General features: G+C 44.5%; 4 protein-coding genes, 1 long non-coding RNA gene and 1 pseudogene across 15 annotated transcripts; 4 read left to right on the top strand and 2 right to left on the bottom strand.

Moving 5' to 3' along the window:
* Positions 1-21,257: 21,257 nt before the first annotated feature.
* Positions 21,258-82,144, bottom strand: LOC124096810 (uncharacterized). The gene is made up of 3 exons (XR_006853022.2): positions 81,936-82,144; positions 76,161-76,275; positions 21,258-26,050 (listed from the first exon to the last, which is right to left on the bottom strand). It is a non-coding gene; the product is annotated as an uncharacterized LOC124096810 (long non-coding RNA).
* Ddr1 (discoidin domain receptor tyrosine kinase 1) lies at positions 57,489-74,455 on the top strand. 5 transcript variants are annotated; one of them, XM_046450810.2, is made up of 19 exons: positions 59,022-59,288; positions 59,533-59,712; positions 63,685-63,817; positions 63,914-64,016; positions 64,207-64,435; positions 65,858-66,005; positions 66,265-66,364; positions 66,836-67,022; positions 67,131-67,377; positions 67,917-68,012; positions 68,116-68,267; positions 69,005-69,170; positions 69,775-69,885; positions 70,974-71,218; positions 71,351-71,478; positions 71,695-71,913; positions 72,392-72,626; positions 73,204-73,353; positions 73,479-74,455. In XM_046450810.2, the coding sequence occupies exons 3-19, from the start codon at positions 63,727-63,729 to the stop codon at positions 73,617-73,619; spliced, it is 2,748 nt and encodes a 915-aa protein (XP_046306766.1). In that variant the 5' UTR covers positions 59,022-59,288; positions 59,533-59,712; positions 63,685-63,726; the 3' UTR covers positions 73,620-74,455. The 5 variants fall into 5 exon arrangements, with proteins under 5 accessions (XP_046306767.1, XP_046306766.1, XP_058437421.1 ...); XM_058581438.1 differs by having other exon boundaries at positions 59,419-59,712; XM_046450811.2 differs by lacking the exons at positions 59,022-59,288; positions 59,533-59,712 and adding an exon at positions 57,489-57,508.
* Positions 82,145-82,343: 199 nt separating the features above from the next.
* Positions 82,344-88,481, top strand: Gtf2h4 (general transcription factor IIH subunit 4). 4 transcript variants are annotated; one of them, XM_046450818.2, is made up of 14 exons: positions 82,344-82,537; positions 83,136-83,278; positions 83,558-83,662; positions 84,371-84,502; positions 84,749-84,845; positions 84,939-85,027; positions 85,373-85,484; positions 85,641-85,709; positions 85,885-85,968; positions 86,171-86,303; positions 86,501-86,631; positions 87,270-87,317; positions 87,466-87,544; positions 88,162-88,481. In XM_046450818.2, the coding sequence occupies exons 2-14, from the start codon at positions 83,139-83,141 to the stop codon at positions 88,332-88,334; spliced, it is 1,392 nt and encodes a 463-aa protein (XP_046306774.1). In that variant the 5' UTR covers positions 82,344-82,537; positions 83,136-83,138; the 3' UTR covers positions 88,335-88,481. The 4 variants fall into 4 exon arrangements, with proteins under 4 accessions (XP_046306774.1, XP_046306773.1, XP_046306775.1 ...); XM_046450817.2 differs by having other exon boundaries at positions 82,344-82,598; XM_046450819.2 differs by lacking the exon at positions 82,344-82,537 and adding an exon at positions 82,542-82,653.
* Positions 88,482-88,617: 136 nt separating this feature from the next.
* Vars2 (valyl-tRNA synthetase 2, mitochondrial) lies at positions 88,618-101,385 on the top strand. 4 transcript variants are annotated; one of them, XM_046450815.2, is made up of 30 exons: positions 88,618-88,710; positions 89,196-89,423; positions 89,544-89,625; positions 89,746-89,846; positions 90,065-90,186; positions 90,295-90,361; positions 90,458-90,555; positions 91,450-91,531; positions 91,704-91,823; positions 92,225-92,336; positions 93,264-93,352; positions 94,152-94,242; positions 94,461-94,588; positions 94,706-94,809; positions 95,234-95,315; positions 95,633-95,709; positions 95,795-95,870; positions 96,139-96,244; positions 96,443-96,513; positions 96,617-96,742; positions 96,926-97,030; positions 97,179-97,247; positions 97,350-97,428; positions 97,551-97,678; positions 97,809-97,961; positions 98,925-99,131; positions 100,017-100,128; positions 100,286-100,461; positions 100,591-100,719; positions 100,812-101,385. In XM_046450815.2, exons 2-30 carry the CDS (start codon positions 89,223-89,225, stop codon positions 100,911-100,913), a joined length of 3,195 nt encoding a protein of 1,064 aa, XP_046306771.1. In that variant the 5' UTR covers positions 88,618-88,710; positions 89,196-89,222; the 3' UTR covers positions 100,914-101,385. The 4 variants fall into 4 exon arrangements, with proteins under 4 accessions (XP_046306771.1, XP_058437420.1, XP_046306770.1 ...); XM_046450814.2 differs by lacking the exon at positions 88,618-88,710 and having other exon boundaries at positions 88,777-89,423; XM_046450816.2 differs by lacking the exons at positions 88,618-88,710; positions 90,065-90,186 and adding an exon at positions 89,985-90,029 and having other exon boundaries at positions 89,191-89,423.
* A 3,580-nt stretch (positions 101,386-104,965) lies between these two features.
* Positions 104,966-105,792, bottom strand: Sfta2 (surfactant associated 2). Its single transcript, XM_046450808.2, has 3 exons — positions 105,625-105,792; positions 105,312-105,400; positions 104,966-105,171 (listed from the first exon to the last, which is right to left on the bottom strand). The coding sequence occupies exons 1-3, from the start codon at positions 105,683-105,685 to the stop codon at positions 105,079-105,081; spliced, it is 243 nt and encodes an 80-aa protein (XP_046306764.1). The 5' UTR covers positions 105,686-105,792; the 3' UTR covers positions 104,966-105,078.
* A 14,451-nt stretch (positions 105,793-120,243) lies between these two features.
* Positions 120,244-121,028, top strand: LOC124096806 (enolase-phosphatase E1-like; annotated as a pseudogene).
* The last annotated feature ends 21,129 nt before the right edge of the window (positions 121,029-142,157 follow it).

The following is a 142,157-nucleotide window of genomic DNA, read 5'->3' as shown; positions in this document are numbered from 1 at the left end:
AGACATTTCAAAAATACCTCTCAGCTTTTCCCTTGGCACCTTGCTGCAGTTATATTTCCTTAATTTCTTGCCAAACTGTAACCACTCCATCCTCCAGCCAGCTGATCATTACGAGCATTTACTCTATTTCTAAGGAAATGTTTACAAAAGAAATTAAATAATTCTCTGCAAATATCTGCCATAACTTGGGATTCTTTCTTACTAAGTCTTTGATTAACTGGCACAACTATGAGTTAATAATCTGTGTAATATACGGAGATGAGCTTTGGAGCATAACTTCATTATTTCATAATAAATTAAGATGATTAATAATACTTAAACTAAGATCAATTATAATATTTTAAGTACATAATCAATTAAATACTTTTAATACATAAGTTAAGATGATTTCTAATACTTTTTTAACTTTATTTAATTGTTGTGTCACATTGGGAAAATTGTTAAAATTCTCTGTATTTCATATCATTTATTTTCTTTTCTTCAAACCTATAAACTTTAACCTATGTTAGGACTGAACTCCAATCTGACTTTTTTAAGGGCATGCAATTTAGAAGGAGATGCACAGACAGAAAATTGTCAGTCAATTTTCCAGTTTATAGTATGGTTACATTAATTTACTTTCTGCCATACTTACCACTAATAAATCTTGGAGGCCATAAGCAGCTCAGTGAGATCCTGTCTTCAATAAAATATAAAAAAAGGCCTGGAGACATGACTCAGTGTTTAAGTGCCCCTAGGTTCAATCTGGGTATGAATAAAAACCTTAGTTTCTTTTTTTGTGTGTGTGCTATTTTATTATTTTCTATTTCTTTTTTCTTTTTAAATTTCTTACATACATGACAATAGTGGAATTCATTACAATAATAAATATCTATTCACAGCACAATTTTTCGTAACTCTGTATATAAAGTATGTTCATGCCAAATTAAGCCATTATACATGAGCTCTCTTATTATTATTATTTTTTGCATTACAATTTTAATACACTTTTATATCACAATTTATCATATCTCTGTTTGTATATAAGGTATGTTGACACCAAATTCACATCGTCATCATTATACAAAATACATTAATTCCTTTTTAAAACTGAAGATACACCTCCAAAATTTGAGAAATTTATGCAAAATTTTGTAGTCAGTAAAATTAGAACTAATTATACCCTGGCTTCTTTTCCAATTTCAAAAACATTACTTTTATATGACTTATAATTTTTTATTCCTTCATTGGAAAGTATATTTTAAGCATATGAAGCATGTAACATGTATTAATTCAATAACCATATATTAAATACTTATCATGAAAGTTTAACATTGTTGAAATACAATGAAGTCAAAATTCATTGTATAACTTACTGTATATTCTAGTAGGGAAATAAGGGCTATGAATAATGTAAGTCAGAGTAAGTACCTATGTACTTATGCAGCACTTTATAGAGCTATTTATACAAGGAATTTGGAGACTCCTTCTTGAAAAAATTGATATTTGAGGCAAGATGTAATATAAATTAGAAACTGAGTCATACTAAAAATTGAGGGACAAATTTTTAAATATTAACCAATGCAAAAGCACAGATGAAGGAGTATGCATTAATTGTTCAAAGCTCACTAGTCACATGTAAAGAAAGGGAGAAGAATCCAAATTAGCTGAGTACTTTGGTTTATGTGTGGTCTGGTGGATGTGTTCACCAAGGGTCTATTGTGATTAAATTTTTGGCACCAGGTTGGCACTGTTGGGATTTGATGCTACCTTTGGGAGGAAGGACCCCGTTACAGGTACTATTGTGGCTATGTTATTGAAAGGGATTATAGGTTCCCAGTGCATAGCACATGAGTGTGCCATTCTCTTTCTCTCTCTCTCTCTCTCTCTCTCTCTCTCTCTCTCTCTCTCTCTGTTCCTGTATAGCAAGGGAAATGTACAATTTTCCCCACATATGAAGTCCTGTCAAAATATGCCTGGCAAAATGCGCCACTATCCACCATCCTCACCAAGTGCAAATCAATAAGACTTCCTGATCTTGGACTTTAATCCTCCAAAACTGTGAGTTAAATAAATTTCCTCTCCTTTTTTTCTACCTCAGATATTTTATTGTAGTAACAAATGCTGACTGACATGTTTAGGATAGAGGAGAATGTCAAGAATAGATAGGGTAAAACTTCAACTGTCATAGTAAGAAGTTTTTATTCCACAGATCTTTATAAACTGGAAAAGTATTTGAGAACATTGTACAAGGGATTAATATTACATGACTTGCATTTTAAATGAATTGGTCTGGTTGCCAAATGAAGTATACATGTTATGAAGACAAAAGAGGAAACAGGATTTGTTGGTAACTAATGTAATAATCCATGAAGAGTTAAAGGTAATATGAACTTAGATCAAACCACAGGGTTTTATAAAACTTTGTGTCAATTTTCGAGAGAAGGTTACATGGGCTTGATGTAATACCAGGGGGATAACATAAAGATCACCCTGGAATGTAATGTGTGTGTGTGTTTTTTTTTTTTTTTTTTTTTTTTAGATTACAACACTAAAGGCAGAGGCAACAATCAGAGGTAAGATTTTAGGATTTCTGACAAATTATTATAAGTAATTTGAATATATGTGCCCTGCAACTAGTTGTATATCCACATCTGAATTTTGGAAAACATTTAGGATAGAAATTTTAAAATGGAATTAGAAGACTATACAGGGTGTTGACAGCCATCCTATTAGATTAGATCACCTAGGGAGTTAACTATAGACAGAAGAGGAAGATCCCAAAGATTAAATTCTGGAGAATTCCAAAATTCAGAGTTTGATAAAAGTATGGGATATCTGATGAAGACTCTTACCTTGATCCAACATTATTCAGGCTCCTTGGGGCTTTCTTTTTGAATTTGCCTTGACCTTGCTCTCCATGTCCAATGTTTGGCCTCTCGTGGTCAGTTTTCACAAAAATCATCCCAAGCCATTTCAACAAGTATCCCCCCACCCTTGACATCTGAATTCCTTTTATATCTGAACAAGTTACTAAATCTCCTTGTATATTATATTTGATTGTAAGCCTTTGATCTGTTTTCCCAAAGAACTTTGTTGAGTTAATGTAGCAAGAATATTCCAACTCTTGATCTTTCCTCTTAGGGATTTTCCATCAAGTGACACCCCCAGTCTGCTCCTTAATTAATGATTCCCAGATATGTTTGCTGAATTAGGGATTTGGCATGATCTACTCTTATTGTCTTGAACAAATCTTAATCCTTTTCAAAAGTTCCACATTATTTTTATCTTTAATGATTCTGCAACTCAATATGAAGCAATCCATAAAGTTGAAAAAAATATAGAAAGTAAGTTTTGGGAGAATTAAATCTCGTAATCTAAACAAAGTAAACATTGCAGAAAATAAGGAGTGATTGATTTGTGTCATTATGCTACTGTTGGGGCAAGATCATCATTAAGGACTAGTGACCATCTAAAGTCATTTGTAACTTTGAACAGACCCTGAACTTATTGGGTATAAAATATTGTTTTGAATTTGATTCAGAGAAAATTATCCAGATGAATTGGAGACTGAAGAAAGAGAATTTCTTCACTAACGGAGATTTATCTAAAGTTGGAGCAGATACCCTTGTATGTGGAGAAGCACATGAAATTAAAGGAATATTTTGTTTGATTTATGACAAAATAAAGTACTGAAGAAAATTTTTATACTTGTGATTCAGTAGCATAAGTGAAATAATGGTAAGGCATGTGCAACACTATTGTAAGAGAGCTTAAGAAGGGAAGAGACTATAGGATCCCACGCACAGGGGCAGAGACATATTGAAATTACAAAAGAGCAGGAAAAATTCTTGGGTTTTAATTGTAAATTTGTCAGGCAAATTTATACGTGTATACCAGAGAGGAGCTTGGGAATTTTTTGTTGGGAGAATGTGTATATTGTTGAATAAAGTAAAGGCTAGGGGGAAAAAGAAGCAGGGAGCTGAAGACTGAAAAAACACTATGCCTATCAGTTTCAATATGGAAATACTATGGCTTCATATCTATCAAATGATATGATCATTACCTATCTTAAAATGAAAGGCTTTTAAACTATCACTTATAAAATTGAAAAAGTTAAAGAAGATAAAATGAAAAAAATGTAAAATCCTATAGTAGGAGCACAAACAAATTAAAAAGACGATAGCTTCCCATAATCTGCCTTCATAATTCACTTCAGTTCCATGTGATAAAAACTTCAGAATCAAATACTCCGATCTTCAAGGTGTTTGCTTAAAAAATAAGAATCCTATTGCAACTTGAGATTCATTATGCCACATTTTATCCAGTCAGAATTCTTAGAAACAGATTGTTTCTCCATTGTTCATCCATTATTCACCAGGAGAAGAGATTCCAATACTGGTAGATGCTAGCTCTCTTTGATCTTTCCACCTGTGGCTGGCTTAACCCAGCAGTTTTCATTCTCCTGTCTTAAGGGTTCCTGCTTTTTCCCCAAAAGGAAAAAAAATAAAGATACACAGAATCACTAATTGATATCAAATGGGAAAAAGACAAAGATGGAATCACTTTGTAGAATTATCCGGATTCTGAATTTCTGGCAGAAATAAATGAGAAATTTCTCTGTGAGATTGCATAGGGAGGATTTCTTTGCCTCCAGTGCATGAAAGTATGTGGTCCTTGATTCCAAATTCAGCTTTGAAACATGATTCTTTTATGAGAATAGAAGGAATAAACTTTAGGGAAAAAAACTGTGAATATTTACCTAATAAAAATTAATGAAATTAAATATAGATAGTACTGGAAAAATATTTCTTCTTGACCCTTTATAGGTTAAAGTATACTCTACCACCCAAACTCCTATACTGAGGTCTTTCATTGCTAGTACTTTAGAATGTGACCTTACTGGGAGTAGAATCTTCATCTACTGAAATAATCAAGTTCAGTGAGTTCTTTGGGGTAGGTACAAATGCATTGTGTACTTATATGTACTTATAAAAAGAGGCAATTTATATGCATTAATGAATACAGAGAAGATGATTGAAAGCAGAGAAAAGACTGCCCTCTGTGAGTCAAGGAGACTAGAGTACATTTCTCCACAGCACTCAGTACCTTTATTTTAGACTTTTAGCATCCTGAATTGTTAGACAATACATTTCTGTTGCTTAAGATGACTGTGGTAATTTGTCATATTAGCCTTAGCAAACTGGCAAAGGAAATATTTAGTTTTTAGTTGACAAACATTTGTTTGCTTTTCACTTCATACAAAGTATAATCTGATGCAGTAGAGATAATAGTTTTCTAGCATATATGAATAATATATGAAGTTCCACCAGTTATTTAGAAAATATATATAATAGGTAATCTGAATATAAATCAGTACTGAATTTAGAAATCCAAAAGATTTCAGAGTCTTAGAGCTAGAGAGACATTTTTTAAATTAAGTTTTTTAATTTCAAATTTTTGGAAGGAAATGGTTTCTGTTGTCATCTGTATGAAAGTACTGTAAGAATGCAATAGAATGAATTCTAAATAGTTTTTTAAATTCCCTTTATTATAAAATATTACCTACTTTTTAAACCTACAGTGAAAGCAATACATAACACCTTATACATTCAATAAATTAATGTATTAACTTAACAGTAAATAGTTCAATTTAATGGTTTATAATCTGAACACTTTGCTTTGGAACAATTTTATCCAAATATTCTGAATATTTTATTTATACCTTCCTACATTCCCAACTACTTTTGTATCTTTATTCTTTTAATTGATTTAGTAACTCCTTCATTTGTTTATGTATTCAACAAATGAACAACTGCTCACTAGAATTTGGCTATTATGGTATTTTATATTTTCCTCATATACTTTTTAAAAATCTAGACAATAATATGTGCATGCAGGTTGTTTATATACCTTAGCTCTGTATTATATGATGTGTATGCACAGTGAAGTGTTTGAATTTACCATACATTTTACATTTTGCCTTTCAATATTTAGGCTTAAAAAAAAGTTAAGTTGATTACAGACTCTTTAGTGTTCTGTATGAACATTATCAGAATATTATTCAGATTCATTGTATAATTTTACATACACACAATTAGAAAAATATTCAGTTAACATTCATAGTTGCCAGCATCAGTTAACATATTTTAATTAGATTTGTGTGAAAAGTATTAGTCATTATTTTAGCTCATGTTTATTTTATTACTTTTAGTTTGAATATTTTTTGATAACTAATTCATAATTATACATTATCTTTTTGTTAATTATACATTTATGAACCTTACCTGTCCATTTAATGGAATCACAGTTGTTTTCTTCTTTATATTGTTTCTTTATTTGATGATATGTTGTTCTCTTGACATTTTTCATGACAAAAATTTTTAATCATGGATTTTACCAATGATTTTTAAAACTCTACCTTAACTTTCCAGTTAACTAAATTAATTCTATTTACATAGAATGAGTTGTTTTTTCCACTTTGGTGGATATCCTATCAGTAGGTCTTTTCATGTTCTTTTTTGTATTTTGAGTGTTTATGTTTAGTGTATGTTGTCTTCTTATTTACTGCTCCCATTACACTGGCTTATTGTAGTTGTATCTAATGGTGGGATTTGTTGTTACAAATTTTTGTCATCTTTAAGAGATTTGTACATGTGAATTTAGAAACATTCCTATGTTTGGATTTTGTTTTTCAGTTTGTCAAGGGGATGGTGCATTATATTTGCTCTGGTTCAATTTTCACAGAGCTGTTTCCTGAAATTCAGATTTTTGCAGTAGTAAGTAGTCTGGTATTTCTTCAGTTACTGTTTTCTCTACTCACAGCCCAAGTAGGGGTCCTGTGTCCATGACACATTCCTAGGACAAAGGGTATCTCTACTTCTGAATTAAGAGATGGAAATTCTCTTCTTCCCTCAGGCTTTGTGCAGAAAGCCCACTTCCATTGAATATAGATAGATAGATAGATAGATAGATAGATAGATAGATAGATAGAGTGTGTGTGTGTGTGTGATCACACACACACATACACATATATATTCATTTTTATGTGGTGCTGAGGATCCAACCCAGTGCCTCATGTGTGCTAGGCAAGTGCTCTACCACTGAGCCACAATCCCAGACCTCACAGACCACTTCTGTGGCTTTCACTGTGTGTGTCAATTCCTGGATTTAACTGTTCTACCCTCTGTATTGCTATTTTACAGCAAAGTAATTTACTATTTCTATAAGTATTTACAGTTGTATGAGTCTCAAAAAGTATGAACCAACTGCATTAAAGGCTCCTTAGTATTTATACTTATTTTATTCTATTTTGTTTCACAATAATTGAGTAGGTTGGCTGATGTAATATTGAGCTCTTTATTTGCTATTTGAGTAAAGAAAGACAACTTTTTAATGTTGAAATATAATAATTTCAAGTGATTGTATAAAATTTCTGATACATTGTTGAAATCATATTTTGTTCATGTAAATGAGAATAAATTGACTGAAAATAGTGATTTAAATATATATGTAAATTTTATTATATAAATATAAGAAAGCAAGCAAATGAATATTTGGTAAATCAGAAAATATCTTGTATGACCTAATATGGTATGCTATCATTTTACTAGATTAAAGTAAATATGAATTGTATATAATAAATTTTTCACTTACAAGGGTGTACGTTACACTCAGAAAATTCTTAGAGACCACCTGTACCAACTGGACACTAATTGTGTTGCTGAGAGAATAGTTTAACCGTGTATAATGATTATAGCAATAAGTTAATGATCTAATTATAACCACACCAATAATTTTATAGTGCCATTAAGTGAATATACTTATTCAAGGTTCATGAAAGACAGCAAGTTTTAATAAGTAAGAAAAAAAGAAATTTTTTTTCTTATAGGGTTTTTATATTAAATTGAAATGAACAGGAAGCATTATTAATTAAAATGGAAATAAAAAGAGCTAAAATAGAAACAATTTTGTGCCTCACATTTAATATATATTAATTTTGAGTATATAGTGTGTTATTGAAATATGACTGTAAACTAATAAAAAAATATGAAAATATTTAGAAGACCACCTTGTATATTAATATGAAAGCATAACATCAATTTCCAATACCTGGAGAAAAAATTATTTTTTGTCTTTTCCAAAATCTATTTTACTTGCAATAGATGCATAATAATTTCACATAATTATGGTTTATAGGGTGATGTTTCCTTATATGTGTACAATGTGTAATGATGTCCTCTGGTTTCTTGGCCTTTCTATTATTTCATACATTTATCATTTGTTTGTGTTGGGAACATTCCAAATACATCTACTAGCTGTCTTAAAATAATCAGTTAGTTGTTGTTGGCATAATTACCCTACTGTACATCAGACATTATCCATTCTATTCAATTGTACTCCTTGTACTTAGTAACCAAGCATTCTCCTTCCTCTCTCCTCCCACCCCTGCCCAGGATCTGGTAACTCTGTTTCTATTCTCTACTTCTTTAAAGTCTAACTTTTAGCCTCTGAATGTGAGAGTAGTATTTGGTCTTTTGTGCCCCAATTATTTTACTTCCAATAATGTTGTTTAGTTCCATCCATGTTGCTGAAAAATTCAGAATTTCAGTCCTTTTATGAATGAATCATATTTCATTGTATTTTTATCTTACAGTTTCTTTATCCATTCATTCATTCATTGATGGTAACCTGGACTAATTCTCTATCTTGGCAATATGAAAAGCCCTGCAGTAAATTCTAAGTGCAGATCTCTCTTCAAAATACTGATTTTAGTTCCTTTGGTAATATACCTAGTAGTGCATATGCTGGACCCTATGGCTGTTCCATTTCTAGACTTTGGAGAAAAGAAATTCTGTTTCCAAAATTGAAAGCATTCCCACCAGGAGTATGTGATAGTTACCTTTCTTTGCATCCTCATTGTAACTTTCTGTTGTTTTTTTTTTTTCTTTCTTTTTGATAATCACTATTCTAAAGAGAGTGAGATTATTGTGGCCTTTATTTGCTTTTCCTGGTGCTTGTGATATAGAGTAGTTTTTATATACTCTTTGGCCATTTGCATGAATGTCTTAAAAATGTCAGTTCAGGTCATTTTCAATCAGATAGTTTATATATTTTTGTTTTCTCGAGCTATTTGTGCTCTTTAAGTATTTGGAAATTAATCCATTTTAAAATACATATTTGGAGAATATTTTCTTCTTTTCTCTGTGCCATCTGTTCGCTCTGCTGATCCTTTTATTTTGATATACTGAAGCTTTTGGTTTGATGTAATTCCATTTAAGTCTGTGACTCATTTTTTTAGTTGATTTTTATATATGACCAAAGATAGAGTCTAGTTTGTTTCTGATACATGTAGATGTCCAGTTTTCCCAGCATCATTTATTGAAGAAACTTTCCTTTCTCTAATGTATATTCTTGATGCATTTGTTAAAATAAGTGGACTGATTAAGAACATGGATTTATTTTTTGGTTTTCTAATATGTCATATAGGTCTGTGTTTATTTTATGCTAATTCCATGCTCTTTGATTACTATAGCTTTGTAGTATATTTTGAAGTCAGGTGTCATAAATACCTCCAGTTTTGTATGTTTTGCTCAAGATTGGTTTGACATTTCAGGGTATTATTTTTTGATCCTCTAAATATTTTTTTTTATTTTTTGTAGTTGTAGTTTCATACAATACCTTTACTTTATTTATTTGTTTGTTTGTTTTGTTTGTTTGTTTTCATGTGGTGCTGAGGATCGAACCCAGGACCTTGCACTTTCGAGGTCAGCACTCTACTGCTGAGCCAAAACCCAAGCCCCTGACTCTGTAAATATTTAAGGATTGTCTTTTTCCCCTAGTTATGTGAAGAAGGTCATTGGTATTTTGATAAAAATGCATTAAATCTATAGACACATTGGGTGGTATGCATTTTAACAAACATGAATTCTTCTTATCCATAAACTGGCATATATTTACTTTTTTTAAAGATTTTTATTGTATTTTTTTTATTTTTTTATTGGTTGTTCAAAACATTACAAAGCTCTTGACATATTATATTTAATAACCCACTTGAATCTAATGTATGAAATATTTACTTTCATCCTATTTTTGACCTCTTGTTTCTTTCCTCAGTGTTTTGTAGTTTCCTGTGTAGATATTATTCTCTCCCTTGATTAAAGTTATTCCTTCATATTTTGTTTTGATTTAATATCCATTACACCTGATATAAGTATTGGTACATCTATATACTTTCGGTTTCTGTTTGTCTTGTAACTTTTTATATCTTCACTTTCAGTGTGTATTTATATTTTCTAATGAAGTAACTTTCTTGAAACCTGAATATCATTGGATATTGTTTTTTATCCATTCAGCAAGTTTTTGACTTAAATTGGGAACTTAATATTTTTCAGTTCAAGATTACTACCAATACCTACAGACATAGTCCTGTCCTTTGGAGGGATTATTTTCTTATTGTTCAATGTTTCCTTTTCCCCTGTCTTCCTGTCGTCTTGTTCATGTTTGTGGTTGGATGGTTTTCAACATTGATGATTGATTCTCTTCTCTTTTTCTTTTGTGTTTCTGCTCTAGCAGTGAGGTTGGTATTTTTATGCATATCCTTAACTGCAGTTATCATCTTTCCCTTGTAATGTAGTACTCCCTTGAGCTTTTATGGTAAGGAATTCCCTTTGTTTTTGCTTGTCTTGAAAACCCATTATATCTTTTTCATTTCTGGAGGAAAGCTTTGCTAGAAATGGTAATCTTGGGTATCTGTTTTTTGTTTTTGATTTTGTGCTTCATTTAGGACTTTGAATGCATCACCCCATTGTCTTCTGGCCTATAAAAATTTCTGCTAAAATGTGAGCTACTAGTCTCATGAAGATTTCCTAGGTGTTGCTTGATGTTTTTAAATAATTCTTTTCATCTTGTACTTTTGACAGTTTGACAATATTATGCCTCTGAGAGGATTTTTTTGGGGGGTGAATCTACTATAGGTTCTCTGAACTTTCTAGACCTATGAGTCATCTTCTTTCCATAATTTGCATTTTTTTGTACATAGTTTCATTTTGAATGATTTTTTTTCCTTCTCTTCTTCTTCTGGAACATATGTAATGCAAATATTTGCTCACTTATTGATGGCCCATAGTTCTTGAAGGCTTTCTTTATTCTTTTGTTATTATTATTATTATTTTTCTGACAAGATTATTTCAGAAGAGTGTCTTTCAGCTTACAAATGCCTTATAACTATTCTGTGGTAGAAGCTCTCAATTTTGTCTATTATTTTATTTATTGAGTTTCCTTTTTAGTTCCAATATTTGGTTCTTTTTTATGATTTCAATCCCTTTCCTGGATTTCTTATTCACATCAGGAATTACATTGAATTGTCTGTCTATATTATCTTACATCTGACTGTTTTCTTAAAATCCTCCTAAATCATATTTCCATGAGTTTATCATTTTTCCTTTCTTTGTGATCTGTTGCTATGCTCCTTTTAAGGTATAATGTTACCTTGTTTTCTCATGCTTCCTATGTCCCTATGTTGGTATTTGTGCATCTGATATCTCAGTTGTCTCTGCTACTTATGTAGGGTAGCTTTTAAAATAAGACCTTGTTCCTGGCAATGTGCCCCAGGCTGTCACTTGAATGTGATACATTGGTTAGGGTTCCAGGTGGGTAATTTAGTGTAGTATCTGTGTAGTTTATTCAGTTGTAATCAATGTCATCAATAATTGTGGATATCCAAGTGTCCTAGGTTGCAGGAATTATGAAATTGCACCTCCAGTTTGGATGTTACTCTTGATTGACATGACACATTACCTGGCAGCTGTGGGCATAGTGCACTCAGCTCTGGGTGTGGAGTACATGTCAGTTATTATGAGTTGCTTGATGGTGACATTTTCTTGTTAGGCCAGGGTAGGGACAGTTCAGAGTTCCCAACAGAATAATATAGTGTCTATTCATGTCTGAGAGCTACACAGTAGGCTTTACTACTGTACCCAGACAGGGCACAGGAGTACACAGATGACTTCATGGGACCTCCAGAGACTGATCACAGTAACTGCCTGTCCCCTTCATGATCTGGTGTTAAGTGGTGAGGGATTCCCATCTTTTTCTTAGGATCTCACCATTTAAAACTTCTGAGAATGGGGTTGAAAATGGTCATGGGGCTACAGGAAGATAGATATGGCTGTATGGTTAATTTCCAGGGACATGAGCAGAACAGGTCACTCAGGTAGGCTGCTCAGACACTTCCTGTGGTTGTGGGTTCTTGGATAAATCCATCTGTTTTGTAAGAGCTTTGGAAGGCTCAGCCACTCAGACCTGACTGCCTGGCTATTTCCCTGAGCTGAGGGTGGAGAGGCAGATCCTCCCAGCTTTTAGCAGTGAGAGGTTGGCTGAGACCACTGTCCTCTTCCAGGTTATCAAGAGGATGGCATCTATTTGTTTTCTGGGGATGTGTGCAGGCTAAGCTACTTAGGAGGGCTTCCTTGTTATATCTTGAGGGCATGGGAGGTTGGGCAGGGCTCCCTGGCTAGTTCATAAGTCTAGGTTGACTGAGCTGTTAGAGGCACCTGCCTGGCGACCTCTAAGACCTAGGATGGATAGTGTCAAGATGGCACTTTTAAGCAGGAGGCTGAGTGGAGAAGGATACAGTATTGGCTAGGATTTTTCTCTGGGGCAATGCAACCATGTGTTAACCTTGCAACTCCTCAAAGTGGGCTCAGACTCCATATCTTTACACTTGCTAACTTCTTAAACTCTATTTTCTTCTACACCCTCATTCTTCTTGAGTGAAGAATATTTACCCTCTTTGATGGTCTAAATGTGAATGTTCCCCACCAATTGATAATTTGAAGTCCTGTCTCTCAGTATGGTGGTATTTGCAGGGGGTCCTCAGGAAGTTTAGATTAAATCATGAGGATGTGTCCCTCTTGATGAAATAAGTGTCTTCATAAGAAAAGGAAGAGTCATTGATGGAGGAAGGGAGGGAGGGAGAGAGAAAGAATGAAAGGGAGAGAGGGATTTTGCAGCAACCTAGGAATGACCACACAGTGAAAAGGCAATTGTATGCAAGCCAAGTGGAGAGCCCTCAACAGACTGAATCTGGTGGCAACCTGATCTTGTGCATCCCTTCCTTCAGAAATCTGAGAAACTCTGCTACGTAAGCCACCCACACAATAGTGTTTTATAGCAGCCCCAGATGTGCTTCACAAAGGATATTTCTTTCATAGATAGCTACTCAGTCATATTGATTGACATTAAAGGACTGAATTAAAAGAAACACATTTTATGTTAATGGAATTTAAGTCATATTTTACTTTGATATATGAAATAACATTTTTATGGAAACCATGTTTCTTTTAAATAGCACATTGAGCTGGAAAGTTAAAGAAACTTCTGAATCCTAGTGGTTAAAATTAAAAAAGAAATTTATTTTCCTAAGAAATCAAAAGAATTGTGAGTAGGAGAATTTAGGATGTTTAGATGTTTCATAGGAATTTAGGATGTTTAGATGTTTCATACTGAGCAATTCTTTTAGCTTTCAGATTATGGTTTTCCAAATCTGTTTTTCCTGCTATGTTTTATACCCTTCATAATTTTGTATAGAAATTATTTCTGGGTAATGTTGCATTTTAATTTCTATAATTTATACAAATTTGTTATTCAAGTTTTAATTAATCCACAAATATTTTATATTTAATTTGTTGTTAAACAAAACATGAAAGACATTTATTATTTTGAATGAGATATAATTATATAAGCAAAATATTAACCAAAAGTTAAAAATAGAGTAGTTTCACATTTTAGAAAACTTAATTGCATTATAAATATATATATATAAATGCATATATATATATATTAAATGCTTTATAAATAAATATATATATATATTTATAATGCATTTAATATATATAAATGCATATATATATTAAATGCATTATAAATATATATATATAAAATGCATTATAAATATATATATATTTATAATGCATTTAAGTTTTCTAAAATATATATATATTATAAAAAGTATATATATATGAATGCATATATATATATATTTTAAATGCTTTTTTTTTCTCTCTATTGTCTTATTTCTCCCTGTCTACTAACTATGCAATTGTCTTATCCAGGGGTAGGTGTCCAGTGTGAGATCTTAGGTGGCAGCCAGGGCTTTTGCCCTGGGATTATTGTGGGGATGACTCAGTTACAGCCCCAGGCCCTGAGAGGCTGAGTGAAATCCAGGTGTAGGCCCTTTGGGTATGTGCAGGCCTCTCTAGACCACCTTCCCAGGCAAAGTTAGTAATCACTTATTTTATTCAGCCATCTCCCTTGAAGAGGTAGAGGGGTAAGGAAAAGGTGATTCCTAGCCCCTGATTTTTGAGTAGTGAACATGATGCTGGTCCTGGATCTCATTGGGCAATATATTTCTTTCTTATTGTCAGGACTTGAACTCCCAGTTGCCCTTGGCTGGATCCAAAGTCCAGATACAGCTTTAACCCTGATCATGTTCTCCATTCATATTCCATTCCTGTGAATATTTTTTAGGGATATTTCTTCTTTGTTAAGTGTGGCTTTTTCGTTTTTTTCTAATATTGTGTCTATCATTGCTCTATATTGGAAGCTCCTAGACTATCAATGCTGTTTCACTTGTGTATCTATTTTGCTATAACCATTAATTATTGTAGCTTACATTGTGTATTCTGGGACTGCTCTAATGATTTTCTCTAATCACTTTCTCAAAGCTGGATCAGGCAGGAGAAAGCTCTATAGAAGTTACTGAAGTTGAGAACTGAAGAAGTGGTATAATGCTCCCTTCCACCGCCCACCACAGGTCATGTGAGAGGAGCCCTGGGGTGGCAGCACTAGGAGGGGATTCTGCTTCGAAGCTTCATGCCAATCTATCATCATGAACTCTCAAGCCAAGGTAGATCCAGCACCTGGAAGTGACCTGGTTTTTGGACGAATGTCTAGAAGTTATATGTGTGATAGACTCCTCTCCCTCAGAAAACAATGGTGCACTGGAAAACCAGCATGCATCCAAGGCAATGTGTAGTTATGTTTCTAGAGTAAACTGTCCAATGTCCACTTTGATCCTGTCAACAGTTGCTTCTAGATGAAGGCGGGGCACATGCATGGTCCCAGCTGACTCCCTTCTGCTGAACTAGGCTATTTCCCAGTGGCACAGGCAAGGTACTATAGACAGGAACTGCATATGAAGCAGGATCTCCTTTAAAATACACAGTAGTCATCTTTTATCCATTGGGGAAGACATTCCAGGATCCAGTGGACCTCTGAAGGGTAACAAATGCTCTATATATTTGTGTTTTGTATACTGTACATATATACCTGTTATGAAATTTATTAGTTAAGCACAATAAAAAATAATAAAACAATTTTAACAACATACTGTAATAAAAGATACTTAAAACTTACAGATTTTTTTATTTCTGGGATTTTCTACTTAGTATTTTTGGGCTGTGGTTGACCATGGGTAACTGAAAATGTGAAATCAAAACTGGAGAAATGGGGCACCTACTGTAAACAGAGCAAAGCCCTGTCCTGGGAGGCCTCCTTCTTCCTGGCTGTGAATTCAGGAGCATGAACAACAGCGTCCACCCTCACCCTGTGGCCCTGGCTCCCCTTTGCCAGGGGTGGGGCCTGTGGTCAACCCAGTGGGGTTGAGAAGCAGTGTTCTCTACCACCAGACATACTGGGCAACCCGCTCAGCCAGACTGTCTCCTGGGTGTCTGTGAAAGTTTGTCCCAGAAACCAGTTCTTCCTGGAACTGGGTGTCATTTCAGGACAGAGAATGCCAGGAGTGTAACTTGGCCCTGAAGTAAAGGAGAGCCTTCCAATCTTGCATGAGATAGCAGATTGCTTGGGTTTTGGCTTGAGCTGGGGCTGGTAGTTCCTGGGGAAATTCAGGCAGCTCCACCAGGGGGAGCCTTTTCCATATCTTGGATTTATGGGGCTCCACTCAGCTTCTGAGTATGAGTGTGTGTGGTGTGCACATCTCAGTTTTTCTGTGATTACAGTACAGAAGCATGACTCAACTTTCCTAATTGATATATTCAACTTAATTTGCTGCCATGGCTTGGGTTCTATCATGCTTCAGATTTACTTGTGACTGTGGTTATATGTAACATTGCAGCCACCCACAACAATGTGGGGTGGGGAGAAATGAGAGTGATAAACTTTCACTCCCCAAATGTCACTCAGTCGGTTTCATCTCATAACCAGGCCATGAGCTCATCCTGAAGTTGAGAGACCCATACAGTGGAGGAGGGGGGCATGGGAGGTGGATTGTGAGTGCTTGATGTCCGGATTAACTCCATTGCCCTCCAGTAGGATGGGAGAACTCAGACCAGCCATTAATTCCACATCCTGCTCTTGCCAGGTGCCCTAGAAATGTAGGTAACTCTGCCTGTGATGTATGGTTCTGGGCCTGCTCTGGGAAGATATGGTCTGGCTGAGCAGAGGGTGGCCACATATGAGGATGGAAGGAGCTGATCCAGGTATAGAAGGGCAGGGGAGGAAGTTCAGGGGAAGAGGGCACCATGAGGACTGCAGAGAGGCTGAGCAGGGTGAGCCAGGGTGCAGCGCCATGACAGTCTCATGCATCACCTTTTTCACTGGTTCCCTTAAAATGTGCCCCTCGAACAGCCTCTGCCACCCCTACCTGGGTCTCAGTGCTGGGGGTGATGGTGTTAGAAGAAATCAAGACTGAGGAAATTTCAGGATGGTGGGGCTGAGAATTCCCTGGTGCAGGTTGAGAAAATGCTAAGCTTTTCTAGAAAAAGTACAGTGTTCAACATAGTGCTGCTCACGTTGAGATGATACAAGAGATGGGATCTTCTGTGGCACTTGTAGAGAGCAGAAGAGATAACAAGTTCTCTGGGCATTCTTTCTTTTTTTTTTTTTGGTACTGGGGATTGAACCCAGGGGTTCTTAGCCTCTGAGCAACATTCCCAGCCCTTTTTATTTTTTATTTTAGGATAAGGTCTTGTTAAGTTGCTTAGGGCCTTGATAAGTTTCTAAGGCTGGCCTTGAACTTGCAATCCTACCTCATCCTCCTTAGTTGCTGGGATAATTGGTAATGTGTCACTGTGCCCAGCCTAGCTCTCAATCTTATGGGTTTAACAGCAATACCAGAAAATTAGGAGTTAAAAAGTGAGCCAGTCTTCAAGGCTGTAAACTAAGATAACATGCCAAGAGGTGGGAGGCTGAGAAATCAGCTCAGCCTTTTGAGACTATGTGGTCAGCAGAAATGCCAAGAAGTAGTGGCAGACAGGACAAGGTCACTAAAATCAGACCCACTGAGACAGGACAATAGTCTGCTCTGTTCTGAAAATAGCATTAGAGACTTTCCTAGATTATAAGGGGCAGGTTCCTGGTGGAGAGGGGCAAACACAGGTGTAGAACACACCATGTTATCGTTTGGCCATGAAGTGTCCCCCAAAGACTTGATTCCTAAGGCAGCCATGTTCAGAAATGGGGGCTTTTAGGAGATGATTGAATTGTGAGAGCTGTAACCTCATCAGTGGATTAATCCATTTGATGGATTAAAATTTAAAAGGCTTATTGAGTCATAATGGAAACTGGAAGAGGTGTGGCCTAGTTGAAGAACATAGGTCACTGGGGTCAAGCTCTGAAAGGGTATTTCTTGTCCCCAGCCCAGTCTACTCTCTCTGCTTTCTGACTGCCATGACCTGGGCACCTTTCTGCCACCACACCCTTCTGCCCTGACGTTCTGCCTCATTCAGGCCCAGAACAATGGAGCCAGCTGACCACGAACTGAAACCATGAGCCAAAGTCAATCTTTCCTCCTTTAAATTGTTTATGTCAAATATTTTAGTTACAGTGACGAAAAGCTGAGTAATGCACACCCCAAGGTGGAGACTTGAGATGGGAATGAGATGTGTATTGTGTAAAGAGATGTGACGAAGAAGAGAGCAGTGCAACTAAAATTCCCATCTCCATGTGACCACATCAAGAGATGGAGTCCCTGCTGGTCCTGTAGTTGCTAGAAAAGATGTACACCTTAGCAGGGCATGGTGGCACATGCCTGTAATCCCAGTGACTTGGGAGGTTGAGGCAAGAGGATCACAAGTTCAAAGCTAGCTTCAGTAATTTAGCAAGGCCCTAAGCAACTTAGCAAGACTCTGTCTCAAAATAAAACACAAAAAGGGCCAGGAATGTGGCTTAGTGGTTAAGCCCCGCTGGGTTTAATCCCCAGTATCAAAAAAAAAAAAAAGTATTCCTTCGTCCTTTGAGCCAGCCTGACCCTCTCCATTGGTACTGTGTCTTCCTTCTGGTTCAAGCTAGTCCCCCTACCCACTGCCATGAAGCCTTGACTATGCTTAAATTCTTTCTGGGTTCAGTTTTGTTTCTAATGTCTGGACCCAAGGATCTGAGTCTAGTAACAACAATGCAGAGACCTAAAGACCAAAGGACCCATGGGATCCATGTATAGAGCTGACACCTCCTCCTCTACATCTAGATTCAACTTGGTCAGGAATAAAGGTGACAAGGAGAACCCTCAAACACTGGGCACTTACTAGAGAGACTCTTTTAGATAGAAAAGAATGTTTAAAAGTTATTCAAAAGGCTGTGATTGTAGCTCAGTGGTGAGCGCTTGCTTAGCATGTGTGAAGCACTGGATGTGATCCTCAGCACCACATAAAAATAAATAAATAAAGGGATTGGGTCCATCCAGAACTCTAAAATTTTTTTTAAAACTTCGAGGGCTGGGGATGTAGCTCAGTGGTAGAGTACTTGCCTGCCACTTGCACAGGGGGGTTCAGTCATTCCCCAATACCATTAAAAAAAAGGCTGAAATACCTATAATTAATAGGTATTATTACTATTGCCACCCCAGCAGCAGTAGGGATGAGAAGACTTGAAAACTAAAGATCTCCCTTTTTTATTTCCTCAGAGTCTAGTGTTTTAAGTTTCAACTCTACTATAAAGACCTTTGTGCCGAGGTTGCTGGGATAAAGAATTCTGGAAGATCTCCCCATGCTCATGATTGAATTGAGTTTGACTCCACAGCATGTCACAATTCTTGATTTTTCCAAGTCATCTCTGTTTAGTATCCATCCGCCACATGGGCAGGATATGTAACCGCAGTTTTGTTGGCAGCCTTAGACAGCCTCCAGTCGTCTCAGACATAAAATTGAGAGAAAAGAAGCTAGATGCACAAAAACTCATGTTACATATTTTTCCTTCCTTCCTTCCTTCCTTCCTTCCTTCCTTCCTTCCTTCCTTCCTTCCTTCCTTCCTTCCTTCCTTCTTTCTTTCCCTCCCTCCCTCCCTCTCTCTCTTTCTTTTGTACCAGGGATTGAACCCAGGGGCACTTAACCATTGAGCCACTTCCCCAGGCTTTTTTATTTTTAGATAGGGTCTTGCTAAATGTCCTTAATAATTTTGCTGAGGCTGGCCTCGAACTTGCAATCTTCCTGCCTCGGTCTCCAGAGTTGCTGGGATTACAGATGTGTGCCATTATGATTTGTTTTTATGAAGCTCAAGTTCAGAAAAAAAAAACTGTAGAATTTACATCTTTGAAAAATAAAATACAGAATGGATTGAGGGTGGTGGTAAAGGTCTTATATTATCTCAGCACCCACCATACTCTGTGCCCTCAACAATAGTTCTCTGCTCTTGTCTCTTGGGGGTGATGGTGATGGTGTGGAATTTAAATTATGGATGTTCTGCTCTTTCTGTGACACCTTCCTTGAGTCAAAATTCTTTTCAATCACCATTGTATAGCTTCTTGAATTGTTCTCATGCAGTTTTCAGTTTCTGCAAAAACTGAAATGGAATAGACGATATGATTTTTACAATGTGATAAGATGGTTAACTTTATACATCAACCTGTGTGACAGGTTGCCCAGATTAATGTTAATTCTGGGTATGTCTCTGAGGATGTTTCTAGATGAGATTAGCATTTGAATCTGTATATTTAGTAGACTGCACCCCAATGTTGGTGGTCATTATCTAATCTGTGTGAGGGTCTGAACAGGATAAAATGTCAGAGGAAGAAGAATCCCCTTTTCTTATTGCCTGCTTGGGCTGGAACATCCATCTTCTCCCACCCTTGGACTAAGACTTGCACTGTTAGCTCCCCTGGTTCTTTCTTAGGCCTTTGGATTTAGAAAGTTCAGCCTTCCTGGGTCTCCAGCTTGTAGGTGGAAGATTGTGGGACTTTCCAGCTTCCACGTTTGTATAAGCCTATTCCTTTCCTCATTCTATCCATCCATCCATTCCTATTGGTTCAGTTTCTCTAGAGAATCCTGATTAAAACATGGTACTGGTTTGGATAAGTGTTCCCCAAAAGCCTGTGTGCTAAAGGTTTGGTCTTGAGGGTAGTACTATTGGGAGGTGATGGAAACTTTGAGAGGTGTGGCCTAGTGGGAAGTCCTCAGGTCACAGAGGTGTGCCCTTGAAGGGTACTGTGAGGCTCCAGTCCCATTTCCTTTTTTCTTTGCTTCCTGGCTTGTGATATGAGTTTTCTCTGCCATGTAATTCTGCCATAATGTACTGCTGCTGTGGGCTGCTCACATCAACCCCTATGAGCAGTTTAAGGTTTTCCTTGTATCTTGCCCAGAGTCACCAAGTTTCATAGATGTTATTGTTGAGGTGAGCCTCAATCCACCAATGAATCACCTGCAGGAAGAGAGCTAATTCTATTCATTTTAGGAGATTAAAGATGGCCACAGGTCCTTTGCTACTTCTCCCATTGAGATGAAGGGGGGCCCTTGGATCTGGGGAGCTCTGGCTGGTTGATCAAGAAAAATTGGTGGAAGTGATGCTGTGCCAGTCTTTAGCCCAGCTCCAAAAGCAACTTCCACCTCCTGTCCTTTGGGCCATCCTATGGGAGCCTGAGTTGCCATGTAAGAAGTTTGAATTTCCTGAAATTGCCATGCTGGAGTGGCCACATGCAGCACTCTGGCAAACCACTTAGTAGAGCCTGGTTGTCCTCAAAAAAGTGACAAAAAATGCAAGAGAAACTGTCTTATACTTAGACCAGGCATCTGCCTGCTGATGCCATGGATTGACCCCCACAGATTGTGCCATTTCCACTACAGCCAGCCCTGTGTAAGAAAGTGTGTTTCCCTTCGGCCTCATTCATGCTCTGTGAGTCAAACTTTTGGATTCTTACCAACCAGCAAAAGACTTCAGTGCATTTAGCATAGATGCACTTAGATTAATTCTCCCTCCTGCATTTCTTATAGAATATCCTCAGTCTTTTCTTCTATGTCAGATACTTTAATTAGCTTCTAATCATACAGGGTGCCATTTCTTTTTTTTAAGAGAGAGGGAGAGAACAAGAGAGAGAGAGAGAATTTTTTTAATATTTATTTTTTAGTTATCGGCGGATACAACATCTTTGTTTGTATGTGGTGCTGAGGATGCCAGGCGAGTGTGCTACCACTTGAGCCACATCCCCAGCCCCACAGGGTGCCATTTTGATATTCCCTTTATTGTCATCACAGCATGAAAGGTTTCTGCCAGGGTAGGTAGGTTGAGTGACTGTGGTTCCATATTGGTTATTGTAATAAAATCAACAGATCCTCGTGGCTTGAGTTGTTTTAGATGAGATCAGCTTCGGTTTAAAGGCTCATCTTGTTATTCTTTGTATTATTCTTTGTTTCTGTTATAAAGATTCTTTTACAAATATTCTTTTGTATTTATTTAATGTTTATTAACAAATTATTTTATTTCCAGAAAGCCTGAGCCTTCCTGAACAGAATGGAAATATGAAAAGAAAGAGAAGCTGGGTGTGAGGGCAAATGCCTTGTAGTCCCAATCACTCAGGAGGCAAGTTCAAGGCAACTTAGGGAGACCCTGTCTCTAATAAAATAAACAAACAAACAAACGAATGAATGAATAAAAACGGCTGGGGATGTAGAGAGTACCTCTGAATTTAATCCCTAGTGCTGAAAAAAGAAAAGAAATAAAAAACAGAAGACCTTTATCACAGCCATGTCTTCGCAGTTCCTCTTCAAGTAGGCTGTCTGTTGTGCTATTTAGAATATGCTGTGAGGTCTTCTGCTGCTATATTTGAATACTACAAATTGGGTAATTTATAGGAGGAATTTGTTTTACAGTTCTGGAGGCTGGGGAGTCCAATGTTGAAGGGCACATCTGCTGAGAGACTTCTTGCTGGCAGGGACTCTCATCAGAGTCCTGAGGCAAAGCAGGGCACTTGGTGCTCAGAAGAACAAGGCAACTAGAAAAAGCTCACTTGTATAGAAAAGCTACTCCTGTGATATCCCATTAATCCTTTAACCCAGAGCTGAACCCTTACCATCTAACTACCTCCCAGGCTTCTTGGGCTTCAGGTACCCAGGTGTCTTTTTTGGAACCATCATCCTAGTGTAAGTCCTCCCATCTTCAGAGTGATCACTTGGTCCACTCTCCACTCCAGTCCAATTTGAGTCCATGATATTCTCATTGTTAAGGTCCCGAGGTCTTCTGAAGGCATGGATTTCTCTGCATGCCCACACATTTGAGTGTAGGAATATTTGTGGATTCTGGAATCCATGTGTGGGTGATACAGTTCAGTGGTATTGCACTTGCCTGGAGTCCAGGTATCGGGGTACAGCTTCCTGAGGGGCCCCAGGAACAACTGTTCACCTCTGAGGCCTTACCAGCCCTTGAGTTGCCTCCTGCTGAGGAATGTCTCAGCCCCATGAAGGATCCACCTACCTCACCTGATTTCCAGTCCAGGACACTCTTTCTCCCTATCTGCCTTCAAAGGTCCTGGGCTCCTCGAGACACTCCCCAATACACCTGCAATCCTCTCAAGGAACTCCAGCCTCCAGCAAATAAAAGTCTGAAAAGGAAATTTGTCTGAAAGGAACCTCTGAGCTCAGGGTTCCCTGAACAGAGAGAATCCAAAGTCCTTTGTCTAGGCTTGGAAGTGGAGAGTGGTATGCAAAGACAGAGGAAAGCAGGGTTAGGTGAGGAAAAACCAGGAAAAATAAAACACAAATTAATTTTATAATAAGTGATCCTGTTACAATGGGGGAAATATTTTACTGCTTATTGCTCCACTAAAAACTCTGGAGATGGGCTGCCAAGAAAATAGGTTTATTCAAAAGGCAGCTTTGAGGAAGACAGATGAGAACTTTTTGTTTCAAATCTCCATCTTCAGGGGACTCAGGGGTGTGGAAATCTTTTATAAGAGAGGAGGCAAGGTGGGATGAAATACAGGAAATATACATATAAAGATTTAGTTAGCCCCAGAACATGTACATCTGTGCTTCCTTGGTGTCTGTCCCCGGCATGAGGCTTTTATTCTTAGTGTGAGGAAGCTCAGAAGTTAAAATAATTTGGAACTTTTAATTTCAAAGGAGGTCTGCTTCAAATCCTCCCTATTTAGTTCATTCCTAATCTTAGGGAATTGGGGCTCCATGTCATGTGGATGGTAGTTTATTATTGTTGGATCAGTATATAGATCCCAATGAAGGGACTGGAATATGAGTCAGATATTTATTTCTGAAGGAGGCAAAATCAGAAACACTTGATAGCTCTGCCTAGGGGAGAACTTTAGTGTTAGATTGCGTAAGAACTCACTTTCTAGGACTTCCCACTATTTTTGGTGGAATTTGACAAGGGACTCCACATGATTTTCCCCTGACGCTGAACGATTTCCCATGAAGACATTGCTGATTATTTGCCAAGCACCTTGTTCCCATGAAACTGGAGCCTTGTCCTGATTTTTTTAAATATATATTTTTAGTTGTAGATGGACACAATACTTTTATTTTGTTTATTTTTATTGGTGCTGAGGATCGAACCCAGTGCCTTACACGTGCCAGGTGAGCGCTCTACTGCTAAGTCCCAGCCCCAGCTCCATTGCCTGATTTTTGATATGATTGGTCCCAGGTTTGGAGGGAAAGCGACAGTTTAGGAGTCAGTATCAGAAGACCCCTTTTTAGCCTATTTTAACCAACAGAAGTTTTGGGAAATATTAATTCTTAGGCCAAAAGCAAACAAAAACAAAAAACAAAAAACATCAACAAGAGTAGAACAATCCAGTCTGCATAATAGATTTGCATTGTAGGTACTGGGTATTGCACCTAGAGGTGATTTACAACTGAGCTACATCCACAGCAGAGGATTTTGTTGTGCAGAGGATTGTACCCAGGGTCTCATATATGCTAGGCAAGTGGTCTGCCACTGAGTCACAAAACAGCACCACAACTTTTTTTTTTTTTTCAAAACAGTCCTCTTTTTATTTTTTATTTTGACACAGGACTAAGTTGCCCAGGTTGGCCTCTAACTTGTGATCCTTCTACTTCAGCCTCCCCAGTCTCTGGGATTATAGACGTGTGCCACCACATTTGGCCAGTTGCATAATAGAGTTAAGCTAATAACCATAATCTCTTTAATTCTATCTAATCTATATTTATATAATCAAGAAAATCAACTTGCTGTAAAGGTAGTCCTGTCACATTTCACTAAGAAGAGTACTTGTTAGCATCTGGGTACTCTGGGTAGAAAGTTCAACATATTTTATAATATCTTTACATACATTTTTCAGAACAGTAAAAATTTTGAACACAAGTTATAAGAACATGTATATACACTTAAGTGTATTTTGTAAACTAAGTCACAGTGTAAACAGCACAACTTTAAAACAAAGGTTTTAAAGAAAACCTTTAAAGACCTTATAGCCACTTTTGCCTGTAGGGTGCTGCATACCTGTAATCCCAGAGACTCTGGAAGCTGAGCAGGAGGATTACAAGTATGAGGCCAGCCTCAGAAATTTAGTGAGAGCCTTATCAATTTAATAAGATTATGGTCTTAAAATAAAAAATAAAAAAGGACTGGGGATGTAACTCAGTGGCAGAGTGCTCCTAGGTTCAATCTCAGTACCCCCCTTCCCCAAATAACAAAAACAAACAAAACAAAACAAAACAAAAAAACAGTCTTACACATCTCCTATGCCAAAATCTTAACCTTAAATTTGTCTTAAGATGAAGGGTGACTAAAGAGGGATTGCCCCTTATAACTATAGAGACATGGCTCATGATATCTCATATGACTATAAATAGTATATTCTTTATTTATACTTAGATAACTTAGAAATTTATATTTAGATAGCTTAGAAATTTAGCAAAACGATTTAGTTATCTCTATAATATGTTAACAATCACAATTTACAGCATTAAATCCAGGCTATCAGATTTTTAAAGTGTTAGAATATTTATATTAATAAAATATCATATATTGTAAAAATAGTAGTTTAACCAAAATTATACACCAAAAAGAAGCTTTAGTACAGATAAAGATTTGAATAAACTCTCTTATAGGACTTAATTTTATCTTAAGCAATCAAAAACCTAATAAAATCAGCAGAAAACAAGGGAAATTACCTTCCCCCCCTTTTTTACTTTTCTGCAAATTTCTTCAATGTCTCAATTAATAGAAGAAAAATAGCATCTCAAATCTTCTGCATGTAATTTGTTTCCATATGTTGCTTTGGTTGAGTATATAGACAAAACCTTTGCTCACACAGATGTATAGTTGAAAAGGGGAGGAGTACTTTAGTATCCTTTTCAGCAAATAGTATATATTCTTCTCTGATACCTCCTCAAAATAAGTAGTAGCTTCTTTAGATTAGTTGCAAGGTGGAATCTGAAACCATATTACTGAACTTCTGGTGCTTTTACATTAAAATCCATTTGTCTTTCTTGTACTTTGAATGGTGGTTTCATGCAAGATTCTGTAACATCATGCATCAGTTATTGATTCTGAAGAGACCTCCCAGCAATATAGTCTCTAGAATTGAACAAAACATAGTATCGATCCCAGCTCCATTCCAGAAACACCTCTTCAAACTGGAAGGGGAAAATGGTGGTGAAAACGATGTCCACGAAACAGAATTACAGCTCACACCTGCGGGACAGGCAGGTATAGCTCTGTCTTTGTAAGAGCTTGACAGCATCACCTGGGGCTAGGCTCAGGTCATAGCTTCCTGCTGCCATGCATTTGAGCTCTGGAATCCATTGCCTTTTGGGCTCCATGCCTGAACCACAATTCCTGAAGCTAGGAGGCCACCAACGTAGGAGATTATCTTGATAAAACATAAAATAGAGCAATTATTGTCAAACTGTTGGATCTTAACTATAGAAGCACTTTAAAAGTTACTTTAAATTTTTCTATGATTTAAGCTTTAATAAAAGCATCAAAACGTTATTATTCTATGTCTTCGGTAATTAAAAGTAGAGAAAATAAAAGATTTTAAATAATAGAAAACTGGACATGGTGATTGAGACCTGTAATCCCAGCAACTCAAGAGTCTGAGGCAGGGGGATTCCAAATTCCAGGCCAGCCTTAACAATTTAGCTAGGCCCCAAGAACTCAGAGAAACCCTGTCTCAAAATAAAAAAAAAAGGGGGGGGGGGGGGGGGGGGATGTGGCTCAATGGCTAAGTGCCCTTGGGTTTAATCCCTGGTACCATAAACAAATAAACAAACAAATGAATAAATAAATAAATAAATAGGGCTCAGGATATAGTTCAGTGATAATGAGATAGGGACCTTAATCAAGAGGGTACAAGAAAAATGCTGTCTGGAGTAAAAGCCAAGGAGATGAGTCATATTGTACCTATTTATGATAAATTCCATTACTATAGCAACTCCTGCCACCAGTTCTATATTCTAATTAGGTAAAAATAATCAATGGGGGGGGCTGGGGTTATGGCTCAGCGGTAGTGTGCTTGCCTAGCACATATGAGGCACGGGGTTCAATTCTCAGCACCACATAAAAATATAAAGATATCTGGCCCATCTACAACTAAAAATATTAAAAAAATATATCAATAGGAACAAATAGGGTAAGGTCTTCAATTAGATCTGTGGGGAGGGGAATGAGGCACAGCTTAGCACATAAGACTTGCCCAGGCATTGGGCCTTGAGCTACTCTCTCACTTGGCCCACTCTGCTCTACTTTAGAAGTATACTTTCATTTTCAACAAATCAGTGCTTTGCCTATTCTGCATGTCTTGCTCAATTCTTTGTCTGAAATGCCAAGAACCTGGACCCCAACAGAATCATTTAGGGAGCCAGCTTCAAGGTAAGCACTCCCTCCTTTGGGGTGTTCCCCATTGTATTCACCTAAGCCTACTTCCCTTTTCTATCAGGTTCTCTGACAGTACCACATTCAGACTGAGGAGTAACTGATGCTTCCCAGGGCATCCTCAGGATGAGCACAAGAGCACCTCCATTTGAGTGTTGAGAACTCTGTAGCCCAAATGAGTGGAAACCCTGTAACTTTGCCAGACTTTCTGGCACTTAGTCTCCCTGCCATGTACTTGTGCTGGGTTCCTGGAGATAGCTAGATTTTTCTGTTTTCATTTTAATGCAAACTGCCTTCTTCCTTCTGATCACAATTTCTTTGGCTGTAAACAATGAGACACCTTTGGCCCTTGGCTACACTCTCAGTGGCACAGGTTGGGCAGTTAAATGCTATTAGGGTGCCCCTTGCTTGAAGACTCCCATGACAGGATAATGCCATTGTGAGCCACAGATAAATTTAGTCTGTGCCAGAGTCAAGAGAAAGCTCACCATCACAGGCACACAGTAAAACGATCTACTTACCCCAACTTTGTGGTCACCCAAAGGAAATAGCTCAGCCAAGACTAATCACTTCAAAAATCTTTCTATCTCTATTGTGGGCATTAAACCCAGCCTTATGACTCCTTACTTTTCTTTCTTTCTTTTTTCTTTTTTGGCACAAGGGATTGAACCCAGGGGGCACTTAATCACTGAGCCACATCCCCAGCCCTTTTTATATTTTATTTTGAGACAGGATCTCACTAAGTTTTTAGGGTTTCACTAAATTGCTGAGGCTGGCCTTGAACTTGCATTCCTTCTACTTCAGCCTCCTGAGCTACTGGGAATACAGGCATGCACATCTGCTCCTGGCTACTTTTCTTTATTAGTCTCTTAGAGGCCTTTGTGCCGAGGCTGCCAATTCTTCTTCTCCTGAAGTGTTCTTGGTACCTCCACCTGAAGACAAAATGTCCCTTTTGCACCAATCATTACCCTCAACCCTCATGGGGAAGTTGGGGTCTATTGGTTCTGGTGGTTTTCCCTGCCTTGGGAGCATAAGCCAGACCTGGAGGATGTGTGGAGTTCCTTTTATCATTTAGATATGGGGAGGGAACGGAAATAGATTAGGCCTCTGGAATGAGGTTAATCAGTGCCTGGATGATAATCAGTGCCTGAGTGCTCCTTAGCCTCTTGGGTGGTAGATAGGCCAAATTTCATTGGATTTATGAAAACAGTTAAAGGATGATCAAAGTTGGGTACTACATTTAGGAGTCCCATGAATTATTCTTGGCTACTGCCCTTGGAGAAAGCTCTACCTCATCCCAACATTAAAAAGGTGTCCCCAAAAGCAAACTGGGACTTAATTGTCCTAGGGCCTTTGAGTTGGCTTCTTATCCCTTGCCCCAACCCAAGGCTTCACCTATATTTTGCAATCAATTCTTTGCTGCCAGGCCAGTCCACAAAGGCATTCATCTTCTTGATAAGACTTAGCAGTCGGAAGAGACTTATGGGATTAGAGAAAGAATATGCTCTGGGGAACTAAGTAGAGTGGCACTGGTGCCCACTCTAAGAGCCAGGAATGTCTGGTCACCTAAGCTAAGATCCCTGGCGGATGGCACAGGGATAGTGTAAGTCAGAGATAGCTCATTCCTTGGAAGGATGCGTTGGATGGAATTTGGAATTTAGTCCTAAGATTCTTAAGGTCCTTCTTTTACAGACAACCATGGGAGGAAGAACTACCTCGGTACCCCAGGAGTCCTTGTTGGCTGTATTCTGTGCTACTGGGACTGCTTCAATCTTGAAAACCTGAGAAAGAGCTGCCTCATTTTCTATTGCAATACTGCTTGACCCCATAGCTGCTTAAGGTAGGAGTCTCAGAACAATGGCCTGTTAATGGTAGCCCAAGTTTTAATGCTGTCCTTCAATTGAATCTATTTTGCAAAAGACAAGGCAAATGGATCAGAAATCCCATGCATCCAAGCTTTCATGGTCTTTATACAAAAACCCATTATTATACAAAGACAAAAATCCACCAGTCCCCAGAGAAGCCTCTGTTCCTGCCTCTGATCTCAAACAACCCTCTACTGAGTTGTATCCCTTCTTTTGGGGAACACCAACAATCCCCCCTCATATCACTTACCAGAGGAAATAGATTACCAATCCCCTCCTTGTGCAAACATTCTGAGCCCACAACATACTTGTAGTGGGGCCTGGACCCTCTCTTCTCACCAAAACTATCATAACTCCCAATTACCCTGGCAACAAAATATCAAGACCTTCACAAAGAAAGCTTGCTGAGGGCTATTCAAAGGGTCATAAACTGGCTAAGGGAGCAGAAAATGGAGGCAAAAGTGGGGGGACTCAATTTTCTTAAATATTTAACTCTTGGAGGTGGTCCATGCAGTTCCTACCAGTCAGTCAAAAGCCAAAAGTTGGACCTGAGCGGGACTCTCTGGAACTGCAGGGCAGGAGAGGCACGCCATCCTTCTCTTCTCTGAGAGGACCTGCTCTCTCCCTTGAAGGTGACCCCTTTTTCCTATACCTTCTAATAAACTCATGCCTAATACTCTGAGGGACATGTCTATTGAGGTCTTTCTGACACGATTTCAAGAACTGGGGTTTGTTGGGGGTCTCTATGCTGCTTCAGTTTCACGAAGGCCCATGCCCTGTCACATTTGGTGTTTCTACCCAGTTATACTCAGTTTCCTAACTCTGTTTCTGATTACTTTCTTCATTCAGTCTTTTCTGAACCTCCATTCTTCATCTCAGATTCTTAGTGACTAGAGGAAAAGTCTTGAAATAATTGATGGTTAGATTAGAGCACACTCTAGTAAAAAACGGAATATCTCTTGATTGAAACTCAGATACCACAGCCCTTAGGGATAAGAATTGAGGCTATTGTCCTTGATCTTCTTGGGGGAAAAAATGTTGCCTGATAGCAATTGAAAGATTCTTGGCAAGGGTAACATTCTTGTAGAACCCGAAGGTCAGTGATTATGAGATTTTGAACCCCAATGCCCAGTAGGATAAAGAGTCCTCTTTCTCATCCTCTTCTTCTCTCATCTTTGTCTCTGGACCAATAGAACTTCATGGGACCTGGACCTCATTCAAGGCTCAAATCAGTGGGAACTGTAATTCACACCTAAGGTAAAGAGGTACCCTCCCCATCTCTGGGTCAGGATGCCCTGTTCAATACCCTTTGCCTCCCAGCCTCAAAATGACAGCTTTCCTTACTCCTTAGCTGCCTGATATCTACCCTTCTGAAGCTTGTATCTGCAATGTAAGTTGCATAAGAAATGCCCTAAACAGGTTTGAGACCAGAGGAGAAAGTGTCACTTTTAAATCCAAGCCACTGTGGGACAGAAATGTACTGTTTTACAAGTTTTTCTTGAGAGCCTTTTCCTGAGGTCCAGCCTTTCCCTGAACCCCAAGGGCTCCCACATTCTTTAAGTACCTGGACTAACTCTGATCCAAAGTGCACTCCGGTGTGACATAGATATTACATGTGCTCCTTTACTAGAGCAATCATGGGATGTGTGTCATTTTTTAAAAGCGTCTTTTTTGAGCTCATGGTTTTTCTGATGAATTGATTGACTTTTGGTCCTGCTCACCTGAATTAGTTTGTTTTGTTCTGATTTTTAAAATTTTGTCTTACTGTCATCTCCCCCTCCCCCATTTTCCTTCTGTCTTTATTCAGGGCCCAATTAATCAAGGAGTAACTCTAAAATACACTATAAAAGAAAAGAGATCATCCCTTTCAAAGGGTCCTAAAAAGTAGCATAAATAGTGGTGTTGGTTGACATGGGTCTACCTCATGGATGGACACGTGGCCACCTGAACCATTGGCTCAGTGTGCATACATGGCTGGCAGACCCGGCTCCAACATCCCCAACTGTACAGTCCTCTTCAGGTCTATGTCCTCTATTCTATATTCTATTGTTCACTGTCACACAAAGGACATATGTGACAGGCACTATTTTAATTTCTAAAGGGTTAAATCTGATAGACAAGGTGTAATAAACATGTGTAGTCTTTTATCTCCTATCTGAGAATATCTAATACATTGTAAAAAACTAAAATCTTTACTTCCGGGTGAGGGTTGTGACTCAGTGGTAGAGCTCTTGCTTCATATGCGAGAGGCCTCATAATGTCCATTGCAATAAAGCTTTTTTAATCGGGGAAAAAGATGGCTTGAGACATTAATTAGGCTTGTCTGATATCTTAGTTTTTATTGGAAACCTAAAGTTAACCTAAAGTTAAAAATGGATAAACTAGATTTAACATAAATGGGGTAAACATTTATAAATGTGTCTTTTAGAGGTGACATCTGATTAATTTTCAAAGTTAAATACAAAACATCAACTGCTGAATATAAATTCAAGTAACTGATATTCAGAGATAGACTCAGGAAACTTATTTGTTCAAAGCTATTGTATACAAACTAAGTATGTTCTTGCTATTGTTAATTTCACTCTGTATTTTCCTTGTAAAACTTTATAACTTTTGCCTATTCGTGTTTTGCTGAAATTCTACTTCTTCTTCTTCTTTTTTTTAAAGATTTAAGATTTAGGGCTGGGACTGTAGGTGGGTGGTAGAGCGCCCACCTCACACATGTGAGGCACTGGGTTTGATCCTCAGCACCACATAAAAATAAATAAAGATATTGTGTCCAACTACAACTAAAAAAAATATTTAAAAAAAAGAAAATTTAAGATTTAGTTATCTTTATTGTTTTCTTCAATTCTAACTTTCTTTGTTTTTCAAGTAGTACTTAACTTGTTTCAGACCATGTATAAGCTAAAAATAACACGAACTGTTCCAAGTTTTCTTTTTTTTTTTTTTAGTTTTTTTGCTACTTTAGTATGCTTTATTTAACACTGAAAACATGATATACAAATGATAATTTAATAATATCAGTGTAAAATTTCCTGTTTATTTTTGCTAGTTTTTTTAACGTTTTCTAGACTTTCAGTTAGTTTATATTGTAATAGTTGATTAAGCAGTTTAGAATGAAATGCTACTTCTAACAAAATGACCTGAATTAATTTGAGATAATAAGTCATAATCTATAGGGCAGATAGAATATAATGCTGCTGACTTCCAGTACTAATACTGACACTAGTTACATGAAAGGGGTAACTGTACAATTACAGACACTCAAATTAATGTCTAATGTTAACCCATTACTCCCACTGCAAGACTGGTGAAACTTGCCTGCTGGATGTTTAAAACCAAAAGTTGGAGACTAAATCTAAGGAAATAAAAGGACTAAGGAATAGGCAAGGCAATGTTTTGGTTCTTTTTTTTTTTTTTTAAAGAGAGAGAGAGAGAGAATGAGAATTTCAATATTTATTTTTCAGTTTTTGGCAGACACAACATCTTTGTTTGTATGTGGTGCTGAGGATCGAACCTGGGCAGCACGCATGCCAGGCGGGCACGCTACCACTTGAGCCACATCCCCAGCCCATGTTTTGGTTCTTGTCCTTTAAGGTCAACCAGGACCCAGGGACCTCTCAAAGGACCTCTCAAAGGACCTCTCAAAGGACCCCACAACTCAGGTGAGTCATCTGACCTCCTAATCAGGGGGATTGTGAGGACCCTAGAGATCAGGAAGCCAACCAGTGCACATTCTGCAAAGGAGAGTCATTGGAGAGAGAAATGTCACTGATGCTTCCAAGGGAAGCCATGTGGTCAGCAAGTCCCTAATCCATCATAGTAGATGGCACAACTAGTAGAGAAAAAGCTGAAGGAGCTGAGAGGCTTTTCACAAGTTCCCAAGAGTGTCCCTTGAGGAGTCTCAACTGATCCTAATGTTAGATAAGAACAAGGTCTATTTTATTTTATTTTTTAAAAATTTAGTTGTACATGGACATAAAACCTTTATTTTATTTATTCATTCATTTTTTTAAATTTGGTGCTGAGGATCAAACCCAGTGCCTCATGTGTGCTAAGCAAGAACTCTACACCTGAGCCATAACCCCAGCCCCTTATTTCATTTTTTGGTATCAGGGATTAAACTCAGGGGCACTCAACCACTGAGCCACATCCCCAGCCCTATTTTGTGTTTTATTTACAGACAGGGTCTCACTGAGTTGCTTTATACCTTGCCATTACTGATGTTGGCTTTGAACTCAGGATTCTCCTGTCTCAGCCTCTCAAGCTGCTGGAATTACAGACATGCACCACAGTGCTTGGCAAGAGTAAGGTCTATTTTTGACCAACATGGTCTTAAACACCTGACAGGAAAGTATAACCAAAGCACAGTCATACATGGACATTTGAAAAAAAAAAACAATGTTTCTTTTAATATAACATGAAACATACACTTGTGTCAATTCTCTCAAAAGTAAGTAAAATGGGGAGGTTATAAAGAAAGTGTTCTTGTGTGGGAAAGCCTAATAACTCCCACCAAGGACTCTGATAGTCACAAGTTTGTCCTGCGTCCATTTGAGTCAAATTTCACAAACTGACCAATCTTCCTCATTTCCTACATAGACGGATTTGATCTGTATTTTTTTTTTTTGCTGGAATAATTATCTAGCCCTAAACATAGATATAACCACTAATAATCAACCTCTAACCATTTGTAAGGGCATCCATTAGAGTCACATGTGTTATATAACCAATTCCGCTCTTGGTGGGATTGGTGTGGCCACAGAGTTAGGAGGAATACCCACATCCCTCTCTTATCTTCAGGGTTTGTCTGAAGATCTGTTAGTCTAGAGGAAATATCAAAAGGGATAATTACCTTCCAGAATCAGGTAGACTCATTAGCAGCAGTCACTCCCCAAAATTGGAGAAGATAAGATTAACCACTGAAAAGAGAGGACTATGTCTCTTCCTGGAGGAAAAAAACAGTCTTCACATAAACCAATCTGAGATGGTTAGAGATGCAACAAAGAAATTAGCAGACCATTCTTGAGGATTCAGCAGCAGCAGCTCTCATATGGGATAATGGTCAAAATTTGGAACTGGATGCCTTGGTTACTATGCTTGGTGGGATCCCTTCTGATGCTCCTTCTGTCTTTGTGATTAGGACCCTGCCTAATAAATGTACTAACAAAGTTTATCTCTTCTCATCTAGAGGCCATCAAACTCCAGCTGATCCTATAGCAGGACTTCAAACCCACCTCACCAATGGACCTGAGTGCCTCAAAGTCTTGCCTTGACCAGGTAGTGTGAGAGTTTTGTGACCCCCCGACAGCCCCTGGCCAGCCTGAAGAACATCCAGTGGCAAGGAGAGAGTACAAGAAAAATGCCAGCTGCACTACAAGACAAGGAGATGAGTCATCACGTCCCTGTTTATGATAAGCCCCACTACCATGGCAACGCCCACCATGGAGGGCTTATCACCATAGCAACTCCCAACACGAGTTCTGAATTCTAATTAGGTGAGAATAAAGTAACCAAATGAAAACAAATAGGGCAAGATCTCCCATCAGGTCTGTGAGGAGAACAATGCATTTTTTCACTTTAAATAATTCCAAGCTCTGCCTGTTACTTCTGCATGTCTTGCTCAGTTCTTTGTTGGGGATCCCAATTGGACACCTCATCAGTATCAGTCGAACTCCTCTAGGCTCAATTCCCAGCTCCATGAAACAAAACAAAATGTCCTGAAGAAACCAAGCAGGGTGGCTCAGCCCTGTCATCCCAGTGACTCAGGAAGCTGAGGCAGGTGAATTGCAGGTTTAGGCCATTCTTTGCAACATAGCAAGACCCTCAGCAACTTAGCAAAAATCTTGTCTTAAATAAAAAGTAGAAAGGGCTGGGGATGCAGCCCAGTGGTGAAGTACCCCTGGGTTCAATCCCCAGTTTAAAAACAAAAAAAGACCAATATCTCTAATGAACCTAGATGCAAAAATCCTCAATAAAATTCTGGCGAATCGGATACAAAAACATATCAAAAAAATTGTGCACCATGATCAAGTAGGATTCATCCCTGGGATGCAAGGCTGGTTCAATATACGGAAATCAATAAATGTTATTCACCACATCAATAGACTTAAAAATAAGAACCATATGATCATCTCGATAGATGCGGAAAAAGCATTCGACAAAGTACAGCATCCCTTTATGTTCAAAACTCTAGAAAAACTAGGGATAACAGGAACATACCTCAATATTGTCAAAGCAATCTATGCTAAGCCTCAGGCTAGCATCATTCTGAATGGAGAAAAATTGAAGGCATTCCCTCTAAAATCTGGAACAAGACAGGGATGCCCTCTCTCACCACTTCTGTTCAACATAGTTCTCGAAACACTGGCCAGAGCAATTAGACAGACGAAAGAAATTAAAGGCATCAAAATAGGAAAAGAAGAACTTAAATTATCACTATTTGCTGATGACATGATTCTATACCTAGCAGACCCAAAAGGGTCTACAAAGAAACTATTAGAGCTAATAAATGAATTCAGCAAAGTGGCAGGATATAAAATCAACACGCATAAATCAAAGGCATTCCTGTATATCAGCGACAAATCCTCTGAAATGCAAATGAGGACAACCACTCCATTCACAATATCTTCAAAAAAAATAAAATACTTGGGAATCAACCTAACAAAAGAGGTGAAAGACTTATGCAATGAAAACTACAGAACCCTAAAGAGAGAAATAGAAGAAGATCTTAGAAGATGGAAAAATATACCCTGTTCATGGATAGGCAGAACTAACATCATCAAAATAGCGATATTACCAAAAGTTCTCTATAGGTTTAATGCAATGCCAATCAAAATCCCAAAGGCATTTCTTGTAGAAATAGAGAAAGCAATCATGAAATTCATATGGAAAAATAAAAGACCCAGAATAGCAAAAACAAAGCTAAGCAGGAAGTGTGAATCAGGCTATGGTATAGCGATACCAGACTTCAAACTATACTACAGAGCAATAGTAACAAAAACAGCATGGTACTGGTACCAAAACAGGCGGGTGGACCAATGGTACAGAATAGAGGACACAGAAACCAATCCACAAAACTACAACTACCTTATATTTGATAAAGGGGCTAAAAGCATGCAATGGAGGAAGGATAGCATCTTCAACAAATGGTGCTGGGAAAACTGGAAATCCATATGCAACAAAATGAAACTGAATCCCTTTCTGTCACCATGCACAAAAGTTAATTCAAAATGGATCAAGGAGCTTGATATCAAATCAGAGACAAGCCGTCTGATAGAAGAAAAAGTTGGCTACGATCTACATACTGTGGGGTCGGGCTCCAAATTCCTCAATAGGACACCCATAGCACAAAAGTTAATAACTAGAATCAACAAATGGGACTTACTCAAACTAAAAAGTTTTTTCTCAGCAAAAGAAACAATGAGAGGTAAATAGAGAGCCTACATCCTGGGAACAAATCTCTACTCCTCACACTTCAGATAGAGCCCTAATATCCAGAGTATACAAAGAACTCAAAAAATTAGACAATAAGAGAACAAACAACCCAATCAACAAATGGGCCAAGGACCTGAACAGACACTTCTCAGAGGAGGACATACAATCAATCAACAAGTACATGAAAAAAATGCTCACCATCTCTAGCAGTCAGAGAAATGCAAATCAAAACCACCCTAAGATACCATCTCACTCCAGTTAGATTGGCAGCCATTATGAAGTCAAACAACAACAAGTGCTGGCGAGGATGTGGGGAAAAGGGTACACTTGTACATTGCTGGTGGGACTGCAAATTGGTGCAGCCAATTTGGAAAGCAGTATGGAGATTTCTTGGAAAGCTGGGAATGGAGCCACCATTTGACCCAGCTATTCCCCTTCTCGGTCTATTCCCTAAAGACCTAAAAAGAGCATGCTACAGGGACACTGCTACATCGATGTTCATAGCAGCACAATTCACAATAGCAAGACTGTGGAACCAACCTAGATGCCCTTCAATAGATGAATGGATAAAAAAAATGTGGCATTTATACACAATGGAGTATTACTCTGCATTAAAAAATGACAAAATCATAGAATTTACAGGGAAATGGATGGCATTAGAGCAGATTATGCTAAGTGAAGCTAGCCAATCCCTAAAAAACAAATGCCAAATGTCTTCTTTGATATAAGGAGAGTAACTAAGAACAGAGTAGGGTGGAAGAGCATGAGAAGAAGATTAACATTAAACAGGGATGAGAGGTGGGAGGGAAAGGGAGAGAGAAGGGAAATTGCATGGAAATGGAAGGAGACCCTCAGAGTTATACAAAAGAACATACAAGAGGAAGTGAGGGGAAAGGGAAAAATAATACAAGGGGGACAAATGAATGTCAGTAGAGGGAGCAGAGAGAGAATATGGGAGGGGAGGGGAGGGGAGGGGGGATAGTAGAGGATAGGAAAGGCAGCAGAACACAACAGACACTAGTATGGCAATATGTAAATCAATGGATGTGTAACTGATGTGATTCTGCAATCTGTATATGGGGTAAAAATGGGAGCTCATAACCCACTTGAATCAAAGTGTGAAATATGATATATCAAGAACTATGTAATGTTTTGAACAACCAACAATAAAAAATTTAAAAAAAAAAACAAAAAAAGAATCCCTTTTCTGTTGACTATCAAATAATCCCTTTTTCAGTGAAAAATATTTTTACATTTAGTTGAAGCAAAGTAGACTTTTGACATCAGACATAGAATAACAGCTTGGAAGGATAAGGAGGAATGAATCACATTGCTGATTAGAGAATCATATACACTCCCTGGGGGCAGTGGCCCACGTCTATAATCCCAGCAGCTCAGGAGGTTGAGGCAGCAAGATTACAAGTTCAAAGCCAGCCTCACGGGCTGGGGATGTGGCTCAAGTGGTAGCGCACTCGCCTGGCATGCATGCGGCCCAGGTTCGATCCTCAGCACCACATACAAACAAAGATGTTGTGTCCGCTGAAAACTAAAATATAAATATTTAAAAAAATTCTCTCTCTCTCTCTCTGTCTTTCACTCTCTCTTAAAAAAAAATTAAAAAAAAGAAGACTCCACCAAAAAAATATACATTTTAATAAATATCTTTATATTACCCATGGATATAGAAGGCATCAAACATTGTATTTTAAATATCTAGAGACAAACATCTCAATTGGTTACCAGACCTGGAAAAAAATGTTACCAAATTTTAAAGATATACTTACTAACATCAAGTTCAGATTAACTTATTTGTCATAGTTATACTAAAGTCACATGAATCAGAAGGCATTTGGGCTAACTTAACAGATTTTAAGTTATGTGCTTACTTATCTATAAGCTAATTTGATACTGAGCAAACAAACAAACAAGATATAAGCATATAAACACATAGGTACACACAAAAAAATCTCAAAGCTTAGATTTATCATTTGATAGTTTTTTTTTTTGGGGGGGGCATGGTACTGGGGATTGAAACCAGAGGTGCTTTATCACTGAACTATAGCCTCAGCCCTTTTTATTTTTTATTTTAAGACAAGGTTTCACAAAGTTGCTTAGGGTCTCCCTAAATTGCTGAGGTTTTCCTTGAACTTGAGATCCTCCTGCCTCAGCCTTCCTAGTCACTGAGATTATAGGCATGTGCCACCCACCATACCCAGCTCATTAGAGAGTTTTAAAAGCCATACTGTGGGCTGGGGGTATAGCTCAGTGGAAGAGTGTTTGCCTAGCATGTATGAAGCACTGGGTCAATCCTCAGCACCACATAAAAATAAATACATAAATACAGGTATTGTGTTCATCTACTACTAAAAATATTTTTTAAATAAATAAATAATTAAAAGCCATACTGTAAGCCAGGCACAGTACATGCCTATAATCCCAGCAGTTTGAGAGGCTGATTAACAGGAGGATCATGAGTTCAAAGCTAGCCTCAGCAATGGTGAGGCACTAAGCAACTCAGTGAGACCCTGTCTCTAATAAAGTACAAAATAGGGCTGGGGATGTGGCTCAGTGGTCGAGTGCCCCTGAGTTCAATCTCCAGTACCCCCCACCCAACAGCCATACTGTATGATGCCAGGAGCCATGGCACATGCCTGCAATCCAAGCGACTCGGGGGTGGAAGGTGGGCTGAGGCAGGAGGATCACAAGTTCAAAAGCTAGCCTCAGCAATTTAGCAAGTTCAAAAACAACTTAGGGAGACCTTGCCCCCAAATAAAAAAGGGCTGGGGATGTAGCTCAGTGGTTAAGCACCCCTGGGTTCAAAAAAAAATAAATAAAAATTAAAAATAAAAATAAAAGCCATACTGTTATCTGACATAGCTTTAAGCAGTCTGTAAATCTTAAATTTGCTTCAGTTGAGGCCAGATAGAACATTTATGTCACAGAGACTCAGGCTAGCAAACCTTGAACACTTTTTTTTTTTTAAGAGAGACTCAAAAACTTTAAAGAAGACAAAACAAAACAAAAGTATATAATTTAATTGTGCAAAATCAAAAAGTGAATTCATCAGAAGGAAAGTCTATGAGCTCAAAACAAAGTAATCACAGATAAATTTTGTTCATATTTTTTATAGAAGCTCATCTGATGGCTGAAGTCATGCTTGGGAAATGTAATTCCCTATCTTACAAAGATAAATCCGTTGTTATAGTAATCAGAATTTAGCCTGTTAATCCAACTGTCAGATATACAAACATATAAAACAGTTGTATTAAATCAGTGTGCACTTTTAGATATATAGGACATGTTATAATGTTTTCTTTCCAACTGAACCCAAACCCAAAACAAGTTTCCAAACAAACCATCACAATTGTTGGGATTTTTTACCCTTTGAATGCCCTCATTGATTGGTAGCCTGAAACCAAATGGATTATTTAAATCCCAAGTGGCAGAGGGAGCTTCTTACTTCATATTAACTGGTACCACAAAATGGTCCACTCAAGGTCCAAAACCTCAGAGATAAAATTCTCAGGGTGTATCCTTATGTGACATCCACCAGGGGACTCCTCCGTTCCTTTGCTAACAAAGCATTTTTAGGTAGTTGAGGCTGCAGCAGGAAGGAAGGGAAAATTCCTTGGGATTTAAAATGTCTCTGGGCAGCTGCTGGGATTTTTTTGCTGAAAAAAAAAACAAAAAACCTTTCCTCTAGAGATTGCTGCTGGCTTGAGCCATGTTATTCAAGTGCAGGGTCCTTACTCCTGGCTCCTCAAAACTCTTACTGTGGGGGACAGGCTTTACTGCTCATTGCTCCACTAAAAACTCTGGAGACAAGCTGGCAAGGAAAGAGATTTATTGAAAGCCAGCTTTGAGGAAGCTGGATGAGAACGTTCTGTCTCAAATCTCCATCTCTGGGGGACTCCTGGGCATGCTAAGTTCTTAGAAGAGGAGGACTGGAGTGCAGTGGCGCATCCTGGTAACCCCAGAGATTTGGGAGGCTGAGGCAGGAAGAGTGCAAATTTGAGGCCAGCCTCAGCAATTTAGTGAGATCCTGCCCCAAAATGAAAAATAAAAAGGTCTGGGGAAGTAACTCAGGGGCAAAACGCCCTGGGGTTCCATCCTTAATTAAAAAGGGGGGCAGGGAGGGAGGGAAGAGGAAAGAGAGGAGAGAAAAGAGAAGAGAATGGGAGGCCCCAGTGGAACAAAAGACAGAAAATAGACATATGTAGATTCAGTTAGCCAGACAATAGGCCAGTCTCTGCTTCCTTGGTGTCTCTATCCTCTGCAGAAGTTTTTATTCTTTTTATTATATTTTATTCTTTTAATTTCAAAGAGGGTCTGTTTTAATCCACCATTCATCCTCACTCTTAATGAGTTTATGTTCTTGCCCCTATACTATATAGGTTGGGTTGTTAAGGGTGTCAGGGTCTCCCTTAAGCAGCTGTCAGGAGAGCTGAGGGCAGAGGCCAGGAGCAGCCAGGTTAAGGTGGGAAAGCCTGAGGTGGAGAGGGAATAGGGAAGAGTCACATCATTCCTGAGAGTTGAAGTGGGAATCCACTGGAGACACTGGAAGGGAGGCAGACGGCAGAGCATCAGAGGGAGCTGAGTAAAGTCAATACTAAGAAACAGCAATTTTTTGGTTTCTGGGTTTAGTTTTGTTTGTTTTTGTTTTTACAGTGCTGGAAATTGAACCCAGAGTCTTGCACATGCCAGGCAAGTGCCATGTATCACTGAGCTACATCCCAGCCCAAGAAAGGCAGTTTTGAGACATTCTTAGCATTCTAGACTTATGCCTCCCGGCCAGCCCAACACTGGCCTCCTCAAGTTCTCGGGACATTTGTCATTCATATCACTCCTCCTGCAAGCTCCTAAAACTGCTAGAGGGCTTCCTCCACCCCTGGGAGAGCAGGCTAAGACTACTGAGGAATCCATTCTTTGGGGTGGCCCTCAATCAGATGGATTTGTCACATAAATACCCCAGCTTCCATGTGGGCAGGATGATTCTGATGCATCTCTATGCCATTTGTTGGAGGGGCCCCAGTGGGTTGGAACCCCTTGCTGCAACAGGGGCTCATTCATGCACTTGTGTGGGCTTCTGCCCTTTCTCTGCCTCTATCTCACGCATCCATCAACAGTACCTGAGATTCCCTCTCAAATTACCTTCTTGACTTAAAAATCCCTGTCTTCTGATCTGCTTCAGAAGGAACCCAAAGCAAGACAAGCTCCTTGGCAACATGTATAACCTCTGAACTCCCTAGAATAATGTTTTACGTGTACAGTCATGAGTGAGCTCCATAATGATGTTAGAAGAACAATGGGCTGAATACAATGTTGTTTCCCAAGATGATAATGAAGCTGAAAAGTTCCTCTTGCTTGGTGGCCTAGTGACGCTGTAGCCTACACTCCCAGCACAATGCATTACTCACCTGTTCGTGGTGATGCTGGTGTGAAGAAACCTACTGCACATACAATTATAAACAGCACATAATACTTGATAATAAATGACTATGTTATTGTTTTATTTATTTATTATACTTTTTACCATTATTTTATTTTATTAGGGTTTTATAGTTGGGTTCATCTTTTGCCATTATTTTAAAATGCACTCCTACTTACAGCACCAGAAGCCTCATATGTCTCCTGTTTGCCGCATCTCTTGATGGCTTCCAGAGGCCATGTCAAGTGATTGGCCTATACTGACTAGGTTTGTGAAATACCCTCTATAATGCTTACAAAGTGGTGAAATTGCCTAATGACACAGTTCTCTGAATGTCCCTGTTATTAAGTGACATGACTATGTGAGATAAAATCTACAGGAATAAAAGAAAATCAATCATATTGAAGTATGATGAGGGACAAATTTGGAGTCTTTGAACCCCAAATCACTCACATGTGGCTGTTAAGGTGCCTCATCCACTGGGCTTAGGGAGCTGGTCAGGAGTCCATGGAGGGGGCACATGGAGGCAGGAAGAGGAGACCTCAGCTCTCTACCAGAGGCCCACTATGGTGGGTTCTGAGAACATTTTCTTTCCTTAGTCACGTTGGTGATGCCCTGTGCATGCTAGGCAAGCATCCTACCACTGAGCCTATTCCTAACCCTAACCCTAACCCTAACCCTAACCCTTCTGCATTGTGCTATTTTTTTTTTTTTTTTTTTGAGAGACAGATTCTTGCTATGTTGTCCAGTCTGATCTTGAACTCCTGGGCTCAGTATTCCTCCCTCCGCCTCTTGAGTAGCTGGGACTATAGGCATGTGCCACCAAACAGAGGGAGGAGGAATATTTTGAGAAGAAAAAACTGCAGGAGAGCAGGAGAGCCTTTGAGCCCTGCTTTAGGGAAGGTTGGTTTTTCTGGTGCCTCAGACTGGGCCCGGGTGGGTTACTTTCCTATCTAGCCACTTTCCTTGCTGCCCTTCCAAGTGAGCCCCTTACTCTATTGGCCTCAGATCTCCTTCTCCTTCTCCCTTACATGCGTGGCTTGTAAGGAATGCTGTTCACTGTTCAGGAGCAGCTGGATATTGAGATAACTCCCTCCCTGGAATGTAGAGAATGAAGAGGAAGAGAAGGGAGAAAGAGAATCACAGTTAATGTCCCCTTGAAGTTATTCAATCAGGGTCTGGACAAGTTCCATCTGTGAGAGAGGAGCGAGGGGGTGGGTGCCGGTCTTAGTGAAGAGTTTGGGTCATGAGCATGTCCTCAGGGTGCAGTGACTGCTTCCGGCATTGGAAAGTGGTACCAAAGGCAAGGCCCTCTGCAGCACTGTGCAGGTGGGACCCTGGGGAGCAGGATATTCAGAGATCTGCCTGAGGGTCTCCAGGGGTGCTTTCCCATTGCTCTGCCTTATCCTTCAGGGGAGAGGTTCAGGAAGAATGTCACTTGCCCATGTTACCCCAAGGGGCTCTGGTGCTCAGCCCTTCTTATTCCTTTTGATAAGAGCTTCTTACAAACACCTCACTTTAATAATTTTTCTGTAGTCACGCTCAAAGCATGCCCTTGTAACTCGAGATCATGAATATTGGTTATAAGAAACATTTGTCAACATTTTTGAAATACAAAAAGATATTTGTTCAGTTAAAATAGGAGATTGGAGGCTGATTTTATCTACCAGCCTGGTGAATGTTAACCAGCCATCTGTGACCTTGATGATCTAATGCAACCCAGACGGTACTTGGATCCTGTGGAATGCTGCTCTTTGACAATTAAGGGGATTTAGTTAAAAGAGGATATTAAGTAAATTCCTCATTGAAAAATTATAAAAATTTTACCTTCTGGATTGCTACTAGAAATCTTAAAAGGTTCTTTCAGAAATTTCCTTAGTCAACCACTCTGAGGCTAAGGTAGGAAGATTGCAAGTTCAAAGCCAGACTCAGCAACTTAGCAAGACACTGCTGCAAAAAAATAAATAAATAAATAAAAGGCTGGGGATGTGGCTTGTTAAACGTCCCTGAATTTAATCCCTGGTACAAAAAAAAATGTTTTTTTTCCTAAGTTTATTATATTTCTAGAAACCTCTTATAACTAATCTTCCAGAAGAAAAACATTTTTTCTCTATGTCCAATATCAAAGAAAACCTCCAAGTTATAAGTAGGTTTGGCCACTAATACCCACTAATCAACTCTGATGAAATCATTAGACCAAAAAAAAAAAAAAGCCACTGCTTATTGAGAGCTTACTCTGTATTATGCAGGATTAAGGTAAGTATTATTTTATTTGAGCCTTAAATTACCTTTAATTTCTCATCTAAAGCTTACTGATTTGAAAAATAATGAGTAAGCAATGTATTAAACAAGATCCCTATGAGAAAGACAATGAGGAATCTCTTCTGTTTAAAAGAATTCTGCTATGATGGGTAATTTTCAAATGTAAACAAAAGCCCTGAGGAAAGAATAATGAATCTTTCTGTATCCATCATAAAGCTTTAATTTTAATGTCTGCTCTAACTTGGTCATACTCACTTAATCTACCCCTACCATTTTTTTTTCTGGAGGTTTTTTTTTTTTTTTTTTTTGCTTTTGTACTGGGATTGAACCCAGGGACAAGGTCTCATTAAGTTGCTGAGGCTGTACTTGAACTTGCAATCCTCTTGCCTCAGCATTCCCTACTTACTGAGATTAGAAGTATGTGCCACTACACTTGGCTACTGGAGATATTTTGAAACCAATTTCAGACATTATACCATCTCATCCATAAATTCTTCAGCATTACAACCAAGTCCCAGTAAGCTGAGAGCACAGTGCCAAAGCATAATTCATTAAAGAGATTCTATAAAGGTTTAAAATAGTACAATCTAAATTCACATTGTGGCAAATGTCTGCAATTGCTTAATCCACAAATTTGGAAGGACTGACTACATATTCTTCAAAGAATCCTCTGTGCACTTTATTTCCCTTAACTGAGTTTTTTTTGTTGCTGTTGTTTGTTGGTACCAGAGATTGAACCCATAGGTGATTAACCACTGAACCACATCCCCAGTGGGTTTTTTTTTTTTGAGACAGGGTCTTGATAAGTTGCTTAGGGCCTTGCTAAATTGCAGAGGCTGGCTTTGAACTTGTGATCCCCCTGTTTCAGCCTCCCAAGTCTCTGGGATTATAGATGTGCACCATGGTGCCCAACTTTAACTGAGTTTTTGATAACAATCAGTGGGGGAAGGGAAGAGGGTTGACATTCAAATTTATATTTTTTGGCAAAAAATTAACAGTGCAAGTTATTCTTATTCTGATGAAGAGAAATCCATTAACCAGAAAGTAGTCTTGGCATCAGTGTAGAAAAACTGTATAGCCTAACAAGAATTCATGACACCCAATTTCTGCATAGGTAAGCAACATGAACTCTTGGCAAGATTCTCTGAGTGGAACGGTCTTTTCTTAGAATAGTGTCTCTTAAAAGTTGTTAGCCAGAGTGAAAGAAGCCAGGGCAAAAAAGAGTACTCACTGTACAATTTCATTTATATGAAACTCTAGAAAATGCAAACTAGTCTATTGAGATAGAAAGTTGCTTGGGAATGGAGATAGAAGTAGCAGGAGAGAAGGAATTTCAAAGGGCATGAGAAAACTTTGGGCAAGGGTTTGATGGATATATTCAGTACCTGACTGTGATGATGATTTTAGAGGCATATACATATTTCAAAATTTATCAAAGTGTACTCTTTAAATCTGAACAGTTTATTATATGTCAATTGCACCTCAAAAATATGTTTTCTTTGTTTTAAAATAATAGCCAAGGGGCAGAGTGGTGGAAAGCCTGAATATGTTATTCCAGAGGTATGTGCCTGTTGCTTCAGGTCCAGGTAATAAGTATAATCTTCAACATGAAGCAACAGGTCTGAGGACTGACAACCATAAGCACGCTAGCTAAGGAAACCATTTGTGTGTGTGTGTGTGTGTGTGTGTTTGTATGTTACTAGGGCTCAAACCCAGGGAGACTACACTCCTGAGCTACATTCCTAGCCATTTTAATTTTTTAAATTTTGAGACAGGGTCTTGCTAAGTTGCCCAAACTGGCCTTGAAATTTCGATCTTCCTACTCAGCCTTCCATATTGCTGGGATTATAGGTGCACTCCAGGGTACCTGGTACAAATCACCTTTTGTGTGTAGTGTCCTAAGGAGACTGAGACTGTAGATTAAAGTATTAAGGTCTTTTATTATCACAGCTTAGTCTAACATAATCAAGGCAGGGCAGAATCAGGAGGAAAGTTTATTTTCATTTCTCTCTATCCCTTTGAACCCATTTTGTAGAATTTCTTCTCCTGTTTGTAGATCAAATTTAGAGCAGGTCTCTTGACATTTTTGGTCATTTGTAAGTAATATGGTCACTATAGTTGCACACATATTTCTATAATTAAATGTTCCATGTCATAGTAATGGTAAAAACTTCAAACTTTATTTAAATATGAAGTTTTCCCCTTTCTTTGCTCAATTTACAGACCAGCTGCCCTCAGAGGGAACCGAGATGTGTGGGGAGTTCTCTCTTCCCACTTCGTGCTTTGTTGCAGAAACTGCTTTTGTTCCTCAGTACCCATTCTCCTCTTTTTTCTTACTAATAGAACTCTTGACTTTTCACTGGATTCTTGGCCACCATGAATGAAGACTACCTTTACCAGCATCCTTTGCAGCTAGACACGGTTGCATCACTTTTGACCAATAGAGTTGAAGTCAAATTGATAAGAGCAACCTTTGTTCTACCCTCAAATGGCTTGGGTGATGCTACCTTCCCTTTGTCCTCATCCACAGGTAGGCTAGGTACCCAGCTGATGTGGAAAATTGATGTCAACCTTTCAAGTATAAAAAAGGAATGACAGGATTCTAGGGAAGATAGAAGGAACTGGGGTCCCCAAAACCATGGAGTCACTATATGCAGAGCAGGACTCCTTCTGCTGAAACTATGATGTGAGAAATAATTTTTACTTTTATGTAACATACAGTTTTCCAGCTGAGTGCGGTGGAGCACACTTGTAATCCCAGTGGCTGGGGTGGGGGTGGGGCTGAGGCAGGAGGAACACAAGTTCAAAGCCAGCCTTTGCAACTTAGCGGGACCCTGTCTCAAAACTTAAAAAGGGACAGGGATGTGGCTCAGTGGTTAAGTGCTCTGGATTCAATCCCTGGTGTACACACACACACGCACACATGCAAAATTAACATACAGCTCTCTGCCCCCAGCAGCTGAACCAGTACCACCTATACAGGCTTATTTTGTGTATGTGCTTCTATCCTTCCTCCCCTATCTTGGCCTCTTCAGTGATGGATTGGTGAGAGGGAAGGGCCTGGAGAAGACTTCTCTGGGTAGAGCTCTTGTGAGGGGGCATCAGCACTCCCTGGGTTGGCAGGAAAAGCTGATTTTTCCTTTTATAAGACAACTTCTGGGATCCTTCCTTCCTTCCTTCCTTCCTTCTTTCCTTCTTTTTCTTATTTGCTAGCAGTTCTCATTTGGTTTCTTGATGTAAGCAAATGTCTTTTCTCAGGCTAGTCAATCATATGTCTTTTTTGCAGCTTCTAAGAATCTGTCAATTCACTGCTCTTCAAAGACCCTTCAGGTGACACTTTTTTTTTTTTTCTTAAAGGGCTAATTTTTTTAAAAATTAGCTTGACACATTCCAGGCCAAGTGCTCTACCACTGAGCCACAACTCCAGCCCCACAGGTGACATTTTTTGACTGGATCTAACATAATCCTGTGCCAGATCTCTTATACTGGTCCCACATCTGGTCCAGGAACCCAGGGAACTCTGGGAAGGCTGGCAGCACCTCAACCCAGCGACTTCCCTTGTTCTACCATCAGGGGAGGATAGCTAGCATCTTGTTTTTATTTTTTTTGCACTTATAGATACAAGTCAGCCACCAGGTCACCCTGTCCTCCAAATGCAGGGAATGCATATTAAACTCTCTGGGGGGTACTACTGAAGGCCTTTGCCCCAGACTTGAGATAAGGGAAATACTTGTCTTTGATTTTCTCAAGAGGCTGGAGAGCTTTCCTTTTCCTACTCCTGTGGATGGGTCCCTTCTCTCTGTGTGTGTCTCATCTCTCTTTCCCTTCCTCCCTTCCTTCCTGGCCTCATGCATACTGAACATACACTCTACCACTGAGCTATATCCCCAGTCCCTATGTACAGGTGTTTTACTACCTGAGGATTCTGGCTTCTTCCTTCATTATCCCCCCTCTCTTCTATTTAGGAAGATATTTAAACTTGAGGAGCTCATCTTAAGTAAGAGCCACTGTTTGATTCCCAGATACTAATCTTACTCCCCTGCCCTCTATCTTCCAGGGCACTTCAGAGGAATTAGCATCCCCTGAAGCTCTAAACTAGCTTCACATTCTCTTTCTGTTTGAACTTCCAACCCAAGACTACATGTAGCAGGACTCCACTAACATCACCCCACCCACCTCCAACAGATCAGTGCTCTCATTCTAGTGGTAATAATTAGTCAGGGGTACAGATTCAAGATTGGATTACAAAATCGTAACCTGGGTATTCTTGGGTCTCACTCACCTATAGTGATGGGACCACCTTAAGGTAAGAACAGAAATTTCAGGGTCTTTTCTCAACACCTGCAAAATGCCCTTCTTTGCTTATATATTTCTGGGGATCTAGGGGAAGCCCCCCATGTGTTCATAAACTCAGTCATCCAGACACACTGCAACCAGCTCCTGCTGAGCATCACCCCCATGTAACTCAAGTGCAGGTTCCAAATCTGCGCTGGGAGGGGAATATCTGCCCAGTGGGGAAAACCTTTCCCTCTCTTCAGGTTTCTACTTCATTAAAGGGCTGCCCAAGCACTGGCTCTGTGCTCAGGGTCTTGTGGAGCTTCCATGTGGACATTCAGCTTTCTCTTAGGTTAGCACAGAGGCAGGACAAGACTAGACATGGTGACAAGCAAGGCACACTTACTTTTTTATTCAACAAATGCTTCCCAAATTCCTCTTCCATGCTAGCCACATGGTGTACAAGATAATCATGGTCTCTGCACTCACAAAGTTTATGGTCTTGTGCAAGACCAAAAACAACACACACCCAAATTAAAAAAGCACTTAAGGTTTAATGTTCAAGACTTTGTTACTGGGTCAAGTTCATTATGCCTGGATGCTGCTTGTGCTTGGGTGAGTTTTTTGTGTAAAGCCTGTCAACTCTCAAACAAATAGACCCTGACAGCCAGCCTCACTGTGGGGAGGCAAATGTCTCTACCCCCTGCTGCTGGGCTGCTGGGGCCTAGTGCAGATTAACTCTTGCAAAGCTGAAGGTGTCCGAGAATTTGTTTCAACACTCAGTGACAAGCAAACAAAAACACTTGACGAAGTCTCCAGGTCAGCTCTTTATTCTCCAACCTACACTATGGTTTCCAAACTCCCAGCAATTCCCAGCAGCAGAAAAATGGGTGGTGGAGACCAGCCAGGCATAACTATGATGACTTCACAAATACAAAAAGAGGCCAGGGATTTGCTGATTCTGGGGGAGCAGCAGGTGAAGGGAGCTCAGTGCAGGGATGTTGAGGAAATGGGAAACTCTGGGGGAAGGTTCTTCAAGGGAGGCTTCACCAAGGGGAAGGGGAAGGTAGAAGGTTGAAGAAGGAGTGCTAAGGGAGATCTAGGAGGGATATTCTCTCAGGGTCCAGAGAAGCCCAAGGGCCTGGCAGGGTGGGGTATGGCAGGGAGCGACTGGTTCTTCTCCAGACACTGCACTGTTTGGATTTTGATGTTGAAAACCTTGAGAACCAACCTTCCTTGGAGTTTCGTGTGTGTGTGTGTGTGTGTGTGTGTGTGTGTGTGTGTGTGTGTGTGAAGTCTCCCCAACTCCCTAATGGCACCTACAGGAGATGTGTTTTGGCCTTTGTGACCCTACAGTAAGGGAAGGATCTCATGGACATCCTATGAACCAACAGTCCAGCTGAGCCCCACCTGCTTCTCATCTTACCCCCAGTCCCCACCTTGCATCTCCACCCTGCTCTATAGCCCAGAGTTACAGACCCCAGGAGCTGAAGATGGGGAGTCATTGCCCAGAGACACCCAGCTGAGGCTCCAGCTCAGTCCGACAGTTCTGTAACTTGGAACACAGGAACTTTAGTCCCTCCCTCTGTTATGTGTCTATCCATCTGAAAACACAGACCTCAAAAATATGAAGAGACCATGCTACTGAATGGGATCATGTGAGAGATACCTTCCCAATTTGAATGATTTGACTCTATTTACAAGTAGAATATTCTGGAATTGATGTTATAAAGTCAGTTTAATAATTTAAGAGGCTGATGCCATTGTGGGAGGATAGATGGCTGAAGACCAATGTCCTCCCCCATCTCCTACCTCCAACTGCCCAGTCCTCAGTGCTGCTTTTCATGGAGCACATGGCTGACCTGAAGGAGTGCCTCCAGAAAGTGGCTCATGGACTGCACGTGGCCATGATGTGGGCTGTGGGCAAGTGAACAGGTGACTTTGCAAGTGGAAGTTTAAATGCTTAGAGGCATGATGTGAGCTTTGACTCTCAGTTGGTGATCACATGGTTGTGGGGTAGGGGTGGATGGTTTCATTGATGAACAGGAGGGTGGTGGTGATGGGGCTTGGGCGGCACAGAGCATCTTGCCCGCATATCACTATCACCCTTAGGTGAGGGCAGGTTATTAAGAAGTCCTTGACAGTGGTTTCTGTGGAGTCTGGGTGAGAGGCAAGAGATGCCCCTTGGGCCCTACTACCCCTATCCCAGGTGAATACTTTAGGGACAAAATCAAGCTAATAGGTATCTTAGGCTGTCACTTTGGGGCCTTAGATTGGACACAATGTCTGTTGGGGGAGAGTGCAGTGGCAGATTTTAGCGCTCACATGAGCCACCTTTTACTAACCTATGCTCAGCCCCTCCAACCTTACCCTCTAAACTTTCAGGACAGGCTCCATCCTCCACCACTAGGTGGTTCTGGACCCCAGTCAGGGATGATGGTTCATCTTGTACTTCAGTCAGCTTTATCCATGATGAATAGCTGTGAAGTTCATGGAGGAGAGTCTCCAGGTGGGACCTTTTGCTGGTGCCGTGATCCAAAGAGCATATCACCTACCTGCTAGTTCTGGTTTCCTACTATGTGCATGATTTAGAATTAAAAGCACACAACAAATAACCTTCTTTTTGGCACCCCGCCTCTAGTCTCACTTTCCTTCCTCCTATCATCATTTATCTGAGCATGCCTAGGCGCCATTCTTTTTCTTTTTCTTTTTTTTTTTGATACTAGGGGTTGGATCCAGAGGCACTTTACAGCTAAATTACCCACCACACCTTTTTTCTCTCTTTCTTTTTTTTTTTCTTTCTTTCAGCCCTATTTTATCTTTTATTTAGAGAAGGGCATAGGGTCTCACTGATTTCTTAGTGCCTTGCTTTTTGCTGAGGCTGGCTTTGAACTCACAATCCTCCTGTCTCAGCCTCCCAAGCCTGGGGATTACAGGTGTACACCACCGTGCCCAGTGGCTTTCTAATTTTGAAATCATTTTCCTTCACCCTTTTCAGGAAGCTATCATAGCTCTTGGAGTCCTTACTATGCTCAATATGCACATTAATTCTCTTGGCAAGAATCTCACCCTTAACTTGCTTGTTTATGACAATGCCAACAGCATGCTGGGCAAAATTATATACTCTTCCCATTCTGCCGTGGTAACATTTCTGGGGCATTTCTTTCAGAACAGTGCCCATTTCCGTAATGTCTACAATATCACCCTTCTGTAGATTTGCCTGTATGTGGCCAAGGTAATAACACCATGTCTTCTAAAAGGCATAGAAAACATATAAATGGTACTTATTCTCTTTCCCTTTGTGTTCATCATTTTGGTAAATTACTGAAAGATGGAGGTTTTGGCCACAATTCTTGATACTATCTTGTAAATTTTCCTTGTCCCCCACCCCCAGGTGTCTGTCCTATGACCTCCTCCCTCTGTGAATTCCACTCAGTAGCCTAGAAACCCCTGGTTCTAACGTCCTTATACTTGGTCCTGAGGGTAGGGAAGGCTTTGGATCTTTAACAAGGATTCCATCCATCATTACAGGTTTTCCTTGGAGACTCCTGAAACCCAGGTTTATGTTAGCTGCATTGGGAGGGGTAGAAATGTTAGTACTTGTCTCCTGGCCTTCACTTGGTGCAAACACAACCAAGACAATGGAAGCTATAAATGAATAAACATAAGCATTAGTCACACCCTCACATGTGGGCCCAGGATCAGTTTTATATGATCCAAATATGCTTCTAATAGTTTTCAAAAATTATGAAAACTTCTAACAGTTTTCAAAAACAAAAACACAGGCTTTCATAATTTTCATAGGATATTTGATGTATGAATGGAAAGGAAATCAGTTTTTGTGGGCTTAAGTTATTTTTGTAATTTAAATGTGTGCAAACATAGCTAGCTATGAACTCTTTATGCTTCAGCATTTAAGCAGTTATGAAACCAAAACAAAGTAGCAATTAATAGAACAACAGTAGAAAGGCAATTTAAAAATTAACATTAATTTAATGTGAATAGTGTTGTTTTTCTGAAATGAAGTTGCTGCTGGCAACAGGAATATGTGCTGCCCAAAGCAGGTTCTTTTGAACTTGGCACAATATTCCACTGTGTGCTTGTCAATGACTCAACTCTTCCCCTTCTTGTGCCTATTCAAATTGCTAAGAAATGTTAGTACTTGTCTCCTGCCCTTCACTTGGTACAAACACAACCAAGACAATGGAAGCTATAAATGAATAAACACAAGCATTAGTCAGCCCCTCATATGTGGGCCCAGGATCAGTTATATATGATCCAAATATGCTTCTAATAGTTTTCAAAAATTACCAAAGGAACGAAAACACAGGCTTTCATAATTTTCACTGGATATTTGTGGGTCCTTAAGGAATCCATAGACTTTAGTTTGAATTAGTATCCTAGTGCTGACCTTGACTTCCAGGGTGACCTTAAACAAATCATTTGCCATTTTTGACTCTCTCTCTACATTCTTTTTTTTTTACACAAACAAGAATGACTTGGGTACCAGTATTCTTGGAAGAATTCATTAGAAGAATTAAAGACAGCATCCCGAGACCTTCAAGGATTGTGGAAGAAGGGATAAGAACTTACTATAGACCTCTAGAGCAGGCAAAACAACCATGGCTAAGAACTTCCATTCTATCTTAGCTATGGAGTGGAAAAGATGCAGGTTTGAATCCATCTCTGCCAGTTACTGAGTGTGTGAGTGTGACTGTGTGTGTGTGTCTCTCTCTGTGTGAAGTGGAGGCAAGGTACTCAATTTTCTAAACTCAGTTTCTATACCTGTGGAGTGGGTATATATATCAAAATGCCCCATCACGGGGCTCCTATGAGGGTCAAATAAAATGCATTTGGAAAGTGCTGAGAGCAGAGCCTGGCACAGGATGAGGCTGGATAATCCTAACAAGCCACAAGATTTTTAGCAAAGAACAGCAGAAAAGAAAGTGAAGAACTGATTCTGTCTATAAAAGACAACATATTGGGGCTAGGGTTGTGTGGTTCAGCGGTAGAGCGCTCGCCGCTGGTTCGATCCTCAGCACCACATTAACAATAAATAAATAAATAAATAAAGGTATACAACTAAAAATAATATTTAAAAAAGACAAAATATCTGAATATCAGTGTATTGCGCTCTAATTAGTTCCGCGGCTAGTCTTTCTCAAACGTCCTCCCGATCCGTGGCTCCAGGCTCTTCCCCGCCCAGGTTTTCCAGCCTTTGAGGACTTTCACTTTCGCCCGCCAGTAGTCGACGTTAGTCACCTGTGCAGCGAGCGCCCCCCAATGGTGTTCCTGTCAATTGCAAGGACTGTGAAGCCCACAAAAACTAAAGGTTTAAGTCCATCAAAGGTGGGGCCTCCCACAGCACAGACTCAAGAGGCTCAGGGGTGTGTGCAGTTCAGCAGCCCAGGGAGCTGTTCTAGATCCCCATCCATTCTGGAAGAGGGAGGTAAAAGAATCTGGAAATCCTGGGCGGGAAGTGGTAGTTTGCCACAGATCTAGGGCAAGTTCCAACCACTCTGGTCCTGGTTTTGTTTTTGTGAACAGCCATTATTCCACCCAAGGTCAGAGGTCCTTGAGGAGACATCACAGGATAGGTGAGGAAATGAGAAAAGACCCAGTATGTGCAGTGCCTTCATAAGATCCTCAAGATGTTCATTTCCTCATGATGTTCCTGGTTGGGGGCTGGAGGGGAACCACAGGAGGATGTGGGTAGGACACAGATGGGATTAACTCCTCCCTCCCCTCAGCCATTGTCCTGAACAGTGCATCCCACATGCTGTTCCCAGAAACCACTTATTAAAAAACACAAATCAATCATGTCATTTCCCTGCTGAAACCCCAAATCCCTTCCTCCTTACCTTCAAAATATGCCAAACTATGAAGAAGAGTCCAAGACTGCTTTTCTGATGTTACTCATTAGGATGGACACGGCTTCCAGTCACAGCTGCATATTCACATCCCAGGTTGGTACCTCCCTGCCCTCGCTAGTCTCTGCATATCTGAATCTGATCTAAGGCCCAGTTCTCAGTCTCACCTTCTACCTCATTCATGAGACCTGACCTGGCCCTCTTCTGGCTTCACAGTCCCTTCCAGCTCCATCTACAGCTCAGCCAGCCTGTCTTCAGCCATTATAGTCCTGACATGCCTGGCTCTGCCTCTGGACTGTAAGTGCCCCATGGTGGAATGTATCACGCTTCTCTTGTACTTCCTCCTCTTTCTCTCATAATTCTTGCTGTTAGAGTCTTGCCTTGTGCACACTTTAATAATAACTGTGGAATAAATTGGGAGGTGGAACTCAGAGGCCTCAAGTGACACATCAGAAAGCCACAGAGAGAGCTGATGTTAGTGGAGTTTGAATGGTTGCTTTATCAGATAGGCCTGTACTTTGCAGATGTCACGTCATTACCACCCAGACAGACTCCTGGGTCTCCATCCTACTGGTGAGGGAAGGTTGTGGTATAGGGCGCAGCCAAGGGGAGCCAGATGGGGAGTGGTGATTTCAATCCTCTCAGTTGGCAAAGCCTTGCTTTCTCCCTTCCCCATTAGATGCTTGGCTTCCTTTCACATGCTGTGAGAGGCATCATTACTCCCTCCCTTTGGCCCCACTCTCTCCAAGTCCAATCAGGCATTTGGCTTTGAGGATCACAGTTTCCAAACCAAGAATTGGAGTGCATTGTCTGAAGATGCTGCTTGTATTTAGCAGGTGATAGGTCATTGTATATTTGAAATGGGGAGGTGTTCCTGAAATCTGAGGATGCCTTCTGGCTTAAGATAATTTCTATAGCCATGGTGCAACTGGGGATGGTTCTCACTGTACCATACTTTGAGAGCAGCCAAATATATTGGGATTCAGCTTCTTTTCAGGATGCAAAATCAAAATCCCACAAAGAGGAAGTGCATTGTCAGAGACCCAGAAAGAGGTCTCCAATGGATGGACCACCCTAGTCAATTCTGGTTTCTCCCTCCTCTAGTGTCCCGCTCCACTCTTCCCTCTCTGCAGGACCTGATGCAGCTGCCTTAAGTCACTGCTAGTCAGTGCTGCTTTTCGCCTATTCTCCTTCCTTTGTTTGGGGTCTCTTTGTCTGGGGTCTCCATTTGGCTCAGTCTCACAGTTCTCAGCCTCCTCTCCCATTCTCCCCAGCCTGGTTGTCCCCTCCCTCTCTCTGCGGGGGCCGAGAGGCTCTGCGAGGGGAGCGGTTGGGTTGCCATGGTCACATTGAAGCCAGCCGCAGCTGGCCCGGGCAGCTGCTCCTGAGCCCTGGACGCTTGGACAAAGCCAGGCAGCCTCAGCAGCCCCAGAGCTGGGACCCCAAAGGCCCGAGGCTGGGGAGACTAGGATCCAGGAGAATCCTGAGCTGGAGGTGAGAGGGAGAAAGTCAGAGCTGAACTGGGAAAGCAGAGGTAGGCACTGAAGCTGAGCCCCCCCTCCCCCTTTGTGGGGAGTTACCTACCAGGTGGGCCTGGCTAGAGGTGTGGTGGGAGGAAGGGAAGGATGGGGAATAGAGATGGGGAAGAAGGGATGGATGGGGGCCACATGTGGCAAATAGATTGAGGAGCTGGATGTCCCCAAAGGGAGGGGAGGGGCCTCTGGGTCCAGCAGTCTAGAAACAGGTTGGATTCATCTTTGGGCCTCATCTCCCTGCTCCCCGCCTGTCTGTCCCGCAGTGGCCCTTCCTTCCTCATCCTCTTATTTCTCATCCCTGTGTGTGCCTTGGTTTCAAGCTCTGGGCCTCAGTCTTGTTTCTTCCCACCTCTTCCCCCTGTGTCACTTTCATTCCAACCTCTCCTCTCCCCGTTTCCTTGATTCATGTCTCCATTGTCCGCTTACCTCCCAGGGCACTTCTCTGAGGTTTGTGTTTCTTCCCTTCCTCTATTCCTTTTCTCCCCAGACTTCAGTCTCCTCCTGAGCCCCCTGGTCTTCCTACCTTTTGCTGTGTGTGCTCTCTGTCCTCACCCCCCTTTCCCCCTCTCTCACCTTCAGTTTCCCCAGCCTAGGCCTCAGTTTCTCTCTTGCCTCTCTCTGAGTTCCATCACTATTGTCCCCATAGTCTTTCTTCCTCCCCAAGGCTATCCACAGCTAAACTGTCTCATCTTTCTCCCAGAGCTAGGTCATCTCTTCTTCCTCCTTCACACTCCAAGCTTTGATCTCCCATTTAAACTTGGTGACATTAAGTTATGACTTACACTTAGGGCCTTTCACATTCCCTCCCCCTCCCCCCACCAGTTTCTTCCCACTCTCCCCAGCTGCTGACCCAACCTGCTTCCCTCAGAGGCAGTTGCATCTCAGAGAAGGGACTATTGTGTGTGTGTGTGTGTGTGTGTGTGTTGTGTGTGTGTTTTGTAAGGCCCATCTGGTCCATCCTCCCTCTCACTGGTCCTGCTGGGCTTTCCTGCAGTGGTCGGGTGGTCTGCAGGCCTCTGCAGGCCCAGAGCTGGGCTTTCTTCTCTACGTGCCTCTCCTCACATTTTTTCAGCTGTTACCCCTCCTCTCCTTCCTGGGCAGCAGGAGGCCATAGGCTTGAAGGGAAGGGAAGCCCAGGCTGAGAGGGCATGCTTGGGGGAGGGATGGAAGGTCCTTTGGGGATCTGGAGGAGATGGGGCCTCTGTGGTTGAGAGTAGTATAAGAAGTGAGGGATGGGCACTGGGAGCTATGTATGGCAGGCAGAAACTCTCGGCTTTTGGTGCTGTTCTGTGGGCCCCAGGATGGCTGGGATTTCCCTCTCTGGCCCCTGGGAATCTCGGCTCCAAGCCCCGCATTCCAGCCGGCTCCAGCCCCCTTTCCGTTGTCACTTGATTCCACTGGGCCCCAGCCCTGCATCCCTCTAACTCCTCCAGCCCTGGGCTGGGTGAGGTGGGCATCACTGACTAGGAATTTCATCTGGGAGAATGAGAAGAGTGCACAATGCTTTCAGGACTCTCTGGCATCCTCTACTCTCCCCAATGGACACTTCTGTCCATATCAGCATGGGCCTAGGGTGTGGAATGTCCCATTAGGATGTGAGGAGCTGTAGCTAGGCCTGGCCAATCTTCCCAGGGCTTCCCCAGAAAACAGCTCTTGGGAGGAGGGGCTAAGTGCAGACCCAGGTGAAGTTACTGGGGAAGCCTTGGCCCCACCCCCAGCCTGGCTCCACCCCGGGCACGCCTCTCCGGCCCCAGATTTCGCAGAGGCTGGCGCACAGGGGTAGGTGCTCTAGGGAATCTCTGGGGGTTTGGGGGGAGGGCAAGAGGCACTTTTCCTAGTGACCATGGGGCTGTTAGCAGGTCCCTTAGCAGCTGGAGTGTTGTTGGGTTTGTGAACCTATGCCCCTGTATGCCTTGGCCTTTCCAAAGGGTCAGCCTCTTCCTGGTAGTGCTTTTGTGTACTTGTCTGATTGGGACTTCATGTTTCTTTGATGGGACTGTTGTTTGAAACTGTACACACGGTGTGAGTTTATATCAGCTGTGAGGTGCAATGGGGTGGAGATCAGCAATACAGCCAGAGACCTTACGTGATCTGACATTGTCTAGGTGATTGGCAGGTGTGGGGTTGTGGAGAGAGGTGGGGCTGACAGGTGGTGCTGAAACATCCCCCATGACAAGCTCTTCTGTCCCCTACCTCACCTGTTCACTACCCAGCAGTTCTCTCTTGTCTATCTGTTCTGCTTTCATCTTTTCATCTTTGTTGGCTGTGTCTGGTTTTCAGTGTGTCTCTCTCTTCTTCCTCCTCTTGGGAATGTAGCTCAGTGGTAGGATGCTTGCCTAGCATGCTCAAGGCCCTGGGTTCAATCTCCAGTACTGCCCCAAACAAAGATCAGCCCGCACCAGATGTTACCAGTATCCTTCCTCTTCCTCCTCCCCACCACCAAATTCGTCCTGGTTCCATTTCTAGTTTCTCTTTGCCAGTGATCCGACCCTCCTGTCCCCACCAGGGCCAGAGCTGGCTGGGCCTAAGGAAAGCTTGCCCTAAGGAGGACTTTGAGCCTGCGCAGGGAGTCCAGGGGAACCAGGGTCTGATAATCTATACTCCAGAGATCCAGAGAAGACTGGGGAGTGGGCTGCCAGGGAGAGGAACTGAAAGGAGGGGATAGAGAGAGGAGGGGGGCTGGAAGAGGGTGGCCCTCCATCAGGATCTGGGGCAATCTAGGTAGGGCTGTGGAGGACGGGGCCCCAGAAAGCGCCAGAGAGAAGCAAAGGTTGGTGGTGTGAAAAGAGCAAGTCTGGCTGGACAGGTGAGCCCTGTTCCCTTCCCCCTTCTGGTTCCTGTTGCTGGGCTGGGCGCCGGGCCTGTGGGAACCCGCTCCTTCCCCAGTGCCCTAGGGCTCTCCCCCTCGCCTCTCTCCAGGAACCAGGCCCAGAAAAGGGGGAGTAGGGAGGGGCGCCAACCCCTCCTGGGGCCGCGTGAGCGGGTAGCAGCAGGCCCCCTGGCGGTGCTCTTTGTGGGGAACTCAGGGCCGCGGGGGATGGGCAGGGAGCGGGCCTGGGTCCGCAGCGCCAGAGACTGGGCTGCTGGCTAGGACTGGCGACCGCGGGGATGGCGCGCCGAGGAGGGGGTGGCGGACGGGTTACCTGGGGAAGGCCGGGCGCGCAGGGGAATGTGGGGTGGGCGTGGCGGGGCGGAGAGGAGCGCGGGGGCCGCGAGGGCTGCGCAGGGCGTGGGAGCCGGGGGTCGACTGGGCCCGGGAGGGGGAAGGGAGGTCGGCGAGCCCAAGCGTGTGGCACTAAGGCCGAGGGGAGGGAGCGCGGGCGGGAGGAGGAGGGCGGGGAGGCGGCGCCTGGGCCCGAGCCGCCCCAGCTCTGGCTCCTCTCCCCGGAACAGGCCCCCGACAGCTGCTCGCGGGAGCCGCCTCCCGACACCCGAGCCCCGCCGGCGCCTCCCGCTCCCGGCTCCCTCCGCTCCCCCTCCCCTCGCCCCGCCGCCAAGGAGGCCCTACTCCGGGCTCGGACGCTTGGTTCTGCGGTTCTGCTGGGAAGAGCGATGAGAGGTAGGGGGAGCGGCGGGAGGACCACGCTGGCGGGGGGCGAGGGCGGCGCCTGAGGGTGAGGGCCGGCGGGGGAACTCCGTCTCTTCCTGCGGTCCCAGTGCTCTGGTTCACTCTCTGACCTCCGAGAAAGTGTCCCAGCCATGGGGAAGACCCCCTTCTGTACTCGTTGTGGCGGAACTGATCCCCGGGAGGACAGGTGCGCATATGTGGCGCCACTGATTCATCTCACCCGTCCCGGGAGAAGCGGCTCGATCTGCAGCCGGCCAGTCCTGTGGGCATCTACTAACTGTTAAGCCTCCACTCGGCAACTCCCAGTTGGACAACCTGACCACAGCCCAGCAGGGAGAGGGCTTGACACCTAACCTACCAGGGACAATCGGCTGGATGGCTGGTTGGTTCTGCCATGAGATGAGGTCACTACCCAGTGAGTAACACTTTCAGAGCCCCACCCCTTCGTCCCCAGCCTTCACCTTACAGGTCCAGTGTCTGACTGGCACTGGGACTTACTGTTGCTAAAGGGATGGTAGGTGTGTCCAGAATTTAGTGGTACTGTTGAGACAGGTGAAAGCAGAATGTATGAGGAAATGGAGAAATAGCTCTTGTTCTTACTGTTACTCTTCCCATCCAGGTTTCCACCTGCTCCCACCCCGCTGACTTCCTTCTGGCTTTGTCACCCATGTATATGATCAAGAGGTGTGCCTAGTTCTGTTTGGTTCCTGTGCCTGAGGACCTTAGTGTGTCTTACATTGTCTTCTATAGGAGCAGGCATCTGCCATTTTGTACTTACAGGTGTCTGAAGGTGGCCATTCACTAAGTGCTGGGATTGGACTTTAAAGAATGCCAAGGTGTGGATGTGATGGATGTGTGCATGAGTATTGGTATTTGCCCTGCCTCTGAAAGCCTGTGAAGGGTTGTCTACCCACAGGTGTGTATGCCTGGGCTACATTTAGCCCCAGTGTTTACACCCCACTCAAGAAGTTTGTGTGTGTATGTGTGTGTGTGTGTGTTTGTGTGTGTGTGAGAGAGAGAGAGAGAGAGAGAGGGAGGGAGGGAGAGATTGGGGTGGGAGGCAGGGTTTGGGAGAGAAGAATGAAGGCCCTGAGGTAGGGTATCCTGGCTCCTGGCTTGTAATTGGTTGTAAAGGGGATAGCAGTGTGGGTCTTCTGGGTCTGGACTTTGGGTGTCTGACTGTGGGGTCAAGCCAGACCCAGTGGATAGAGATTTGTGGTGTTGGAGGACAGATTGCCCCAGACCCTTGCTGTTTCTCCTTCTTTCTCTGCTTGGCCCTGTGCCCTGAGTCTCTGAGCCTGTTCCATTTACCTCTTGCTTTGTGTTTCTGCTCTGTCTCCCCCTGTCTCCTGTCCTCTGCCAGTCTTTGTATCTCTGCCCCAGGCTCCTCTCTGCTCTGTCTGACTCTGATGACTCATCTGGGATAGGCATGAAGGTTACTCTGGGGAACAAGGGCTCCGCTGTTCCCAGAGAGGTGGGGGTGGAGAGCAGCACCCAGAAATTCCCAGCCAGTATCCTGGGACTCTGGCAGATGGCTCTCCTGCACTGGGGTGCTGGACTCCCAAGGGACTACTCATGGTTCCAGGTTCTCCTTTGATAACCAAGTGACCCCCCACAGTCATCCCCTTCAGCTGCTGCTTCATGGCTATGGGGTCTCAGCTGCCTCTTACATTCCTACCCTGGAGCATTGTGGAAGCAGCTGGAGGAGGACAAAGGGATGGGGGACTATCCCCCCCACTCCTCTTACCTCCTGGGGTGACCTGACTTCCCTGTCAGTAGACCCGCCCTCATCTCCAAGGCAACTCAGCTTTTTCCTCAGCCCTGGGCTCTTCCTTCAGAAGCAGCTACCTTTAGAAAGTGGGAACTGGAGGGGATGGAATGTCAGGCCCAGCAAGGAAAGCTGGGGGCAAGATGCTTTGGACCTGATGGTGGGGGTGGGGTAGGGTGTGAGAGGTGTCAATAGGGTCCTTCAAGATTCCAGGGCCTGGAATGATGTGCAGAGCTCTGGCAAGGCATAGGTTAAGATAGCTTTTCTTGAAGCCTGGGCAGGGGACAGTTGATACCTGGATGTGTAAGGAGATGCCAGTCGGAATGGTTTGAGATAGGGTAAGCTGCCTGGGTTCCAGGGGAACAAAGTCGAGATTTTGAAACTTTAGTGGGCACAGATAACTTGAGGATGGTGTTAAAATGCAGAAAGTCTCTGGGGCCTGAGGGTCTGCTTTTCTCCAAAGTTCCCAGAAGATGCTGAGGCTGCTAGTCTAGGGTCCACACTGGGCTTTGAGGGCTGCAGGGGACAATGGGATTGGAAGGTGTTGGGATCCTGCACTTCTCTTAGGTTCTGGGCTTCAAGGTTGGAGGGGCCCAAGGTCAGCAGGTCCAGGCTTATTTGATGTCTAATTTTATTGTATCCTTAACAAGGTGTTGCTCAACCTTTCCTAGAGTGTTTTTGCTTTTATTTATTTATTTTTGTGCCAAGGATTGAACCCAGGAGTGCTTAACCTCCCTTTTTATTTTTTATTTTGAGACAAGGTCTTGCTAAGTTGCCCAGGGCCTCACTGTGTTGCTGAGGCTGGCTTGAGCTTGCAATCCTCCTGTCTTAGTCTTCTGAGCCACTGAGATTATAGGCATACACTATCAAAAAGATGTGTCTTTGCTTTTTGGAAATTAAAATAATTTTTATTTTGTTTTGTTTTGTTTTACTTTGAGTTAGGTTGTGTTCTTGCTAAGTTGCCTATGCTGGCCTCAAACTCAAGGTCCTCCCACCTCAACCTTCCAAGTAGGTGGGATTATAGACATGTGCCATGATACCTGGCTCAAAATGATTTTATATTCTTTTATATATATCACATGACTTTACACACATGTATAAGTATTGTTTTAGTAAAATAGTACCATTAGCATATCTTTTTTCCCTTTTTGTTTGCTTTCCCAACTCTTGGCCTATTCATGTTAACTCACGTTCTGTTGCGTATCCTCTCTACACATACACATGTGTACAAACACAGGAGTTCGTTTATTCTTTGCTTACAGAAAGTAGGATAATCCTTTATACTTCTGTATCTTGCTTTTCATTTTCAACCATGGCACAAGGAAATCATACCAAATCAGAAATTTATTGCTTCTTTGTTACTTTTCATAGCTGCACAGAAGCCCACTGAACCTTATTTATTTTTCTCATCTGGTTTCCTGTACGCATTTACATGGCTTACAAATTTGGGTCTTTACAAAGATGCCATCTTTGTAAAACCATTCTTCTGAGACTTCTCCCATCCTTTTTATTAGATCCTCAGGAGGGGAACTTGGGATTTCAGGGGAAGTGAATTTTTAATTATAATGATACCACTAGATTGTTTTCTAGTAGTAGATGATGATGTTAAATTCCTACTGTCTAGCATGGTGGCTCCCTTTTCACCACTCTCACTACCTATAAATATTAAAACCTTAGAGAATATCTTGTTAAGCTAGGTACAGTGGTGTGCTACTATAGTCCTTTTTCCTGGAGGTTAAGGCAAAAGTATTACTTGAGCCCAGGAGTTGGAGACCAGTGTGGGCAACATAGCCAGACCCTATATCTGATTTATATTTCCCTGACTCTATAGTGATTTTCACTGTTTAAAGATAAATGTTTGGCTGGGTTTGGTGGCACACTCCTGTCATTCCAGTGACTCAGGAGGCTGAGGCAGGAGGATCACAAGTTCAGGGTAAGTCTCAGGAACTTAAAGAGGCCCTAAGCAACTTAGTGAGGCCTTGTCTGAAAATTAAAAGTAAAAAGTGCTGTGGCTGTGGCACAGTGGTTAAATACCCCTGGATTCAATCCCTAGTACCAACAAAACAAAACAAAACAACAAAATACAAATGTTTGTTGGCAACTGGACTTTTTGCTCTTCTATGAAATGACTATTCAAATTCTTTTGGCAATTTCTCTATTGTATTATTTATATATTTTTTTCTTGTTGATTTGTAAGGGTCCTTTGTTTATTGTAACTGTAACCATTTTTCTGTTCTACATGTTGTCTACATGTTTTTGAAAATTTGTTGTTCGAAGCCATTGTAAATGGGGTATTTTGTCCTTTTTCTATAGGGGGATGGGGCTCTAGGCATATTATTTAATGGATCTCTAGACTACTTTCTTCATGTGTTAAATATGGATAGTAACAGAATCTACCTTTTAAAGTGACCGAAGATAAAATTATGGATTCTGTTTAAAGTTTTAGCCCAGTGTCTGGGATATGGGAGGCATTCTAAAAACAGAGCCAGTACTATTCAACAATGACCATTCTTGTCATTTTACTGCTCTTATCCCCAAGACAGCCATCCTGTCTTTGCTGTTGGCTGTGACTCAGTCCCCCTTATTAACTTACCCTCCTATCCATTTTGTCCCCTGCAGAGATGCTGCCCCCACCCCCTTAGGCCTGAGGGATCAGGAGCTATGGGGCCAGAGGTCCTCTCATCTCTACTGCTGCTGCTACTGCTCTTGGTAGCAACTGGAGATGCTGACATGAAGGGACATTTTGACCCTGGTAAGAAGAATGAATCTTGGGTCCCTGATGGGCAGGGCTTGGGGTGGGGAGTAAGGAGTTGAAGGCCTTGACCCATCACATGCTGTGTTCATCCAGCCAAGTGCCGCTACGCCCTGGGCATGCAAGACCGCACCATTCCAGACAGTGACATCTCTGTCTCCAGCTCCTGGTCAGACTCCACTGCTGCTCGCCACAGCAGGTATCTGGCATATTTGGGGCTGCTCTGGGACCTTTATTTGCCCTTCCAGACCATCTGACCAAGCTAAGAGGCTTTTGAGAGGTTCATTACCATTGAAATCCCAGCAGTCCAGTGGGAGCAGGTTGTAAATATTAGAGACAGACTCAGACCTACTGCCATATGTTCCCTGTGACCTCCTTCCCCCTCCCAGGCTGGAGAGCAGTGATGGGGATGGGGCATGGTGTCCTGCGGGGCCAGTGTTTCCCAAGGAGGAGGAGTACCTACAGGTGGATCTACGGCGGCTACACCTCGTGGCTCTGGTGGGCACCCAGGGACGCCATGCTGGGGGCCTGGGCAAAGAGTTCTCCCGCAGCTACCGGCTGCGTTACTCCCGGGATGGCCACCGCTGGATGGACTGGAAGGATCGCTGGGGTCAGGAGGTGAGGCTGGTTGGGACAGTGCCCAAAGGAGGCTGACTCCTCTCTCCTCCAGTGACACTTAAATAGCACCTGAACACTGATGATGCTCCAGTTATAGCATCTTCAGTGCCGGCTTCTCCCCTGAGCATTCATTACTCAGTATTGCAAACTGAGGACATCCTGGACCTTGCCAAGTCGGTGTTTGAGCATCTCATACTTATCATTTACTTCCCAGGTGGAACTCCCACCTTAAACCTGTTCTTTCACTGGAGATATAGCTCAGTGGTAGAACACTTGCCTAACATGCACAAGGCCCTGGGTTCAATCCCTGGTATCACCAAAAAAGAAAAGGAAAAAAAAAAAAAAGACAAACTGTTCTTCCCCAGCTTTCTCAGATTTCAGATGATATTCCCTATTTCTCTTCCTCTTACCTCCTTCTTCAAAAGCATCAGCAGGGCCTGCCTGCTCTACCTCCATTGGCATTTCTTGAATCCCACCACTTCTCCCCACTCTACTGACCTAGGCCAAATGCCACCCGTCAGCTAGATGAATGCAGCAGTCTCCAAACTGTTCTGCCTGCTTTGCTGCCCCTTTCTCCCTGAAGTGAAATCTCCACCTCCATGCTACGTATAGCAGAACTTAAAAAAATGTAAATCAGACATATCATCCCAGCTCTCGGCCTGCCACTGGTATTTCGCTCTGCCAGAACAAAAACTAATCTTGAGTGGGCACGGACTTTAGCCTGACCTCTCTCTGGCTGTGCCTATGCTTTGCTCTGCCTTGGCCTCACTGCTTTGCTTGCTCTTCCTGGAACAAGCCAGGGCTCATTCCCACATGACAGGACATTTTTACTTGCTGTTCTCTGGGCCAGGCAAGCTCCTCCCCTAGATACCCACAGACTCCCCCTTGCTCCATTTTCTGAGATGTTACCTTGAGAGCCTTGGCTGACCACCTGCCTCACTGTTCTGTCCCCACATACTGTCTTTTGTTCCTCATAGCTGTTTCTCCTACTGTAATCTCAGTTCTGTGAAGGGAAGGACTGATGTTTACCACTGACGATATGAGTGTCACAGAGTTGGCACTCAGCCAGTTTTGGCTGAATGAACAGAAGGAATGGGATGAAGCAAGAGGGGGAAGCTGAGGTGGGGTGCAGGGCTCTGAGGGATTGGTTAGGATCTAGAAATAATAGCATGAGTACTTGGAGACAAATGGAGCCAGGCAAGGAGAGGGGGCTGAGAATGGAGTTGGAGGTCAGACCACCAGGGCCAGGAGAGATGTCAGAGATCTCTGCTGCAGACCCACATTTACAAATGCCTGGCTGCACCCACAGTACTGTGCACTCAGTATCACCCTTCACATTTTTTTTAGTGGCCACTGTGGGCTGGGAAGTTAGATTTGATTCGGGGCCCTTCCTACCCATCCTCCCCATTTCCTGGCCCACAGGTGATCTCAGGTAATGAGGACCCTGGGGGAGTGGTGCTGAAGGACCTTGGGCCCCCCATGGTGGCCCGCCTGGTTCGCTTCTACCCCCGGGCTGACCGTGTTATGAGCGTCTGTCTGCGAGTGGAGCTCTATGGCTGCCTCTGGAGGGGTGAGTAGGTCAGCCCCCAAATAATCCATTTTCAGTTCTGGGGACTGACGGTGGGGAGTGTAAAGAAAGGCACCCAGGATCCTTTCTCTTGTTGGGAAGCTGTCCCTCTGGATGTGGAGGGGACTGGTCAACATTGCCTCCTCCATGATAGTGGGCCAGTGGAGGGATACAAAAAAGGGACTGAAATCTCCCAAGCCTGATGCAGGGGTAGGGAATGGAGGCTTTGTGCCTCTAATACCCCTCCTCCCACCTGCCCCAGATGGACTTCTGTCTTACACAGCCCCTGTGGGGCAAACGATGTACTTATCTGAAGCCGTGCACCTCAACGACTCCACCTATGATGGATATACTGTTGGCGGGTGAGAGGAATGGGCCCTGCAGGATGTGGAGCCTGGGGTGGGTGGGAGGCCAGAGTGTGTGTGGGGTTTTGGTAAGTAGTCTGGGCAGTAAAATGGAAGAACTGGGGAGAGAGATCTGTTAGGTGGGATGGAATAAATGGTAGCAAGATGATTATTAGCCCATAAGTCAGTAAAAATTAGAAAAAGGCACCCTTTGGCTAAGATCATCTTATTATGGAAATTATCATAATAGTGATTGAATAGTGTACCTCAGAGGGTGCCTTTGTGCAGTGTGTCATCTGCAAAGTATCTGTGATGGCCTGGTGTGGTGGGTTGTTAGAGGAGAGAGCTGCAAGAAGTTTGGTGGTGTGGGAATGGGATGAATGGATGGGAGCCAGGCCGCCCAGGCCACTGGGGTGGATGTGTAAAGCACCTGGGTAGTTGACACCCTCTTCCCTTCCAACCTCCCCTTTTTGTTCCCCTCTTCTCCAGGCTGCAGTATGGTGGTCTGGGCCAGCTGGCAGATGGTGTGGTAGGGCTGGATGACTTTAGGCAGAGCCAGGAACTTCGAGTTTGGCCAGGCTATGATTATGTGGGATGGAGTAACCATAGCTTCCCCAGTGGCTATGTGGAGATGGAGTTTGAGTTTGAGCAGTTGAGGGCCTTCCAGGCCATGCAGGTAAGTGAGCCTGCCTCTCTGGGAAGGCTCTGAAGCCAGGGTAGGTGCTGCTCTGGTACCCTCAGGGCTCTCTGGCTCTGACCCCGTGTCCCTCTCCCTTCTTCCCAGGTACACTGTAACAACATGCACACACTGGGAGCCCGCCTGCCAGGCGGGGTGGAGTGTCGCTTCAAGCGGGGCCCTGCCATGGCCTGGGAAGGGGAGCCCATGCGCCATGCCCTGGGAGGCAGCCTAGGGGACCCCAGAGCCCGGGCTATCTCAGTGCCCCTGGGTGGCCGTGTGGGTCGCTTTCTGCAGTGCCGCTTCCTCTTTGCGGGGCCCTGGTTACTCTTCAGTGAAATTTCCTTCATCTCTGGTAAGTCCCTGGAGTATGCCCAATCCCCAGCCCCTGGGATTGCCAGCTGACTTAATTCTTAACCCTGTAGTACCCCCAGAATATCCATTCTTGGCATCATATTGTCCCAAAACCCATGAAACTTCTCTACTGGGGTGGAAATAATTGGCATCTCTTTTTCCCTTGTTCCCTGTATCTGTTTGTCTTTTCTTTATGAGCCTTTCACTCATGACTGAACCTGATTCAGTCCTTTGGACAGTACTGAAATACTTCTGTATTAGTTGAGTCCACTCTTTTCTAAACCTCCTGATACCCATCACCATCCACTTGGCGGGAAGCCCTCCATTTCCTCACCATTCAGTGACTAAGGGGTTAACATCTGCCATAGCCAGGGGCTCTGTTCCACCATGTTCTCTGATTGATTGGTGTTCTGACTGACCAGTGGTGGCCTATATTGTCACCCCTGCTTCTATTCAATTCCCTAGGTTTCATGCATACATACCTCTAGGGGGTCCCTTCCTCCTCCCCTTCTAATTGCCTCTTCTCTTCCTTTCCCCTAGATGTGGTAAATGACTCCTCTCAGGTTCTGGGGGGCACTTTTGCACCAGCCCCCTGGTGGCCTCCTGGCCCACCTCCCACCAACTTCAGTAGCTTGGGTGAGTAGGCTCTTACGAGGGGCCCCCTCCCAGGGATGTGGACCCTGCTTATCCTTCCTCCCTGGGCCTCCCTTCTGGGTGCTGACCCTTTTGCCTCTGCCAGAGCTGGAGCCCCGGGGCCAGCAGCCTGTGGCCAAGGCAGAGGGGAGCCCGACTGCCATTCTCATAGGCTGCCTGGTGGCGATCATCCTGCTGCTGTTGCTTATCATTGCCCTCATGCTCTGGCGGCTGCACTGGCGCAGGCTCCTCAGCAAGGTGGGTGGTGCTGGTGGGATGAGGGTGGAGAAGTTGCTCCCATAGAGCCCCTCACTGTCCAGGCACAGGCATATCACGGTCCAGCAGGGCTGGCAGGGCAAAGTTTAATAGTGTAACTAGAGACCACTTTCAAAGGTGTGAGCTGGATGCAGGGCATTACAAGGAGCGGGTCACTTTCCCATTCCTGTGGTCCTGCTAGGGCGAGAGGAAGCTGCAGTATCGAATCCCTGGGAGGAGTGAGTCTGGAGAGGGTGCCTTGAGCTGAGGGGTGGACTTTAGAGCAGGGATACAGGCTGTGGCAGTCCAGTCCCGAGGGAGAGGATGGGAGAGTAAATCCCCTGACATCATTTTCTCCCTTCAGTCTCTGGTTGGGGTTCTTTTCTCACCAACCTTAACCAGCTAGTGGCAGTCCACACTGGTCATTCTGTTGGGGCAGGAGTGGTGGGAAAAGATGGAGAGTAGAGGGGCAAATAGAGGATGCTTGGATTCTCCCAAGTCCTTGTCTTCTTGGGAAAGTCCAAGGTGCTGGTACACATTAAGGTTGATAAATATGGGAAGTTACTTAAATGCTCTTGAGCTTTAGTTTCTTTATCTGTGAAATTGGGCATATGTAGGAGCTACAACTGTAGGACTATTGTGAAGATTAAAGAGGAGAACATAGGAACAGCACTTACGAGGTGCCAGGAAATGTGTGCTACGCAGGGGCAACACTTAACTTTGCCCACTCCTCTAACAAGGCTGAGCGACGGGTATTGGAAGAGGAGCTGACAGTTCATCTCTCTGTTCCTGGGGAAACCATCCTCATCAACAATCGCCCGGGTCCCCGAGAACCACCCCCCTACCAAGAGCCCCGGCCTCGTGGGAATCCACCCCACTCTGCTCCCTGTGTCCCCGGTGGCTCTGGTAAGGCCTTCTTTGTTCCAGTCCTACCTCCATCCTCTCTGCCTGTCTTCTTATTGTATCCCTCTTTCTCTCTCTCCTATTTTTTCTTTTCCTGTCTTCCCTAGTTTCAATTTATTTTCTTATTTCTGTGCCTCTGTTCACCTTCTTCATCATTCCATGTCTCGACCATATAATCTTCCTGAAGGATTTCCCATCTATTATCCATAATCCCCAGTGGTCTCATTCTGTCTCTGTATCATACATACATTTCCCTATATTCTCTGTTACTTTCTATTGTGTCTCCCTGACCCCTCTCTTCTTTTTCCTAGACTCACCATGTTTAATCCTTCCTTCCATCTATCTATACATTCATACTACCATCCATCCATTTATCTATATTTATATATCCATTTGTCTATCCATCAAATTGTCTGTTTATCATCCCCATCTATTGTCCATCAATCACCAATCTACTAGCTCTCCACCACTCTCCAGGTCCTTGTTTTATCCTCTCTTAGTACATTCAATCCCATCACCCTGGTCTTGCCCTATTCCAGGTCTCCCTGTCTGTCTAGCCTTGAGTCTCATCCCTTCCCCGTGTCTCCCCCCCTCCTTCTCCCGACAGCGCTGCTGCTCTCCAATCCAGCCTACCGCCTCCTTCTGGCCACTTACGCCCGTCCCCCTCGAGGCCCGGGCCCCCCCACACCCGCCTGGGCCAAACCCACCAACACCCAGGGTAAGCCCCTCTGCCCCTGGGCTCCACCAGGCTCCCCATACCTCCACTGGGGCAGGGAGAAGCCCGCACACCTTGCACTCCCTCTCCTCCCCACTGTGGCCTCTTCTGCTCTCCTGAGCTCCCTGGCAGAGCTCTTGTGCCCTTCACTCACTATTGCTTTTTGCTCCTTTTGAAGGCCTCCCCCTCTAGCCGAGGTGTAGTCCTATCGGTCTTGGCTCTGTCCCTTCCTCCTCTCATACCCTGTCTCTACAGCTCTCCAGAGCTGGAGAGGAGGTTGCTGTGGTGCCCCAGGTTCTCTTGTAACACCTTTATTCTCCCCTTTCTCTAGAGCTGCAAGGAGGGCCTCTCACCCTGGGCACTTGCCCTCTTCCCCCATGTGTCCTCTCTTCGCAGTCCCAGAGGTGAAGGCTCACACTCCACCCTTCCTGTCTCTCCTCCCCTCCTCCGTGTTGCCTTCTCATTGTGGTCCCTTCCCCAGCACCAAGAGGGATAGCTCTGCTTCCCTCCCTGTCTGTAGACAATTGTTTTGGGGGCTGTTAAGGAACCGTTGCCCTTTTCCCTCTCTGTGTGCCCCTGTCTCTGCCTGTCTTTGAGCTTGGTGTGTTGGGTTGGGGAGTTTGGGTAACCATGGCAGGGAAAAGTCAGGCTATGAGAAGTGGGAGAACAGATAAAGTGAACAAGAGGAAGTTGGTGGTGAGTGGGACAAGGGTTTGGAGAGTGAAGGAGACTGGATGGCTGAACCCTCCTTCTTTGATGGTGGGTAGATGAATTCCTCTTCCATCCAAGACTCATCTCATGGTCTCTTAGGCTATGCTGGGAGATCCCTAGACAGTAAGATTTTATAATAGTTTTTGATCAACCATTTTAATTGTCTTGAAAAATCCCCTAGAGTAGTTAACTCTTATCTCACCCCAGTGCTTTCTTTGGTTTGAGGTTGGTGGTTGGAATACTGGGGAGATGCAGGGTGGATTCAGTCTCTCACCCAAATGGAAGACATGGAGGGCCTTGGGGAGGCTGGGGTGTGAACTGTGGCTCTTAGGGGTTGATCCTGATGCCTTGTCCTGTTTTCTTTCTCCTCACTCCTCCAGCCTGCAATGGGGATTATATGGAGCCTGAGAAGCCAGGTGCCCCGCTTCTGCCCCCACCTCCCCAGAACAGCGTCCCCCATTATGCCGAGGCTGACATTGTTACCCTGCAGGGCGTCACTGGGGGCAACACCTATGCTGTGCCTGCACTGCCCCCAGGGGCGGTTGGGGATGGGCCCCCCAGAGTGGATTTCCCTCGGTCACGGCTCCGCTTCAAGGAGAAGCTTGGCGAGGGCCAGTTTGGGGAGGTAAGGAGGATGCCTGCCTGGCCATCAATAGTGTCTGCCCTGACTGGGGGCTTTGATGTCATGCCTTACCATCTGTGCAATGTTACTCCATTTGATTTTGTGACCTTCTAGGAAATGACCTTCTTTCTCTAGGTGCACCTGTGTGAGGTAGAGAACCCTCAAGATCTGGTCAGTCTTGACTTCCCCATCAATGTACACAAGGGACAACCCTTGCTGGTAGCTGTCAAGATCCTACGGCCAGATGCTACCAAGAATGCCAGGTGAGTATCAGGAATGGTATCTGGAAGAAGGGAAGGGAGGCCAAGAAGAGTAGGGAGCAATGTAGAGAGAACTATGATATGGACCAAGAGAGGACTGGTGTCTGGGGTGGGAGGTTTGCTTGTGTGCTGAGGGTGGAGGCAACTTTTCCTTACGAGCAGGAGGGAAGGTGCAGGCCACCCCTTGGTGCTCCCTCCACCTTCTTCCTGCTTCCCCAGGAATGATTTCTTGAAGGAGGTGAAGATCATGTCACGACTCAAGGACCCAAACATCATCCGGCTCCTGGGTGTGTGTGTGCAGGATGACCCCCTGTGCATGATTACTGATTACATGGAGAATGGAGACCTGAACCAGTTTCTCAGTGCCCATCAGCTGGAAGACAAGGCAGCCGAAGGGGCCTCCAGGGATGGGGAGGCTGCCCAGGGGCCCACCATCAGGTACCCATGTACCCAGGCAAGGACTTCCTTGAGAACTCCCTGGCAGTTCTCCTCCTCTTTCAACTTCAGTCTTGAGGGAAAGAGAGGAGCATGGGGGAAGAGAGGCAGATAGAGATTTCAGGAGGAACTGGGACCATAGTAATCCAGAAACTTGGCCAGAAAGGCTGGAGATTACTGAGTGTGGTGAAGGGACTTAGACGCTGCTATGAATTCCTTTCTGCCCTCCCTCAGCCTTATCACCCCTGAGTCCAGATGGCAGAGCCTAACAAAACACAAGCTCCCCAGGGTTGGATGAGCTAGAGAGGTTGAGTGGGAGCCTGCACTGGCCTACACATGGGTATTCCCTCTCCTCCCTGGGAGCAGAAGTGATGTGGTCCTGGGGCTAGGCTCCTTTCCTCTCCCGGACAGGGATGTTTGAAGAAGGGAGGAGTCTGGGGATGACTCCCAGTGACTCCCAATAATTGCCTTCCTTGCTCAGCTACCCGATGCTCTTGCATGTGGCAGCCCAGATCGCCTCAGGCATGCGTTATTTGGCCACACTCAACTTTGTACATCGAGACCTGGCCACACGGAATTGCCTGGTTGGGGAAAATTTCACCATCAAAATTGCTGACTTTGGCATGAGCCGAAACCTCTATGCTGGGGATTATTATCGTGTGCAGGGCCGGGCAGTACTGCCCATCCGGTGGATGGCCTGGGAATGCATCCTCATGGTAAGCAACCTGAAGAGAGGTAGGGTGGTGGTGGAGGAAACCAGCTGCCATTCTCAGTTCTGTGGCTCCTTTAGTCACTTGCCTTCTCTGGGCTTTAGTCTCCTCATCCATAAAATGGCTCAAGGGACTGGAGAGATGAGGAGCAGCAGTATGATGGGTTCAGGCACCAAGAGCAGTGGATACAGAGGATAGTCAGAGTAGCAGAGAGATAAGAGATAAGAAAATAGGAACTCAGGAACCTTGTCTACTCAGGAGGGGTGCTCTGCAGGAGGTCTTGGGGGAGCTCACTCAGGCCAGGAATTCTGAGCCATATTTTTACTAGAGACAGAAGGACCTGGGGGAAGATTCAGGGTCAGGGGGGCAGATGGAGACAAAGGATAAGTAGAAGGAAGAGAGAACCAAAGCATGGGAGAAGAAGCAGAACTCTAGGGAGAGAGGACCAGCTTGTTGGGAAAGGGACCAGCTGAGGAGAATAGAGCCTGAGGCTGGGAGGAGTCAGGCTGGGTGGCTTTGGGCTTCTGCACAGCTAAGCTGCCTGGTGCCCTTCTCTGCCTTTGTTGCCCTTTCCTTGTGCCAGGGGAAGTTCACAACAGCCAGTGACGTGTGGGCCTTTGGGGTGACTCTGTGGGAGGTGCTGATGCTCTGTAGGGCCCAACCCTTTGGGCAGCTCACCGACGAGCAAGTCATCGAGAATGCTGGGGAGTTCTTCCGGGACCAGGGACGACAGGTCAGAGCAGAGGGAGGGGAGATGGATTGCAGTGGGGGTGGGGAGGACTGGGAAGGGCAAAGCATGTCATCTTGGAGACTTGAAGAACCTCTTCCCTGCCTCTCATCCATGTTGCCACAATACAGGTGTACCTGTTCCGGCCACCTGCCTGCCCACAGGGCCTGTATGAGCTGATGCTTCAGTGCTGGAGCAGGGAGCCTGAGCAGCGACCCTCTTTTTCCCAACTGCATCGGTTCCTGGCAGAAGATGCACTCAATACAGTGTGAATCACAACATTCAGCTGCCCACCCCCTTGGGGAGCAATCCAAGGGAAACCAGTGATACTAAAACAAGAGGAGCCTATGGTATCCCCACTTCACCCTCTTCCAGCAGCCCAGCACCAAGAGAGGCAGTGTGACAACAGGTGGGCTGGGCCTGCCCAGGGAGCTGATAACTCCATTTTCAGTGGACATATGCTCGTGTCCACGTCCTGTTTCTCCTTCCATCTCCTCCTTAGAAGCTCCTGCCACCCACCCAGCTGGCCCTATGGATGGGATCCTCTCTGACTTCTTTCACCATCCTTTGGGGAAGGGTGGGGACAAATGCAGGGCAGACACTGGACATGGCCTGTTGAACACCTGGGTCCCACTGGATAACACTGGTTCCTGGGGAGTTGGCTGTGTCCCCAGCCTCTCTCTTCCTGTCACACACTGGACCCCACTGGCTGAGAATTTAGGGGGTAGAAAGGACAAGAAGGGAAGAAAGCTGTTCCCTGAGCCTACCCCGGAACTGTTCTCAGCTTTGGCTTCCTCCTCCATCCCCAATACACTGGACCTGGGGATTCCCTACTACCCACCTGCCATCTGTGCTGTAGCTAGAAATTCTCTAAACCTGTACATTTCTGTGGAGTAAACTGGGATTAGGGGAAAAGAGGGAGTGATGGCCTTTGGCCTTGGGGTTGGACATCTCTATTAGCTGCCAAAATGGTTTTTCTATAATCACTTGGGGTTTGTACATTTTTGGGGGGAGAGACACAGATTTTTACACTAATATATGGATCTAGCTTGAGACAACTTTAATCCCCTGCATTAGGCAGGTAATAATAAAGGTTGAATTTTCCACAGCTCTGAGTGAGTTTCTTGGGCTAAAATCTGCCTCTTACCAACCCATTTCCTGTCTTCCTTTCTTCTTTCTCCCTGGTCTATTTCCTACCACCTACCTTTGTCCAGCACAGTGGTCTGTTTCCACATAATCCAGGCCCTTGCCAGTGGGACCTCATGAGACTGCATGAATATGTGAACTCAGGAACCTTGTCTACTCAGGAGGGGTGCTCTGCAGGAGGTCTTGGGGGAGCTCACTCAGGCCAGGGATTCTGAGCCATATTTTGTGCCAGGAACTCTGTTGGCAGTCTGGAGGTGTCTCTTGACCCTTCCTCAGAATTATGTTTGCTTTTTTCCTCCCTTCTACTGGAGATTGAACCCAGGGCTTGTGCATGCTAGACAAGTGCTCTACCACTGAGTTATATTTCCAGCCCTTTTTATTTTGAGATAGGGTCTCATTAAGTTGCCTATGCTGGCCTTGAATTTGTGATCGTCCGGGGATCGAATCCACAAGTGCTTAACCACTGATCCACATCCCCAGCCCTTTCAAATTTTTTTTTTTTTTTTTTTTTTTTTTTTTTTTTTTACATTTGGAGACAGGGTCTTGCTAAATTGCTTAGGGACTTGCTAAATTGTGAATTGTGGAGGCTGGACTCAAACTTGCAATCCTCCTGCCTCAGGCTCCTGAGTCACTGGGATTACAGACATGCAATACCGCTCCTAGCTCCAGGATTGTTTTAAAATTCATAAAATATGGATCATAAGATTGAAGGATTACCAATTGACTTACTTTGCCAAAATGTTAAAAAATTATGATAGTAACAAATATGCTTCTCTTAGTAATGAACAAACTATTTTGGGAATTCTATAACCACTGTAGTAGGATATAAAAATATATTTCTATTAGTGACAAGTCCCAGGTATGACTGATACTACTGGGGGTTTGCTTGCATTTATAATTGAAGGAAATGCTAATTTTTAGTTAGAGGTTGAGGTTAATAAAAATAAAAAGTCTAATTTATTTTTCTTGCTCAAATTCTAGGACCCTCCCTTCCCCTGAGGGTCTGGGGAAGGTGAGACCCCTGGATTAGGCTGACCAAGTGTGCAAATGATCGAGTGTGAGCTGTCTAGTTGGAAGCCAGAACCATAAGCCTAAATGATCTGAGGCCCAGAAGGATGAGATCAGCCACAAGTCCTAAGAAAGCATTTAATGAGGAGTCTGAATTTGGTTAAAAAATAAGCAACTAGTTCCAGATATTGGATGAGGCAGACCTGTCTAGATAGCAGTTCATGTGAAATAAGGCCCCTTGATATTCACAAAATGAGCCAAATGGTTAATGAGGATAACAATAAGACTGAATTAATAGACTCTGAGACTGAATTAATAGACTCAGGGTTCTGGTCACAAATCTAATAATCCTGCAAAAACCTACACAGGTCAGACCACTGTGCACCGTAATTTAAGATGGGCACTGGCAGGTTAAGAGTTTAGAAGCCAGAACCCAGAATAATAAGCAATAGAGGCCAAGTAGTAAACTGATAATGCCCAAATCTCCAAGCCCAGACTCTCAAGCTCTAGACCTATAATGCAACCTGAAGTTCACGTGAACTTCAGTCTTAACATGTTCAAACCTCCTCCTCCACAGTATCCTGACTCAGTGAGTGGCAGCCACATCCACTCAGCTGCACAAGGTATCATCCTTGACAACCCTCCTTCCTTACCCTTACCTGCCATGGCCAATCCAGTACAAAGCTCATTTGGTTCTGCCATCCCAGTCTTCTTGGAACTTGTCATTTCCATCTTGATTGCCCTCCTGATACTTCCTCCATCTTCCCTGGACCACTGTAATTGTACCCAAAGTGGTTATCTCACTCTTGGAGAGCACTCTCTGGTTTGTTTCTGGCCCTGCAAACACTGTGATCTTTAAAAACATATAATCTAGCTGGGTGTGGTGGTGCACGCCTGTGATCTCAGATGCAGGAGGATCACAACTTTGAGACCAGCCTCAGCAATTTAGCAAGTCCCTAAGCAAATTAGTGAGATCATGTTTCAAATTTAAAAAAAGGGTTGGGGAAATGACACCGTGGTTAAGTGCCTCTGGGTTCAGTCCCCAGCAGAATCATCATCATCATCTTTGCATAATCTGATTTTACTCCTTTATCAAACCTTTTAGTGGTTTCTTATTCATCCTTATTTTAAAAAATTTTTTTATTAGCTACACATGACATTACAATGATCTTGGCAGTTCATACATTTGAATCAATTGGGGTATAATTTCTCATTTTTCTGATTGTACAGATTGCAGAATCACACTGGTCATAGAGTCACCTATATACATACAGCAATCATAATGTCTATTCTATCATCCTTATTTTAAAAATTATTATTATTATTATTTTGTGGTGCTGGGGATCAAATCCAAGGCCTTGCAGATGCTAGACAAATATTCTACCACTGAGCTACACCCACAGCCCTCCATCAAGGTTTAAAGAACAAAATCTTCCTGACTAAGATTGGTCCCGGTTCTCCTCCCCAGCACTCTTCTGTCCCTCCCCATGTACCACTGAGTTTTTAGTTTCCCCCAAAGGCCAGTCCTTCTGGCCACATGGGCTTTGTAGCATGTTGTCCCCCCACCTGGAACAATGTCCCCTATAGTCTGCCTTGTTAACTCCTGCTTGCCCTTCAGCAATCTTACCCAACCAGGTCAAATTCCCTAATGACACTCTCAGAGCACATGAATCCCTTCTTTGTAGCATTTATCATAGGTGTGATTTTACATGTATTTGTGTATTTTTTTTTTTAAAAAAACACCTGCTTCTTTTGCTTGACTGTAAGCTGCACAAGGGCAAATTCCTGGAACACATGACTCAATAAATCTTGGTTGAAAGAAAGAATTATATTAAACATGTGAAGGGCTAACATGATTCTGTGCACTTAAGAGAACTAGGATTAAAAAAAGTTATAGAAGATAATGATAATATTTTAGTGAGCACATACTATATACCATGTATAATACTATTACACATATCTTTTTTTTTTAAAAGAATTTCTCAGAGACAGAGAGAGAGAGAGAGAGAGAGAGAGAGAGAGAGAGAGAATTTTAATATTTATTTTTTAGTTATTGGCGGACACAACATCTTTGTTTGTATGTGGTGCTGAGGATTGAACCGGGCCGCACGCACTCCAGGCAAGCGCGCTACCGCTTGAGCCACATCCCCAGCCCCACATATCTTATTTAACACAATGTATGAATTAGTTAAAATTATTAACTTCTGTTAGGCTACGCCAAAGGCAGCATAGCCAGTAAATAGTAAAGTTGGTAGGAAGTGGGCCTGTCTCCTGGTTCTTTCCTCTAGGATGCTGTTTGAGGGGAGGAGTTATGAGATGTTTTATCTCAGGAGCTTTCAAGTACAGGCAGGACAAGCCTGTGCTTGACAGGGCTATGAAATTGTGATCTTTGCACGATTTTAGCTCCTAAATTCCCTTCTTAGACCTAGCTGGATTATCAAGCTGATTTTCTTCCTCAAGTCCAATTCTAGAAACTCAGGCTGAGTTTAGTTCCTGCCATCAGACAGCTTGCCCATATCCATTAGGACAGTGCTCTCCCAAAGAACTGTCAGGATAGAAATGGTCTATCCCTATGGTCCGATGGGCTGCTACCAGCCTCCTGTGGCTGTTGAGTACTTGAAACAGGGTTAGTGTAACTGAGAGACTGGCTTTAAATTTTTATTTTAGTGAATTTAAATGTAAATGGCCACAGGTGGCTTGTGGCTACAATACTTGACAACACAGCCTTAGAGTGTAGGGAACTGTGACATGATCTGTCCAGTCCCTCCTGCCTGCTCCCTCTAAAATGAAGCATATGGCTTCTCTTGGTGTTACACTGATGCCATTGAATGGAATATGCTGCTTTTTATTTTTTTTAATTTTTTTATTGGTTGTTCAAAACATTACAAAGCTCTTGACATATCATATTTCATACATTTGATTCAAGTGGGTTATGAACTCCCATTTTTACCCCGAATACAGATTGCAGAATCACATCGGTTACAAATCCACGTTTTTACATATTGCCATACTAGTGACTGTTGTATTCTGCTACCTTTCTATCCTCTACTATCCCCCCCTCCCCTCCCATCTTCTCTCTCTACCCCATCTACTGTAATTCATTTCTCTCCCTTGATTTTTTTCCCCTTCCCCTCACATCCTCTTATATGTAATTTTGTATGATAGTGAGGTCACCTTCCATTTCCATGCAATTTCCCTTCTCTCTCCCTTTCCCTCCCACCTCTCGTCCCTGTTTAATGTTAATCTTTTTCTCATGCTCTTCCTCCCTGCTCTGTTTTTAGTTGCTCTCCTTATATCAAAGAAGACATTTGGCATTTGTTTTTTAGGGATTGGCTAGCTTCACTTAGCATAATCTGCTCTAATGCCATCCATTTCTCTGCAAATTCCATGATTTTGTCATTTTTTAGTGCTGAGTAATACTCCATTATGTATAAATGCCACATTTTTTAATCCATTCATCTATTGAAGGGCATCTAAGTTGGTTCCACAGTCTAGCTATTGTGAATTGTGCTGCTATGAACATGGATGTAGCAGTATCCCTATAGTACGCTCTTTTAAGGACTTCAGGGAATAGTCCGAGAAGGGCAATAGCTGGGTCAAATGGTGGTTCCATTCCCAGCTTTCCCAGTATGCTGCTTTTTATTTGCTTTTCTCTCCCTGGTGATTGGTGTAGATAGTTCAAGGCCAGTGTGCATACAGGGACCTCCTCTCTAAGGGCTGCCGGGTATTCTACATTGTTGCAATGACCCACATTTTATGTAACCAACCCACAAGGATGGTCATTTGGGCCATTTGCACTGTTCTCTTAATACAAGAAAAACACCTTAGTAAACATCTTTTCATGCTTAACTCAGTACCATGTGGGGGAATTTCCATATGACACATTCCCAAAGATGGAGTTTCCAGGTCAAAAGATAGTCACATTAAAACTGTTGGTAGAGGGACTGGGGTTGTGGCTTGTGGTAGAGCACTTGCCTCACATACATGAGGCCCTAGGTTTGATCCTCATCACCACATATAAATAAACAAGGAAAAGAAAGGTATTGTGTCCATCTACAACTGAAAAAAAATTTAAAAAAAAAACTGTTGGTAGAGGGCTGGGGTTGTGGCTCAGCAGTAGAGTGCTCGCTTGGCAAGTGTGAGGCCCTGGGTTTGATCTTCAGCACCACATAAAAATAAATAAAATAAAGGTATTGTGTCCAACTACAACTAAAAAATAAAACAAAACAAAATTGTTAGTAGAAACAAGGGTTTAACCTTATCCTTGGGAGATATGTTTTAAGATTCCCAGTGGATTCCTGAAACCCTAGGTAGTACCAAACTCTCTATATACTTTCTTTCTTCCTATATATACCTAAGTATGATAAAGTTTAATTTATTAATTAGATACAGTGAGAGATTAACAATAAATACTAATAAAAAGGAACAATTATAATATACTATAATAAAATTTATTTAAAATTTATGAATTGCTTACTTTTGGAATTTTCCATTTAATATTTTCAGACCACAATGGACTGTAAGCACCTGAAACCTAAAAAAAGCAAAACTACAAATGGGGGAGGGAATGAAGCTATAATCTGGAACATCCCCAGTATGTTGAAAACTTGGTCCTGCATGGTGCTATTGGAAGGTTGTGGAAACTTTTAAAGATGTGGGTTCTAATGGGATGTCTTCAGATCATAGGGAGTTTGTCCTTAAAGGGGTCAGTGGGATCCCAGCTCTCCTCTTCTCTTTCACTCCCTAATCATTGCTGAGCAGTTTTGCTCCACTCTGCAATCCTGCCATAATGTACCACCGTGTGCCTAAAGCAATGGAATCAATTGATTGTGAACTGAAACTTCTAAAACCACGAGCCAAAATAAATCTTTTATTTTTATAAATTGATTACTTCAGGCATTTGTTAAAGTAATGGAAAGCTGACTAACACAGGGGGACTACTGTATGGACAAACTTTCCTTAAAAAAAGGTGAGACTAAGCTGTGTGCAGTGAGTGACACATGCTTATGTTCACAGCTACTAGGCAGGTTGAGGCAGGAGGATGGCAAATTCCAGGCTAGCCTGGGGAACTTAGTGAGACCCCGTCTCAAAATAAAAAATAAAAAGGGCTGGGATGTAGCTTAGTAGTAGAATGTCCTGAGTCCAATCTCAGTGTGTGGGTATGTCTCTATCAGCTTTCAAGTGTCTGAGTATGTTCCTAAGCCTGGCCAATATGAAGCCTTGATTTTTTTTAAATTTTTGCTCCTTTAGTTTCTGGTATTTTTGTTACTTTAACTTCCTTTCCCTAATTTCAACTGAAGTGACAATTTTAAAATCTCTTTAAAAGGCATTTGTATTTCTTCTGCTGTTTATCTTTTGCCAATCTTTCTGCTTCTTTTTCTTATTGCTTTGTAAGAGCTTTGTGCAGTTTGTCTATCTTATCAAACAGTTCTCCCCAGACTGTATAATTTGTTTTATAACCTTACTTAGTGTTTGCCATAAAGAAGCACTGTCAGTTTTGTGCTGTTCTTTGAGAAACTTAAAACACTGACTGCTAAACAAACAGGGAATAACAAAACACATGTGCTACAAAGTGTAACTAAGTCTTACAGCCCTTACCATTTTGGTAAACCGTCCCTGGCAAATGCACTTCAAATCCCAGATTTACTTTCTAGCTGTCTGATTGTAGGCAAATTTCTTAGCTTCGCTGGGCTCTGGCCTTCTATTCTGTTAAGTGAGAATAACAGAATTTGCTTTATAGGAATTTTGGGGGAAATAATGTAGTTCTGGTTTAGGCTGAAGGCTTTCCTTTGACTTTCCTGCAGAACTCATAAATCAAATCAGAAAAACAACTGCTTTCTTTTACTAATTGTGTTCGAGTTGAGTGGGGTGGCACACGCCTATAACACCAGCGACTGGAGGGGGGGGCGGTGTTTAGGAAGGAGGATGGCAAATTCCAGGCCAGCTTCAGCAATTTAGCGAGACCCCGTCTCAAAAAATAAAAAGGGCTGGGGATGCAGCTCAGTGGCAAAGCGTCCCTGGTTTAATCCTCAAAACCACAAAACAAAACAAAACAAAAAATCCAAAACAAACAAACAACCCCCCCCCCAAAAAAAAAAAAAAACAAAAAACTGGTGTGATGGCGCACTCTTGCAATCACATCTACTTGGGAAGCTGGAAGCAGGAGGACCACAAGTTCAAGACCTGCTTGACAATTCAGAGAAACCCTCTCAACAAAACAAACCCCCACCCCCGCCACGCACAAAACAAAACAGGGTTGAGGGGGCGGCTGAATATAAAACCCAGCTATATATATAGCTGAATATATAATACTCCTGAGTTCAATCACCAGTACAGGGAAAACAAAAACAAAACAAAAAACCTGTATCAATCCCTAACTACACAGGGGTTGGTAGCGCGGCGGAGGCAGAAATGTAGATTTATTGAGTACTTACTTGCCAAGTAAGGCGCACTAGATCGTTAACTGGTGACAATGCTCTACATGTGCAGTAACCAATTTTATGGTATAACTAAGCTCAAGGAGCCCAGCTGTTGCAGTCCGAGCAACGGGGTCATTTCAGCGCGCCTCCCACAGGAAGCCCTCGGGCTACTTTTACCCTCAGGTCCTCCTGCTCCGGCGGGTTAGACCAGCCGTTAGCAGCCTGGGTCGAGAATGCTGCGGAACGAAGTACCCAGGCTTCTGGTGTTCCTGGTTCTGTCAATTAAAAGACAGCCACTCTCTTCCCCGTCTTCCCGCGGTGCCTTTTGGAAGTTGTAGTCAGACACTCCTCAGACCTGCTCCAGCACGGGCAAGGATAGGACTCTAATTCCCAGAATGCCTCGCGGCGGACAAGTGCAGCCCCTATTCTCATCCTTTCCACTCTTCCATTCCATTCCTTCCCTGCTCTCGCTTCTCTTCTGAATGTTTCACACTGGGCTCCTGTCTGAAGTTTTTCGCTCTCGCATCTTTTTCTCGCTTTTTTCACCATCCTTTCCTTTTTCTCTGGAAGCTAATGAGAGACACTGGCTCTGATTAAGCAACTGTTCAAGACCCGGGGTGCGCGAGGGGGATCGACATAGTGGTGAAGGGGCCCAAGAGGGCCAGGGTTATGAAGACAGTTGAGTGAGAGGCGAGAAGTTAGGAGATTGGACGGTGTGGTTCCCAGTGAGACGGTGAAGTAGACTTTGGGGAGGGAGGGGGATAGAGGTGGATTTAGATTTGGGAAGCATGGAGGGAAGAGGCAGTTTATTGCCATATGGGGAGGGTTGACAGAGTTGGGCTTGTCGAGTGATCTGGCTAGGAGGAGTAGAAGAGAAGCGGGGATAGTACTGGGTGTACACAAATCTCTTTGTCTCTGCTTAGCAAAGATGAGACAAGTCATTCGAATACCAAATGATTTTTCAAGTACACGGCAATTTTGAGAGAAGGACAACTGAGGGAAGACTGGAGTTTAGGGAAGAACTGGGATAAGGAAGCAGGAAAGGCAGGGAGGTTGGAGGTTGGTGAAGTTTGAGAGAAATAAGAGATAAGTGATGTGGGAGAGGAAACCTCAGAAAAGATGGGGTTATGGGCTGATGGATCTGGAAACAGAAAGATTAGGGGTGACACTGGCATGGATCATGTTGGATGTGTGTCTAACATTTGCATCCCTCAGGTGATGGAGAGCACCCCTGCAAGGGGTGGACTGAATCGAGTTCACCTACAATGCAGGAATCTACAGGAATTCTTAGGGGGCTTGAGCCCTGGGGTATTGGACCGATTGTATGGGCATCCTGCCACATGTCTGGCTGTCTTTAGGTGAGGAGACTTCTTTGTGTCAGGGATCATGGTGGGGAAATGTAATAGGGCTTTCAGACTGGAATAATTATCATGGGTAGAAGCTTAGTGGCCTAGTGATGGTAGAGGGGTATTGGAGATTACTCCCAAATGTGGAAGGCCAAAACAGATGGAGCTTGTGTGGGCAACAGGACTGGTAAAGATATGGGGATGAGATGAGATGTTTGAGAGGCACTTGAAAGCAGAGATTCAGTTATGGGACAGCTTCTGATACTAATATTTGACTTCTACCCTCTACAGGGAGCTCCCATCTTTAGCTAAAAACTGGGTGATGCGGATGCTCTTTCTGGAGCAGCCTTTGCCACAAGCTGCTGTAGCCCTGTGGGTGAAGAAGGAATTCAGCAAGTGAGTCTCTACTGCATTCTCAGCCAAACGCAAATTTCTCAACCTCTAGATTTCCCAAACTCCTGTTCTTTGGAACACTTTCAAGAAGTTTTATATATACACATATACATACACACATATACATATACATATATATGTGTATGTGCACATACATACACATATGCACATAAACACACATATGCATATATATATATATTTTTGGGGCATTGGGGATTGAACCCAGGACCTTGAGATGCACACTAAGCATGTGCTCTGCCACTGAGCTACACCCCCACTCCCTCCAGGAAATATTAATTTATTAATGGGTGTATTGCAAAACTTGTCATTAAATAAACTTTGGAAACTGTGCTATATTTTCCCTCTTGGAGAACTGGGATGTCAATAATGAGACTCTTGTAGATTGCTAGGCATTTCAGTGAAGACATTTATCTTAAGAAGGCACAATTTGGGCTGGGGTTGTGGCTCAGTGGTAAGAGTGCTTGCCTAGCATGCGTGAGGTACTGGATTCGATTCTCAGCATCCATACAAATAAATAAAATAAAGGTCCCTCAACAACTAAAAATATATATATTTAAAAAAAAGAAGGCACAATTTGACTATGTGGAACTGTTTCAAGGATCACCAGTTCAGAAAAGGCAGAAATGGAGGCCTTTATGGCTCTCTTTTTGCTCTTCAGACACCCTACTCACCTCTCTACTTCTGTTCCAGGGCTCAGGAAGAAAGTACAGGGCTGCTGAGTGGCCTCCGCATCTGGCACACCCAGCTGCTCCCTGGTGGTCTTCAGGGCTTTATTCTCAACCCCATCTTTCGCCAGAATCTCCGCATTGCCCTTCTGGGTGGGTATGTTACTTCCGTCTCTTCCTAAACTAGGCTGGGGAACTGCTAATTACATGCTGGAGGAGAACTTCTGAGGAGCCGCCTCAGAACCTTAGGGTCCTGGGACCTTTGGGAGCTCATTCAGGAATAAGTTGGACCAGATATGGCTGTAGGATGTAGGATGTATGAACCATGGGTTAAAGGTGTGAAAGGTTGAAGGGCAGCAGGAAAGAGATAGGCCTCCTTATTCTTGGCATATCCTGGCCATAGGGGGAAGGCCTGGTCTGATGACACAAGTCAACTGGGACCGGACAAGCATGCCCGGGATGTTCCCTCACTTGACAAGTACGCTGAGGAGCGATGGGAGGTGAGGACATGGGCATCTAAGTGTATTTCTACTGTGCTTCTACTTCCTGTGGTTTGTGGATACTTTGGTCTCTCTGTTGTCTTCCATTTCTAGGTAGTCTTACACTTTATGGTGGGCTCTCCCAGTGCAGCTGTCAGCCAGGATTTGGCTCAGCTCCTCAGCCAGGCTGGGCTCATGAAGAGGTGAGGAAGCCTGAGGGAGCTGCTGTGCCATCTCCTTGGGGCCCTGATAAAATAGGTGTCCAGGGTGAGTCAGGATTGGAGGGAGTTGATTGAATACATCCAGAGATACCCAGAAGAAGCATAGGAGGACACATGGAAGGTTGGGGTTGTGGCTTAGCAGTAGAGCGCTTGCCTAGCACGTCCAAGGCCCTGGGTTCGATCCTCAGCACCACATAAAAATAAATAAATAAAATGAAGATGTTGATATTGTGTCCAACCAAAAAATAAATATTTAAAAAAATGAGGACATGTGGAGATGGTAGTCTTTCTATGCATATCTTTGTCATTGTCCCTCTCTATGTCTAGTACTGAACCTGGAGAGCCACCCTGCATTACTTCTGCTGGCTTCCAATTCCTCTTGCTGGACACACCTGCCCAACTCTGGTACTTTATGTTGCAGTATCTGCAGACAGCCCAGGTGAGGAGGCCAGGGCTCCTTGCCAGCATGCTTTGATCTTCTTACATCCCACTGAGAGATAACCACCCATAGACTGTTCTCTGTTCTTTCTTCCCTGTCTTTCTCCTTCATTTTCCCCCTCCCATTTCTCATTTGTTTCTGTCTCTTTCTTCCCAGAGCCGGGGTATGGACCTAGTGGAGATTCTCTCCTTCCTCTTTCAGCTCAGCTTCTCTACTCTGGGCAAGGTAAGTAAGGGGCTAGAGGACAAGGAGATGGGAAGGGGAAGTCAGGTTGGGGCAGTAGAGTGAGAAAATAAGAAGGAACACAGAACGACCAGAGAAGGGGGAGGAGGGAATGAGTCTATGGCACTGAGGGAGGGAGGAAGGGATGTGTTTTGAAAAGGTATTACCTTTTCCCCAGGATTACTCTGTGGAGGGTATGAGTGATTCTCTGTTGAATTTCCTGCAACATCTGCGAGAGTTTGGACTTGTTTTCCAGAGGAAGGTATGAACATTCAGATACATGGCTTCTAGGGAAGTTGGGTCTTGGCACCAGCAGGAAACAGTTGCCAGGACTGAGTACTTGGGTCACTTGGGGAGGAAGTTGAAGGTTGAGGCTCTGTGCACTGGGAGGGATCTGATGTCCCAAGCAGGAAGATGTAGGGCAACTGACAGGTGACCTTTGTCTTTCCCTTTGTCCTTCCCAGAGGAAATCTCGACGTTACTATCCCACACGCCTGGCCATCAATCTCTCATCAGGTGTCTCTGGGGCTGGGGGCACTGTGCATCAGCCAGGCTTCATTGTCGTGGAAACCAACTACCGACTATATGCCTACACGGGTGAGACTGGACAGAGGGAGAGCAGATTAACGGTGGGAGTGGGAGGGGAAGGAAATGGGAGGGGATGCAGTTTATGTTTACATTTACTGGTGGTTTACAGAGCTTTCTGATATTTCTCCTCATGTTTGGGGGAAGGGCTCAAGGGAGTCCGAATATGAGGGTAGCTTCCTTATCTTCTCTTCCTATCCCTGGGTCAGAGTCGGAGCTGCAGATTGCCCTCATTGCCCTCTTCTCTGAGATGCTCTATCGCTTCCCCAACATGGTTGTGGCACAGGTGACCCGGGAGAGTGTGCAGCAGGCCATTGCCAGTGGCATCACAGCCCAGCAGGTATCCCCACTTGGGGGACACAGAGGTGTGAAGATGGGCTGTTTGTGGGCCTTGGGGTATAGAGTGGCCCATCATGGAAGGCTAGCCTCAAGTCTGTCACAGTTGTGGTGATGAGTTGTCTGTGTTTGAGCACAAGGAATGTAAGGAGAAATCAAGGCCTTAGTTGTGGGAATAGGGAGACCCTTGAGGGAGAAATACATGGAGGGAGAAGGTATAGCTCTGGATTTGTGCTTCAGCACCATTATTTCTAGCTGTGTAAACTGATCATAGTTGCCTTACCTTTGAGTCTCAGTCTCCCCAGATGGTGATATTTCTCAGCTCACAGGGTTGTTGGGAGGATTCAGTGGAAGACTAGAGGTAAAGCTTTTAACTTGAAGTCTGTTGAGCAGTAAGTGCTCAAAATATAGTAGCTACTGCTATTTTAAAGAAAGAATAAATAAGACTATGGAAAGAGCAAATGTGCCAGAGAAGGAATAGCAGACATGACCAGTGGGAGCAGCAACTTGGGATAACAGCTGAACAGGAATGGGTTGAGTAGAGTTAAGTAGAGTTAAGAGTGTTCGGAGACAGGTGAGAGCTCTGATGACTTTTCTGCCCTCTCGCTTGAGCCTTCATCTCATTTTTGTCTGTTTTCCTAGATAATCCATTTCCTAAGGACAAGGGCTCACCCAGTGATGCTCAAACAGGTATGGACAAGTACCAATAAGCCAGGGGGCTGGCACCTGGCAGATGATGGAAAAGAAAAAGGGTCCAAATCTTGGGGATGATTAGAGGGCTGGGGTTGTTTGGGGCAGTATTTTTTAAATCCCTACAGCCTACTCTTTGCTTCTGCAGACCCCTGTGTTGCCCCCTACCATCACTGACCAGATTCGTCTGTGGGAGCTAGAAAGGGACAGACTGCGGTTCACTGAGGGTGAGTAGCTTCTCGAGTTTAAGTCATTGGCCAAAGGAATGGCAGTCTTGATGAGCAGAGGAGTTTTTGTGCATTTCATTTTTTGTGCACTGCACAGAAAGGGAGAGAAAATCTGACAAGACACTTTTTTGGGGGATGGAGTGTGGCAGGGGTGAATTAGTAGCAATAAAAAAAATTGACCCAGGGGCTGGGGTTGTGGCTCAGTGGTAGAGCATTTGCCTGGCATGTGCAAGGCCCTGGGTTCAATTCACAGCACCTCATATAAATAAATAAAATAAAGGTATTGTGTCCATCTACAACTAAAAAATAAATTTTTTTAAAAAAATTGATCCAAATCAGTGCAGTGTGGATTAGACTGAGAGAGAAAGTGGGAGGCTTAATTCAGTCATTTTCCTGGGTGTCATGGACCTTCACGGGTTTTCTTATTGTTTTATATTGACTTTCTGAATATGGCTGGAGAACACTAGTGTTAAGGCCCTGGGCAGACAAGGATAGACAATTGTTTTTAAAAATCGCTGTGGGGCAAGCAAAGAGGTGCCTTAAGACTCCTGGGGCTAAATAAAGGGTCTCCAGCCTCATTCTCTTCCCCTCTTCCCCTCCTGTCCTGCCGACCCCAGGTGTCCTGTATAACCAGTTCCTGTCGCAAGTGGACTTTGAGCTGCTGCTGGCACACGCACGGGAGCTGGGCGTGCTCGTGTTCGAGAACTCAGCTAAACGACTCATGGTGGTGACCCCTGCCGGGCACAGTGACGTGAAGCGCTTCTGGAAGCGGCAGAAGCACAGCTCCTGAAAGAGTTTAATCCACCACGGACCTGGGCGGGCGGGACCGGGCTGGGCGGGCAAGACGGCCGTGTGACGGAGGGCGCGGCCTCACAACTCAGGTGTTTTTTTATTTACACGCCAGGGCTTATCTTGTTTAATAAAATTGTGGAAATGAGCTCTGCGGCTGGCTCGCATCACTTCCTCGCGGGCTTCCCCTGCCGCACTGTACCGGTTCCTTGGCTCCGGCTGCCATAAGCCTTGCAGGTGGCGGGAGGACAGCTTCCGCGCATGCGCCTCGCGGGGCCCCGCCTCCTAGTGCGCGGGGCTTGCCGGGCACGTTCCAGGGTCCGTACGCCGGCGCCTGTCACCGCGGGGCGCCCTGGGATAGCGGTGGGGTCGCGGGGGTGAGCGTGCAATGGGGTGTCTCCCAGGAGGTGGGAGGGGCAGCGGGGTCTGGCGCACAATGTGGGCCTAGCAGAAGGACTGGTCCGCGCGGGCTGGGGATCTATGGGTGGCGCCAGGGCAGGCGGTGAGCCTAGTGTCTGTGGCGGGGCTTCTTACCCGCTCCTAGGCGCGCGGATGCTCATCACCTCTCAAACTATTGAAACCTCTCTGTTCCTTGTGTCAGCGGTCAGCGTCGTGACGCAGATGCATAGGTCGAGGGGCAGAGACTCTCCGACCCTGCTCCAGAAGCGCCCTAGTCTCCATGGCTGCAGGGTCCGGTATCTCTCGATACAACGTACTCAGGCACTTAAGGAGGCAGAGTTGTGTGGAAGGAGATAGAATGAGAGAGCACTGCTAGGAGGAGGCAGGAAATAAGGGAATGACTGGTGGGTGTGACTCTGTAGCATCCCGGAATCCTTATGTGCTCTCTGTCTATCCAAAACAGATCTTGACCTCTTCCCAAACACTACTCATGCCTCATTTGCCTCTGGCTTCTTTTCGACCACCACTGTGGGGCCTGAGGCCCTCATGGGGCCTCCCTAGGCCCCATTCCCTTTCTACACAGTCAGAGCCCTATGGATCTTCCCTTTCCCGGAGGAACCGTGAAGCCAAACAGAAGCGTCTGCGGGAGAAGCAGGCGGCTCTGGAGGCTGGACTTGCAGGGAAGAGCAAGGTTAGAAGTCAGTCTGTCCTTGGGTTTGAAACTTGGAAGGGGGCTGGAGGAGACGACTGGGATCCAGATGGCTGAGGTATACTGGGAATTACAAATTCTTTTTCTGTTCCATCCCACCAGTCATCTGCAGAATCCACTAAAGCCTGGAGTCCTAAAGAGATACTATTGTATGAAATCCCTACAAAACCTGGTGAAAAGAAAGGTAACCAGGGAATCTGAAGGCCGTCTCTCATATTTTTGTTGCCCATTTGGTCTGTTGAAATGCAGCCTGGAAGAAAGTTAAATAGTTAGTGGACTCTCTTTTGCCCTTCTGCTTCCACAGATGTTTCTGGGCCTCTGCCTCCTGCTTACAGCCCACGATATGTTGAGGCTGCCTGGTACCCGTGGTGGGTGCGAGAGGGCTTCTTCAAACCAGAATACCAGGTTAGTGTCCTGAAGAGAGGGTTACTAAATGGTTCCCAGGACAGAGTGGCCTTTGAGGTTGGGCACAATAGCCTCTGAATTGAGCTCATATTTCATAGCTTTCTTTTTTTGGCCTCACATTTTCTTGTTATTTCCTAGAAGTTCTTTCTGCATTGGAGGCACCAGAGGGTGCTATTGCCCCAGGTAATGTCCAGTCCTCTCCTTTGACTTTCTTCTAGGCACAACTGCCCCAGGCTACAGGGGAGACCTTTTCCATGTGTATCCCACCTCCCAATGTCACTGGTTCCCTGCACATCGGCCATGCACTCACAGTGGCCATACAGGATGCCCTCGTGCGCTGGTGAGGGGAATGGGGACTGCAGTTCTTGGAGGGGAAATAAAAAGTGCAGGAATGAATGAAAATAACCATGTGAACTCAGGGTCTCAAGTGAGGGTATTTCTGTTTCAGGCACCGGATGCGGGGAGATCAAGTGCTGTGGGTTCCTGGCTCAGATCATGCAGGAATTGCTACACAAGTAGGTCTTTTTGTCATTTTCATTTTCTCAGGCAAAAGTGGTATCTTCTCCAAAAACAACTTGATTTGTTATGCATTTGCCTTACACCTACTGCAGGCTGTGGTGGAGAAACAACTGTGGAAGGAGCAGGGAGTGAGGAGACACGAGCTGAGCCGAGAAGACTTCCTTAGGGTGGTGTGGCAGTGGAAGGAGGCGTGAGTGTGATGATCTGGGTTGCAGGGGCCACCCAGTGTTGGCAGGTTGAGCTCTGGTTTTCCACTACTGTCTCTCCTAACTTGTAGACCTCAGTTCATCTCAACACAGTTCTCACTTTTCAGAGATGGGAACTCTGAAACCCCTTAGTATTGGGTGAAGTCTCTTAGCTTTGTATGTGTATATGTATGTATTTTATATACATCAGAATGTATATGTTTGAGCTGAGCATGCCTGTAATCCCAGTGACTCAGGAGGCTGAGGCAGGAGCATTGCAAGTTTAAGGCCAGCTGTAGCAATTTAGCAGCCCTTTAGCAACTTAGTGAGACTCATTCTCATAAAAAGGGCAGGGGATGTGATTCAGTGGTAAAGTGTCCCTGGATTCAATCCCCAGTATCAAAAAGAAAAAAAAAAAAAGATGTGTTTGTTTGTATATTTGTATAGATGTTTGTGTATATGTGTGTGTGTGTGTGTGTGTATATATATATATATATATATATATATATATATATATATATATTCTGTCTACTTATTTCACTTTCTCACTTTCTCTTGCTTAGATTTCATCACCTCTCCTACTTGCCCATTCCCAACTTCCAGACCCTTAAAATTTCTCTCATTCTTCTAGGTCTTTTATCACTTGCTGTTTTCTCTGTGCAGCTTTCTTGGATTTTCCACAGATTGGCTTCCCCTCCTCTGTTATGTTTCTTTTAATGTCCTAGAAAGCCCTCCACTTGGTTTGTGGGTCTGTTTCCATCAGCTTCTAGAGGCTAGATGATTTGTGTTATATGCTCTTTTGTTTTCCTCCAATACTTGGTGTTGGTGGAGGCAGCATTGGGCCTGGTACCTAGAAGGTCTTGGGATATGTCTGCTGACAGGTATTTCTCTGGGTGCAGGAAAGGAGGAGAGATTTATGAGCAGCTGCGTGCTCTGGGTGCCTCCCTGGATTGGGATCGAGAGTGTTTTACCATGGATGCTGTGAGTGTCCTACACTGGGGTCTCTGTGGATGTTGGAGGGGAGTGTGGTTAGAGATCTGTGTGGGAGGGGGCTTATTGAGTATATTGGGAAAGGGAAGTAGAAGTGACCAGGTCCCTGAAGGGAGACATTCTGAGAAGGGGCCGCTAGATGTGGACACTCAGGTCATTCTAGGGCTCCTCAGTGGCTGTGACCGAAGCTTTTGTGCGACTCTACAATGCAGGATTGTTGTACCGGAACTGTCAGCTTGTCAACTGGTCGTGTGCTTTAAGATCAGCTATCTCGGATATTGAGGTGAGGCAGAAGAAGAGAAGCAGGTTTGTGAGAGCTCTGAGGCAGGGTAGGCAAGTAGTTAAGAGCTCAGACTCTGGAGCCAGACTGCTTGGATTCAAATCTGCCACAACCAGCTATGTGACTTTTGTCATGCTATTTAACCTCTTTCAGTCTCTACTTCCTTAACCTATAAATCAGAGAGATGGAATGCCTGCCTTGTGGGACTGTTGTAAAGTTTAGATGAGAATTTGTGCTTAGGTGCTCAGTGAATATTTACTCTAACAAAATTTGGGTGAGGGTAAAGGGAGGTGGCTCTTCTGAATGGGATTTAGATGGATTATAGGGAGGTTGGGGCATAAATATCAGTGGGGAGAGGAATTCTAGGTGTGAGCTTTACAGAGAGGCTGCCTTGACCTCTCCAGGTAGAGAGTCGGTCCCTCCCAGGCCGCACGGAGCTCCGACTGCCCGGCTGCCCCACTCCTGTGTCTTTTGGTCTCCTTGTTTTTGTCGCCTTCCCTGTGGATGGAGAGGCTGGTAAGTGTGCTCCTCTGAAGGATTGCCCACTTTCCTCCAGCCCATGTTGGGCTGTGTGGTGCCCTAGTAGAGTTTGCACCATTGTGGACACTTACCTAGGTACTATGGGGATTAAGAAAAGCATAAATGGGGGTTGGAGGTATAACTCAGTGGTAGAGCAGTTGCCTAGCACATTTGAGGTACTGGGTTATATCAGCACTGCATCAAAATAAATAAATAAAATAAAGATATTGTTCTTCAACTAAAAAAAAAAAAATTAAAAAGCATAAAAAAAAAAGAGGGCTGGAGCTGTAGTTCAGTGGCAGAGTACTTGCCTAGCATGTATGTGTAAGGCACTGGGTTCAATCCTTAGCACCACATAAAAATGAAATAAAACAAAGGCACGCTATTCATCTATAACTACAAAAAAAATTAAAAAAAAAGAAAAAAGAAAAGCATATTTGGCCTTGCCTTTTGGGAACTTAGTGTAATTTTGCAGGAGTCTGCTACTCAGGAAGAGACAAAGAATCAGTTGTAGTTCAGAAAAGGGGGAGAGAGATGAGCAGAATAATCTGAGGAAGTGTTTTGCAGGGGGTCTGGTGCTAGCCATGGAGAAGGCACAGCATTTGCAGTTAGGATCTGAGACACCCTTGGGTCCTCTGGGTGCCCAGCAGGATTCTGATTGCTTTTATTAATGCTATCCCCACTTCTCCTGTCTAGTTATTGAGGATTCCTTTCTACCAATACCGCTCAGGCCTCTGGTCATGTGCTTACAGGAAACCTGGGCCCATGTAGACATGCCTTCTAATTCTCTGTTATTTTGAGGAGCCTGTTGACCTTGTCTGCTTCCTTCCCTTGCCAATTCCAGTTCTCCTGGCTTTAATTGTGTTGGGAGTGAAGGGTGAGGGTAATGACCAACTGTAAGTGCTTGAATGTTTTTGTCTTCAGATGCAGAGGTCATAGTAGGAACCACGAGGCCAGAGACATTGCCTGGAGATGTGGCTGTGGCCATTCACCCTGAGGACTCCAGATACACAGTAATTAATACAAAATGTGCTGCCTGCACAATAGCCCTCCTGCCCCCATGGTTAACCCTCCTTTCTCTGAAGATGCTGGCTTTTACTCTCCTCTTCCTACTTCTGTTTGTAAGACTTTTTCTTTCATTCCAGCTTGGCAGTGGCTATGACCCTGTTCCCTTCTCATGTTGTGCTTTTTCTCAGCTCTTAGTGTTGACTATAGTGGCCCATCGACCAAATCTAGCTACTGCCTATTTTTGCCTGGGGATTGAACCCAGGGGCATTTCACCATTGAGCTACACCCCCAGTTCTTTTTATTTTTTATTTTGAGACAGGGTCTCACTAAGTTGGTAATGGTCTCATTAAATTGTCAAGGTAGGCCTTGAACTTGTGATCTTCCTGTCTTGGCCTCCCAGGTCATTACTGTGCCCAGCTTGCTATTTTTGTATGAATAACATTAATTTGTTTATGTATTATCTATGGCTTCTGTTGTATTTAATTTTATTTAATTGTATTTAGTTTCATTTAATTTTGCCACACTGACAGTGGCAGCATGGAGTAATTTTTCAGAGACTAATTTTTTTCTCCCCTTTTTCTAAATTTTTTAACTGATACTCAGAGACTAAATTTGCCTCTTGGCTCCAAAGCCTAAAATATTTACTGTTTGGCTCCTGAAAGAAAAGTTGGCTGACCTTGCTCTAGTTCTTTACCTTCTGGTTTCCACCCTCTTGTTCCCAAGTTTCTCATGCCCAGACCTGTCCTTCCCGTAACATGTGCCTATCCCTGTTCCTGATTGCCTATCTTTATCCCTTCCCTTCAGCATCTACATGGACGACAGCTTCGCCATCCCTTGACAGGACATCTTCTTCCACTCATCACAGACACTGCTGTTCAGCCACATATGGGCACAGGTGAGCAGAGGCCAGGGGTTGGGAGGGAGGTGCCCTGGGGGAGAGGGGAGTGAACTAGGAGAAGGAAGGAAGTAGAGGAGTGAAATCTGAATGGGTAGAGGGGAAGGAACAGGAGGTAGACAGAAGATGGGAGGCATGGGGAGGTGTGGGTGATGATGCATCTGGAAAACCAAAGGCCAAGGTCAGGATCAATGCTCACTGCAGTTGTGCTCCCCCAGGGGCAGTGAAGGTGACTCCTGCTCATAGTCCTGCTGATGCTGAGATGGGGGCCCGACATGGCTTGAGTCCCCTGAGTGTCATTGCGGAGGATGGGACCATGACTTCTCTCTGTGGGGACTGGCTGCAGGTGGGACCAATCTTGGTGTTAATCCATCCTCTGGGGGCACTCTCTGCCCTGCCTTCCTTTCCCATTTTCTTGTTTCTCTAAGGCCTTTAATGTTTGCTGTCTCCATTTTCTCCCTAGGGTCTTCACCGATTTGTGGCCCGGGAAAAGATTATGTCTGCGTTGAGGGAGCGGGGCCTGTTCCGGGGTCTCCAGGAACACCCCATGGTGTTGCCAATCTGCAGGTAGTCCTGCTTTAAACTCCTTTACTAAGGGCCATGCCCAAAAGGGAGTAGATGAAGATTAAGAGTGTCAACGGGATGGGCTCTGCACCCTATGTTAGAATACAGGTTCTGAGCTGGATGTAGTGGCACACTCCTATGATCTGAGCTACTCAGGAGGCTAAGGCAGGATGATTGCAAGTTGAAAGGCAGCCTTAGCAACTTAGTAAGACCCTATCTCAAAATAAAAAATAGAAAGGTCTGGGGATGTAGCTCAGTGGTAGAACCCCTCCCCCCCAACCAGTACTGGAGGAAAAAAGCAAAAAACAGGTACTCTGTTGGTTTTATTCATTGCTATATTCTCAGTACTGAGGGCCTGGCATGGAGTAGAGTCCCTGGGAGAAGGTGCAGGGCTTGCAGAATGATGGGATCACTGTTTACCTTTCAGCCGTTCTGGGGACGTGGTAGAATACCTACTCAAGAGCCAGTGGTTTGTCCGCTGCCGGGAAATGGGGGACCGAGCTGCCAAGGTGAGGCTGCAGTATGAGGAACAACTGGCCCTGGGAATGGGGAGCTCTCTGATAATTGGGATGAAGAAACTAGAGGCCAGAGAACTTCCTGCCCCAAAGATCTATAGCTGTGGTAATTGAGGGGAATGATGTGTGGGATAGAGACAAGATGGCCCATGGAGGGCTGGCTTGTAGTCTCACTCAAGCCCAGAATCTCCTCAGAAAGCTTTTGAGGTCCTTTCTGAATTTTAAAACCACTTCAGAGGCAACCTGTCTCATCCCAGGAGGTGTGGGCATACAGGAAGGGGAGCATTGGTTAAAGGCCTTTTCCCTTCTAGGCTGTGGAGTCAGGGGCCCTGGAGCTGTCTCCCTCCTTCCACCAGAAGAGCTGGCAGCATTGGTTTGCCCACATTGGGTAAGGGTCAGAGGAGCTCTCGTGGAGATGGATGGAGATCCTCTTCATATGCTGAAACATCACTGATGTCCTCTCTTCTTGGCAGAGACTGGTGTGTTTCCCGGCAGCTGTGGTGGGGTCATCAGATTCCAGCCTACTTGGTCATCGGGGAGCATGTGAAGGTTGGTAGGAGGAAGCTGGGTGTGGAGGAAAGAGCCATAGCCAGGAGTCAGAGGACTGCCAGTCCCAGCACCTGCCTCTTGATGTGTTTTATGGTCTTGGTCACGTAGCCTCATGTGGCAAAGGCTCCCTGAATCGGAGTTTCTTCCTCTCGCCGCCCAGAGGGGACCAGTCATTCTAAGACACTGGAGAGAACATGAAGACTAAGAGACATTTTATGCCTGTCTATTGTTATTTGTCCTCGATCTCCCCCACCCCCTAATTTTTCAGGATGACAGGGAGGACTGTTGGGTGGTTGCACGTTCAGAGGCTGAGGCCAGAGAGGTAGCAGCAGAACTGACAGGGAGACCAGGCGCAGAGCTGACCCTGGAGAGGGGTGAGTGCTTGAGCCTGAGGGGAGGGCAGGATGGCTGGGTCTTTCAGCTGGAGAGGTGGGGTTGGGCAAGCTGGAAATGGAGTAACAAGTAAGCCCCCTGTTCTCTGGGGTGTGTTGGCCTGCAGGGATGGGCATCAGTGGTTTGAGGTGCTAGATGCTGAGGTTCCAATTGTCCCCAAACCCTATTCTGTTTCCCAGACCCCGATGTCCTGGACACGTGGTTCTCTTCAGCTCTTTTCCCTTTTTCTGCCCTGGGCTGGCCCCAAGAGGTGAGGTGGAGATAATGAAGAAAGTGGACAGCTGGGCCCCCACAGAGTTGAGAAGAGCCCAGGCGAGGGCTTGGGCTTCTTACTATTTATGTCTTCCTCCTAGACCCCAGACCTTGCTCGTTTCTACCCACTGTCGCTTTTGGAAACCGGCAGTGATCTCCTGCTGTTCTGGGTGGGCCGCATGGTCATGCTGGGGACCCAGCTCACTGGGCAGCTCCCCTTCAGCAGGGTAACAGTCTTTCAATGCCCTTCCCTTGTTGTAGATCCCCAGGTTTCCCCAAACCTCTCCTTCCTTCTAGCTCCTGATACATTTTCTGTGTTCCCTTTTTTCTGATCCACTGCCTACCCTAACCATAAAGTATAGAGGCCAGAAAGATCTGAGCTCCTCTGCTGACCTCTTCTATCCCCCTAGGTACTTCTTCATTCCATGGTTCGGGACAGGCAGGGCAGGAAAATGAGCAAGTCCCTGGGGAATGTTCTGGACCCACGGGACATCATCAGTGGGGTGGAGCTACAGGTGAGAATGAATGCCCTGGCTTGGGAGTTGGGGGAATCTGAGGAGAGGGGCCAGCTGGAAGGGATAAGAGGGGTGAGGGACAGCAGGTGTGAGTCTTAATAGGGGCAGGCTTTTGACCTAGGTCAGTGGCCTCCTCATGCATCCCCAGGTGCTACAGGAGAAGCTGAGAGATGGGAACTTGGATCCTGCAGAGCTGGCCATTGCAGCTGCAGCACAGGTGAGATGCCACGCCTGCCCATCTGAGCCTCTAGTTCAAGGGTTTCCTCTGCAGCCCCTACTTTAGCCCTGTAACATCTGTCACCATCTTTTTCCTCTGCAGAAAAAGGACTTTCCTCATGGGATCCCTGAGTGTGGGACAGATGCCCTGAGATTTGCACTGTGCTCCCATGGAGCCCTGGGTGAGCCTGGGGTGGTGGACTGGGCGTAAGGCAGCCAGATACCTGTGCAAGAGAGGCAGGCAGGATCTGGGATTTCCCATGCTGCTGCCCACATAAAAACTCCTTTGTTCTCTTCCCTCCAGGGGGCGACCTGCACCTGTCTGTCTCTGAGGTCCTAAGCTGCCGCCATTTCTGCAACAAGATCTGGAATGCCCTGCGCTTTATCCTCAATGCCCTAGGGGAGAACTTTGTACCTCAGCCTGCAGAGCATGTGAGATACAGGAGTGGTGCTTGGAGTGGGGAAGGTCTCATATCCAAAGGCTGAAGGAGCACCTCCAAGGAGAGGAAGTAGGGGAGTGGGAGGTCGATCCATCTGGCTCCTGATCTCCCTCTGCCCACAGATCTCTCCCTCCTCTCCCATGGACACCTGGATGCTCAGCCGCCTGGCCCTTGCTGCCCAGGAGTGTGAGCGGGGTTTCCTCACGAGGGAGCTCTCACTCGTCACTCACACCCTGCACCACTTCTGGCTCCATGACCTCTGTGATGTCTACCTGGTGAGTGGCCAGTTCAAGGCTTGGCCAATGGTAGTACTCCAGTGAGTGGCACTCCTGTTAGTTTCTGCTGAAATTGGGGCCAGTGGCCAAAAATGAGTTAACAAATTCTTACTTTTCCTTAGATAGGAAAGGAAGGTCCAGGGGGTTCCTAGCTCCCATCTTCCTTGGAACTGGCCTGTGTAGCACAGCCACTGTCAAGCCAGGTACTTGCTGTGGCAAGATAGGAGGAAGGGAGACTTCTAGAAAAAAGTTTCACAAATCAGTGTTGGAAGGCAAGGGGAATTTTTTTTCCCCCCCATGATTGCTTTATTTAGACTATGGGCAGGTTGGGTGCTGTGAGTGGCCTGGGAGGAGAGAGTTGTAGACCAGGGCTCCTGCCTCAGTGCCCCACCTCACCAAGAGGGCTTGTTGACCACAGATTCCTGTCCACACCCAGCAGCTCCTTCAGTGGGTTAGGCTGGATCTTGAAAATGTTCATTTCTTGTCCCAGGGGATGCTGCTGGCTGTGGACCAAGTAGTAGCTTACTGTTTCTTAACATTATTAAAATAAGGTTAAGACTGATGATGTGGCTCAGTGGTAGAGTGCTTGTCTAGCTTGTACAGGGTTCAGAGCTCAATTCCCAGCACCTCATAAATAAATGAGTAAATAAGAAAAATTTAAAAATACAATGAGGTTGAATAAGCTAAAAACTGATTCTCCCCCTTCCCCAAACTACACATCTCCCTGGAAATCTTATTCTTGCCCACTGGTGAGAATTATTGTCCTGGATTTCCCCTCTTCATGTTCTCTAGTATATGTCTAGGGATAGCTAGTGGTCTCAGACATGCTAGGTGCTCCTGCTTGTCCCTCTCTCCAAGAAACTGTTTCTGCTGGCTCCCAGAGCTCCCCACGGGTATGCTAGCAACTGTGGGGGGAAGGATGTGTCTGTGGCCTATCCTCTGATCTCTTGACTTCCTCCTTAGGAAGCTGTGAAGCCAGTGCTGTCACACATACCCCGCCCCTCAGAGCCTCCTCAGGTCCTGTTCTCCTGCGCAGATGTTGGTCTCCGCCTCCTTGCCCCACTGATGCCTTTCCTGGCTGAAGAGCTCTGGCAGAGGCTGCCTCCCAGGGTTGGCAGTCCCCCTCCCCCCAGTGTCTCTGTGGCCCCTTACCCCAGTGCCTGCAGTTTGGTGAGTCACAGACATGGTACCTTGGAATGGGACTCCTGATCAAAGTTGGGAGCAGCCTTATAGGGTTCACTGTGGGGTTACTGCTGTGTGGCTTGTTCTTTCTGTGAGTGTTTGGGAGGATGGTTCCTGCCAGATTGCTGGTAAAACTCCAGGGTCTTGAGGAGCAGTGTTAACATAATGGTCAAGAGTAGGACCTTTGGTAGACTAATACTATGTGACTGTGCTTCAGTTTCCCTTATCTTTAAACTGGTGATAGTAATAGTATATGCCTTGGTTGTGATAAAGGTTAGATGAGGTAGTAATAGATTATCAACATAATTTCAGCAGCTTTTTTTTGGGGTAATGGGGATTGAACTCTGGGGCACTCGACCACTGAGCCACATCCCCAGCCCTGTTTTGTATTTTATTTTGGGACAGGATCTCACTGAGTTGCTTAGCACCTCGCTATTGCTGAGGCTGATTTAAACTTGCGATCCTCCTGCCTCAACTTCCTGAGCCACTGGGATTACAGGCATGCACAACCACGTCCGGCTATCTCAGTAGCTTTCATAACTTAAGAGTGATAAGCACTACAGATTCACCCAAAAATTATTTTAAAGTTTGTTTATTTTGGTATTTATTTGGAATTTTGAATAGTGTTTTAAATTTTAATTTAGGTTTGGTTATTGGCTATCTTCAGTCAGAGCAACTAAACAGTCATCAAACCTTAGATGGCTCCTCACTTGCTACCATATTCCTGGAAGTGGAGCATTTTATGTGCTGTTGAGAACAGATCGGTTGCCCTAAGGAGATGGGTGGGCATGGATGGGGTGAGGATACAGCCAGTAATGTTGATGCTGAATCTCCTGGGAGCCCCTTTGCCAATGCTGGTTCCCCCCTTGCCAGGAACACTGGCGCCAGCCCGAAATTGAGCAACATTTCTCCAAGGTGCAGGATGCTGTGCAGGTGCTGAGGGCTCTCCGAGCCACCTACCAGCTCACCAAAGCCCGGCCTCGAGGTGAGGTGGCTCCTGAATACCTGGGTGTCTGCAGGAAGAAGGGATTGATGGGGGAAGAGAACAGCCTGGAGGTCAGACCCCAGGGTCTGGATGTACAGGATGGAAAGTGAGACAGGAGCAGCTGATGTTGGAGCCGTGTCATTCTCTCCTTCTCCAGTGCTGCTGCAGAGCTCGGAGCCAGGGGAGCAGGGTCTCTTCCAGGCCTTCCTGGAGCCCCTGGGCACCCTGGGCCATTGTGGGGCTGTTGGTCTCCTACCACCAGATGCAGCGGCTCCCTCTGGCTGGGCCCAGGCCCCACTCAGTGACACCATCCAGGTCTACATGGAGCTTCAGGTGACCAGAGGGGCCTGGAGGGATTGAGAAGAATGCTGGGTGGAAGGGAACAACTGAGGAAGAGGTGGAGAAGGTGGAGGCCTGGGCAAGCTGCAGATGTCTCAGCCTTTTTTCCCTGTTCTTCCCCAGGGCCTGGTGGACCCCCAGACCCAGTTACCTCTGCTAGCTGCCCGAAGGCACAAGTTGCAAAAGCAGTTTGATGGCCTCATGGCCCGGACCCCATCAGAAGGGGAGGCAGAGACCCGGAGGCAGCGAAGGGTGAGGCTTGGGGTGGCCACCCTGGAAACCTGAGTTCTGGAGGGAGCTTGGGCTGGGAGGATGAACTGTATCCTCACCTTCTCCTCTTACAGCTTTCCTCCCTCCGCCTGGAATTGTCAAAACTGGACCAGGCAGCCTCTCACCTCCAGCAGCTGATGAATGAGTCTCCTAGCCCCAGGAGCTGTGAGCTCTAACTCACCAGCCCTTCAGTCCTTCTTCCTAGACATGTATCTGGGGACAGCAGATCTGTCAGTGGTTAGGGTCTGATGGGAACTCAGACTAGTGGTCCACCTTTCTCATTTTGTAAACGAGGAAGCAGACTGGCCTGGTCACCATGACTGGTATCTCAAGATGCACGGGTTACCCCCTGACCTTACACTTGCTCAGGGTTATCCAGGACATTTGGGAATGAGGAATTCAGATAAACTTTTAAAATCTCAAGAGTTAGATAGCAGTGGCACATACCTGTAATCCCAGTTACTGGGGAGGCTGAGGTAGGAGGATTGCAAGTTCATGGCCAGCCTGGGCATCTTAGTAAGATCCTGTCACAAAATAAAAAATAATAATAATAGGAGCTATAGATGTAGCTCAGTGATGGAGTGCCCCTGGGTTCAGTCCCTAGTACTGAAACAAACAAACAAATAAATAAATAAAATCCCAAACACATTTGCCTGTGGTCCTTTTTTCCTCTTTCCCTTAATGGTGACTTTCTTGCCTGTCCATTATTCCTTGACAGCCTGGTCTGGAGATGAAGGCTACCTGTAAATGATACTTATTTAGGTCTTTTGACTGCATGGGAGTATGGGTGCTGGGTGGCACCTGTCTTGCTGAGGGAAGCTTTCCAGTGGTGGGGCAGGGCACAGGCTCAATGACCATGGCCCAACCCACTGGCAGTGTCCTGGCTGCTTCAGGGACTTCCTTCAGCCTGCAGGGCTGTAGGGTGCATTGGGAGTTATGTGCCTTCTACCTTTTGTGCAACTGAGACCTGAGCACCACAGTCACAGTGCTCAAACCCTGACTGAGTTATGTGCAGATACACAACTAGCCACCCTTCCCACCCCAAACACCCTTGTCTCATATCAGCGGAATTAGAAGTACTAGCCCTTCTGCACCCAAATTCCATTCTATTCAGCAGCTCTAAGTTGCTATTTGTGGCAAGTTGATCATGGGCTGGGTCCTTCATGGTGCTCCAGGTATAATACCATTTAATCCTACCAAGCACCTCATGAAGTGGGCGTTAGCTTCATTCTGGAGATAAAGAAACGTACTCAGACTGAAAGTAACTTATCCAAGGTATCAATGGGGATTTAACCCAATTTATTTAACCTTATAACTTGCAGGTCCTTTCTGGATGCTGGAATCAAACCTCCTAATGGGGATTTAGATAAGATGGATGTTTCTCTTTCTGGGCATAAGTAGAAGAGAGTTTTGCAATAATGGGAGTCCATGTCCATTTTAATCCTATTTTCCTACCATTCTGATATGCTTTCTGTGTCCAAGATCTGCTCCAGCTCCTACCACCATGTCTGTGTCCCTCCCTGGAGGGAAGAGAGAAAGAAGGGGTGAGCAGTCCCCTATTTCTTTTCCCCAGGTTTGACAAGTTTTTCTTGATGCCTACTATGTGCTGGTACCTATCAGAAATAAGTAACATGGGTCAATAAGTAAATGATACAGCATTTTTTGAAAGTTATAATGTTAATAGGGGAAGAAAGGGTAGAATAGGGTAAAGGGACTTGAATGTGTTGTGTAGAAGGCAACTCTGTAATATTAAATAGGGGAGCAGGGTTGATCTTATGAAAGCGAAGTTTGAGCAAAGACTTGTGGCAGGTGTGGGAATTAGCCAAGTGAATGTCTCAGGTAAAATGTTCTAGATGATGTGAAAAGCCAGAGCTTGTGTGGACATGCCCATGGTGCTCAGAGTAGCAAGGAGGCCAGTGTGTGGGGCACAGCCAGCTCAGGGAGGCTCAGGGAGGTGAAGTCACCAGCTGAGGGAGGCAGTGAGGAATAGGGAAGGCTCAGGATCTTTCAAGGCTGTAATGTCCAAAATGGTTGACTATTTAATACAATTGAAATGAAATAAAATGAGACATTCAGTTCCTTAGTCACACTAGTCACATTTCAGTTGTTTAATATCCATAGGTGGCCAGTGGCTACTACATGGTCAGCATAGTTATAAAACATTTCCATCACCGCAGAAAGTTCTTTGTAGATGAGTGTGGTGGTGCATGCCTGTAATCCCAGTGGCTCAGGAGGCTGATGCAGGAGGATCACAAGTTCAAAGCCAGCCTCAGCAATCGTGAGGCACTAAGCAACTCAAGTGAGACCCTGTCTCTAAATAAAATACAAAATAGGGCTGGGGATGTGGCTCAGTGGTTGAGTGCCCCTGAGTTCAATTCCTGGTACACCCTCCTCCAAAAAAAATTCTGTTGGAAAAAACATTGTATTGTAGGTAGTTTTAAAACCTGAGTTTTTTTCTCTCTGAAGTGGAAGCCCTTTTCTTTCAACTTATTACACACTTCCTTTCTATTTGCATCCTCTTGGACAAACCTAACCACATGGCCATATCTATTGGCAAGGGAAGCTGGGAAATGTAACATAATGAGCTATGTGCCCGAACTAAGATGTATGTGAACGTCCAAAATGGAGAATGACTATTAGGGGGATGGCTAGCCATCTCTGCCACCCCCAGTTCCAGTGAAATCCAAAGCATTCTCTTCATTGTACTGCTCTGTTTCCAATCTAGGAAGATAATTCTTGAAGAAAATAATCTGGAAACCATGCCCTGGTGATTCCAGGCCCTGAGATCTAGGAACCTGGTTGCTATCTGTTTCTCCAAGAGAGGGATTCAGACATGCAGTCCCCAAACTTGCCTGGGGATGTGCACATCTGGACCATGGGGGTCACCTGCTCACTAGTTCAGACTAGGGGCAAGTCATGAAACACTGGTTTCCTTTGGGACCCCCTGGCTACCTCTTTTCAGGGCTAACTGTCTCAGGACAGTTGAAAAGGACAGTAGAGGAACTTGTTTTTGGTTTCTTCTTCCATTTCTACGCTTCATCATATTCAGGTATGTTCACTATTCAACTCTTGTCTTCCCCATCACCTTCTAGGGAAGCCAGACTCTCCTTTCATATGGTGGTGATGGTGGCTGGGTGGAGATGGTGGGCAGAGGCAGGTACTGGGGAAGAGAGGAAGCAATCATAACACCCATAAGGAGTCAGTTTTGGGCTTCAAACTTGTGTCTTGAGAGGTGGTAAGAAACCCAGTTGAGCGACCAGTGAGCTACATCCCCAGCCCTTTTTATTTTTTGTTTTGAGAGATGGTCTTGCTAAATTGCTGAGACTGGCCTTCAACATGAGATCTTCCTGCCTCAGCCTCCTGAGTAGCTGACATTACTGGTGTGTAACGTTGCTCTAGGCAAAACCCAAATCATTTTGAGAGGACTTATATGAATGCCTGTATCAAGAAAATAGAATGTAAAGGACTCTGAACTCTTGAAGTGACTAGGTATTTCTAGCATAAAAACAGTACTTTCTGACTATGCCCACATGCGCATGGTTGTGTGATATGCTCTGTTATGTCCCCAGGGAGCTTATCCATGTAATCCTCACAACAGTCCTATGGCACAGGCACTTTTGTTGTCCCCATTTTATGGGTAAAGAATTGGAGGCTCATAGAAAATAAAAACTTTTTAGGACTCAGGGAGTCCTGTGTGACCACAGATTCATGTGGTTATCTGGCACAAGCTCACCTAACATGGGTCCCACTACTTGGGCCAGGCCGGCCAACCTCTTGGAGCTGAAGCCCCTGTCCCTCTCTTAGCTGTCTCCCACCCTGTCCTCATCCTGATTGGCTTGTGTGGATCCCTGGGCCATTTGCTCATTTGTGAAATAAGATATGATACCTATTAGGCTACATTTGAGATTGTTACAAGCATTAAGATGGGAAAGCATGAGGCCTGGAATAAACAATTGGAATAAATAATTTGATAACTGTTACTTTTCTTTATTCCCAGGTGTTCTGAAGACTTCTGCTGGAAATGTGTGTTCGTGTGTGTGTGTGTGTGTGTATGTGCGCATGTGCGCATGCCTAATAGTTAATTAATTCCTCAGATTCCTTCTAGACCTTTGTGGTGTTGAGAGTTCATCCTGGAACACTCTGCTCAGGAGTGGGGAGGGTCAGAGACTTGGGCATCCAACACCCACTTTCTGCCGCCCTGTGTTCATGGATTTGTCAAGTCAAGACATTGGATATAGTATTTTATTGGCACACAGCAGGACAAGAATCTGTTGGAAGACAGGGTCAGGATATGACCTTGCACCCCAGGGGACTGATTCCCTTAGCCAACACAGGCTTCAGTTATTTCCAGGTTTTGCAGATGAAGTTGTGCGGGGTTCCTTCATGATGGAGGGTGACGTTGGTCTCTGATGGGAGGTGGAGAAGAAGGCAGAGCTGGGGAACAGAAAGGGATAGAGGATGAGGTTTAGGATGGCTCCTTACTCTCACCCTTGAGACAGCCAGACCCCTGCAGAGATACCCAAACTGACTCACAGAAACAGATAGCCCCATACTTTCCCCTCCCCAGATTCTACCTTTTTGAGCAACTCTGGGAAGCTGGAGTTATGGGAGACATTTGCCGGAAAAGATGCCTTCAGCTTCATTTGCAAAGTCACACTTGGCCCTGGGGATCCAAAAGGACACAGAAGTCAGAGCAGTGAACCTTTAAGGAGGCAGGCACCGTCCTGTGATACACTTTCCCTCTTGGGGCAGGGTTTCATTCTGTTTTTTCAGAAGCTCAGCACTGAGATGCCTCCATTTTTTTTTTCCAGAGGCCAAGAAGTCCCCCTCACCTTCTTCTGATTCTCCTTGCCCTGAGGACCCAGGTGTTCACCCTCTAGCACTCACCTGCTCCATATGAGCTGCCAAGAAGGGCCAGGAGGAGGAAGAGAGGCAGCGCAGACCCCATTGTAGCCACCTTACAACTCTATTGTAAGGAAGAGATATCTGAAATCCCAGGTGGCCTCTCCTTACCCTCAGTCCTTAGCACCTGTGTTTGGCAGAAAGGGTGTGGGGGTCTGGGCAACTGGATTTTCCAGTTCTCTCAGTAAGGTTTTGAGGACCCTGGAGAGGGCCATTCACTGGGCTCTTGGGGAAAGTAGAGTGGTCCCCTTGGAGATCCAGTGGTGCAATCTGTTTGTCCGCAGTGCAGCTTGTGTCCCACCCCTTCTCCATGTCTTCAAGCTTGGGAGGCAGGAAGAGGGAAATGGAGAGGGAAGCAGGGAACTAGGGAGGTGTCCTGCCTGCAGGTGTCTGGATCCCACCCAGGTCCAGCCTCTCATTAGGGATTAATTATTAACTACTGTTAATTGTCATCATCCCTGCCACCAAAGGGCTCAGGAATGTGGGCCCCAAAGGGAGGGGTGGATTAAGCCTGGCTTCTTCCTAAGCCCAGGTGTCCTGCTTTCTAGGTGAGGATAATAGGGTAATGGGTAAACTTATCTGAATGTTTTGAGTTAGTTGCTCTAATGCATCCTAGATACTCAGGTGGAGACACATTTCATCCACTATCCTCCCCCATTTCTGGGGGATACTACATACTCCAACCAAGACCCGGGTGCACAGGCACGCAGGCAGAAGGGCAAGCACAGAGGGAGCTGGGGGCCTATCTAGTTTACTGCCCTTCTTTAAAAACTAGGAAACTAACTGCCCAGAGAGGGTTAATGACTTGCTAAAGTCACTAGCAGGTCAGTAGCAGAGGGATTAGTCCCTCATGATGCTAGACACACAGGAACATGCTCAACAGACCGACACTCAAGTGACATCTAAACCCACTTGATCACAAGGGGCACAGGTTCTGCATCTTCCTGTCTCTTCCCTGTGTCACCCTTTGCTCCTCCAAAAACAGTGGGACTGAGTGCTGAGGGGTAGAGGCAGAGGGACCACTGGGAAGAGTCAGGGAGAGAAGCCAAAAGCAAAGCAAGACCAGGGAGTTGGAGAGAGGGAGGGAAGGTGGGGGGGGGGGGCGGGGGAGAGAGAGAGAGAGAGAGACACTGCACCCTAAACCTGCAGTGAGACCTTCAGGGACTCAGATGCTTCCTTGAGGAAGCAGGAAGACCCAGTGGGAAGGAAAATGGGCAAAAAAGAGCAGCAGACATAGGAGGGGAAGAAGGGTGGACACAGAGAGATACACCAGGGTGTCTGGACCTTCCTGAGAGAGAAGCACCCTGTTTCTTTCCCAGCCGGTGTTCCCCTCTTTCTACATAACCATAGCCAAAATGACTGTGTGCTAGGCTTATTACAAACACTATTTCCTTTAACAGTTATAATGACCCTTTGATTTATTTTGTGGTGCTGGGAAAGGGTCGTGTGCTTGCTAGACAAGTGGTCTACCACTGAGCTATATCCTCAACTCTATAATGACCCTTTGTAGTGAGTCCCAGATCACCCCTGTTTATAGGTGGAGAATCTAAGACATAGATAGGACGCCCGAGGATCCACAGCTCAGCAGTGGTAGATGCCTGCATCGCAGACTCAGCCCCAAAGCTGAACTTCTGGAATTCAGGGATATGTACTTTGTGCCTGAACTTGACAAGTGCCTTCCCTGGTGTACCTCTTCTTCCTTTGCCCCTTCTCTGCCAAGGGGACAGGAAACTTTGCATGGTGCAGCTGACTAGGTGAGAGATTGAAACAGACTCAAAATCTCTCCATATTGTTTTAATTTTTAAACTTCTTTACACTGAGAATATAAACTACCCTGTGCCCCACCGACTTACTCTTAGGTCAAACTGTCTAGCTAATCTACATATGTCTATTTCCTGCTGCTTTTTCTACTTTGCTGCCTCTTCTTATAAAAGCTTTCCTGGCTCTTAAATTTTCTGAAGATGGTGATTTGAAACATAAAAGTTTCCTCTATCTTCCTTCAAAGCTGGCTTTGAATAAAACTATTTTCTTGCCAGTTTGACTCCAAGTATTTGTGGAGCATGATGAGTGGTAAACCTACCTGGTCCCACCCCCACCCAGAGCAGTAACAAGATAGCTCAGGTATCCAGTCTCCCACTCCATCCTGGGGTCTCCTGAAGGTCAGGTGCACAGTCCCCGGGCCTGACCATCTTTCCTTGCAGCATCAACTCCCAAGTCCTGCTTTCCTGAGGGACCCCTATGTTCTGACCATCAGTAGTTGTATTTTTAGGAGTGAGAAGAGAACCTTAGGATAGTATAATTGGGACTGCCTGTTTTGAGGAGGGCTGAGCTGAGGACCAACTTTGGCCGAGGGAGGGGGGAGGTTGCTAGTACATGAAGAGCTCATCCATTTAGAGAACTTAGGCTCACTGGTGGCTCAGAGTGGGGATTCTTGTGCTCTAAGTGGAGCGCAGCAGTTTTCCAGGGCTTCTTGTGGCTCTACAAAAACCCCTCTTCCTCAGCAACTTTGTGAAACTCTGTTTAAAAATAAAAAATAAAAGGACTAGCGGGGCTGGGGTTGCACGTGTGAGGCACTGGGTTCGATCCTCAGCACCACATAAAAATAAATAAGGGTATTGTATCCATCTATAACTTAAAAATATTTAAAAAAATTAAAAGGACTAGGGATGAAACTCAGTGGTAAAGAACCTCTGGGTTCAATCCCTAGTACAAAAAAAAAAAAAAAAAAAAGCAAGCAAACAAACAAAAAGCCCCCCAAACTCAAAAAAATAAAAATAAAAAAACCAACATAGACCCATCTTTCTGTTTTTCCATTCATCAATTTTCTGTTTTTCCATTCATCAACTTTTCAGTTTTTCCATTCATCAACTTTCTGTTATGTTGGTGAATGTTGTACTTGCCTAAGTTGCCTGTCCCCCACCATCCCCTGTCATGAAAACATTGACCTATGCATTTTTCCAGAAACTTTGCAATTTTTTAAAAGATAATTTTTTAGTTGTCAAAGGACCTTTATTTTATTTATTGATATGTGATGCTGAGAATCAACTCAGTGCCTCACACATGCCAGGCAAGTGCTCTGCCACTAAGCCTCAGTCCGAAATTTTATCATTTTAATCTCAAATTTAAGCCTACCATCCATTTCAATTAGTTGCTGTGTATGGAGTGAAGTAGAGAACAAGCAAGATTCATGAATTTTCCCTTCTGGTTATCCAGGCACCCAGAACCATTTATTTCAGACTCTCCCCTCTCCTCTCCTCAGGTTGTGAGAGTACTTCAATTAAGTCAAGTGACCAGATCTGTATGCTTCTATTTCTGGGCTCTGTGCTGGCCTCTATCTGGCCATTCTTACCCCAGTGCCACAGTGCTTAGTGACTGCTTTGTGGCAAATCCTGAGATCTGAGAATGTAGGCCCTCCACTTCTGTTTTTATTTAAAATCATCTTGGCTATTTTCAGTCCTTTGATTTTTATAGAATCAGTTCAATTTCTTTTCTTTTTTCTCTTTTTGGTACTAAGGATGGAATCCAAGGGCACTTAACCAATTCTTTTTATTTTTTATTTTGAGACAGCGTCTTTTTAAATTCTTGGGCCTCCTGAGTTGCTGGGATTATAGGCATGTGCCATCATGCCCAGCTAAAATCAGTTCAATTACTACCCAAAGCTCACTAGGATCTTGAGAGAGAATGCACTAGAGATGATTTCTGCTTTGCTCTAGTTTGGATCTCTTCTAATCATTTATTTCCCTCTGCCCACCTAGGATCTGTCTCCTCCCTACAGACCGTGGAACTGCCCCAATCATGCCAGGGACTTCTGCGTCAAGTGTGGTCATCTCGGAAGCTTACACTTCCACAGTGGCTGGAGTGGCCACCCCGTCTGCAGCTCTCAGCGACCGGACCAGTGAGGCACTCTCACATCTGCTTGGTGCTTAATAACAGGGATAAGTCTGAGAAATGGGTCCTCAGGCAATCTTATCATTGTGTAAGCGTTATAGAGTGTACTTATGCAAGCCTAGATAGTATGGGTCAATCACTTAAGGTGGCCTCTTGGTGCAATCAAGAAATGTGTTAGGATTGGGGATGTAGCTCGTGGTTCAAAAAAAAGCAGTAAACTGGAGATGTACATGTCTGTTGCCAGCAAAACAAAGCAGACCGTTTTACAATAAAGTAGAAGTACATGCTAAAATGATGATAAAAATAAAGTAAATGCATAAACCAATAGTACAGTTGTTGTTTTTTTTTTTTTTTTTTTTTTTTTTTTTTTTAAGAGAGAGTGGGGGGAGAGAGAGAGAGAGAGAGAGAGAGAGAATTTTTTAATATTTATTTTTTAGTTCTCGGCTGACACAACATCTTTGTTTGTACGTGGTGCTGAGGATCGAACCCGGGCCGCACGCATGCCAGGCGAGCGCGCTACCGCTTGAGCCACATCCCCAGCCCTACAGTTGTTGTTAATCATTATCAAGTCTTATGCATTAACCATAATTGCATGTGCTGTACTGTTTTTTTTTTTTTTTGAGGCTGGCTTTGAACTTCTAGACTCAAGTGGTCCTCTTGCCTCAACCTCTTTAACAGCTGGAATTATAGGTGTGTGCCACAGTGCCTGACTCCTGCTATGCTTTTATAAGTGGTGGTGTGACAGTAGTTTATGCCATCATCACTACACACACACGTCAAATACATTGTGCTACCTTACAATGCTTACAACACTAGGTGGTAGGAATTTTTCATCTCCATCATAATCTTATGAGATCACCTTCATATATGTGGTTTGTCATTAACCAAAATGTCATAATGTGCCCGTATTAGGTGATTGTTTCTTCCAGTAAAATGTTAGTCAGGTCCATTCTCTTCCCCACTCTCCCCATTTTTATTTTATTTATTTATTTATTTATTTTTTTAATTGGTTGTTCAAAACATTACAAAAGAAAAACCCATTTTTAAAAATTGGTTCATTATAGTTGTACATAATCATCAGGCCCATTCTCTCTTATTCCCCTGCAGCCACCCCTGGATTCTGGAGAGGAATATGGTATAAGAAATAGAAAGTCCTCGATCCATTTTCAGAATACAGTATCTTAATTGGATCCAGTTGTAGCCATTTCAATTATAGCCTTTCCCTTTGCCCAATCCAATTTTAAAATTAACCAATTGCTAATTGAAACCCTGAATGCCTCCAATCAGAGTGAAGGGCAGCACTGTATTAGGTTAGGGATATAAACAGGTGGACTTCCCATCCAGATGCGCTTGCTAGCCAGGTTCTGTAGCCCCTCCTTCTGTCAGAAGTAAACATCTTGCCCACCCACCTTCCAGCACATGTTTGATTTCTTGCAGCACCTTGGTATTTCTAACAATGAGAATAGCCATTAGCACCTCCCTTCCACTGTATTTTGAGTTTGTCTCCTCAAATAATGCCTGTTATCTTATAGGGATCACAGTTTTCCTCCAACATGGGTCAGATTAAGAGCAGATGTCTGGTACCTGAAAGGTTTCGATCTTTCTTTTTTGTTGGTACTGGGGATTGAATTCAGGTGTACTTATCTACTGAGCCACATCCCTAGCCCTTTTAATATTTTATTTTGAAACAGGATCTCACTAAGTTGCTCAGGGCCTTGCTCACTTGCTGAGGCTGGTTTTGAACTTGCAATCCTCCTATCTCAGCCTCCCAAGCTGCTGGGATTTCAGGCATGCACCACTGCATCCGGCTGGTCTTTCTTCTTCATGCCCCAATCTGTCTGCCCAGGGCAGGAGGCACCCCTCCAGAGATCTTGCTCTCCTTCTGCCCCCTGTCTTCCTCTTTTCCTTCTGTTCATTCCTGATGAGCTTGGGGAATCTATCACCCAAGTAATCTGAGGACAGGAAATAAATGGAGGGAAGATGGGACAACAGGCTGTGGTATCCCCTAGGGACCAGAATCAGGAGAGGAAAAAGGAAGGCTGGGGCTCAGAGAAGGAGAGTGCCCACCTGGGGACCCTCAGTGCAGAGAAGGCACAAGCTTGAGAGAGACAGAAACAGAGTCTGAGATAAGGAGGAGGGTTCAGAAAGAGGAGAGAGGCAGATATCAGCAAGAAGTCTGGGGACTGTCCAGCCAGGCAAGGTGACACATGCCTGTAATCCCAGCAGCTCAGGAGGCTGAGGCAGGGAGGATAGCAAGTTCAAAGCAAGCCTCAGCAGTGAGGCCCTAAGCAACTCATGGAAACCCTATCTCTAAATAAAATAGGCTCCGTGGTTAAGCGCTGCTGGGTTTAATCTGTAGTACCAGAAAAAACAAAAAAAAGTCTAGGGACTGGTAGACATGTCTCCAGATGTTGGGGAATAGGTGACTGGGTGACTGGGACTTGTACTTAAGTCCTTTAACCCCCACTGCATTGCAGTTCTCATGCCAAAATGATAGGAGAGAACAGCAGAGGGAATGATGTCTTTTCGGACATCAGAGTCATGGAAAGAAAGGGGTAAAGTTAGGGGGGCAGTAGAGATGTGGGAACTAGAGGACCCCCTTGCCCTGATCACTGTCCCTATCTTTGTTCCTCAGGCATGAAGACTCAGGAGAAGGGCTCTGTCATCGACTGGGGACATCATGCTGATAACTCTTTCTAGTGACAGCAGTTGCCAACCTAATGTATGGAATCAAGGATGTGTGTGGCCCAACTTTGCCCCCAAGTCCAGTGGGACTGGAACCTGGTGGTTAGGACTCTGAGAAGAACAGGGGTTCAGGGAGGAGGATGATAGCTTAGAAGTGCGGAGGGGACAAGGAACCTGACCCGAGGGGCTGGGAGGAAGCACTGGCCTGGCAGGAGTGGAGATTTGGGGCCACTGAAAGAGGCTGGGCAGTGCCAATGGCTGATCAGTCCCTGGAGGCACTAAACAATTCTAGGTAATGCAGACCCAAGATTTTTAAGTCATCCTATTCATCTCTCATCTCACAGGCTTTCCAGTTCCACAGGGAGCTGAATTTGGGGAGTGGTGATGGCTCTGTGACCTTCTATAGATATGACCATGAGCCATCTCTAGTTCGTCAAATGAAGGGATGCACCAGGATAGCTGAAAACCCCTTCCCCATTGGATGTTTTGCAATCTTCATCCTCTCCCAGGAGCCCCTGTCCCATCTACCCTCTCTGGGGCCATTTATTGCAGGTGGGTTCCTAGGTCACTGGGTCCCAGGTCTCTTCCACCAACAGTGCCAAGGAGGCCCAGGGAGATCTGCTGTCACTCACCACTGGGAGCTGGGATTCCAGTTCTGATTCCCCCTGCTCTCTGCTGCCATCCCCATGGACTGGGGAAAGGCACCCACAGTGGCAGTTATCTCATCTGTAGAAGGAAGGGCCAGGGCTGGAAGGGCCAGAAAGCTTCCAGCCCTCATGGAGTCTGGGTCAGGGCAGCTGGAGCCTTCACCCTTCACCCTTTCTTCCCATCCCCACCCCTCTCACCAGGTATCAGACAAGGTCCTTATCTGAGGACAATTTGATCCAGTCATCGAGGACACAGGAGCAGGTGGGGGGAGGTTCCCTTTCACCCTTCCTTTCTTAGGGAGCTCCCTCAGGTTGGATCCTGACCCCCTCCCACCCCCTGTTTCTCTCCCCTCAGGACCCATGAGGAGCCTTGCCTTGTGGTACTCCCTTGGGCCACTCTGGGAAGGTGGTGGCCACAATCCTTACTAAATAAGATGGCACTCCCTCTACGGGTCTCCCAGAATGGGCTTTGTGGTCCCTAGGAACAGGCCAAGTCTGGTCTCTGCCACTCACTATGTATGTGATCTTGGGCAAGTCACTCCTTGATCCAAGATTTGTTTGTCCTGGGAAAATGAGGATGACATTGCCAACCTCATGGCTGTAATTCATAGGTGAGGTGTTTAGCACATGCTTCTATCAACAGAACTGCCACGCCATCGGCAGTCTGTTTAGTGACTGGTCCCTCAGCCTCCAGCTTAGACACTGACTTTAAGAGATCATCCAGGGTCTCCATCTGCTTCTAGGTTCCTTCTCTCCAGGTGCCTAGGTCCTCTGGGTGGAGTCACGGCTAAGAAAGAAGGGAGGGAGTGTTTACTTATAAATGCTGATTAAAACTTATTCTGAAGGAGGAATCCTCAACCTCTGCATTATTGATGTGTTGAGATGGATCTTTATTTGTTGAGGGGCTGTTGTGAGCATTATAGGATGTTTAGTAGCCTCTCTGACCTCTACCCACTAGATGCCAGTAGGGCCCCTCTCCAAATTGTGACATGAATATCTCCAGAAACTGCCAGATGTCCTTTGGAAGGCAAATTGTTCCTTATAGAGAACCACTGTACTAGAGGCTGGGGGTCCCTGGAGAAATGGTGGGGTGAGAGGCCTAGCAGACAGAGGGTTGCCAATTACCCCCAAGTCCAGATGGAGTTGCCAGGGGAGTCCTGCCTCTGCCTCAGTCTCTCAGCCTGTGAGATGCATTTCCTGAGAGGCAGGCTGCCCAGTTCTGAGCAGTCATTCTTTGGCCTGACTCCACAGAGCCTCATTAATCTCCCATTAATTGATTGTGAGCAGCTGACCTCTCCTCTGCCCACCCATTCCAGTCCTGCTTGGGGCTGAGGGACCAGTCATACCAGGGAATGTGAGGAGTCCACGTGATTAGCCCTCAGTCCTCTCGGGAGCCCTGCTGCCTGAGGCCTGGCCTCCTGCCCTCCAGGTCCTAGTCCTCTTCACTCCCTCTGCCTGCTCCACTTCCCTCAGAAAGGCAGCCAGCCCTGCTTCCACTCCACCCAGGAGTCGCATATATTGACTGACGGCCTCCTGTGTGCCAGGCGCTGTCCCAGGTGCTGGGGATACGGCACTGATGGAGGCATGGACGTTGCCCACAGGGTGCTTATCTCCCCTCAGCAGAGACCCACAACAAGCAATAGAGAGAGGTGGTGGCTCCTGTCCAGCCCCGGGCACTATCACTGGGGAGACAAGTGACTATCTGTGAGCTAATGCTTATTTTAGGCAGAGAATAAAGAGGGAAGAGGAACTCCTGGGAACTCCTAGAAATGAGAGTTCTTCATTTCTGTGTGTGTGTGTGTGTGTGTGTGTGTGTGTGTGTGTTTAATCAGAAATTTAACCCAGGAGACCTTAATCACTGAGCCACACCCCACTCTTTTATATTTCATTTGGAGACAGGGTCTCACTGAGTTGCTTAGGGCCTCACTAAGTTACTGAGGCTGGTTTTGAACTTGCAATCCTCCTGCCTCAGCCTCCAGAGTTGCTGGGATTACAGGCATCCACCACAGTGCCTGGCTAGGTCTGCATTTCTGATCAGGATAGATGGAGGCTTTGAAGCAAAGAGGAGGCTGTCGGGCTGGGGTGGTAGAGAGGGGAAGGGGTGGAGCAAAAGCAAAGCCCCCATGGGCTGAACATTTCTGTCAAAGAGTTCAGCTTCTGTCACTCTGGGTGGCCTGAGCTGTATGCATCCCTGGAGAGCTGTGTGATGTGGGTCCTTGGACTCCATGTCTGTCTTGTCCTTGTCACTCTCTCCACTGTCCCCACAGCTTGTTGTATTGCCTTGGACATCTCGAATCACCATGTGGACCATGTGAGTGCTCTCTCCCTTTTGCTCTTTCACCTGGTCCTTGGAGACAGCTCCACCCAGAACAGAGTGACCATGTGTGAGCAAGGGGTGTGGAGCTTACTGACGTGAGAGATGTAGGAGGGTGAGTGTAAAGCTGGGGACAGATTGGAACATGAACCTCCTCCAAGAGCCCCAACCGTCCTGTCCCCAGCTAGAACTCAGCCCTTCTAGAACTCAGTCATCTGCTCCCTGCCTCTTCAGGTGGGGTTCACCTCCACCCATAGCCCCTCCCCTCTGTTGGGGCTGGGTCAGGAGTCTGCCCCTCTTGGGTCCTTTTGCCTGCCCTGGGATCCCACCCATTTCACAGTACCCTTGTACCTGGCTCCATGACGCAACTGCTGCGGTCTCCTGTTATCAGGCCACCCCTGTGGGGTGCGGTAGCTCCATTTGTTTAAGGCTTAGTCCTGAGGGGCCCCAGCCCCCATGACGTCAGACTTGGCTTCATATAACAGGTCTGCAGCCATGGTCCCCAAACAGCTGCCCAGCTCTAACATGGCCCAGCCAGCCGGTGGCCTCCATTTCACTTTTGGCTTCCAGTGCTGCCTCCTCTTTCTTCTAACTCCTTGGGAGGCAGGTAAGATACCTGCAGGGGCAAAGCAGTCACAGTTACACAGTGGGATGGAACTCAGAGAGGGATTGTCTCTTGATTCATAAGTTTGGATGAATAAGCATATAAATGAAGGAGGGATGTGGGGGACGGGTTGCTGTGTACAGTTGTCTGGGGCGTTCACTGCTCAAGTTTGCCAGTTAAGGGGTGTAGGAAATGAAATCCAGCCTGCTCTTTAAGACCTGGCCTACAGAGCTGCACCCACCCAAAGGGGGCAGGAGTGTGGACCCACTTTTCTTTGTACTGGGAATTGAACCCAGGGGTACTTTACCACTGAGCTACATTCCCAGCCCTTTTTAATTTTGGGACAGGGTCTCACCAAGTTGCAGAAGCTGGCCTGAAACTTGTGATCCTCTTGCTTCAGTCTCCTGAGTAGCTGGAATTATAGGCATTCGTCACCTTACCCAGAGGGACCTGACATTCATTGAGTACCTGTTTCACACAAGCAGCTCACAGGTGCTCATGATACTTCATCTCACTTCACCTTCTCAACATGAGGAGATGATTTACTAATATCCTATCTTCTAGTTGAGGAGAGTGAGATGCAGAGATCTAAAGGGCTTTCCCAAGGTCACAGGACTAGAGAGGTGCAAGCAAGAACTCTACCACTCCACACTGCCAGCTGCATGGGATGGGAGTGTGGGGTGAATTTCTCTCCCGAGAATGCTGTTATGTGCAGACTTAGGTTCTTATCCTGACTCTGGGTCATTTAGCTCATCTGGACCTCTACTCCACCTGTAAAATGGGAAGGACACTGCCGGTCAATACCCTGAGTTGGTGCCTATTCAGCATTTGCTCTGCACCAGGTATTGTTCTAGGCACTTCATCCTTATTTACTTATTTAATTCTCACTGCAACTCAACAGGATTCTGTCCCCATCTTACAGCTGGGAAGCATCCCAAGGCTTTGATGAGAAAATGAGCATGGAAAAGTATTTAATGAGCAAAACAGATCCTATGGAATAAGATGAAATTGCTAAATTGGTTCACTTGCCTTAATTAAGAAACAGTTCTGGATCTGGACCAGGGAGCAGAGATACCAAACCCAGGTGTGGTTTGGAGGGGCTTGGGTGATCAGGAGGAGGGACTTCATGAGGTAGACGTGTGACAATATGTCAATTCAGAGAGAGTATCTACATCTGGGATAGAGTCAGCAAAGGTGGAGGTGGTGGTGACCCCAAACCAGAGCTGGGGATGTGGAGTCTGAGATGCTTCGGGCAGGTTCTGGGGCACAGCAGGCGGTGTCTTCCTCCAATAGTGTTTGACTGGGGGTAGTATTGGAGGAATGCTCCTTCCCTGAGCTCAGTGTCCTATTAGGGCCAGAGAGGCAGGGGCTGAGGAATCTTCAAGCTGACTCTGACAGGTTCCACAGTGCACTCTATCCATGCCCTGACTTCATGCCTGTCCCCTTTACTTGAAGGGTCTGGGAAGCACCAGAGCTGCCCTCAGCCTCCCTGTCCCCATCCTGCTTACCTGTCTTCCTATTCTGACAGTTGCTCTCTATACCTTTTGTCTTGCTGCAGCTCAGAGAAGAGGAACCTGTATAGGGCACAGGGGATTGAGTCATGAATCAATGACACACAGCCCTGGCAGGGAAATTTGCTCTAGGGCAAGAGGCAGGGCACAGGCGCAGGTCAGAGGAGCAGCAACTGAGCCTCTGGGTTCTGTGGGTGCAGCCTGGGAGGTGCCTGCTACAGCTTGGTCAGGAGGGATGGAGAGTGAGGATGGAAGGAAACAGAAGGAGATGGGGTCTTAGAATCTGTAGAGCAGTGGGTGATATGGGGAGGGTTTGAGGCTGGTATCAGGGTGGGATAGGGACCGAGTGGGTCTCAAGGCCATGGCTGTGTCCAGTAGTCATGCTGGATGTGGCACGAGGGGGAGACTCCTGGGATGGATGAAGCCCTTGCCACAAAGTTCTGGAGTGCCCCCTAGCATTTGTATGCAGGACTAGTCAATACCCACTCAGCTATAGTGATAAATAAAACAAATCAAAATCCCTGCTACAGTGGGAATTGAACTGCATTTATTGTGTACTGGAGAGGGACAAGTGCCAGATTGCTAAAATGCAGCAGGAGAAGTGGCTCAGGAATGCAGGCCACTGCCATTGTGGAGAGGGTGGTCCAGGTTGGCCTCTGAGGTGTATGGAACAGGTGGGTCAGAGGAGAAACTTGGGCTGCTGCAGGCAGGTGTGCAGGGCCACAGGCTCAGATGTAAAGACAATAACTCAAATTCAATACATAATTAAAGAGACTGCTCTGCTCCATGCTTCCTTTGGCTCTCATGTTAAGCTGATGCAGTCAGCATCATTGTTATTTATAGTTGAGGACATGAGACCTCAGAGCATGTTAGTGACTTGATCAAAGATGCAAAGCTGATGAGAGACACAGCCTGGACTCCAGCCCCGTCCTCCAATTCTTTAAGGCCAGTGAAATTTGTCACTCTGCATTGCTACCTGCTCTTGTATGCATTCAACAGATATTCATTCCTTATAATGTTAAAAAGCATCTGGGGTATAGTAGAAAACCAGTCTTTACCAATTTCCTCACCTATTTGAATTGCTTTTCCCTACCTGTAAAATTAATTGTAAGATTATAACTCTTACTTTATGGGTTTGTGGGAAAGATTAAACAAACAAATATGTGGATACTATACTTCAGGGGTTCTAAAATGTTAGAGACAGCTTGTACTGACGTCTAAGATGTGCACTGTGGTCGTAACCAGTAAAAGACTATGCTGGGGAGCCCAGAATGTGTGTTCAAATTCTGGCTGCACTTTTTATTTCCTGGGTGTTCTTAAAGAGATTATTTAACCACTCTGAACCTTGTCTTCATGTATAAATTTTGGAGAATACTAAATAGTTCTCAACATGAAAGGATTCTTGTGAAAAGTAAGTAATTTAGTGTTTGTTCTTACTAGTAGGCCATGCATGTCTCATAGTAAATGCTCAAGAAATGTTGGCTGTTGCTGTTGCTGGGAGGGCTGTGTATAAGTCACTTGTCCTCCATGAAACTCTTGGTTCTTAGATGTAAAACAGGAGAGGTTGTCAGCATGTAAGAAACCCTGTAAGGGTTGGAAGGTATATCATCATATAAGAGAATGCCGAAAGAGAAGATCTGTGGTGTAACCAGTCAAGCACCAGGGCTAGTGAGTTAGCTTTCTGTTACTGTAAAAAAAAAAAATGAGATAATAAACTTATGAAGAAGAAAGGTTTATTTTGGTTCACAGTTTTGAAGGGTTGAGTAAAGACCAACTAGATTCATCGCTCTGGGCCTGTGGCGGCCTATTGTGGTGGGAGCATGTGGTAAAGAAAAACCATTTACCTCATGACCAGGAATGACAAAGAAGAGGCTGTGGTCCCACGATCCCCTTCAAGGGTACACCATCAATGAATGGAAGACTTTCCACCAGGCCCCACCCCCTAAAGGTTTCACCACATCCTATTGGGGCACCAAGCTGGGGACCATGCCTTCGACACACGAACCCTTGGGGGACTCCAGATCCAAGCTATGGCACCTAGAGAAGGTACCCAATACATGATAACTATTATTAAAATTTTTGCCAAAGGAATGAGAGAATGCAATTGGCGAAGTGGAGTGATAGCCTGATAATTCAACCCTTCTCCTTTCCCCCAACCTTAATTCCCTTTAGGGACTTGGGTTTCTCTCTGATCTCTTGCCCCTTTCTTGTCCCACCTGTTATTCTTTCAAAGACCGAATTCCCCAACACCTGATTCTCCTCATCCGCAGAGAGGTGGGTGGAAATGGTTTCCTGTGGCTGGGAACAGCTCCAGGTTCTGGTCGCCACCTTGAGCTAACAGACACTGGAAATCTCAGTTATGTAACAGCATGATTTCCCTTGTTCTTTGGTGATCTCTGGTTCTCACTCTTCAGGCCAGATATCAGGGACGTGTCCTCTGTCCCCATCTGGTTGTTTTCCCATAGAATTAAAGTCCATATCTGCTGATTGATAGGGATGTTTTCCTTCACACCCTGTCCTTAAACATAGTTAGTTCCTCCCAGAATACAGCTACCTCATTCACTCCTGTCAGGACCCCCAAGGAGCTACTTTTCCCTTCCTTGGAAAGAGGATTTCATTTCATAAGTCTGTAAAGGAGCACCTGCAAGGCCAAGTGACAGTCAATCCCTGCTCTCAAAGCCTTGTAAGTCGATAGGCATGGTTGGAAGTAGATGTTAACAGGTTCAAAACAAATGTAGATTTGGGCCTGAGTTCTGACCCCTGGGCAGTGGTCCTCTCCACTTGCTAGTTGGCAGAGGTATCCTCTCCTGCGTGCTTCAGGCCCCACGGATGGCCACCTCTGAGATTGTCATGGGGCTCTTGGAAGCCCAAGACTGTCCTGGGGGCACATCTAGCGCCATTCTCCAACTTCTCTAGCAGCAGATGGATTTCCATGGTAACAGCTGGTAGGGAAAAATGGTCATGCTTTTGGTGCCTGCTAAAGTCATTGTGATCTTGTTAGATATCGAAGAACATTTGATTTCCTTACATTAAAGAAAATGTTAAAGAGTATCTGCAGACACATTGGGAAGAGGAGGAGTGCCAATCTTTTGAGAAAACAGGTTGAAGAAAATGCCCATGTGGACGGGGCTGTTCCAATACCTGCAGCTTCCGGGAATGGGGTAGATAACTTGTGCTGGCAGATGTCTCCGGATCCAAAGACCACCGTGCTCAACTGCAGGGCCACCTGTGGAGGGCAGCATTCATAGCTGGGTGCATGAAAGCAGAGTTTTTTGAAGATGTAGTTCCAGCAGTCAGGAAGTGGAGGGAAGCTGGAATGAAGGTGTTCATCTATTCTTCTGAAAGTGTAGAGGCTCCAAAACTGTCATGTGGGCATTCTACAGGGGGGAATATTATTGAGCTTTTGGATGGTCACTTTGACACCAAGATTGGACAGAGTGGAGAGTCAAAGTTATAGAAAGATTGCAAATAGCATTGGAGGTCCAACCAACCACATCTTGTTTATAAGACATGTGACTTTTAGAAGCCAGTGTTGCTGGAGAAGCAGGTGTGCATGTAGCTGGGGCGGTGACAGCTGGCAATGCAGGATTGACAGATGATGAGAAAACTTCCTACAGCTTCTCACATCCCTCAGTGAACTATACCTTCCTCCCTCAGCACAGAGGACCATTTCTACAGAAGACCAACTGTTCCTCAGAGTTGTCCCCCCAGTGTCTGGTTTTATTCTAATGGTAAAGTAATTTACTTACATAGACATATATATGTGTGCCAGTGTATGCATGTGTATGCTCATTAACTTTCACGAGCACATAGTGAGAAAAAAAAAGTCTTCAGTTCAGTGAAAATGAAACTTATGTAAAGATGCTCTAGATGTAGAAATAGTTCGAAACTATAACACTAACCTTTATTGAGGGCAAAGTGTAGGTGATAGAAGAAAATACAAATCAAATGTGTTATGATTATCAAATCCTATACTAAAATGAGAAATTAGTTTTGAAAATTATTCTGAGGCCTACTATTTTAAATACTGGAAATACTTCAGAGACATTCTTAATGTCCTTGTTTAATGGTGAGTGGGAAAATTTACAAGCTGTATTTCCTATTTGCCTCCCTTGGGACAAAAGATAAAGGTATTTGTTTCTATTGTCAAACAGCAAAATTAGGAAAGAAAATTCACTTGAATCTTGATCAGTCAAGTATTTGTTACTTAAGAAGAAAATTACTAATCATGTGGTACCCATAGCCAGCACTTGCCTTATCAATGAAAAAGGTATGCTGATATAACAGCTAAAAAAGAAATATGGTTCTTAATGTTCAACAAAATGATTCTAATTCTACTGGTTGTTACCAGTTGCCTTTCTAATTTTATCTTACACAGTTTAAGAATATATATTAATTGCTACTTACTATTTTTTAAAATAAAGTTTTGCTGAAATTAGTTATTAGCACCAAGAAGAGCCCCAATATGTAATATTTCCCCATTGAATGTGAGAAATGTAAATTTTATAACAGCATTATTTGCCCAGGTTCAATTCTAATAGAATTACATGTCAGTTTTCTGTTGTAATTAATAAAAGCATTCTCTTCTTTCAGTTTTACAGAGGTTCTTGAACTATATCACATACTACCATAATCAAGACAAATTTTCTTCAAGACAGATTGAAGAAAATTTTTTAAAATAAGAATTTTATTTTATTTTTGTCTTAATTATGTGTGTGATGTACGTGTTTTAATGAAGTGCCAATGGAAAAAATCGTTAACTGGCATTTGAATTATGTATACATATATGGTTGCTATTTCATCTGGGCTGTAAGCATTCAATATATTAGTGGGATTTCTTATGCTTTTGAGAGTCTTATGTTTGATGTATTTCAGATAATGCTTGAAGGAGGCAATTATTTTTTAATGAATCCTGGAGGGATAATTTTAGGAAGCTTCAAATAAGGAAAAGGAAAAGTTATAGAAAGATTGATCTTCTAGTAGCTAATTTAAAGAATCTAAAGACTAAAATATAGAAGAGTAGAAAAATAGAAATGAATATAAGAAATCTTAAAAATGGGAGTAATTTGTAAATCATGGCAAAATCACAAATGATCATAAAAGGTTGAATTTATTTTTTGACTGGTAAAAATGGATTCTTTATTTAAAAAAAAAAATGGTACATGTGAGAAACATGCTCACCTCTCCAAACTCAAAGAATGGATCAAGAGACAAGAGACACAGCAAACAGTGATGTTTCACTTTGATGATGATCTTGCAAGATTGGGTGTTTTGCAAGACCAGGTGTCTCAGAGAGAGCGGGCACACACAGTTTGGATACATCCGGCATCTTACCGGTAGAGTTCAAGGTCCCTTGCCCAATTCCTCATTGTCTGAGTATTATGGGGTGTATACAGTCTTCCCCAACATCACCTAAGTTTTATTTGCAGTATCCTATTGGGTTATATAAAGATGCATAATTTTAGTTGTTCCCAGATCCCTTTGTTGTCTCATGGCAGGAAAGCCTTCTTGGGTGAATGCATTCTAACCCTTAGGCAGCTCTTAACTTCTTTACCTAAGTTACTATATTTTTTTATTAGTTACACATGACAATACAATGATCTAGACATATCACACATTTGAATCAGATAGGGTATAATTTCTCATTTTTCCAAATGTACAGGTTGCAGAACCACATTGGTTATACAGACATGTATATTCATACAGCAATACTAGTGTCTATTTTATTCTGCTGCCCTTCCTATCCCCCCTTCCCCTCCCCTAAGGATGCATTTTTTAAAATACAGCAAATGTAATAACAACTTGAAGGTAACAGGAAAGAGTAATGGACTATTTTGAGAAGCTAAATTAAGCTAGATCTTATCCACTTAGAGGAACCAGAAAAGATGCCAGAAGGATGTGTGATTGAGGGCCTAGAAACAAATGTGGGAAAGGAGTAAGGTGGCATTTTTCCTGGAGGCACAGCCTGAGTAAGAGCCTGAAGCTAGAGGTAAGGATGGGGATTAGGGGCTGGGGATGTGGCTCAAGCGGTAGCGCGCTTGCCTGGCATGCGTGCGGCCCCTGGTTGGATCCTCAGCACCACATACAAACAAAGATTTTGTGTCTGCCGAAAGCTAAAAAATAGATATTAAAAAAATTCTTTCTCTCTCTCTCTCTTTAAAAAAAAAAAGAATGGGGATTAGATAGCACAGTGTTCTTTTCTTTTTTTTTTTTTGTGGTACTGGGAGTTGAACCCAGGAGTATTTAACCACTGAGCCACACCCCCAGCACCCCTCACCCCATTTTTTGGGGGGTATTTTATTTAGAGACAGGGTCTCACTGAATTGCTTAGGACCTTGCTATGTTGCTGAAGCCAGCTTTGAACTCATGATCCTACTGCCTCAGCCTCCTGAGCCACTGGGATTACAAGCATGTGCCACTGTAACTGGCTGATAGCACGGTATTCTGAGGAGACTAGATGGGAGACACCTCACAAGGAACCAAGAATCCCTAGAAATGAAGGGAGACAGGGAAGAACTCATGGGAAATTTCTTATTTGCCTCTCTTCCTCCACAGGTGCTTCATTTCAAGAACTTCAGAAAACTGGTGAATCGCCAACATCTGACCATTTATTCCCCCTCAATCCAGGCCTTATTTATAATACTCCCTCTAACCACAATCCTCCGCATACAGGACAAAGGCCTCCAGACTTCCCTAAATCTATAGAAACCCATAAGCCAAAACACAAGTGCAACACCACACACCCTTCCAAAGCAATTCACAAGCCTACAAACAATTCCAAAACTCTAGACAATGAAAGCTCTGGAGTTCATCACAAAGGTCCCTCCACTTCTGAACAAAACACCACTAATCAGGGAAAAGACTCAATTATTCGAAATGGACGGGATGTCAATCCTGACTCCGTCAACCCAACAAAAGGACTGTCTGATGGAAGACACCCAACCTCAGCACCCAAGAGAACAACAACTTGTAGGACCACAAAAAGCAATACAAGAGTAACAAGAAACAGAGCTACAACTGTAGGACCTATGGAGACAACCATCAGTACTTTAGATAAGAAAAGTACCACTCCACATGAAGCCACAATTCCTTCCCATAGCTCAGTCACTTCAGAGATGAACAAAAAAACTATGGTTTCATCAGAAAAAGCCACAAAAGCCATGATGCCAGCATACAACACTACAAGAAATGAAGGACAGACCACATCAGCTCATGAGAAGGCCACAGGGGCCCAAGTCACACCTATAGAACATGGAGGACAGACCACATCAGCTCATGAGAAGGCCACAGGGGCCCACGTCACACCTATAGAACATGGAGGACAGACCACATCTGCCCATGAGAAGGTCACAGGGGCCCACGTCACACCTACAGAACATGGAGGACAGACCACATCAGCTCATGAGAAGGCCACAGGGGCCCAAGTAATACCTACAGAACATGGAGGACAGACTGCATCTGCCCATGAGAAGGCCACAGGGGCCCAAGTCACACCTATAGAACATGGAGGACAGACCACATTAGCCCATGAGAAGACCACAGGGGCCCACGTCACACATACAGAACATGGAGGACAGACCGCATCCGCCCATGAGGTCACAGGGGCCCATGTCACATCTACAGAACATGGAAGACAGACCGCATCAGCCCATGAGAAGGCCACAGGGCCCCAAGTAATACCTACAGAACATGGAGGACAGACCACATCCTCCCATGAGGTCACAGGGGCCCATGTCACACCTACAGAACATGGAAGACAGACCACATCCGCTCATGAGAAGGTCACAGGGGCCCAAGTAATACCTACAGAACATGGAGGACAGACCGCATCTGCCCATGAGAAGGCCACAGGGGCCCAAGTAACACCTACAGAACATGGAGGACAGACCACATCTGCACATGAGAAGGTCACAGGGGCCCAAGTCACACCTACAGAACATAGAGAAGACACCATATCTGCCCATGAGAAGGCCACAGGGGCCCAAGTAATACCTACAGAAAATGGAGGACAGACCACATCAGCCCATGAGAAGGTCACAGGGGTCCATGTCACACCTACAGAACATGGAGGACAGACTGCATCGACCCATGAGAAGGTCACAGGGGCCCATGTCACATCTACAGAACATAGAGGACAGACCGCATCAGCCCATGAGAAGGCCACAGGGGCCCATGTCACACCTACAGAACGTGGAGGACAGACCGCATCCTCCCATGAGAAGGCCACAGGGGCCCACGTCACACCTACAGAACGTGGAGGACAGACCACATCTGCCCATGAGAAGGCCACAGGGGCCCAAGTAATACCTACAGAACATGGAGGACAGACCACATCTGCCCATGAGAAGGCCACAGGGGCCCACGTCACATCTACAGAACATGGAGGACAGACCACATCAGCCCATGAGAAGGCCACAGGGGCCCAAGTAATACCTACAGAACATGGAGGACAGACTGCATCTGCCTATGAGAAGGCCACAGGGGCCCAAGTAATACCTACAGAACGTGGAGGACAGACCACATCCGCCCATGAGAAGGTCACAGGGGCCCATGTCACACCTACAGAACATGAAGGACAGACTGCAACCGCCCATGAGAAGGTCACAGGGGCCCATGTCACACCTACAGAACATGAAGGACAGACTGCAACCGCCCATGAGAAGGTCACAGGGGCCCATGTCACACCTACAGAACGTGGAGGACAGACCGCATCTGCCCATGAGAAGGCCACAGGGGCTCAAGTAATACCTACAGAACATGGAGGACAGACCGCATCAGCCCATGAGAAGGCCACAGGGGCCCAAGTAATACCTACAGAACATGGAGGACAGACCACATCTGCCCATGAGAAGGTCACAGGGGCCCAAGTAATACCTACAGAACATGGAGGACAGACCACATCAACCCATGAGAAGGCCACAGGGGCCCAAGTAATACCTACAGAACATGGAGGACAGACCACATCTGCCCAAGAGAAGGCCACAGGGGCCCAAGTAATACCTACAGAACATGGAGGACAGACCACATCAGCCCAAGAGAAGGTCACAGGGGCCCAAGTAATACCTACAGAACATGGAGGACAGACCACATCCACCCATGAGAAAGCCACAGGGGCCCATGTCACACTTACAGAACATGGAGGACAGACTGCATCCGCCCATGAGAAGGTCACAGGGGCCCATGTCACACCTACAGAACATGGAGGACAGATCACATCAGCCCATGAAAAGGTCACGGGGGCCCATGTCACACCTACAGAACATGGAGGACAGACCACATCTGCTCATGAGAAGGCCACAGGGGCCCAAGTAATACCTACAGAACATGGAGGACAGACCACATTAGCCCATGAGAGGGTCACAGGGGCCCATGTCACACCTACAGAACATGGAAGACAGACCACATCTGCCCATGAGAAGGCCACAGGGGCCCAAGTAATACCTACAAAACATGGAGGACAGACTACATCAGCCCATGAGAAGGCCACAGGGGCCCAAGTAATACCTACAAAACATGGAGGACAGACTACATCAGCCCATGAGAAGGCCACAGGGGCCCATGTCACACCTACAGAGCATGGAGGACAGACCACATCAGCCCATGAGAAGCCCACAGCGGCCCATGTCACACCTATGGCTTTGATATCCCCTACATCTGGGGTGCGCCTGAGTTCCATCTTGTCAGAAGCCCCAGGCAATAAGAGCCATTCAAACCAGAATAATGGTGGCTCACAGGCAGGTGTCCATGCTGGAGAGACAGGAGAGAATGGTTCATTCCCTCCATGGGCCATAGTTATTGTGGTCCTGGTGGCTGTGATTCTTCTGCTGCTGTTCCTTGGCCTCATCTTCTTGGTAAGGGGCAGTGGTGCCCTTGGAAAGTGAATGCATATGATAGGGAATTGAGGAGAGCTTAGGAGCTAGAGTTAAAGGGAATAATGAAACTAGGAAAAGAGAAGTGGTGGGGATGAGAAGGCAATAAATGCACAAAATGTGAAGAGTTTGAATTAGGAAATAGGCTATGTCTGAGACGAAAAGGTCACAAAAAATTGGGGGGTTGGAGATAGAGTCTTGGGTATTAAGAATAGGGCACCAAAGGACAAGGAGAATAGGACAAAGGGGAGATATGGAGATGGGACCTGGGACTTAGTATATTGGATCTGGGGCTGGAATAAGGACTGAGGCTTGGATGGAATTGTGGGGAAGAAGGAAACCAAAGGTCCAGGTTGAGGGAGAATAGAATGGAGAACCTGTGATGTGGGTGTTGAGGAAAGCAGAAGGAACTGCAGATCATTCTCATTCCTCTTTTCTTGTTCCAATCTCAGATCTTCTCTGTGATTCGAACACGCCGTGCACTGACCCAGAACATGGAGAACGATGACCCAGAAGAAAATGAGGGCCCGAATTCCTACCCAGTCTACCTGATGGAGCAGCAGAACCTTGGCATTAGCCAAATACCTTCCCTACCATGATTTTTTTAGAAGTCATCCATTCCTAGATCTTTCCTGGATGAGGAATTAGACTCACAATTCCTATTTCCTGGACTCCAAGAAGGGAAGAGATACAGTTGACAGCAATAACACTCCATCCACTGTGTTCTTAATTGAAACTGGTTTGGGAATGAGATGATAAGCAAGAAAGATGCATTTTGAGGAAAGAGCAGAAAGAATGAATATACAAGTGGACAGATGACACTTTCCTTCTCTCAGTCTTTTTATAATAAAGTGCAACATATTTATAAAGTAAAGACTTATTGGACTATCAGTTGAGAGAACTGGCTGGTGTTTGTGGCTCTGACAGTGACCTTACAGATGATCCTGAGCAGAGGGGATAGAGGCAGAACAGGAGTTTTTTGAAGCTGGAGAGAGAGGGGAGGAGGAGAGGCCAAATATCTTTTGTTTCTAAAATGGTTGTTTCTGGGTTTGGATAAGAGAGCCTCAGTTCACACTGGGTTTATTTGTATGGTGACAAAATGAAGAGAAAAATATGATGTTTAACAAGCAAGCATTTTAAAGCTCTCATTATATATCCTGTTGAGGATATATAATATATAAGGAAGTATAAGACATAGTTCCCACTTGAGACACAAATACAGAAAAATTTAAATAATTCTGGGCTGGGGTTGTGGCTCAGTGGTAGAGCGTTTGCCTCATATGTGTGAGGCACTGGGTTCAATTCTCAGCACCACATATAAATAAATGAATAAAATAAAGGTCCACCAACAACTAAAAAATATTTTTAAAAAATTTAAATAATTCCACAAGAGTTGTCATGACAATTACTATAACACAACTATAAAAACTAAATTACTATAAAAGAACACCCGAATGAATTAAACCCAATATTTATAAGCATTTACCATACCCATGCTTATGTTAGGACCTGCTCCAAAACTATTCTGTGCCCATGTGTCAGTCCCAGTGGAGCCTTGGCCATCATCTGTGTAGCCTTGCTCTTACTCTCACTGGAGGAGGGTGGCATCCTTGCTGACAAGAGAGGTACACCTGTTTGCTGGTGGCCTTCTAATCTCAACTCCTTTCAGAATCAAACAATAGGGCCATTTGCTATTTTTAACATCCCCATTTGTGAAAAACTGGAAGTCTGTCATGGACAATAATCCTAAACCTGACATTGATGCCAATGAATTATCTGGCCTTGTTGCTAGCCAGAACCCAGCTCTGGGCTGGGAGTTCCCTCAGCCCAGAGGGTCTCTCAGTCTTTCACTGGCTCTGCTAAGGGCAAAACTGGACCTTCTGGGACTCAGAAAAGAGGCATGCCAGTCCCTGCTGAAGGCCTGAGGCAGAAAGGGACACCTGGATTCTGGGACAGGGCTGAGGAGCCTGCTAGAAAAGGAGGGAGATATGTGGTTTTAGTTGTTTGGGTAGATAGCTACTCAGCATGTGGTGGCTGTCAGGACAGGAGTGTCACCAACCTGGGAGGGATGCAGAGACTCCCTGACCCTAGCCTCTAATCGTTGAACTCCTCTGGTCTGCACCCTAATTTAAAAAATTAAATTAAATTAAATCACCTCTGGCCCTAGAGTCTTAAACATTCAACCTGATCCTACCCCATCTCCTGCCCAGGTGCCAGTAAAGCCCTGGGGATCAGAGGGAGGGTGGGGAGCCGAAGTTTTGCACCCACCACTATGAACCATGTTTTCCTTTCCAAGGCTCTTGCCTCTCTCTTTCCTGCTAATTATCACTGTGAAATAAATCCAGAGGAAAATCCTTTAATAAGCTCTGGGCTGGGTCCCCACTAGGGATAATTACTTCATGAGTAGGTCAAGAGGGGATCCACTGGCTGTTCATAAGCCTATGCTCCCTGCACCACCCAGTTGTGAGTGCCCAAGACCTGGAGCATTGGGAGGTCAGGATCTGGGAAGGAGACACCCGAAGCCCCGTCCTTGGGAAGAGGGGCTCTGAGTTCTCTCCTTCCCTCTAGGCTGTGTCTGGCCAGCGCACCTCAGATTTCTCTAGCAGAGCCGATTGGAGACTCTTAACCTCCATTGTGGGCATTGACATATTAGCTGGAATCCGGTTATGAGCGGCAGCGGATCCTGCAACCCCATGCGCTCCCGTGGCTCCCGCGGGTCTCCTCCTTCTTCAGGCACATGCTCTGCTGGGTCAAAATTTCTGGCTCAGCCAGACGGATAGGTCTGGGCTTTGCTCCCAATGCCACACCAAATTCATAAGAAAATACTAAGCATATGTGCTGTGCTTTCACGGACACTGCATCTGTCAATCCTTCTCTGTTCATAGGCTCTTTTTATGAATGAGAAAGCCAACACCCAGACAGGCGCCTTGTTCAGATCCACTCGGTACCACACGGTCTCTGTGGGCCAGAGTTGTTCATCACCATGCCCTCCTTTTGCTCTGCTCCTTGGAATAGGCTTCATATAAGACTGCAGCATGACCTGGGTGGATGGGTGGTGATAGGGACTCCCCAAGAAACAGTGAAATTGGGGTTCCTGTCAGTGTCTGCTCCCTGCTTCCAGAGTCCAGGTTTCCCCTTTCAAGTCCATAAGCATCTAGAGTCCTGTTCTGACCCAGCAGTGCCCCAGGCCAGGTTCTTTCCTGCCAGATTTCCATTGCCCTCTGAGACCAAATAAGAGGCTTCATAATGGCAGGCTCTCCATCCTAACCTCCCAGTGCCTAGCTCTCCCTACAGCTGCCCCTGGAGAGTGAATGCTGACACATTAGGACCAAGACCCAGTGCTAGGATCCAGGAAACTTCATTTCTCTCCCCCTGCTTTGTACAGAGGCCTCTGCCCCAGAAATGAGACACTGCCAGACAAAACAGGTTTCTGCTGACATCTGGCCCTGAGGGTGTCTCCTGTCCAATAAAAGATTTGATCCCCCTGTTCTCCCCAGCCCTTCTCCTCCCCACATATTATCAGGAAGCATGGCCTGAGAAATGCCCCTCCCTAGAGAGGGAGGAGGACCCAAAAGTTGTGGCCTTCTCTGCTCAGTAGCAACTATAAATGCTACCGCTATAGTCAAGTGAGAAAAGAAAGTAAGCCAGGCACATGTGGGAGCAACCTTGGGACTCAGGAGTCCAGCTGTCCCAGTGCCCTGCTACCACAGAACCTACCCCTCTCAGAGCCCTGGTCCTTGCAAGATTTCAATTCTTCCTGCAACTTCATGTCCCATTGAGAGGCCAGGCATCAACTCATTCTCTTCAGCTTATCTGGGCTCTAGAACCCAGGCATTCCAGATAACAACTTCTCATGTGGATTATTTCAAGATGAAGCGAAGGAAATTATCTCCTACCTCCTCCTTCTGGGTACTGCTTCTCTTTAGAATCCTGGGACTTGGTAAGTGAATGATCTACCAATCATTCAGAGAGGACAGGGAAGTCACGAAAGGTCTGAAGAATCCTGTCTCAGGTACTCTGCTTGTATATTCTCATTTTTTTTTTCCTAGGAGCAAAGATGAACTCTCCCTACCCCTACTTCTATGAAAGTCACTACTGCTGTAGTCCCTACTGACCACAAGTCTGACCTCGACTTTCACCTTGAAGCTAGTCTACCTTTATCTTCTTCCTTCAACCCTCAGCTATAAGCATGGACACAAAATAGCAGGTGTACTTTCTTTCCCTTAGAATCCAGGGCTGTAGTGGTTGCTTTATCAATGTTTTGTATCAAACTTGAAAATCCTACTTTCAATATCATCCTTACTTCTGTATCAGAGCTAGGTTCCAAGTCTAAGGTCAAGTCAATGAAAATATGCCTTCCAGAAATGCTGCCTAGATTTAAATATCAGTCAATTTTCATATCTTTGATAGAAACACATACGGAGGGACCACTTAGACTTGAGGGCTACAGGGACTATGAGTGAAATTAGCCTGCAGAGATATAAAAGCTAAGTTATAATCTGACTTCTTTCTTCCAGAATTATAAGTTCACCTTCTTCTTCTTCCTCCTCCTCCTCCTCTTCCTCTTCTTCTTCATCATCATCATCAATATTTTGGTACCAGGGATTGAACTCAGGGGCACTTAACTACTGAGCCACATCCACAGCCCTTATTTATATTTTATTTAGAGACAGGGTCTCACTGAGTTGCTTAGGGCCTCCCTGAGTTACAGAGGCTGGCTTTAAACTCTCGATTCTTCTGCCTTAGCCTCCTAAGTCCTGGCACAAGTTTCCCTTTTTAATTACTTAAATCCAATATCAAACAATTTATGGCTGGGTGTGGTGGCCAATGCCTGTTATCTGAGCAAATGGGGAGACTGAGGCGGGGAGACTGAGGCAGGACGACTGAAAGATGAAGGCCAGCCTCAGCAACTTGGAGAGCTCCATTTTAAAATAAAAAATAAAAAGGGCTGAGGATGTAGCTCATGGAGAGAGCACCCCTGGGTTCAATCCTCAGTACTGCAAAAAAAGCAAACAAAAAACCCAAAAACAATTTAGAAGGCTCCTTCACTCCACTACAGCATGGACTGCCATAAAAAGGGAGTGGGGAAGGAGGTATGGAATGGATAGAAACAGGTCTGGGCTGAATGAATGGGAGGATGATTCTTTATGCTTTTTCTTTCCCTTTTGGTGTCTGTTTCTTGAGTCCTCCCTCTGCTGTATCCCAGGGACTCCAGGAGACGTACCTCTTCTCCTCTTCCTTGCCTTTTTGGGAGCCTGTTGGCTATTGCTGCAGAAGATGTCTTTCTTCTACACTCATTTCTAGCCTGTCGTTGCTCTGAAGTCCAGGTTTCTATTTCCATTAACAGTAAAGGTGTTTTTCAATAACACCTTTACTAGGATGTCATGCCATCTCCTGTTATGTCATGTCATGAGCTAGGTCCGAAGATACTTTAGTGAACAAGTGACAGGTCCTGCACTTAGGCAGCTCACAGTCTACTGGGAAAGGCATCCACAAAGAAGACACATAATGAAAAAAGAGCCTCAGCTGTGCAAAAGTACCAGCAGGCCTTCTCTTATCTTACTACCAGATCTAGAAAGCCTCTCTTGTCACCTTCCATTCTCCCTTGCTTACATTGGAGGAGTGTCCCACAACTGAGTGCTGGCTTCCATCTTGCTCCTCCTGTCTTCTCAATGGGGTTCTCCCAACCTCCCACAATTTCTACTTCTCTGTCTCCAGGGTCTTTCCCCTCAACAGCCAAAGAAATGTGTACAGGAAGAATCTGGAGGGAATTATCTAGAAAATGGGTGCCTGGGCCCTACCTGTAGGGTCCCTGAGTCAGGTCAGCAAGTTTGGGTGGAGGCTGGAGTCTGGATTTTGACAAGCTCCCCAGGCTCTCCTGATCCCGCGGTTCAGAGGCCCCACTTTGGAACACACTGCTCTTACAGCCTCCATCTCCCTGTCTTTCCCAGCTCTGCCCTCTTTCAACTCCCTTCATCAAAAAGCTTCTTGAAATAATCCCCTATAAACCCTGACTCCATTTCCTCATTGCTGCTCACTGCCTGTGTACATATTCTTCCCCAAGTTTTTCCAGAGTGATCCATGGAAGTAGTTTAAAAAGTCCAATAGCCTCATAAAAATTGGCCAGCTCTGATGTATCCACTCCTTGTCACATCTGATTCCTGCTCTCTAGAGGGAACAACTTCCAACTTTTAGTTTTTTTTTTCTTTTGGTGTTTGCATCTACAGATTTAAATGTAATGCTCATATTATGATTCATAGGATTAAAAAGACTTTAAATACATCTTTTATTTGGGGGTGTGGTATATTGTAAAGCTCAAAGTAGTCTCCTGTTTCACTCATGTCTCTTTTATTTAACAACTAAAATGTATCTTCTATGAACTGAACAGTGTCTCCTCTGAAATTCATATGTTAAGGTTCTACACTATTGTGATTGGATCTGGAGACAGGATCTTTAGAAGGTAAGTAAAGTTAAATAAAGGCATAATTGGTGCCCTAATCTGTGGCATTATGGAGAGAGAGAGAGAGAGAGAGAGAGAGAGAGAGAGAGAGAGAGAGAGAGAGAGAGAGAGAGGGAAAAGGAGGAGGAGGAGGAGGAGGAGGAGGAGGAGGAGGAGGAGGAGGAGGGAGAAGGAGAGAGGGAGATAGAGATTCCTGCTATATGAGAACACATCAAGAAGGTGGCCATCTGCAAATCAGGAAGAGTCCTGAGCAGGAACCAAATGTGCTAACACCTTGATCTTGGATTTCTAGTCTCCAGAACAGTGAGGAAATAAGTTTCTGTTGTATAAGCCACCCAGTTTGTGGAATTTGCCACGGTCGTGCAAGCTAACTAAGGCAGTATCCAATATCATGGGGGATATATTTCTTTTCCAAAACAAAAAAATCTTTAAAATTTTATTTATTTATTTATTTATTTTCACTAATAAGCCTCAATTTTTTCCCCTTCTTGGTGCTTGGGATTGAACTTAGGGTCTTGAGCATGCTAAGCAAGTGGTTTACCACTGAGTTACATCCCTAGCTCTCAGTAAACTTCACTTTTAGCAGCAATTGAAAAATCAAATGTAAAGGACATTCTCTACACTAAATTACATAAAAACAAAAAAAAAATCCGCACTTATTGTTCCAGTTGTTTAGAACATAATTTATCTAGACTTTGTCTTGCAAATTTAAATATCAACCATTAAAACATGACAGTACATTTGCTGTTAACTCCTGCTTATGTCTTATGGAGAAACTCTTATAGAAATAAAAATATAAAACCTTCAAAGATGAAGATGGGTGATTAGGGCAAGTGGTAACTAAATATTAGAGTCTTTATTGGTATCCAAAGCTATGACTGCAATGAAGTGTGGAATTCTCTTAAACAGGTTCTAAGTGCATGAAATGGCATGCCAGATTTTTCCTTTTCTTTTTTTGCATCACAATATACCAGCACAGTCCTCCTGAATAGTCACCTTCCTTAATAGCAGCCATGGTATTGATGCCACCATGCTTGATCTGGGGGTTGCTATTGATTTCCCCCTTTTCTTCCTTCTTTTTTTTTTTGGTAATTATGGCCATATTTTACTTCATTTATAATTTATATGGTTTTATATTTTTTGCACATATAAAATTAAAAAAAAAGAAATAGAAAAAGGAAGGACAGACACTAAATTATCAGGAGCAGAGCTGACTTTTTCTTCTTCTTCTTTTTTTTTGTGGTGCTGGGGATTGAGCCCAGGGCCATGTGCAGTCGAGGCAAGCACTCTACCAACTGAGCTATATCCCCAGCCCAAGGCTGACTTCTTTATGAACTTGTTTACTATTTGCATTACTTGATGATTATTAGTAAGCTTGCCAGTTAAATGTGATGCAGGGATATAATAAAAATTAGACAATTTGAAGGACAAAAAATGGTGCCCAGATTTTAATTTTTGGTTATCTGGTTACTTGAAAAATTGTAATCTTTTTCATATATTTATCAATCATGTGTGTTCCTTCCTTTTTAAAATTTGTTCTAATTAGTTATACATGACAGTAGAATGCATTTTGATACATCATACATAAATGGAGTATAACTTCCCATTCTTCTGGTTGTACATGACATAGAGTCACACCGGTTGGGTAATCATATGTGTACATAGGGTAATATCTTCCAATTCTTCTTCTTTCTCTTCCTTTTATTCTCTCCACCGCCTCCTCCTCTGCCTTTTCCTCTTCTAAATTGTTTTTATTGTGGTATGTGTTAGTTAGCCCTCTATCATTATCACAAAATATCTGAGATACTAAACTTGTAAAGGGAAAAGGTTTATTTTGGCTCAGAGTTTTGAAGATTTTATCCATGATTAATTGGCCTCATTGTTTGGGTCTGTGGTGAGGCAGTGTGGTGTGGTAGGAGCATGTGGTAGAGCAAAACCACTCACCTCACCTTTAGGAACAAGAAAGACAAAGAGGAAGAGATGGGGTCCCATGATCCTCTTCAAGAATATACCTCCAGTGCATAAGTACCTACTGAGGCCCCACCTCCTAAAGGTTTCACCAGCTCCCAAAGCACCATCCTGGTAACCAAGGCTTTAAGGCATGGACCTTTGGGGAACTTATGCAAACAATAGCATGATAAAATATATGTAAATGACATTTACCATTTTAACCATTCAGTTTAGTGTCCTTAAGTACATTCATATGGCTGTGCAACCATTCTTGGTGATTTCTTGGTTTCCTCTGCTGGAACCACCAAACTCAGGCATATATGCTTGACCAATGGATGGTGCAGATTTCTGGTGCTGTAGGTTGGCCTTGCTGTTGATAAGGTTCTAGATGTTATTCCTAGGAAGCACAGCTGTCACTTCCAGGTACTTCTGCCATATTAGTATCTTTCTCAGACAGCTCTCTCCAGCCATGTAGTCACTCCTGTGTAGGGGAACTAAGATCTGAACAACTGTGTAGAACTGGATAATTATCAGTTTTCTCCTAAGTATTTTTTTCTTTCTGAATAGAGTGCTGCCTCCTCTGTCCTATCTGTTCTAGCAGTGTGGTGACTTTTCCTAAGTATTCAACGGCTTGGTAAAATGTTCCTCATTTTCAAACCGATTGCTATTTATCAATATCATTGTCCATAGTTTTCCATTGTTCAAATCAACATTTTCTATGAATTTTCCAGCGTTTCCAATACCTCTGTGGCTGCTGTGTTAGGGATATTGTTTTCTTAATACATCATGCTGGCTTTCTCAATCTGTGTTCCTTCTTCATCATCATGAGAGATTTCTCAGAAGCCTTGCTTTTACATATTCAGAAGGGCACTGTTATAATCTGGCTTCCATTTTTAAAAAAGCAGATTTTATGTATTTCTCTGGTTTGGTAAGATGCTCCAGTCACTCATTTCTTCTTTAAGCCAACATGCCCAGAGGGCAAGGCCAGAGCACATGGTGGAAAAAAACTGCTCACTTGATGGCAGCAAAAGAGAGAAAGGGGAAGGGATTGGGGTGCCTCTTCCTTTTGGTTTCTGAAAGAGTCCTGATCAGGTATTCATAGATTTTTTTTTTGTTTGTTTCAGATGTCTGTTTACTGATTCATAACCATTTCTCCATCATTTGAACATCAGCTTCTTCTTATTAAAAAAAAAAATCCCTGTGTTCCATGCTGGCACATTTCATGACTCAGAGAAGGTTCTTAAGGAATATTTTAGCATAAATGAGTGAGAAGCACCAGATGCAGAGAGTGCATATCAGAGAGAAATTTAATCTAGGATTATTCTAATTCTTAAATTTATCCTTAGCATTTGATATCTTCAGACTAATTCTTTAATCTATTCCCACTGCTGCTTTTAGTATTTCATATTAAAAGTGTAAATAAATATGAGAAAGAAAGAAATCATTCCGACAACTTCCTCCCAGCATTTCCTTGTCTGTCCCTTGTGAACCGCCTTCAGCTCTGAGCTTGACCTTCTGAAGAAGCCCAACAAAATCTGGCCTCATGTGAACTTCCCACCTCTGCCCTCAGTTCATGCATTGGGACCTGCAGAGTTTCCACAGAAAGGCACAATGTGCTAAAAGTCCCAGAGAGTGAGCAGGGGAGGGTTTGCAATGGAGTATCCCTGCTCAAGGTACCCTCACATTTTGATGTGATCTTCTGTTTACTTCCACTCAGTCAAGGGAAATCTTTGGAGGGATTGGCCCAGATGATATCAATGAGGTTTTCAAACCACACATTTCCCCCTCATCTGAGCTCCAAATATTCTCACTGTCAAAACACGAACAAAGATGATGTGGAGTCTTTGTTTGTTCTGGGTTAGATTTGAAGATCGCGGGCAGGTAAAAATGCCAAATGAAGAGCTAAGCACGCTGATTAGCAATTATGCAGAATAAAAAAAGAAAATGCAAAGCAGATGGATGAGACAATTTGTTTATTCCTTACAGAAACTCAGTTAAACTAGTAACCAGACCCACAAAAGCCATATTTGAAAAAACTAATAGGGGCTGGGGTTGTAGCCCAGTTTGATTCCCAGCACTGCAAATAAATAAATGAGGAGGAAAAAAAAGTCTACAAAGCTGGAACCTCTGAAATATGTTTCCATATAAAAGGTTAACTGCAATCTAGACTCCAGGAGTTCTATTGATGTAAAGGAAACAAGACAGATACGTACAATGGTCCTAATTAAATATCAGTAATAGAGAAGCCAGTGCCATACTTGAGTCAAAATTGATGTATTTCAGGGATGAGTGTATCTTCTGAGTCCACCTCAGCCTCTGAGCCCTCCACATCCTTGACCACAGCTTCTACAAGTGCTACTGGGACACACACACGCAACACCATGGCTCCGATCCAAACCTCTCACTCCATCGTGCCTGCCACCACAGGCGCTGACACCTCGAGTGCCCCTTCCAAGATTTCAAAGACCAACATGGCCACAACCCAGGCCTCTGAGATCAAAACAACCACTGCCATGACTTCTGAGATGAGCACAGACTTTGTAATTACTGCAGAGTCTGTGTCCACAGGGGGCTCCACCACAGGCTCTGAGAGCACCTCAACCTCAAAGGTCATCACAGCCTCTATCAGGGGCTCTGAGACTGCCAAAGCCTCAGAAACCACCACAACCAAGGCCAAAGACTCTGAGCTGCCAACGTCCTCCACCACAGCGTCTGTGACCACTGTGACATCCGCCACAATCTCTGAGAGAAACATGGTCTCCGAGACTACCACAGCTTCCAGCACAGCCCCAAAGATCATCACGTCCCGTCCTCTAACACAGTGTTGGTGACAACTGTAGCCCCCAGCACAGCCTCTGATACCACCGCAGCCTCTCAAACCCCCACAGCCTCTCACACCACTGCAGCCTCTGATACCACCACAGCCTCTCACACCACCACAGCCTCTGATACCACTGCAGCCTCTCAAACCCCCGCAGCCTCTGATACTACCACAGCCTCTCAAACCCCCGCAGCCTCTCACACCACTACAGCCTCTGATACCACCACAGTCTCTCTTACTCCCTCAGCCTCTGATACCACTATAGCCTCTCACACCACCACAGCCTCTCACACCATGAGAGCCTTTCACTCCCCCACAGCCTCTGATACTACGACAGTCTCTCACACCCCCACAGCCTCTGATACCACCACAGCCTCTCTCGCCACTACAACCTCTCACACCACTACAGCCTCTTACTCCCCCACAGCCTCTGATACCACCACAGCCTCCCACACCCCTGTAGCCTTTGATACCACTACAACCTCTCACACTACCACAGCCTCTCACACCCGTGCAGCCTCTGATATCACCACAGCCTCTCACACCACCACAACCAAGGCCAAAGACTCTGAGCTCCCAATGTTCTCCACCACAGCATCTGTGACCACTGTGATGTCCGCCACAATATCTGAGAGAAACATGGTCTCCGAGATTACCACAGCTTCCAGCACAGCCCCAAAGATCATCACGTCTTCTAACACAATGTTGGTGACAACTGCAGCCCCGAGCACAGCCTCTGATACCACCACAGCCTCTCACACCACGAGAGCCTTTCACTCCCCCACAGCCTCTGATACTATGACAGCCTCTCACACCCCCACAACCTCTGATACCACCACAGCCTCTCAAACCCCCGCAGCCTCTCACACCACTACAGCCTCTCACAGCCCCACAGCCTCTCACACCACCGCAGCCTCTGAGACCATGACAGCTTTTATTACAGCCTCTGGGATCACTGCAGAGTCTGTGATCATAGTGGGCTCCACCACAGCCTCTGGGAGCACCTTGGTTTCGACCACAGCATCTGTGCCCACAATAGCTTCCAGTATAATCTCTAAGGTCACCACACCCTCCATAACAATGTCTGTCCCCATCCTGACCTCCACCACATTTTCTGAAACCTCCTCAGGCTCTGAATCCTCTACAGCTTCCACTAAAACATCTGCAGACACCTCACTCTCTACCACAGCATCGGTACTTACAGCCTCCATGATGACATCGACACCTATCACAGTTTCCACCACACCCTCTGATACCATCACAACTTCTGTCATAGCCTCTGAGGTTGTTTCAGCTTCCACCACAAGGTCTCTGACAACCACTGCCTCTATCTCAGGCCCCAAGACTACAGTGGCCTCTGAGAACACTATGACTGCTACTGAAGCCTCTGAGGTCCCTGCAGTTTCCACTCAAAACTCTGTGACATCCACAAGACTCACCTCAGGTTCTAAGAATACAGCAGCCTCTGAGACCACCAAGCCTTCCACTACCATTGCTAACACCACCAAAATCTCCATCCAGACCTCTGGGACCATCCTGACATCTACAACAGCCTCAGAGACCACTATAGTCTCCACTAATGCCTCTGGGACACCTGAAGAGTCTATGCCTTCCACAGTCACCACAACACCTGCTGAGACCACCACAGCATCTGTGCCTACCACTATTTTCACCAAGACCTCTGAAAACACTGTAGGCTCTAAGACCACTGTAGCTTCCACAAAAAACTCAGAGACCATTGCAGAGTCTGTGACCACGGTAGCCTCCACTAAAGATTCTGAGATCACCACATCTTTAATGGTAACTTCCGCACCCACCAAGGCCTCCACCTCAGCCTCTGAAACTACTGCAGCTTTCTCAACAGCTTATGAAACCATTACATCCTCTTCAAAAATGCCTGTGTCTGCCATATCTTCTGATGTTACTACAGCTTCCAGTAGGGCCTCTGAGACCACCAGTTCCTTTGAGAATTCTATGGCATCCACCACAGCATCTAACAGCACTGCAAAGTCTTTGTCCACCACAGGCTCTGAGACCACCATATCCTACACTACAAGATCTCAGACGAGCTTGGTCTATAACACAGCATTTGTGGTCACATCAGCGTCTGGTAGTAGCACGCCTTCCACTACAGACCCTGTGACTCCTGTGTCGTCCATAGCAGCATCTACAACCACCATGGTCTCTCCCCAAGGCCTGGAGAACATTATATCCTCTATAGCTCCTTCCTCAGTCTCTCAACACACCCCAGACTTGTCTGCTTCTACTCTGTCCACTACAATCAGCACGCCTGGTTCTGAAACCCCGACTGTCTCAAACACAGCCTTTGAGAACTCCACAGGATCCTTTCCAGCCTCTGGGTCCACCACATTCTCCTCTACAGCAGGGGACACCTACCCTTCCACCTCACTTTCTGGACCCACCACAGTCTCTGAAGTCACCAAAGCCTTTGCTGTGTCCTCATCACCCAACTTAGGCTCTACTACTACTTCTGAGGCCACTACCATCTTCACCAGGGTCTCTGGACCTTTTACCACCTTGATGCCCATCAGGAGCACAGTTATTTCTACTCCTTCTGCCATTAGGATAACTGAATCAGGTACTAACACCATGCCTTCCTGAACACCAACATTTCAATTCCAGTGACAACCACCACCTTCTTACCTGTCTCTGCCTCAGCTTGTAGCCAAGCCAGCATGGCAGGTCAGTGTCATTTCCCCTTTTTGAATCCCCCTTTCTTCCATGCTGTCCTCACTTGCTTTGTTTAGCGTCCACTCCTTTCAGTCCAATCAGAAACAATCTTTGCAAATATCCCCGCTCCAATTCCACCCCAGCACAAGTTATATTCTTACATTTCTGCCTCTATAAATCTCATCTCAACTCTGTCGACAACCATCACAATTTTGTCATTTCTATCCCAAGTATAACCTATTCTATCCAGCCTAACACCTGTGACACCACACTTCATGTTCCACATATTGTTCCCTTGTCCAGAGTTTGGCAAACCACAACTTCATGGGTCAAGTCTCACCAGCTAATGTTTCGGTAAATCAAGTTTTGTTGGAACATGCTCATGTTCATCTGCATATTGTCTCCAACTGTTTTCCAGTATAATATATGTACATCCTCGTCTCTAAAATGTTGACTTCTATTCTGGAGACCACAGCTACAGAGAACTACTTCCTATCATTTTTCCTTCCCCACAACCTTCTCTCAAATCACTCCATCACCAGAGCCATGTTAGATTAGACTCCTCTGCTCTAAGGACCCCCACCTCCCCCTTTAAGTGTCTCCATTATAAATGCATCATCTTGCTTGACTTGTTTCCCAGGCACCAGGACCAGACCAACCATCCCCATCTCTGTTACCATGGCTCCTGGAAGGAACCCCACGACTTTTGCCACCAGCAATGGAACATACCCAAATACCTCTGGCATGGATGCATCCACTCTTGGAGCATCATCTTCCTCCTCTGCCCCAGTGTTCACGGGCACACACACAGTTAGTGTGAGCCACATGCCCACGAATGTGGTCAAACCAAGTGGCAATTTGCAGCCCTGGGCCATCATCCTTATTTCTCTGGCTGCAGTTGTGATGGGTATTGTCCTGCTAGTAGGACTCTGCTTTTGCTTGGTGAGTGACTGCTTGAAAATGGGGTGAACCTTCCTGAGAACACAGATTATGAGCAGGAATATGACTGGTGGAAGTAGGGAGAAGTAGGGTCATTAGGATATATATATATATATATAGGATATATATATATATATAT

The sequence above is a fragment of the Marmota monax genome, unplaced genomic scaffold (assembly GCF_021218885.2).
Source record: "Marmota monax isolate L192 unplaced genomic scaffold, Marmota_monax_Labrador192_F-V1.1 WCK01_AAM20220418_F8-fsc00474, whole genome shotgun sequence".
In the NCBI taxonomy this organism is placed as follows: Eukaryota; Metazoa; Chordata; class Mammalia; order Rodentia; family Sciuridae; genus Marmota; species Marmota monax.
Note: the sequence above shows the minus strand (reverse complement) of the source record. Positions and strands in the feature narration are given on the sequence as shown.

Bases quoted from the DNA above. Each gene is read 5' to 3' on its own strand.
- Ddr1 (XM_046450811.2), top strand. From the start codon at position 63,727: ATGGGGCCAGAGGTCCTCTCATCTCTACTGCTGCTGCTACTGCTCTTG. The intron at 63,818-63,913 runs GTAAGAAGAATG...GTGTTCATCCAG, and splicing joins GAAGGGACATTTTGACCCTG to CCAAGTGCCGCTACGCCCTG. The intron at 71,219-71,350 runs GTAAGGAGGATG...TTCTTTCTCTAG, and splicing joins GCGAGGGCCAGTTTGGGGAG to GTGCACCTGTGTGAGGTAGA.
- Gtf2h4 (XM_046450817.2), top strand. The intron at 85,710-85,884 runs GTAAGTAAGGGG...CCTTTTCCCCAG, and splicing joins GCTTCTCTACTCTGGGCAAG to GATTACTCTGTGGAGGGTAT. The intron at 86,304-86,500 runs GTGAGACTGGAC...TCCCTGGGTCAG, and splicing joins CCGACTATATGCCTACACGG to AGTCGGAGCTGCAGATTGCC.
- Vars2 (XM_046450814.2), top strand. From the start codon at position 89,130: ATGACTGGTGGGTGTGACTCTGTAGCATCCCGGAATCCTTATGTGCTC. The intron at 90,187-90,294 runs GTGAGGGGAATG...TTTCTGTTTCAG, and splicing joins CAGGATGCCCTCGTGCGCTG to GCACCGGATGCGGGGAGATC. The intron at 96,743-96,925 runs GTAACAGTCTTT...CTATCCCCCTAG, and splicing joins GGCAGCTCCCCTTCAGCAGG to GTACTTCTTCATTCCATGGT.
- Sfta2 (XM_046450808.2), bottom strand. From the start codon at position 105,685: ATGGGGTCTGCGCTGCCTCTCTTCCTCCTCCTGGCCCTTCTTGGCAGC. The intron at 105,401-105,624 runs GTGAGTGCTAGA...TTGGATCCCCAG, and splicing joins TGGCAGCTCATATGGAGCAG to GGCCAAGTGTGACTTTGCAA. The intron at 105,172-105,311 runs GTAGAATCTGGG...TCTGTTCCCCAG, and splicing joins TCCCAGAGTTGCTCAAAAAG to CTCTGCCTTCTTCTCCACCT.